At 25.0% G+C, this 133439-nt stretch overlaps 6 protein-coding genes across 9 annotated transcripts; 3 read left to right on the top strand and 3 right to left on the bottom strand.

Annotated features, from left to right (window-relative positions):
- Positions 1-12419: 12419 nt before the first annotated feature.
- LOC145844275 (transducin-like enhancer protein 4) lies at positions 12420-71220 on the bottom strand. 3 transcript variants are annotated; one of them, XM_082951694.1, is made up of 20 exons: positions 71147-71220; positions 67254-67357; positions 66668-66731; positions 66094-66138; positions 64172-64234; positions 63521-63595; positions 62914-63250; positions 58998-59065; positions 44958-45059; positions 41629-41723; positions 33346-33457; positions 32892-32982; positions 32131-32287; positions 31356-31485; positions 27965-28222; positions 25607-25734; positions 19927-20124; positions 14839-14954; positions 13618-13694; positions 12420-12868 (listed from the first exon to the last, which is right to left on the bottom strand). In XM_082951694.1, the coding sequence occupies exons 1-20, from the start codon at positions 71168-71170 to the stop codon at positions 12764-12766; spliced, it is 2349 nt and encodes a 782-aa protein (XP_082807820.1). In that variant the 5' UTR covers positions 71171-71220; the 3' UTR covers positions 12420-12763. The 3 variants fall into 3 exon arrangements, with proteins under 3 accessions (XP_082807820.1, XP_082807962.1, XP_082807889.1); XM_082951836.1 differs by having other exon boundaries at positions 33346-33436; XM_082951763.1 differs by having other exon boundaries at positions 58998-59062.
- Positions 71221-76659: 5439 nt separating this feature from the next.
- Positions 76660-85524, bottom strand: LOC145844306 (ATP-sensitive inward rectifier potassium channel 15-like). The gene is made up of 8 exons (XM_082951702.1): positions 85217-85524; positions 82535-82805; positions 80323-80515; positions 79647-79732; positions 79149-79283; positions 78534-78675; positions 77759-77894; positions 76660-77525 (listed from the first exon to the last, which is right to left on the bottom strand). The coding sequence occupies exons 1-8, from the start codon at positions 85475-85477 to the stop codon at positions 77391-77393; spliced, it is 1359 nt and encodes a 452-aa protein (XP_082807828.1). The 5' UTR covers positions 85478-85524; the 3' UTR covers positions 76660-77390.
- A 6779-nt stretch (positions 85525-92303) lies between these two features.
- Positions 92304-114602, top strand: LOC145833085 (alpha-aminoadipic semialdehyde synthase, mitochondrial-like). 2 transcript variants are annotated; one of them, XM_082940287.1, is made up of 26 exons: positions 92304-92456; positions 92876-92983; positions 96715-96891; positions 98017-98101; positions 98770-98837; positions 99976-100122; positions 100289-100367; positions 101189-101316; positions 102568-102743; positions 104207-104335; positions 104724-104744; positions 105548-105668; positions 105879-105944; positions 106203-106270; positions 108759-108889; positions 109577-109709; positions 110218-110328; positions 110615-110723; positions 111009-111085; positions 111331-111413; positions 111769-111917; positions 112142-112237; positions 112448-112557; positions 112877-112965; positions 113202-113381; positions 114192-114602. In XM_082940287.1, the coding sequence occupies exons 1-26, from the start codon at positions 92331-92333 to the stop codon at positions 114305-114307; spliced, it is 2883 nt and encodes a 960-aa protein (XP_082796413.1). In that variant the 5' UTR covers positions 92304-92330; the 3' UTR covers positions 114308-114602. The 2 variants fall into 2 exon arrangements, with proteins under 2 accessions (XP_082796413.1, XP_082796420.1); XM_082940294.1 differs by lacking the exon at positions 104724-104744.
- Positions 114603-119791: 5189 nt separating this feature from the next.
- On the top strand, positions 119792-124389 carry LOC145834024 (uncharacterized). Its single transcript, XM_082941337.1, has 8 exons — positions 119792-119912; positions 120813-120928; positions 121309-121418; positions 121856-121980; positions 122331-122573; positions 123080-123226; positions 123591-123746; positions 123946-124389. The coding sequence occupies exons 1-8, from the start codon at positions 119834-119836 to the stop codon at positions 124071-124073; spliced, it is 1104 nt and encodes a 367-aa protein (XP_082797463.1). The 5' UTR covers positions 119792-119833; the 3' UTR covers positions 124074-124389.
- Positions 124390-126205: 1816 nt separating this feature from the next.
- On the bottom strand, positions 126206-130448 carry LOC145843914 (beta-1,4-mannosylglycolipid beta-1,3-N-acetylglucosaminyltransferase brn-like). Its single transcript, XM_082951226.1, has 6 exons — positions 130433-130448; positions 130026-130167; positions 128818-128949; positions 128387-128573; positions 127876-128029; positions 126206-126438 (listed from the first exon to the last, which is right to left on the bottom strand). The coding sequence occupies exons 1-6, from the start codon at positions 130446-130448 to the stop codon at positions 126206-126208; spliced, it is 864 nt and encodes a 287-aa protein (XP_082807352.1).
- A 114-nt stretch (positions 130449-130562) lies between these two features.
- LOC145843828 (uncharacterized) lies at positions 130563-132702 on the top strand. Its single transcript, XM_082951106.1, has 3 exons — positions 130563-131337; positions 131425-132437; positions 132601-132702. The coding sequence occupies exons 1-3, from the start codon at positions 130563-130565 to the stop codon at positions 132700-132702; spliced, it is 1890 nt and encodes a 629-aa protein (XP_082807232.1).
- The last annotated feature ends 737 nt before the right edge of the window (positions 132703-133439 follow it).

The following is a 133439-nucleotide window of genomic DNA, read 5'->3' as shown; positions in this document are numbered from 1 at the left end:
AATATATATATATATATATATTTTTTGTTTTAGTGGTTTCTCCAACTCAGCAGGTCTTTGTAGTTTTAATATATTTGAAAATCATTTAAACAAGTTTTGGCTGAAGTATTGTAACACAATATTGTACAACTTTAATTGTTTTGCGTTAACTTTTTACCTACATTTAGTTTGTGCCAAATTTTGAATTAAAACGCGTCTACATTACACAATCAGTATTTAAATTTGTTTTTGTCCATTTGCCAAAATAAAAACTTTTAATTAATTAGCTTATTAACTTTGTTCTTCTAGTAATAACACACTTGGATAACTGTTGATTATTATTTTAAATTATTTAAAACAATCATGTTGTCGATAAAATGTAAGAATTGGTAAAAACTATTTAATAAAAAAAATCATTTTCGTTTATGAAACCATTTTTTATTATTTTTAAACCTAAATAGCGCTTTAAAATGGTTACTTTAATGCAAAATACAATTAAAAGTTGCATAAAAAAAAATTACAAATAATTTGTTGGCACAAAATTTTACAAACAAAACTTTTATTCACTTTTTTAGCTGCAACTTAAACAGACTTTCTTAAGAGTTAAAATTTGTTCAAGTAACAAAACGCTGGATAGAAGTTTAAACTTGAATTTAAAGGAAACACAATTTGGCACAAGTTCTTTACTTTCTACTTTCCAGAAAAAAGTGATTTACGAGGTAACAGTGTTTTCTAATCCGCTTAGAAAGTAGCAAAAGTTCACAGTAAATTTACAGATTAGTCTGCACAATTATTTTTAATCTGTTTGATAGTGACTTTTTGTAATCAAAACATCACTTTCTGTTCAAATTGGAAACTTCTTGATTTTCTTAATTTTTCGTTTTGAATTTGTTTATATAATTGTGTAACTGAGAAAATTAAGATTTATTTTTGAAAAAAACTTACAAAAACTCTCTTCATTTTAAAAATTAAAACAAATGCTACTTTATCAAAGCCGTAAAAAGTCAAAATTTCAATTCTCAGAAGTATTGTAACTTGATACAAGTGAAATATAATCGCATTATATTACACAAGCTAGACTTCCGAATTATAAGTTACTTATGGTTTAAGTATGGTAAAATTATCCTCTAAATTATAAAATATTCATTATTAAGTCTCATAAGTACGTTTCAGACTTAACTTTAATTCATTAACTATGTTGAGAGATTGTGCTTTTCTAAATCCTTTTTTAAATTAAATCAAAAATACTAAATTAAGTGACATGCAAACTAATTTATTTAGACTTCAAACAACCACCTAATTAGTACTAACAATAACAAACACAACAATATAGTTAAAATATTATCAATGAAATCTGAGTAACAGACTAATCTAAGAACTTATTAGTAAATTTCAATATTTTTTACCCATTGTTGAAATACAAAAATGTTAGTTTACGTTATGACAAAAAGTTAATTCGAATTTTTTGCGCCAAATCTTATAAGCCGTCTTTTGTAGTCTGCGGTGTTAGCAGTTATTTAATCTGATTATTATTTCTCAAAACTCTTTCTTGTTAAATCTCATTACAATGTTGATCTTTGAAATGTTTCTAAGCTTTCTGACTAAAAGTCTTTGAATGAAGTACTGGGTTTAAGTAATTATTCTAATTTGTGTAATAATACTAATATAAAATGCATTCGGTTTTTTTTGAGAAGTTTTTAATTAACTTGTTTGGTGTGTTTTCAACAATTTTTACAACAAATTGTTGACTTTATAATTACAAAACAGATAGTATTTATTACCTTTGAATTACTAAACTAATATTATTCCATAAATAAACTAAACAGAAAATACTAAAAGTCCAATATAAAACCACAAACAAACAAAAATGGGAATAAATTTTTCAAATTAATCCCATTATAAACACGAGATGCCTCTCATTTTGAAAAGTGGTTTTAAAAATGATTTATTGATTGAATAAATAATTCACCTGTCTCACTATAGCACACTGAACAAATTTCAATTATTTATTTTTAAAACAAAGTAAAAGTATAACACTTAATTTGACACCCAGTTTTTGCATGTTTATAACAGTTTTATAAACACAATAATAAAATGTTAGTTAGGAATACGATATGTAAAAGCAATAAAAAAGATCAATAACCCAATTAAGTAAAATCTTTTGAGTTATGTCTAGCAAACTTATAACATTTGTACAAACTTTACTAGTTCAAATACAACTTGTAATATTCAGCACTTATGCATCTTAACATCCTAAGGAATATGTTCAAGACTCATGAATATAACATACAAAATGTATTAATATTTGGAAATAAATATATAACTTTTTAATAACAACTACTATGGCTACAATAAAGTAGCTATTTTACAGATGTTAATTTAATTTTTAGCTATACAGTATAACTTTGTAAACATGATTCAAATACAGGATACAATAAACTTACTGAAGTTACTAACAAAAATTCAAATTTAACTTTTTACGCAATCAAATACTAACCTGTCTATTAAACGACTGTCTTCTTATGTTTCTGTTGTCTTTCAAAGAGTTGTGCTTATCTCCAGCTGCTAAATACAAGATTGTTTTGGTAAATACGTCAAAATATGTCAATACAAGCACTTGTATGAACTAAATATGTCATCTCATTTATACCAGTTAAATATGTCACCGCATTTGTAAGAATTAAATATGTCACCAAAAAGTTTACATCAACTTTTGTACCGCAAAAGTCACTTCATGCTTGTAATTTTAACACGTTTCTTTTAAATAAAAATATTTAATACATTTCATTTATATTGATTTGTAAAATTATTTTGTATCTGAAATGTGTTTTCAATATTGAGAGTTTAACGTCAAAACGTTTTTTTTATTTAAACTGCATTCTATATATTAATTTAGAATTATAACTGATTAATTCTTTGAGTGAAGCCTGGAAATACAGTACATTACAAAATAACAATATACATATTGTCAATTATATTTGTCTCCTTAAAATTAAAGTTTCGGACTAAAGTTGTACAATTTAAACCAAAAAGTACAAAAAACTTAATTTTCAATAAAGAATTCTAGATGTCAACAAGTTCTGCTTTCGACAAGTCTTGTTAAGTACGTAAAATATATTTTGCTTTGTATGAAAACGTGATTTTTTATCAATTTGTTCTATTTCGTGCACTACATAAATACTGAAAAAAAAAATTGAACAAAGCAGTTTTAAACAAGCCATAAATTCTGATTTAATTTAGCTTAAATTCGCATTAACAACTAGTAAAAATTTAAAACAAAATTTCACATTAAAACATTTCCCATCAAATTTTAAAGCTTCGTCAACATGAGAGTTTATAAAAACAATTTGGTCGATTATATAAACATTAAATTTTGTTGAAATAACAACATTTAATCTCAGTTGACATTAATAACCGCAACATATCGGTTGAAATGTTGTAATTTGTTTTAAATTTGTTGTAATTTGTTAATTAAGTGACAACCACTTATGTGTGAAAACTTTCTACCTTTTTTATTTAACTTAGAGTTTTACTTATGTTAAACTTAAACATTTTCTAGTTTATTTAAACATTAATAAAAACAATTAAAAAACTAAAATACTTATTTTATGTTGTAATTTATTAATTAAGTGACAACCACTTATGTGTGAAAATTTTTTAAGTATTTAAATATTAAAATTTACAGTTATTATCTTTATTAAACTTTTTTTTGCAATTTACAAGAAACTTAGTCATAAAAATTGAGTTAAATTTTCAACTAACTAAAAATTTTTCAAGTTTCTTTGTTTAACTTATGAAAAGTTTTAAATTTTCAAAGTTTATTTGAAAAATCAATAGTAGGCTTACAGTAACTTAAAACTTTTTATATACTTCCTTGGTTGATCTTTTTGTTTTGTTTTTAAATTAAGTTTAAGCTACTTTAGGAAACTCATAAATTGTACTTTTTCACTGCTAAGTTTTGTAAACATTTTAAATTAATTAGGTAATAAGATTGTTTAAACGTAAAAACTTAGACTTAAAATAAACCTCAAATATTGTGTTGTAAAAATTAAAACAGTTAAAATTATAAGGTGTTGATGTTTTTACAACAACATTAGAACATAGCCGTGCAAAAAAAATAATTGAAATTTTTATTGAAAAGCAATGTCAGTTTAAAACATAAAACTCTATTCACTATTTATTGTGGTTTAATTTGTTTTAAACTTTCGAAAGTATGTAAATCTTTCATGCGTTAATATTTAGTTCAGTTTAAAAATTGGAAGTTATTAGTTTTAAATACCTTTATAACAGTTTTAGAATACAACTATGTAAACGTTTTAAAGGTACAACTTTATATTATTTGTGAAGTTTGAAGTTGTGTGGTTACTTGTCAATTAAGCAATTGCTACTTGTAAAACTTCTCAAGTTTATTTGAAGTGTTCATTATAAGGGTTGAGTTGTAATTGTTTGCTTGGAACTTTATTTAGATACTTTTGTGGTTATTGCAAGTCTACTGTGGTGAATGATTTATCACAGTATTTGAAATAAACTACAAAAGAATTGTGGTATTTCACAATTTAGTGATGTGATTGTTAAGTATTTTGAGTCTGATTTAGATATACTTGTGGTTAATACAAATCTATTTGATAATTGCTTTATTAAACAAGTTGAAACAAATTACAAATGTTATAGTTAGTTTATAAAAAAAATATGAAATTAACTACAAAAGAATTGTGGTATATTCAAAATTTAGTGATGTGATTGTTTAGTACTTTGAAGCCTATTCACATATCTTTGTGGTTTTACAATCGCACAGATTTATTGTTAAAACTTTGTGGCAACTTTGTAATGAAACGACAATCATTTGATCTTAAATATTAGTATTTACATGTAGCCTTACTTAACTATAATAGATTTGTAAAAACTTGTATATATTAAGAAGTTAACAGTCAAGTTGTAAGGCTTTCAACATTTCAAGTGAACATTTGTGGTTAAAAATGTGGTTTCTGTTAATTAAGAGGCAATTCTTGTTGAGTTTCAAGTTTATTTGAACAAATCATTAGCGGCTTTCAAGGAATTGTTTTTTCTTTTTTATTTTTAAAATAGAAAAAACACAGACTGTTTTACTTGAAAACCTGAAACTTAAACAGATTTTAATCCCTTTTAAGTCATTCAGAACAAAGTTTTAATTTGAAGGTAAAGTTGTGCTTTTTATGTTTCTTCTAAGTTAAGTTTGAAGTTAAAACAGTTTCCAAAAACACCATAGAAAGTTTATAAAGAACCATATGCTTCTACAACTAATAAAATTAACCATAAAAAGTTGTGGTGAAATGAAAATTAAATGATCGCTACTTGTGAAATTTCAACTTGAAACTTTTAAAACTGGATCAATACTAAAATGTTTTAAAGTTGAAGACTTAACTTAGACAGATCTAGTTTGCTAGAACTTTAAACTTTTCAAAAACCACAGAAAGCTTGTGGTATTTTGTTAATCAAGTGTTAGTTAGTTGTAAAATTTCAGGTTTATTGAGATGTATAGTCAGTTAACCAGAACTTTGAACTTTTCTTAGTGATAAAAAGCTACTGCAACTTGTTAATTGAACGATTGCTTTTTGTAAAGTGTTCAAGCATTCATTAGAATAAATACTTTTTTACGTTTTATTTTTATAAATTATGTTACAGCTCATTTGGAGTTGAACCTACTTACTATCTTTATGTGGTAAACTATTACTTAATTGACACGTTAAGTTTATTGGAAGAATATTTCAAACATTTATATTATAATATATATTTTGACAATGATCATTATAAATATGATTTTTTTAAGGTTTCGAAAAGATCTATGAATATAATTGTAAACTTCAATATATTTGAACATATTTTATGTTTATTCTTTTAAAAAATTTTGAAAAGCTTTCATGAAGAAAATGGAAACTTTGAAAATAAAAACTTTGAATTTATAAAAGTTTAAAGATTAATGATTTTAAGATGCGGTTCAGTTAAAACTTTCATCTCATGAAGAGTTGACAGCTAATTAAATAATTTGTTAATTATGTGACAGTAATTGTCATACTTGAAAGATAGTTGTGCAATTTATATGAATAACTCTGGGCTAAAAGTATTTATATTTAATTTGTCATTTTTCCTAAAACCATCATCAATAGAAAAGTTGTGTCCACATTTATTTTTATAGCTCACAGCTGTAAGCATTCTTAATTAATGAATCATTTGAAACCATTACAAGATGATTTAAATGTCTGGATAAAATTGTCTAAATCGGATAAATGAGTAATGAGAAAATATTACCCAGATGAATTAGATATCTAATGTGTTCTATGAAAACCTAAGTAAGTTATTATATTAAAGACAATGTTTTACAAACTATTTAAACCTTATAAAAAATAGAAAGTTATCTAAATATTTTAAAATATATTTATAATGCGTTAAAGTAATAAGAAATATAAAATAAAATAAGTTTTAAAAGTGTTAATAAATAACTTATATACAAACTTTAAAAAAATATTCTAATTATTTAATATAATTCTCTTTGATTAATTAAACAAATAAACAAACAAACCAGCTTGTTGTGCAGTAGTGTGATCAGCAGTGTTTGGTCTCACTGGTTGCTTGGCAACATTGTTGTTACCATGGTTACCGACCTGAACCTGCGGTGGGGGCAGCGATGGGGGGTGAGGGGGCGGAAACAAGGGGTGGTTGCCATGGTGATGAAGCGACAGAGGCACGTTGGGTATTCCCCCATTGTGAAGAGCTGCAGCATGCATGACTGCGTTTATTGCATGCTGCATGTTGATTGGTTGATTTTGTAGAAGGGGATTTCCCTGATGCGAGGGGGTTGCTGGGGAGGTTGGGTTGGAGGTTGCTGTGACATCATATTGTGCATGTGCAGTTGTTGCTATGGAGAGTTATTACTTAGTATATATAGTGTTATATATTTCTACTTTTTACTAGTATAACTTTATTTAAGTGGTTTAGTTTCAATCAAAACGAAATAAATAACAAGACAAGCATTGGGTAGATGAATATATTAACCAAAACTTGGCCATAACTTCATTACCTTCTAAAACATTCAGATTTTTTTCCAAGCCTTAAAAGTTAGTTTTTGACCTCTTAATGCTTTTACAAACATACTATTTTTTTTTACACCCATAGCAACTCTTTGGAGTAAAAAATAAAGCTTTAGCAACCAAAATCTAGCTGGAGTTAAATCCAACTAGTCTGAACTTTAAACCTTTTCAAATTAGACTGTGCTTTGCAAAAAAAGTCAGTCTGAGTTCTTTAAAAACCTATAAAAAAAACTACCCTAAGAACTGACAACCCTTTTACAGTAACAATTGTTTAAGGAGTATATAAACAATAATTATTTTGAAGGTGATCATTTATGTACTTCTACAATTTTTGGGTTATGTTATCATAAGTGGTTGCTTGTTTAAATAAACAAAAAATGAAAAATATTATTAATGTAGAAAATAAATACCCCAATAATATGACTCAATTCATTTGTAGTAACTTGTTTTAATAAATAATAAATAAATACCCCAATAATATGACTCAATTCATTTGTAGTAACTTGTTTCGCTCTTTCTAATGCTGGACCGGCCTGTTGTTGTTGCTGTGAAAAAAATATATATGAAATATTTTGTTTCTAAGTATGTAAATCAGTTTGTACTTATATGTACCTTTTAAAACTTATCTTGAAAAAGTTAAAATTAAACAACAATTTTCAGCAAAGTTGTGTACGAATGTCTTTATACACAGAACAAAATATCAGCAAAAGTCTATAAAGCCAAAGCTTGGACTTTTGTATGCTATGAGCAAGCTTAAGTTAAATTGGGTTTGATCATGTCAATTCGATCATCAGACCACAAGCTTTTGGTAGACTAGGACCATTATTTCAAACCTTTTTGGTAAAATATGACAAACTATTTGTAGATTGACGGTTTTTCGGTTTTGACTGACTGATGATAAAAACAAAACTTGGGTCTACCAAAAGGCTTGTGGTCTGATGATCAAATTGATATCATCTAACCTTTTATTTATAAATAAAAATTTAAAATTTTATTTTTAGTCATGTTGATAAAAAATTCCATGAGATATATGGACATGATTTTAAAAACTCTTTAGTTAACAAAGTAATGTATTAAGTAAACTAATATAAGTAATAAAAAATAAAAATACTTGTAGTAAACTAACTTCAGGTGGTAGAAGTGGAATTATTTGTGAACAGAGTTGACTCAATCTTTTTACTACTTCAGACTGTGAAATAAAATAATTATTAAAACAAGTTTATTATAAGAGTGTGTTTGTTTTTGTTTATTTTTATTATTTGTAAACAGAGTTCATTTGATCTCTCCACTACTTCAGACTGTAGTATCAAAAGCTATTATTTAAAATACATTTTGTAATGAGATCAGTTTTTATTAGTTGTAAAAAAACTCGAACATTTTACTATTTACGACTTAAATATGTTTTTTTTTACAAAACAAGTTAAAAGAATATTTTACTGTCTACTTATTTTTGTATTTTGTGAAATAATTAATAGAAGATTATTAAGATAAGTATTATTGTTGTATACAGGATGTTATAAATATTTCTTAATTAACAAAAAATGTAATAATACGAACTAAATGTTCTTGAGATAAAAGGATCTTTTTCTTTTTAGAAAAAGAAACAACTAGGATATCCTGCATATTGTATTTACAAGAATTTCCAGTGTGTCATAAACGCTATGTAAATATTTTTTTATAATCATGTTTAACAATTATTTCCTGTATATTTATTCTGTACCCAGGGTGATACGAATACATTAAAAATAAGTATTTCTTTTTTTTCTTTGTTATATTCATAATCAAAAAGTACATCCTGCGTTTTATATATTTTATATAAGAGTTCCTGGCATTTAATGAACACAATATTTACTTACATATACATTTACACTTCAAATGATTAATTTTATGTACATAAAATATTGAATTTGCTGTATTAACTGTAACTAAGGCACTTTGTAACTTTGAATGTTTGTATATAAGTTTTAATAAATAAATTAAATATCTGAAATGAAATATTCTAAATGTTTTTCACACATAATAACATCTTTCGAATGTAATACATTTTGGTTATAGTTTATTAAGTTACACTTAAAGTATAAACTTCAATAAACAAAAAACACATCAATAGTTTCATGTATAATACAAAATATTTAATTTCAAATCATTGACCTCTAGATTCAATACAGATTAAATATTTGATGTACATTAAATTTCAGTAATTTAATTGTAAATATAAGCATCTAAAAAACTCTAATTTGATTTAGCTATCATATTTATTTTTTAATTTTCAAATATCCTGGAAATTATTTGAAAGCATATGGCAAAGACATTTTTATATTTTTAAACATTACATGAAGGAATTTTACTTTCCACCTAATTTATCACAAACGTCGCTGATTTTTAAAAAAAATTATAATTTAATTTCGACTTAAACAAATTCTAAAGCAAAGTGTAATGTTAAAGCATATTGCAAATTTAATTATAATTTGGAAACACTTCAACTCAAAAGCTGACTCCCCACCAAACATATTACTTCTAAATTGCTGATTTATAGAAAAAATGTTAGTCTGAACATTGTTATTTAACCTTAAGAGACATGAAGATGCTATTTCGGTTATAGTTCTAATTAAAGAATTCCAAAAACTGTGAAATAAGAATAAACTCGAAAGCTTATTACAGTAGACTACCGCTTAAGTACGCACTTTTTTTGGTACGCATCACGCCTTAAGTACGCAATTATCAAGAAAGGTAGAATGTCCAACCTACTGAGTTAGCCTAAGACTTTCACAAATTTTAAACTAGGGTGAGTAATCCTTAGTAGTCTAAGTGGCATGAAATTGTGACAGTCCTATTATTAAATGTTAATAAACTAAATACTTATGTAGTGGTTGCAGAAAAGTGAAAAGAATAATGATATTTGAGCTGTAATGCTAACAAATAAATAAATCTACATGACAAAACTAAAAACCTACAAATACAACATAGTTAAGTCATAACTTAATTTAGATGTACACACATTGATGTTTTCAAAATGTTTGGTAAACATAATGTAGTTTGGTACTTTACCTATAACAAAACAAAATATGGCTTAATGTTCTTTTCTATACCATTGACTGATATTGACTTTCTATTTTAATGGTATGTATTAATTATGTAGAAACGTTTTATAGACAAAATAAATCATTTTAAAATCTAATGAAAAGTTTTGCAGATTAGAATTATGTATTAAATGTTATTTAAAATAAAAAGACTTGTTTATTTGGTTTAATTATTTAATGGCTAGTTGTAAGAAAGAAAACAAACAACTTGAGTTCATATTATACTATGTCTTCAAAAAGTACGCACTACCCATGCTAAGTACGCACTTTTTGGTCGGGTTCAATTTGCGTACTTAAGCGGTAGTGTACTGTATTTACTTGTTTTGAATGATTGATTTTTTTAATACTTTCAAGATTAAAATAAAAATCGAAATCAAATTTATACATTAAAAACTAACAATTTTTAAGTTTTTCTAAAATATTCAAATAATTATCTTAATTTTTGATAAAAAGATAGTTGTTTAAATCTTTACTTGGGATAGTTTAATAAAGTTTTTATTGTCATTCTAGTCTTTTCTTAAAAACTTTTTTTTAATAATATTATTAGCGCATTTATACATTATATACTTTTTTTCACTTATGTTTAAATGTTTAAACTATTATTTTCTTTATTAATCGTCTAATAACCTACCCATGTCTTATAAAACAGTGAATAAGATAATTGTAGCTGAACAAAACTTGATTGTTTTCTTAATTATGTTGTTACCAAAATTAGTTTACAAAAAATATTTTTACTATAACATTAAATAACTTTAATTATAAGTAAGACAAAATTTATGAACAAATTTCTTTCAAACAAATAATGAAGCCAACATATATAATAAGTACATCAACGAATAATAAACATTCATTTGTTCTCAATAGAGAAGAAAAAAACATAAAAAAATATCAATTTTAATTTAAACAGTTGATTATTTAACATAATACTTACAGAAAGTTTTAATTCAACTGTTTTAAGAAATTAAAACTTTTCAGTTCAAAAATTATAAATCATACTTATAAACCAAAGAAACTTAAAATTTTTTGAAAACTTAAACGTTAAACGGTGCTTTATAAAACAAAACTTTCCATTACAGAATACAACATGATAAAATACAAAAAAATGTTTGTCAGTCTTGAAATTTAAACATTAAAATGAATGAAACACAATTAGAAGCTCTACTAAAAAATTTAAGGGACTAAAAAAAGTACCAAAATGTTTTTTTTTGGGCAGCAGATTGTAACTAATATTGTTTATTTAATTAGAATTAATGTGTTTTTAAATCGACTTGCTTTATACTTTTATAAATTTTATTTTTATCGACAAAGTTATCAACAATTTAAATGACAATATCTACAAAGTTCAATTTTTATTAGGAATATTAGAAGTTTAAAAGTCGTAATCTACAAAAAAAAGCATAATAAAAAAGGTGTACACATTTAAAAATAAATAATTAACTTAATACTAAAGGAGTTGTTATTTTATTAAGTTCGAAAATATTAATATTATTTACACACAGTGAAATAAAGTGAAGACTGCAATTAAAAAAAACATCTTATTTATTAAATTATAAAAAAAATAGTTCAAAACATAGCTTGCATTTTACAGGTTTTGTTCAAATAAAAAAGTTAGAAAAAAATAAACAGATAATTACGTCTACACATGCATTACAATATAAAATAATTAAAATTCAATATACAAGATTGGTAAATTAAACTTTATGTAAATAAGATGAAGTGATTATTTTAATGTGCAATGTATAATAAATATACAAATTTTAAACAGATGCTTCAATTAAATGACACAATATTAAAATGACACAAAATAATTTAAAGTAAATGACACAATTGAAAAAAACAAGTAAGTTAGAACCATAATTCAAACAATTTAAAAAGAAATATAAAACAGCAAACACTTTATTATCTACAAAAAGTTTTGATTATTTAAAAAATTTCATACTTTTTAATGATAAAAACACAACACTAAATATAAAAAATGTTTTAAAAGTTCAATAATTAAAGACAGTTTTTTCACTAAAAAAACAAGTCAATAAGACATACTCAAACATTAACATCAATAAAAAAAGTTTTTAAACATTTTTCAGAAAAAAAAAAAGGAAAAAAATCAACTTTGCTTTTGTCGGATCAAAGTTTTTTATAAACATTTATATGTGAAAATGTTAAAATAATACTTTGGAAGTTTTTATAAGCAAAAGAAATTTGATAAATGTGAATAATAACCATAAACACATATAATTTGAATCATTTGAAATCTTTCTATTAAATATTTTAATTAAAAGTAAATTTTTCTGACAGAATTAAAGAGATTTGTACAAAGTATTGTCATTTAATTTCTAAATGAAAAAAAAATCACATAAATTTGCACCATTAATGTTTTGTAATTTACAAAACAACTTTCATGTATACATAAATTACATAGGAAAAAGCAATTTTATTGAGATTCTACAAAAACGAAGTATTTTTCCAAACAGTTATGAAACTAAGTAAGTGTATAATTGAACAGTTTTTCTTATAAAGTAGCTTTTTTCTCATAAATTCTCATAAAAAGCACCTTTTTCTTCACAGAAGTTCGTATAAAGTTGTTTCTTTACATAATTTCATACAAAGTTTTTAATTTTTTTTAAATTCATATAATTTTTTTCACATAATTTCATACAAAGTAGCTTTCTTATCGCCTGAACCAGTAACTACATATTTGTCATCTGGAGAAATGTCACAACTAAGTACTGATGATGTTTCTTTTGTCTATAAAAAATATTAAAATTATTATTAAATATTAGGAGAAATGTCACAACTCAGTACTGATGATGTTTCTTTTGTCTGTTTAAAATATTAAAACTATTTCTAAATATTAGGAGAAATGTCACAACTAAGTACTGATGATGTTTCTTTTGTCTAAAAAAATATAGAAGTAAATATAGTTATCTAAATACTCAATATTTAATATACAGTTTTGCTACAATTAAACGTAAAAATTATAAGAATAAAAGTGTGATTATTAAGTAATATAGGATATCAATATTTTAGAACTGTTTCAAGGAAGTAACAATAAAGTTAAAGAAATCACTCCTTGCTAAGGTTGACTGTTTGTTATAAACTATAATATTTGATTCAACTATGCAGGAGCTCTCATAAACATTTTTTATTCGTTTTATTAATCTCCTTGAAACCCTTTAATATTTGAATTTGTTTTCGACATTAAACTAATATTTTTTATAATTTTTCTTACTGTCAAAGTTAATAGCTTCAAATCTTAAATTCTTATCTATTTATAAACCTAAACTTTATAAGAACAATATATAACATGTTGATATCGATAATAACAATCAGAGAAAATTGAAACAATGAAGCACCATATATTTTTCCAACATTTAATATAGTAAAATTAATTTAATATAAATAACAACAAAACAAACTTGAAAAAGACTTGTACCATATACTTCTTCCAACATTTAATATAATAAAACTAATTTAATATAATTAACAAAACAAACTTGAAAAAGACTTGCACCATACGGAGTTTTCCAACTTTGAAGCATATTGTCTTTTCCTGTACTACAGAACCATTTACCTGAAATTAATAATAATATTGTTATTTAGATAGTATTCGTCCTTGCTATTTAATCAAAACAATTTACCTTTATATATAATACATTGTAATGATATTAACATCTCTTTTTCGTATTTTAAAGCGGATGTTGTAAACTGTCTACGCAGATTTCGTGACGTGCTTCCAGTATTAAAAACAAACATTTTTATTATTTCAAGGAGTTAATTTCATTCCGACGAGTATATATCGGCGTTTGTCTTTCAAATACGCGTTAAAGTTAGTTGCAAAGTTATTCCGCGGTATGATCTAGTTATGATTAAGTTTAACGTTTTACTTCAATTATCGAGAATCAAGAAAACGTCTACATCGCGGAGTTGATGTTAGTATTTATGTAACTTTACGATTGTTGATACTTTTTATAGATTTTATTTGTGTCGTGATTTAATAGTTTCTTTCTTCAGAACTAAGAATTATTATTGAAAATAAAGTAAATTGCATTTATTCAAAGTGTGTTTTATTCATAACTTAGGAAATAGTTTTGTAACTTATACTGTTAGTATATTATTTACTTCTCGTAAGTATAGCAGTTAGTAAGTTACTGGAGACCACGTAGTTAAGACATAAAACATAAAAATCAATAAAATAACCCCATTGGTTAAAACATTTTATTTATTATAATATTTAGAGCTCACCACTATTAGCCAACTTGAGTGATAAAACGTAATATTAGAGTAAACTCATTAAACTAAGTATGTAATACAGAGTTGCCTAACTTTTTTGGCAAATTTTCTCCAGGTTTTCATTGTTTTTAGAAAAATACACGCTTCAGGGTCTATTTATAGTTTACAATTAAGTTTGAGGTAAAATAACTTTGTTAAATAGTATAATGACATTGAAAAGATATTTTAAAGCTTCTAAAAAATGTGTTTTTTAATAGAACAATTTTTTGTTGATGACATAAAAAAAATTATCTATAAATTAGACTTTTAGTTTTAAAATCGAAATTTTACTACTTAACATGTAAATGTTTTTATAATACCAAGTTTTTCTAGGTTAGTAGAATTATTTGTTCAAAATTCCAGGTTTTTTTCAAAATTTCTCAAAATTCCAGGTTTTTGGCAACCCTGGTGATAGAATTTAATTCATTTTAGGTAATAAAACTCACCACTATTGGCGAATTTCAAAGATAACACGCAAGATTGGTGCAAATTCATTCGGTAATTCTCCACAAGGTGGGGTTGTTGTGTGTCATTCAATACTTCTATGGTGCTGTTCTCCATACTGTTATGACGTAATAATGATTTAAAAACTGTTATGACGTAATAATTATCTTTTAACACACATTAGATTTTGACACCTCAGTATTTTTTTGCATTAGTTGAACTAACACGCTTTAAGAGATGGTTTTAAATTTCTAGGAGGTTTAAATTTATTTGGTTTTGTCTGATAAAAATATCAACACAGTGGACTTATTAACAAGGTATAAATTTAGTAGTTTATAGCAAAAAACAACTTTTTAATATAAATCATCAAAACAACAACAAACTCAAAAGCACATATATACATAAACAAGCAGATTTATTTTTGTATTTAAAATTTTGTTCAAATCAACTACAAACCCAATAGCGAGCCAGTCTTGTGTGGGGCAGCAACCCAAACTGAATATCTGACTTGTGAAATCGTTTAATATAAATAAAATACAAACCCAATAGCGAGCCAGTCCTGTGTGGGGCAGCAACCCAAACTGAATATCTGACTTGTGAAATCGTTTAATATAAATAAAATACAAACCCAATAGCGAGCCAGTCTTGTGTGGCAACCCAAACTGAATATCTGACTTGTGAAATCGTTTAATATAAATCAACTACAAACCCAATAGCGAGCCAGTCTTGTGTGGGGCAGCAACCCAAACTGAATATCTGACTTGTGAAATCGTTTAATATAAATAAAATACAAACCCAATAGCGAGCCAGTCTTGTGTGGGGCAGCAACCCAAACTGAATATCTGACTTGTGAAATCGTTTAATATAAATAAAATACAAACCCAATAGCGAGCCAGTCTTGTGTGGGGCAGCAACCCAAACTGAATATCTGACTTGTGAAATCGTTTAATATAAATAAAATACAAACCCAATAGCGAGCCAGTCTTGTGTGGGGCAGCAACCCAAACTGAATATCTGACTTGTGAAATCGTTTAATATAAATAAAATACAAACCCAATAGCGAGCCAGTCTTGTGTGGGGAAGCAACCCAAACTGAATATCTGACTTGTGAAATCGTTTAATATAAATAAAATACAAACCCAATAGCGAGCCAGTCTTGTGTGGGGCAGCAACCCAAACTGAATATCTGACTTGTGAATTCGTTTAATATAAATAAAATACAAACCCAATAGCGAGCCAGTCTTGTGTAGGGCAGCAACCCAAACTGAATATCTGACTTGTGAAATCGTTTAATACAAATAAAATACAAACCCAATAGCGAGCCAGTCTTGTGTGGGGCAGCAACCCAAACTGAATATCTGACTTGTGAAATCGTTTAATATAAATAAAATACAAACCCAATAGCGAGCCAGTCTTGTGTGGGGCAGCAACCCAAACTGAATATCTGACTTGTGAAATCGTTTAATATAAATAAAATACAAACCCAATAGCGAGCCAGTCTTGTGTGGGGCAGCAACCCAAACTGAATATCTGACTTGTGAAATCGTTTAATATAAATAAAATACAAACCCAATAGCGAGCCAGTCTTGTGTGGGGCAGCAACCCAAACTGAATATCTGACTTGTGAAATCGTTTAATGTAAATAAAATACAAACCCAATAGCGAGCCAGTCTTGTGTGGGGCAGCAACCCAAACTGAATATCTGACTTGTGAAATCGTTTAATACAAATAAAATACAAACCCAATAGCGAGCCAGTCTTGTGTGGGGCAGCAACCCAAACTGAATATCTAACTTGTGAAATCGTTTAATATAAATAAAATACAAACCCAATAGCGAGCCAGTCTTGTGTGGGGCAGCAACCCAAACTGAATATCTGACTTGTGAAATCGTTTAATATAAATAAAATACAAACCCAATAGCGAGCCAGTCCTGTGTGAGGCAGCAACCCAAACTGAATATCTGACTTGTGAAATCGTTTAATATAAATAAAATACAAACCCAATAGCGAGCCAGTCTTGTGTGGGGCAGCAACCCAAACTGAATATCTGACTTGTGAAATCGTTTAATATAAATAAAATACAAACCCAATAGCGAGCCAGTCTTGTGTGGGGCAGCAAGCCAAACTGAATATCTGACTTGTGAAATCGTTTAATATAAATAAAATACAAACCCAATAGCGAGCCAGTCTTGTGTGGGGCAGCAACCCAAACTGAATATCTGACTTGTGAAATCGTTTAATATAAATAAAATACAAACCCAATAGCGAGCCAGTCTTGTGTGGGGCAGCAACCCAAACTGAATATCTGACTTGTGAAATCGTTTCATATAAATAAAATACAAACCCAATAGCGAGCCAGTCTTGTGTGGGGCAGCAACCCAAACTGAATATCTGACTTGTGAAATCGTTTAATACAAATAAAATACAAACCCAATAGCGAGCCAGTCTTGTGTGGGGCAGCAACCCAAACTGAATATCTGACTTGTGAAATCGTTTAATATAAATAAAATACAAACCCAATAGCGAGCCAGTCTTGTGTGGGGCAGCAACACAAACTGAATATCTGACTTGTGAAATCGTTTCATATAAATAAAATACAAACCCAATAGCGAGCCAGTCTTGTGTGGGGCAGCAACCCAAACTGAATATTTGACTTGTGAAATCGTTTAATATAAATAAAATACAAACCCAATAGCGAGCCAGTCCAGTGTGGGGCAGCAACCCAAACTGAATATCTGACTTGTGAAATCGTTTAATATAAATAAAATACAAACCCAATAGCGAGCCAGTCTTGTGTGGGGCAGCAACCCAAACTGAATATCTGACTTGTGAAATCGTTTAATATAAATAAAATACAAACCCAATAGCGAGCCAGTCTTGTGTGGGGCAGCAACCCAAACTGAATATCTGACTTGTGAAATCGTTTAATATAAATAAACTACAAACCCAATAGCGAGCCAGTACTGTGTGGGGCAGCAACCCAAACTGAATATCTGACTTGTGAAATCGTTTAATATAAATAAAATACAAACCCAATAGCGAGCCAGTCTTGTGTGGGGCAGCAAGCCAAACTGAATATCTGACTTGTGAAATCGTTTAATATAAATAAAATACAAACCCAATAGCGAGCCAGTCTTGTGTTGGGCAGCAACCCAAACTGAATATCTGACTTGTGAAATCGTTTAATATAAATAAAATACAAACCCAATAGCGAGCCAGTCTTGTGTGGGGCAGCAACCCAAACTGAATATCTGACTTGTGAAATCGTTTAATATAAATAAAATACAAACCCAATAGCGAGCCAGTCTTGTGTGGGGCAGCAACCCAAACTGAATATCTGACTTGTGAAATCGTTTAATATAAATAAAATACAAACCCAATAGCGAGCCAGTCTTGTGTGGGGCAGCAACCCAAACTGAATATCTGACTTGTGAAATCGTTTAATATAAATAAAATACAAACCCAATAGCGAGCCAGTCTTGTGTGGGGCAGCAACCCAAACTGAATATCTGACTTGTGAAATCGTTTAATATAAATAAAATACAAACCCAATAGCGAGCCAGTCTTGTGTGGGGCAGCAACCCAAACTGAATATCTGACTTGTGAAATCGTTTAATATAAATAAAATACAAACCCAATAGCGAGCCAGTCTTGTGTGGGGCAGCAACCCAAACTGAATATCTGACTTGTGAAATCGTTTAATACAAATAAAATACAAACCCAATAGCGAGCCAGTCTTGTGTGGGGCAGCAACCCAAACTAAATATCTGGCTTGTGAAATCGTTTAATATAAATAAAATACAAACCCAATAGCGAGCCAGTCTTGTGTGGGGCAGCAACCCAAACTGAATATCTGACTTGTGAAATCGTTTAATATAAATAAAATACAAACCCAATAGCGAGCCAGTCTTGTGTGGGGCAGCAACCCAAACTGAATATCTGACTTGTGAAATCGTTTAATATAAATAAAATACAAACCCAATAGCGAGCCAGTCTTGTGTGGGGCAGCAACCCAAACTGAATATCTGACTTGTGAAATCGTTTAATATAAATAAAATACAAACCCAATAGCGAGCCAGTCCTGTGTGGGGCAGCAACCCAAACTGAATATCTGACTTGTGAAATCGTTTAATATAAATAAAATACAAACCCAATAGCGAGCCAGTCTTGTGTGGGGCAGCAAACTGAATATCTGACTTGTGTAATCGTTTAATATAAATAAAATACAAACCCAATAGCGAGCCAGTCTTGTGTGAGGCAGCAACCCAAACTGAATATCTGACTTGTGAAATCGTTTAATATAAATAAAATACAAACCCAATAGCGAGCCAGTCTTGTGTGGGGCAGCAACCCAAACTGAATATCTGACTTGTGAAATCGTTTAATATAAATAAAATACAAACCCAATAGCGAGCCAGTCTTGTGTGGGGCAGCAACCCAAACTGAATATCTGACTTGTGAAATCGTTTAATATAAATAAAATACAAACCCAATAGCGAGCCAGTCCTGTGTGGGGCAGCAACCCAAACTGAATATCTGACTTGTGAAATCGTTTAATATAAATAAAATACAAACCCAATAGCGAGCCAGTCTTGTGTGGGGCAGCAACCCAAACTGAATATCTGACTTGTGAAATCGTTTAATATAAATAAAATACAAACCCAATAGCGAGCCAGTCTTGTGTGGGGCAGCAACCCAAACTGAATATCTGACTTGTGAAATCGTTTAATATAAATAAAATACAAACCCAATAGCGAGCCAGTCTTGTGTGGGGCAGCAACCCAAACTGAATATCTGACTTGTGAAATCGTTTAATATAAATAAAATACAAACCCAATAGCGAGCCAGTCCTGTGTGGGGCAGCAACCCAAATTGAATATCTGACTTGTGAAATCGTTTAATATAAATAAAATACAAACCCAATAGCGAGCCAGTCTTGTGTGGGGCAGCAACCCAAACTGAATATCTGACTTGTGAAATCGTTTAGTATAAATAAAATACAAACCCAATAGCGAGCCAGTCTTGTGTGGGGCAGCAACCCAAACTGAATATCTGACTTGTGAAATCGTTTAATATAAATAAAATACAAACCCAATAGCGAGCCAGTCTTGTGTGGGGCAGCAACCCAAACTGAATATCTGACTTGTGAAATCGTGCTGACATATTTGTTTGTCGTCTCCTTGAACGTTCCAACACCTGACCGTGTTGTCCAGACCTCCGGTCCACAATTTGCTTCCATCGTTTGATATGTCAATGCATGAAGCCCCGTCTGTATGACCTCTGAATTGTCTGTTGAATAAATAGTGGTTTTATTTATACTGTTTTATGCTTAGTCATTTGATTTCACATTTGATAATTGTAATAATTAATGTTTTTATTTATAGCATTTTATACTTAATCGTTGGATTTGATAATTGTTTTTATTTATACTATTTTATACTTAACTTTTTAATATAGTTAACGCTTTTCTAAAAAATATGTTTGGTCGATTGATATGTCTTTGTATGATTTTGTGTGACCTATAAATTGTCTGTTTAAAGAATAAATCTTAAGTTATTAGAATAGAGCTAGTACGAGAAATTAGCTGTTAAAAATATCAAGTTTACACAAACATTTGAACACAATTCGATCATCAGACCAAAGCTTCAAAAAAACTGAAACTTATGCTTCGTTCTTTATGTAGAATGTTCTTTATAAAGAAAAACATAAAGAACCCGAGTCTCATTTTATTGGAAGCTTGTGGTCTGATGATTGATTTTTGATCAATCCTTTATGTGAACTTAAGCTTGTCACAAAGGATACCAAAGTCTCGTTACCGATGTTTTTTTATGAAATTTTAAAATACAAATAAACTATGATGTCTTACTACACACACTTGTGATATATAATTAATACATTTATATATAATAGTTTGTGGTCTGATGATTGAATTATGATCAAACCTTTATGTGAACTTTAGCTTGCCATACGGCATACCAAAGTCTTGTCGCCAATTTTTTTTTTTTAAATTATGAAATACAAATAATCTATGATGTCTTACTACACACACTTGTGATAAGTACATTAATTTAATTTTTAGTTTTTCATCAGACTAATAAAGTAATCAGCAAGCTCTCTAAAATGCGTACAATTATAAAATTATTTTACCAGCAGCATATTGCACATGTTTATCATTAAAATAATACCTTAAAAATCTAAAAAAAATAATGAGTAACAGAGGTATATTTTTTATTAAATTATTACAATGTTAGGAACATAAGTTTTATATAATTTTGTTTGTAGAAAAACAAATAACAGGACTATATGAATATAAAAACGGGTATTAGCATTATTAATTTTTGAGTTTCGTTAAATTGTTGAAGTTAAATCTTCTTTACAAATGATACTATACACTAATAATTAAGTCTATTATAGCACTTAAAATATAAAACTTTTAACAGTTTTTGTTAAGCTAATTATATATTATATTGAACTAAGGAGAGTGCTTATTTTTTCCTCATCAAATTGCAAAACACATAATAAACCATTAATAAAAATGAAAAACAAGCAGTTTAAACTACAAACGTTTTATATCCCACAGGAAAATTTAAATAATAACAATTAAATTTGAAATTTGTTGCACCAGACAAATATTAATGTTTAATATCTACATATGTTTGCGGTATTTAATTTAATTCGTCTGTTAGTCATTAGTGTGTCTAATAAAATAAAAAACTTTCAAATTATGTATAAATCGATATCAGTATCTTTTTACATTAAAACTAAGTTTTACTTTAAATACTTATTAAATTTATTAGTCAATAGTATAACAATTTTTAAGTTTTTTATATGGAAAATATTGTTTTTTAATGTTTTGCATAAAATTAACTTGAAAAAGCATTATCATTATATGAAACTTGTCTTTAGTAGAAGTTTATTGTTTATAAAAAATTATTTTATTATTCTTTCTGCTTTTTTATTCTTTATTAAATTTTTAACAAACATTAAGAAAACTATAAATAAAAAATATTTCCTACATAAGCAACTTAATAGTTTTTAACTCAATAACAACATAACGACAATAAAGAAAAAAACAATGAAATCAATTTAGAAACAAAAGTGTAAATTCGTAATGAATTATTTCGAAAGAAGTTTTGTCGCAAGAATATTGATCTATCGACTTAAAATTGACGAGAAATTAGAAAAAACCGCAACCCTCCAAAGAGAGCTTTAGAATGAGATCAATAAACTTCGACGATAAAATAATCGATGTGTTTAACAAGTTTATAAAATTAAAACTAGTAATGAATTGTGTCAGAAACTGAAATTATTTGGTTAATTTTTTCCTGTTGAAATATTCAAAGTGTGGCAAGGTTTATGATTAGTGTTAGATGTTAGTAGATTAATATTTAATGATTGTTCTGAAACGCGAATAAATTATTCAAATTCTAGTTTGGTGAATATATTTTGAAAAAAAAAAATATTTAAATATAAGCAAGTTCTTGTTATGTATGAATTTCAAACTATTTTTTACTGGTTACAAATAAATATAAAAATTGTTTAACAGAGTGTTATAATTATTAAACCTTGATATGCTGTAACAACTAGTGTAAGTATACTTTTACATTTTTTTTTAATTTCAAAAAAAAAATCGTTAAAATGATATTAAATATTTTGTAAAATGTTAAATTTTAATTAACTTCTAATTTTATGATAAAATGGATAATATTTATAAAAAAGGTATGGAAAAGATAATTTGTATTGTGAAAACAGTAAAAGAGAAAATTAACTTATGGTAGATAACAATTAATTTTACTTTGTTTGAAACTAATCAATATATCATTATCACCCATATTAAAATATTCAATATATAAGTTCAAAACCAATGGTTTTACTTTCATTTTAATCATATTTTTTTCATTACTGATTATCATGACTAAAAACATTACTTAACACAATAAAACATATGATACTCGATAAATGAAAACATTATCAGTTTTAATTATTTTACCTTTTACATTTCCTGCTAAGATAGTAGTATAAATGTTATTAATACAAATATATTTATCAGATATTATTAATACAAATATATTTATCACATATTATTAATACAAATATATTTATCAGATCTTATTAGTACAAATATATTTATCAGATATTATTAATACAAATATATTTATCAGGTATTATTAATACAAATACATTTATCAGATATTATTAATACAAATATGTTTATATGCATACATTATTTGACATAAATACAAGAAAAACCAATATGAAATTTTCCTACTGATTTTAGTGGTAAACAAAAACAAGGTAATATATTTTCATTTGTTTATTTACATAAAAAAAAGTTCAACGGATACTTATTTTAAGAAACGCATAAAAATATTTTGAGTACAAATAGTTACTTTTTTTGCTCTAATTACTATTTTAGTAAATTTTTAATATATCTTTAAAATTCCCAAACAACAGGACAAAGAAGTTTATTCTGTAAATAAACCAAATAATAATGTGTTTTTATTTTAAATGTTTATTTATACATAAACTTTGCCTAAGATAGTTAGTTTCTTTAAACTTTTGTGTAAAAACAAACACATTCGGTTGAAATTTATTGTGTAAATTTACCTTTTTTTTCTTATGTTACCTCTTTCTAAACTTTACACTATCATATATATTAATTTTAGTAGCTTTTAAATTTTCTTTATTAATTTAAAGTTTTATATTCTTATTTTTTTAATTTTGGTCTGTGAACTTTTTTCTAATTTTGCTATTGTAATTAAAATGGGATGAAGGTAGTCTTTAAAGACCGGACAGGATTGAATTTTAGATAAACATAAATAAAAATGGTAAAAATTTACTTACCATTTTTATTTATGTTTTGCTATTGTATGTATTTTTGTATCGAAACTTTAAAATAACTTAATTTAACTTTCTATTCTATTTAGTTATTATAAAACTAAAAGATTAAAACTTTATTTTGTTTGATACTATTAAAAATCTAGTTATGCTAAGTTTATTTTAAGTTAATTTAATATTTTGAAAAACTAAATCACAATTTCTATGCAGAACTTAATATATTTAAAATATTTAAAAACAACAAAAATGTTGTAATGTAAAACTTTAAAAAATTTAGCTTGTCATATGTTTATTTTTTAACCGAAAACAAAAGTTAACAAATATTTAGGTGAATTCTTAGTAATAAATTTTAAGCATAAATATTTGTTCAGCTAACAAAACACCTTTTAACATCAAATTACGCTTTAAATTGTGTTTTTAGTTAAAATTTTTTAATAACTTTTTATAGCTTGTACATTTTAATTAATAAGTTAAATTGAAATAAATTTTTACAAAGCTTAAACTACATTTAAAAAACAATCCTTTTAACTTTTATTTTTATTTTAGATAACTATATATACCGTAAAATTTATTCAAGTTAACAAAATATCTGACGTAACTAAAAATAAATAATCAAGTTTACAAACTTTTAAAGTTAAAAAGTTTAAAGAGTATTTTTAGTAATACTGTAAGTTTACTATGTGTAAATATAAAAAATTCTTTAAAAGCTAGAAACTTAAAACAATTTTTTATATAAAAAATCTGCTGATATAATTACACAACAATTAAAAGTAAATATAAACAAGTTACTTACAGAAAAGATTTTAAAAGCTTACAAAATAAACAAAATTTAAAAAGAACTTTAGTGTTAGACTTGATGATTTTCTACAAATTTTTTAATATAAACTCTCAATCTTACATAAACTTAAAAAAATCCTACATTTTAATAAATAATTACCTTTTACGGTCAAGGTTTAGAAAATTATTTGAGATTATAGCTAATCCTGTTTGGTAGTAATTAAAAAGGGTTGTTAATAATAATTAGTGGTTTACCAATAAGTAGTTATATATATATACATATACATTTGTGGCAATATTTCGGTTTAAATTATGGGTACCTCAAAGAACATTATTGCCACAAAAATAACTAGCAATTAACTGATACATATATGTGGTTATAATTAAATTAATTTATCACCTTTGATAAAACAGCTAATTTTTATAATCTTTTTTTTTTTTTGTGTTTTTAAATGACAAATTACATGTGACAATTATAAGAATTTTCCATACTACAAAACTAATCGCTCTCTACACTGGTAACAAAAAAGCACCACAAAACCAGTTTAAGAAAAGTGTACATTTATACAATAATTCAAGTTATAAGCAATTTAATCTATGTTTAATGAATTACAACGACTGCTGGATTAAAGTATTCAACCAAGTTGGTTAACACCGGTCGATATACAGGGTTTCAAAACTTTATTAGATAAAACAACAAATATAATTACACAACCCTTAGAATATAAAGCTGTTTAATTTATTACTAATAAACTATAATGTAATGTAATTTAAATTCAAATTTTTCTGAATATAAAATATTAAACCCAGTTGCTTGACACCGATGGAAACTAACCACATAATTACACTTTTTAAGTAAAAACAAATTTTTAGTGTTAGTTTAGCTAAAAAAATACAAACTTTCAATTTTTATATCTAATTTTTTGTTTCCATCAGTAAAGACAATTTATACATAGTTTTATAATATGGTAACAAGTTCAAACTCTTACACATAAATAATTTCTAAAATGTGGACAGTAATACGGTTAAATCTTATGATTGTTTATACCACTAAGAAAAATAGTTATACATCAAATGATATACCTCTCAATTTTGTAGCGCTATTTTTACAGATTATACTCATTCAAAATAATTTATATTTTTTTTTGTTACTCACCTAACAATTTTGTGATTATGCAAATCCCAAACGGCAATGTTGCCATCTGAACAGCAACTGAAACACAATTTTGAATCTTTTGAAATCGCTAGAGCGTAGCAGGCCTGTGCTGTACATGTAAGTTCAGCCTGAAATAATAAATAATAATTAATAAATGTAAGTTCAGCCTGGAAAAAATAAATAATAATTAATAAATGTGAGTTCAGTCTGGAAATAATAAATAATAATTAATAAATGTGAGTTCAGCCTGGAAATAATAAATAATAATTAATAAATGTGAGTTCAGCCTGGAAATAATAAATAATAATTAATAAATGTAAGTTCAGCCTGGAAATAATAAATAATAATTAATAAATGTAAGTTCAGCCTGGAAATAATAAATATAATTAATAAATGTGAGTTCAACCTGGAAATAATGAATAATAATTAATAAATGTAAGTTCAGCCTGAAAATAATAAATAATAATTAACAAATTTAAGCTCAGCCTGAAAATAATAAATAATAACTAATAAATGTAAGTTCAGCCTGCAAATAATAAATAATAATTAATAAATGTAAGTTCAGCCTGGAAATAATAAATAATAATTAATAAATGTGAGTTCAGCCTGGAAATAATTAATAAAAATTAATAAATGTAAGTTCAGCCTGGAAATAATAAATAATAATTAATAAATGTGAGTTCAGCCTGGAAATATTAAATAATAATTAATAAATGTGAGTTCAGCCTGGAAATATTAAATAATAATTAATAAATGTAAGTTCAGCCTGTAAATAATAAATAATAATTAATAAATGTTAGTTCAGCCTGGAAATAATAAATAATAATTAATAAACGTAAGTTCAGCCTGAAAATAATAAATAATAATTAATAAATGTAAGTTCAGCCTGGAAATAATAAATAATAATTAATAAACGTAAGTTCAGCCTGAAAATAATAAATAATAATTAATAATGTCAGTTCAGCCTGGAAATAATAAATAATAATTAATAAATGTGAGTTCGGCCTGGAAATAATAAATAATAATTAATAAATGTAAGTTCAGCCTGGAAATAATAAATAATAATTAATAAATGTAAGTTTAGCTTGGAATTAATAAATAATAATTAATAAATGTAAGTTCAGCCTGGAAATAATAAATAATAATTAATAAATGTGAGTTCAGCCTGGAAATAATAAATAATAATTAATAAATGTAAGTTCAACCTGGAAATAATAAATAATAATTAATAAATGTAAGTTCAGCCTGGAAATAATAAATAATGAATATAATAACTAATAAATGTAAGTTCGGCCTGGAAATAATAAATAATAATTAATAAATGTGAGTTCAGCCTGGAAATAATAAATAATAATTAATAAATGTAAGTTCAGCCTGGAAATAATTAATAATAATTAATAAATGTAAGTTCAGCCTGGAAATAATAAATAATAATTAAAAAATTCAAGTTCAGTCTGGAATTAATAAATAATAATAAAGTTTTTTCTGTTAACGTAAAAAATAAAATTTAAGTTTTTCCTATTAATATAAATAATAATAAATAGATGTTATTTCCTCATTAATTTGATTGTGATATCATAAAAGAAACAAACGAAAACAACTAAAAATTAAAGTTAGCACAACACTAAAATTAAATATACATACGACTGTAATTTAATAAATCTAAATATAAATCATAAATACACATTATAGACGTTTTTTAAATATTGAGGCATATTTTTATAGTTAAAAAGTTAAAGACTGTTTTATTACCTTTTTTTAATTTAATTAAAATAACAATAATGTCTACATTCAGATATATTAAGAACTATAATGCAAAGCTTAGTTATAGGAAAACATAATGAAAATTTTACTATTAAAACATTGTTTATTAATTATAATTTCATAAATTTAATTCCTAGGTCTGTTAGCGAGAATTGTAAAATCAAAAATTAATTACATTATATTATATTAAATATAAACTTCGACCTCTTCAAGGTATTACTGGTAGCCTTTGAAAGTTTAAAAAGTTTTCTATATGACGTAATAAAAGCTGATTAACCTACAAATGCGCTAGTAGCCGTTAATCTGGAAATTTATACATCACTCATCAGTAATTTGAACTTTACTTTTTACCTCAGCGAACCTTATCATTTTAAATTGAGCAAAACAGTTACTCAACTTTAAATATTACAAATTGCAGCTATTGATCAAGATATATAATGAACCAAAGAATTATGAAAATTGTTGTAGTTATTCAACATAGAATGTGATTTAATTTAGGACATTATTTCAAAATTCTATATAAGGTTTAATTCAAAAAAGTTATATAAAAATGAATAAAATTAAAACTGTTTAGTAATTAATCAAACAAATAACCTTCAATCTAGGACCGGCTTGATTAAGATCCCACACACTCAACTTGGAAGCTTCACCGCCGACCAAAAGCGTCTGATTGTCGTGAAGTAGTTTGCAGCTTCTTATGTACGAGTCGTGGTGCAAGCAATCGAGCGTTGTGATTGGCTTGCTGACGACAGATGCCGGCTGCTGATTGGTTGTTGGAATGTTCCACATTTTAACACTTCCTTTACCTCCGGTGTAGATGTGCTTGTCTGTTACTGTTACCGCGCATACAACCTATAAGAAAATAAAAAATATTAAAATAAATAAAATATGTATAATAATAAACTGTTTACTGTAACTGCGCATACTATCTTTTATGAAGTTGATTTAAATAAAAAAAAAATTAAATATTTATAGCATAAAGTAACAACTAGATTAGGTCATTAGGAGCCAAGCTGTTTGATAAAGTGGTAAAAATTGTGTTAACTGATTCTAAGCCATTAAAATTGTATATCTATTGTGAATTTCAACTTTAATTCGGGCTATTTTTATTCTTGTAACTGTGCTTTTCAGTGTTAGAAAAAAAAAAATCAGTAAATTGAATGTTGATTTTTTTAACCACTAGCTGGATTAATACCTGTTTGAAGAGGGAAAAATAAACATCCTGAGTTGTGTATTCACAATTGAATTATAAACTAATTTATGTGTATTCACAATTATTTGTTTGTAATTTTTTTTTATGTAAATGAAACTAACTAGCTATACCAACCTTTAGAAGATTTTTATCAAAACATATTATGATGTAGTTTATAGTAACCATATAGGATTTGTATAAGCAATCAAACTTGGTTTGAATTGAGTTCAAATACTGGTTAACCCTTTATTTTTCCATTTAATAAGCTACTACTTTTACAATTCGGAAACAATAAATTTAATAATGAGGTTAATTGTTAGTTTATTGATTATTACACTAAATAGTAGCTAGTACAATTATTTATTAGGAAGTTTATTTTTTTATTCATGGGTTCAAATACTAATAAAAACCACAATTTTCTTTGAACTTAACAATTTAATTCAAAGTTTACCTAAGCAAACTAGTTTTTTAACTTTTGTATCGGATATTTGACCCAATTGGGGAACAATTTAAAAAAAGAAAACTATTTCAATTGTTATTTGTATGAAAAACTAACTAGAAATGTACAGACTAAAGTTTAAATACTAATATATTTTTTATTTCTTTCATATATGCAATAATTTATTGACTTTATTTTTCCCAGACTACTTTTGTTGATTCACACGTCACAACGAAATAAAGTAGGAATAAAAAATATTAAATTTAAAAAAGGAATAAAAATAATAGAGCTTTGAGGAAACATAATAAATAAAAGCTATAAATTAATTTGATGACAGTTCAAAATAACTTTATAATAAATACTTTTACAACTTTTTTATTTTAAAAGTTGTTTACTAGTAAAAACCATTAAAAAACAAAATTTTCACTTTCTTCAATTTAAAATAAGATGATTTATATTTTACATTAAAAAACTAATAATATACGCTAAAATCAATTTAGCATGGCGAATTATGCATAACATATTATTTTCTAATAATGTTTTTAAATAAACATTTACATAATATTTCTTATTAAAGAGGTTTGCAAATTACAAAACGAACTGTTTAAATATACATATTTATCAAGTAGTTTGTCTAAAAAATGAGTTGTAGAACATTTTTTGTTACCTAGGTTTATTTTATTAATACTTAGAGAAAAATAATAATAAAAAAGGCAAGTGAAATTATAATAAAACTTATATTAAAAGTTTTAATTTACAATTTATATATTTACAACAATTCGAATGTAAATTGCCAAAAAAGCTTTGAACTTTTTATTTTTATTTAAAAACTGCTAATTCCTATACATTGAACAGTTTTTTTTTTCATTTTCAAATTCAAAATTTACAAAGTAATAAAACTTGAATATGCTAAAGGTAATAGTTGTTTATAACTGCTCTTGATATAACTTGAAAAAGTTTAATTAATTGAATTGTTTCAACAAGTACCTACTAAGTACCCACCTCAATAACCAACTATTTATTGAAATTGTTGTTGAAACTGGAACAATACAATTTTTGTTATACAAAATCTAGTTTGCAACTGTTTTTGTTGTTTTAATAAGAACCCGCAATTAAAAATATTAAAAGTTTAAATATTACAAGTTTTTTGATAACAAATTGTTAGATTTAATTAAACCGTCTTGAAATTATCCTATAAATTTGTATTTATATTTTTACAAAACTGAAAATCAACAAAATACAGAATAAATATATGATTATAGAGTTTGTTGGAAATCATAGTATATAAAATATTTAGCTATTATACCTAGACTTTCGAAGACAAAACTAAATTGCTTAAAGGAATTCAGAAACTTATGAATTTTTAAAAACAATAATTTATTCATTAAATATTTAATATAAGCAACTTAGTGGTAATATAACTAAACTGGTGGAAAAGTTTGAATAAAAACAAAGTTTTATACATAATCCTAATCCTATTTTTTTGCTTTTGAAAAAGTGGTGCTATAGTTTTATAATGCTATTAAATGCACATTAATTATTCAAACAGTTCTCTAAAGGGCAATTTAATTATAACGTTATAAGTGGAAGCCAATAAGTTATAAGTTTATTACAATACAGTTATTTAAAAAATGTTTTTTGTGATTACCTTATTGCTTAAACTTAATGTGCTTTTTATGTTTTCTTTTGTGAGCTTACTTCGTAATAGAAATTTAAAGAAATCAGATAGTTACATGATTTTTTTTAATGAAATTCGAAACGCATTTTAGTTTTGAGTAACCAAGAAGTTTAGGATATATGTCTTACAGAATCTTAAATAATGTAGACATTAATTGTATTATACTTTATTTAATCAACACTAGCTTTAAACTGCATGTAACTAAAATAACTGTTTCTAATCGTTTGTAAGATCTACTTTTTAGCTATAAAATAAATACAATCCAAATTTAATGAAACTAAAGAACTTTAGCTTAGAATGATATTTTCAACTTTAATAATGTCAAGTGAGTAAATTTTTTATCAGTTCAATCATGGCATAGTATTCAAAATTTTCTTTTCACTTTTTTTTAAAAAAGTGGCTGTAAAACAGAAATTAGCAACAACGTTGTATACTACCGTTAGTTGTAGCAAAGTATTCGATTTAATCGTTATTATATGATAAAATTACACTTGTACAAACAATAATGTCATTACTGGTTTACTTAAATAGAATATCAATACTAATAAATACTTAAAAAATAAAATGTTATATGGCAGTTTATATGTAGCAAGCTGTTAATTCTTCTTTACCAAATACATTTATGACTAAAAATTCTATATAAACTAAATATTTGAATAATAAAACATGAACATACCTCGCCATGCAAAAGTGTCATTATTGGTTTGCAGCCAGTAGGAATGTCACCACCAGCCATGTAATCTGGGGGAAATTGAAAAGGTTTGAATTCACCGTTGAAACCGCTCTTGTGAAATGAGTACGGTGTTCTGTTGTCAAAAAAAAATTGTTAACATGTAGTTTGTTAAAATAAAGTAATTGTTTGTTAATCATAGTATCGTACATTCTGTTGGTAGACAAGTGTGAATTATCATGCTAATTAAGTTTTTGTTAAATCAATTTGCACGGGTATTAAAAGGAAATATTAAGGGTACTGTAACGCATAAGCAAAACACAAGAAGTTGCTTCTTATACAAACATGATCCAATGAACTGTATCAATAAACAAACATTATCAAGGGTCTCCCAAAATGGGTCATATGGTCCCCTAGATGCAATTACAGAAATTTAAGGGGCGGTTAAGTAGTTAAAGTGTTACAGGGGGTTATGAAGTTATAGTTTGAAACTTACACTAGATATGCTGGAGTTGATGACGAACAGCAAAAAAGATTTTCGGTTTATTTAAGGGTATAATTGACACTGAATTTAAGACAACACTTAAGTGATAAACAAACATACATATATCTTTACTACTTGAATATTATGCAAAACAAAGTATTATCAAACTATCTCATTTTAAGGACTTCTTTTATGTGGATCAACAATATAATACTTCATAATATATAAACATATATATTTGAAACATTCATTTTTAAGGATTAAACATAAATAATTAACTCAAATATTAGTACTAACTCATTCTGAGGGCTCCTCATATGTAGGTGGTGTTGTAAGTCAACATTGTTATATTTCATTCCACTATTTTGTTGGTGTGGGTAATTGTAATGGTTTGTCATGTATGGAGAAATTCGATGCCTCAATTTACTATTAAGCGCGGTTGGTTGCATTATACCTGAAAATATTTATTTTTTAATAATACCAAAAAATATAAGGTCAATCCTGTTAATATTTAATTAATAATAATATAAAAAATATAAGGTGAAATTCGATGCCTCAATTTACTATTAAGCGCGGTTGGCTGCATTATACCTGAAAATATTTAATTAATAATAATGATAAATGTATGTATTAATTTACTGTTAGCTGAAATTTTCATAATTAATTTTTTTTATAAATAAAGAAAAATATAAAGTGAAATTATTCCTTTTTTAAAATTTATTTCCGAATAATGTAAACAACTATAAAATGATATTCGATGTAAATAATCATTTATTAACAATACATAAAAATAAATGGTGAAATTCGAATTTACTGTTAAGAGCTATTCGCTGAACTATTTCAGTTTGAAAAGTTTTTAAGACTTACCTGTGTAATTATTAGCGACTATTAGAAATTAATATAATCAAAACATTGTTTATATTCTAAAAAACAATAATTTCTCTATTTAAAAAAACATATTATTATTTAAAGATGTTATTTAAATATAAATATTAAACTTCTAAAATAAAGAATATACAATACAATTTACAAAAATAATTATAACAAACTAATCTTACCAGAATTATGATCTGGGTTGATTGTTGGATTGTGCACAGAACTGGGTCTTGATGCAATCGAGTTATTTGTTCGCGGTTTAGGTGAAATTCCCTAAAAAAAAATAATATTTTGTGGATTGAATGCTTTTTATGATTTAAAATGTTCAGTTTAGTTTTTAACCAGAGTACTAATAACAGTTTTTTAAAGAAAGTACTTTTAACTTAAGAATCATATCACTTTTTTATATATACAGATACTGTATTGCTTTTGCTATAAATTTAATATCCATAACCCAAAATTAACTTTAAGATATACTGTATTACATTTTTTAACAGACTAGATAAAACAAAATTATTCTCAAAAACTTTTATAATTGAAAAATAAACTAAAAACAAATAATATTTAGAACTTAATAATAACTGGTTACCTATTTTACAAAAACAACTATTTTTAGTTACAATTGATTTTACAAACCTCATTAATTTTATTGTTCAATACTTCCTTCTTGGGGCTTACAGGTGAGTTTCTGGTTGTGGTTGGAACATTTTGGGTGCTTGAAGTAACTCTGTTGTCACGAGGTGATTGCCTATATAAATTGAACAAAATTTCCAAAATAATAATAATTTATTATATAAATTGAACAAAATTTCGAAAACAATAATAATTTCTTATATAAATTGAACAAAATTTCCAACATAATAATAATTTCTTACATAAATTGAACAAAATTTCCAACATAATAATAATTTCTTATATAAACTGAACAAAATTTCCAAAATAATAATAATTTCTTATATAAATTGAACAAAATTTCCAAAATAATAATAATTTCTTATATAATTTGAACAAAATTTCCAAAATAATAAAAATTTCTTATATAAATTGAACAAAATTTCCAACATAATAATAATTTCTTATATAAATTGAACAAAATTTCCAAAATAATAATAATTTCTTTTATAAATTTAACAAAATTTCCAAAATAATAATAATTTCTTTTATAATTTGAACAAAATTTCCAACATAATAATAATTTCTTATATAAATTGAACAAAATTTCCAAAATAATAATAATTTCTTATATAAATTGAACAAAATTTCCAAAATAATAATAATTTCTTATATAAATTGAACAAAATTTCCAACATAATAATAATTTGTTATATAAATTGAACAGAATTTCTAAAATAATAAAAATTTCCTATATAAATTGAACAAAATTTCCAAAATAATAATAATTTATTATATAAATTGAACAAAATTTCCAACATAATAATAATTTCTTATATAAATTGAACAAAATTTCCAAAATAGTAATAATTTCTTAAGGGCATAGGAGGGGGTTTAGACCCTTTTTTGGATTTCGATCTTATTTTATATAGTTTTTACTAAGCTACAAAATGCTTTTTACAGATTTAAAAAATTCAAAATAATTTTTGAGATATAGCCGGTCAAAGTCAGAGGCAATAATAGGTTCCTTATGGAAGGCAAAAAACAGTTTTTTTGTTTATTTATTATATAAAATTTTATTATTTAATTTTTAAAAAACCTCTTCGGACAGAATTTCCTAAATATATCAAGGAACATTTCCTGAAAACTTGAGGTAGTTATTTCAAAAAACGTAGGAGGAGATAGATTTTTAGTGATTACTAGTTATTTGCTGTTTTAGTTTGCGCCTCCCTTAAGAAACCTGTTGTTGCCTATGACTTTGACCGACTATATCTCAGAAATTATTTTGATTTTTTCAATCTGTAAAAAGCATTTTGTAGCTTAGCATAAACTATATAAAATAAGATAAAAAAAACCAAAAAAAGGTGTAACCCCCGTATGCCCTTAATATAAATTAAACATAATAATAATTATTTATATAAATTGAACAAAATTTCCAAAATAATAATAATTTCTTGTATAGTTTCAACAAAATTTCCAATATAATAATAATTTCTTATACAAATTGAACAAAATTTCCAAAATAATAATAATTTCTTATATAGTTTCAAAAATATTTCCAACATAATAATAAATTCTATATAAATTGAACATCATTACCAACATAATAATAATTTATTATATAAATTGAACAAAATTTCCAATCTAATAATAATTTCTTATATAAATTGAACAAAGTTTCCAAAATAATAATAATTTCTTATATAAATTGAACAAAATTTCCAATGTAATAATTATTTTTTAATATAAATTGAACAAAATTTACAATATAAAAGCAACTTCTTATATAAAATTAACAAAATTTTCATTATAAATAGATGTTGATATAAATTGAATATATTTTCATACATTTTATCAAATTAAACCAAATCTTGGTCAAAAAAGAAAAATTCATAGAAAACTTTCAATTGTGTTTGTTTTATTTGGGTAAGTTGTAACTTAGTTATTATTTAAAATTATTCAAAGCTAACACAATAAAGTATTTCTTATTCTTAAAATTATTCACAGAAGTAACAGTTATAATACTATGTAAATAATAATGGAAATATTTTATTAGAAAAATATTCACAATACAACAGTTATATTCAGTCTAAACTATAACAGCAATATTTTACTGTAAAAATTTCACAGAAATACAATAGATTTTTAATGGCAATATTCAAACAGGAAACATTTTACTACCTACTCAATAAATATAACAAAACCTTTTCAATATATGAAACTATGTTCCACGTTTTATTAAACCATAAAATTAGTTTTATAATTTAAATTATTATTTTATTTGTATGTTTAAAAAACTAGTTGTTTGATTAACTTTGTTAATTTTTGTTTTAATTTTGTATACATCCTTACATTATTTATTCTCTTAAACTTCAATATAATCTAACTTGAAATACTCAATAAAGTTATTATGTTTTCTTTAAAAAAACTTTTTTTAACAACTTACTAGCTTAAGACAATAACATGTAATATGAAAACACAACTCAAAATTTCCATAAGCAACTTAAGCGAAAACCAAAACATAAATTATTAATTTTTAACATTTATTAATTGAACTAAATAAAATTAGTTACAAAAGAGTTAACAAGCAGTGTTGCAACAACTAATTTGTTGGCATTGCATACAATCGTACACTTAATAAGCAGTAACAACACATAACCACAAAATTACCACAAAAGATTAAATAGATTTGTTACAAAAGATAAGCGTTACATCTACGTGAGTGTATGTTTCAACTTAGCAACTTGTTGTAAGTAGATTTGTGTGCTTATACACGAAATAGAAAATAGACATTTTGACTGCCTCATTTATTTCTACCACAGAAGATCAGGTAGATTTGTCAGAAGTTTGTATGAAGATTTATTGATTGTACGTGATTTGGTGAAAGCTCAAGATAAATTGTTACAAGTTTAAAGTTTGCATCAAACAATAATCTTCTTTTAATTGCTTTACTGATTATAAATTTACATGTACAATCATAAGTGATTTAGCTTTTTAATATAACAGATTAGTGATGTACCAAAGATTAATTGCTAGATCCATGTTCTTGTGTTTTGATTTAAGCTCGATAATTTTTTGGCACCAAAACTTGTGTATGCTTAAATAGGAACAACAAATAACCACAATCACCACAAAAGATTAAATAAATTTGTGATGTAGAAAAGTTTGTATGAAGATTTATTATGTGTACGTGCTTAAATATTTGTTTAACTTGTTACAAGTTAAAAGGTTTTGTATCCTTTATAATGTTATTTAATTGCTTGTTTGAAGTAACTTAATATGCTAATTGTGTTACCTTTTAAGATACATACAGCTTGTATAAATTTCTTACATTATAGACTTGTAATGTACAAATATAATATTTTATGTATTTGGTAATTACTTGCAAGTTAGTATTTGTTTGAAGTCTGTATTTAGACAAATTTTAGTTAGTTTACTACCTCAAAGACTGAAGAGATTTTTTTAAAACATGATGATATATTAAATGTATGTGCCGAAATATATCTTGTATATTTCATGTGCTAAGATGTCTTAACTGGTAACAAGATAAACGGCTAAAATCACTAATTGCTAAGTTTTTTGAAAAGTAAAGTGTTGAAATTGAATTTAAAAATATAAAACATACCAAATTGTAGTATTATTTAATAAATAGTTTATAAACCTATTACATGGACTACTTTGTTTAGAAAAATTTATAAATTGTTATTAGTAAAAAGGTTGGATTTTATACTAATCTTCTTTTACTTGCTTAATTGATTAAAACTTGTTAGATTTAATCTTTTGTGATAGATAAAGTTTGTGTAAGATTAATTGTTTGTTATCAGTTTTCCTGTTCAGTGTGTTGTGCCAATTTAAAATTATCTTTATTCGCCTTCCAACTCAAGAAGCAATTATAATTCAATTAAATGTGTTACCAAATTTTTACCACACTAGTAATTAGTGGTGGATTAATGGTTTTTAAGTGCGTAGTTTAAAAACCAAATAATTACCAAGCTATATTTGTTAATTATGGAGTTTTATTAACATAAAATTTTGTGTTTTCATGGGCTTAAAATTAATGAGTTTGAATTTCTTTTTATGAATTTTTTCAAACCTCTAACCTAAATAAAATCTTTATTCCAGTATTAAAGTTGTTATTTTTTTGCTTTATCTACTATTAATGTGATAATTTATAGCTAATGATTCTAAAATGTACAACTCAAAAATATTTTATAAAACGGTTTTAAACAGACATATATTTTATATAAAATGTAGTGATTAAAAAAATTATTCATTTTTAAAACGTTAAAAAATTCTTTAAGAAAATAAACTACGAAAATCCGACTTAATAGTTGAAATAAATTGGATTACATCAAAAAGATTATAATTATCGTGAGTAATTGGTGATAACGACCGAGATAAAAGTTTTTAATTGATTATACACTTATTAGAGGTGCGACCTAATTATTTGCAAAGATTTCAATATTTTGTTTGGTATACAAACTTAATTAGGTGTGCGATTGCATAAATATGCTCTGTAGTGAATTATTCTCACTAAAATTTGTTGGATTTTTTTTTTTAATAATAATTTAGTTTTAATTGATGGAGGATTTAAACGTGTAAATTCTGTTGATATCAAAATAATTATATAAAAATATTATTTTGTATGTACATATTTATGGCATTAGTAATTAATTAAGAGTGATTTTTATTATAAATGATCATGAATTTCGCGCTTTTAATTTAGATTTCTCGGTAATCTGTAATTTATTTTAATTAATAAAGGTTTTAACGTGTAAAATTTGTTTGTATCAAAATAAAACAGTTTATTAATTAATCTTCTGTCTTTGCAAAAATGTGTGAAATCAGTAATTTTTAATCGAATGTTTTTTATTTGATGTTGAAGATAAAATACTTTTTAATGTCACAATTAAAGCCATTAAAAGTTAGTAATTACCTGTTTAAAACTTCATAAAGATTTGACCGCAGATATATATCTGTATATATTTTTCATGTTGATGAAAATTATTTTGTTACAATTTATTTTTAATTTGAAAGTTGAACATGTGTTTATGATAAACTGTAAAGTAAAGTAAGAAAGTTATTTATTTTCTATGCAATTAATTCTTAAACAAATAATTAGTAATACTTGATTAATCTTTATAAAGATTTTTGCCACAGATACAAATATATTTCTTTTTTATTGTTGGTGAAGTATATTTTTATAATTTATTTCTTATTTAAAAGTTTTGCTTGTATTTATGCCAATTTAATTAATATTTTTTGTGATTGTTTTCGTTATAAACAATCAATTATTAAATTCAGTGAGTTCAATTTTATTTTATAATTAAATACATTTCACCTTTCAGACTGTGTAATTTTGAACTGATAGCTAAAGAGTTTAATAATTTTATATGCAATGTTTTACTTGTATTTTAGTAGTATTTTAAGAATAATTAACTTATAAATTTAAGTTAATTAATAATTTATTTGTTTTGATATTTTATCATGATTTTGTTTAAAAGTAATGTACCAAAAGTTTGTTTAAGTGACAATTAACAAAACAGTCAAACTAATTTGTTTGATTATTAAAAGTTAGTAAACAATTTTATTAACTTTACATGTGATTTTTCAACATTTTTAGTTGCTATTTACTGATATTATAAGACAAACCACAAAAGTTATTTACTTACGTTAGTACTTCTACTGTCGCTATTTACAGTAATCTTCATGTTTGCTTAATATATTGGCAAACATCACATATCAAGAGCTTTACAAAAATCATGTTTCAAATTACTATAATTCTAAATACACATTTAACTTTACATACAAGTTTGTTTTGCAAAAGATAAAAATGAAAACAAAAACATTATATATTTTAAATTTTAGGTAAAACAACAAATTTATTGCTAAAATCAAGTCAATAGTATGAAGATTTTTTTATTTCTTGTAAATTTCATTGAAATGTTTATTATTTATAAACAATCTCTAAATTCTTATTTTTTACAAACAATATAAATAAAACTAAATGTATTTACAAATGATTTAAATAAAAGTTATTTATTTATTAAACAATCCACCAGAAAAATAAAATGAAATCACCAAATGTTAATTCATATCACTCATTTGAATAGTCAACAAACCACATAAAAGTTAAAGTATTACCAATATTTTTATTAAAGTTTGTTTGTAACAGTTTGAAAACGAAAGTTATAATTCATTCTAAATTGTATGAAGTAGTTAAATAATTGACAATGATAAATAAAAGCTGTTAGATATCAATCTGTACAAGTCTTTTATTTATTTTTATAAAGCTTTAAACCTTTTAAGCTTTCCCCGACTAAATAAAAAAAAGTTAACATTAAACAATAAACAAATTAATCAAAAAAAAAACTTTTAAGTATAAAATGTTATAAATTAGATTTAAAAGCATAAATAATTGTTTCAATTATGAAACAAATTAATTTGTACCGCTTTTAAAGCCCAAAAATTAATCAAAATTCAATCTTAATACTATTAAATAACGTTTAGCTAACAAAGTGGTTTCAATAAAAATCAAACATGAGACCACAAAAAATAAAATTTCAAATTTACTTAATAAAGTCAACTAAAATGTTTGTACAAAATTGTATGAGGTGATTTAATACGCCTCTTTAAGCAAATACATGTTTGCAAATATAAAATTTGGTATTTGTTTGCTGTTCACCACAATATTTGAACATTTACACTCAATTTTATATTGAATGTATATGTAGGTTTATATACCTCTTTACATGTTGGAAAACATTTTTATTTTAAATGAAGGTTTTTAAATTTACTGTCACAACAATTTTGTGTTAATACAACTGGTATTAGCTTTTTTTTTAATACTTGTACTACATTTAAGTTTATATATATCTTAACAATTCACGTTTTTAAAAATGATTAAAAGTTTTCTAATAAACCTGAATTTGAATCATTTAGATTTAGACCATTAGAACGTGTTATTTACTATAACTTAAAAAGAATGTTTTACAGGTGTTATTTGGTCAATACTACACAATTCAAATTCGATTGAAAATATTATAATAAACCTAAATATTAAAAAACACTTTTTTTTCTATTTCAAAGTTTTATACAATAATTTTACAGTTGGTAACTGATAATTTATTTTTTATTTTTATTCACTTGCATGTATTACAATAGTGGTAAAACACCTAACATGTTAACACAACACGTTTTTCATTTATATCATTAAAAATTAATACATTTTATAGCGTTTTATATATTTGACAATAAAAAATTTTGTTTTATTCGTATGAACGTGTTATTTATATAAAATAAAGAGAATATTCTCATAATATTTTATTACCACTACACGTTTTTAATTTGATTGAAACTATATTTTATAAACCTTGATATCAACGTAACCACTTTTATAATATTTACTACTTAAATAGTTTATGTTTTTTTAAAGAACTAAATGATTATTTACACTTGAAAATTTAAATAGCACACTCGTTTTAGTTTTTGTTGAATACTTATTATCTTTTAGAGTTCTACTATAAAATTCAAACTTCTTATTACTAAAATGAACTTTAACATTATTTTAATCAGATCAAAATATTTGAACAACACTTGTATATCATTGACATTTTTTTACAAAAAATTTTTAGATAAAACAAGCATGTGGTTTTAACAATACTCTAACCGACATTGTTATCATTTAATGTTTATAACATAATTAAAATCAGATAAAAATATCTGATACAAGCTGACTGGTTAGTGATAAAAATAAATATATTTTATATTATTACAAAACAAGCGCACATGTGAAAACAGCACGTTTTAACATGTGCAGATATTATCTACAACAATATTGTTTTGAATACTGAACTTTTGTGTTCAAACGTTTTCATGATAAGCTGATTACAATAAAGTTGATATATTTTTCAATAATTTCAAAGTGGCACGTATTCATCAGTTATGTGTGAAAATTATGTTTGATTTGTCATCAGTACATTGTTGCCAACAACACTTCATAAGTATCGAAACAAATCTCGTAAAAGTAATACTTTTATGTATTTCTGAATACAATTTTAGATTTTTAAAATGTTTTTAGTACTGACTGATGAAGCTTTACAAAAAATTAACAACTTATTTGTAATTAAAACAACTCTAGAGCTAATTTATAAAAACACATAATAAACTACAATTTTAACTAGCACATCAAATAAAATAACTATACATTATTAATATACATCAATATATCTATAAGTCCTTTATATTCTTATTAGTGATTTTTTTATAACTAACATACTAGTACATTAATATTTGACATCAATTTACCTTTCTTGCTCGTTTATTTTCTTGTTAGGGGCTTTTTGCTGGTCGTCTTCAACGTCAACTATTACGTCATTCGCGTCACTGTGGTCGCTCACCGACTGTTAAAACTTTTTAATAATTTCAAAGTTTTAATAATAAATAATATATATAAATTAATAAAAATAATCAACTATTACGTCATTCGCGTCACTGTGGTCACTCACCGACTGTTAAAAATAAAAAATAAATAATTTTTAATGTATAGGAAAGTAAGACTGTTCAAATCATATTTCGACGTAAACTAAACACCGAGGTCCATTACCGATTGTAAGAAAATATGTAGTTAATTTGTAATTAAAATGAAAGAAAAAAAACAACATTTGTGAAGTTTAATAAAACTAAATACAAAGCGTATAATTATTAATTACGGAAATAATTAGTTTGATGACCAGAGGTAAGATAATTAAAACTTATTAAGACTTAATTCAACGTAATAATTTAAGTTATGTGAATAAAGTTTACTTGTAAACAGTATTTAATTATGTCTTTTGTTTTTATTAGTCTGCAAAGGAAGTTATATCAAATTATTTAGTAATATTATTTATAATTTTTGAACTTAAACATGAGTAAAATTAATGAAATAGTTTTTTTTTATCAGAGCCAATAGGTACCTTAAACTATTCTATTGGAGTTTTAACAATAAATTTTTTAAAGAGCTTCACAGTTAAGGAGCCTTTATATAATTATGACAAAAGTTAAATTGTTAAAAAGTTTATTACTTAAGAATTGTTTCATGCTAGAGCGATGATCACAAATAAACAAGTAAACAAACTATCAAGTTGCAACGGACAAACATTTTATATAGTTTCAGATTAGTAATTAGTTGTTAACATTTAAACTATTCCCCTACTTTGACAGTTTCTTATTAAAGTACTTGCTATAAAGTTAGCTAGTAATTAATTGTATTACTTTTTTCATTTATATTTGATGTATTGATGTTTGTATTAGTCTGGAAAGGAAGTTGAAATTTCAGTTTTTGAACTTAAAACATGAGTAAGACTAATAAACATTTTCATTTTATCAAAGAGAATAGTATTATTTAAACTGTTCACCTATTAAATATTTTAAATAGTATTAGAAACACTCAGTATAAAGTTGCAAATAGTTGTACTGACTACTTATTTTAATTATATTTGATTTATTGATGTTTGTATTAGTCTGCAGAGGAAGTTCAATTTACTGAATTTGGCCACAGAGGTTACATATTGTAAAGATTAAACAAGTTTAAATTTTGAAAGTCAGTTGTTTACTCATCATCTTTTATTAATAAAAACATTAACATTATTTTAGGTCAGAACATTCAAAACATCAAACAAATCAATTACAAATAAGAAATCACTTTTATATAAAACTTTAAACATTTTAAAAAAATCGTAAGCACCTTTAACAATTTTTTAAATATAAAGTCAGTTATTAAAACAAAATTGCATTTATACTGTTTATAACCATACTAACACTATACAACTTAAACCAATAATAAGTTGTCAATTAAAACTCAAGTACGGTGAGATTATTAAATTAATCTCGTTTTAATGGATTGTTTGTAGTCTAGAGTGACCAACTATTAGTACCGCAACATATTATAATATTTATTATTGGAATTCCCATCAGGATTTTTTTGATTGTTGGCAGTTGGAATTAACAGTTAGTAAACTTTATTGCACTTTATTATAGTTTTATACTATTTCTTTTATTTTAAGTAAACTGCAAATCCTTTTTTTTTTTTTGTAGTTCGAACCTTTACAAAAAATTTACAACTTTTTTTATTTAGTTTTCATTGAAAACTATTTTTGACAACCCGAAGGCAAATGAATCACTTTTAATTAAATTTATTCAATTTAAGGCTATTTTTAAACTTACTTAAGTAAACTGCAGTTCTTTTTTATTTTGAAATTTAAAGTTTAAAAATTAGGCCCAACTTTTTAGATTTTTTTTCACTGAAAATTGTTTTTTGACAACCTCAAAACAGATGAATCACTTTTAATTGTGATAATTTAATCTAATTCTATTTTTAAACTTATTCGACCAATTTGATGATTAATACTACTGAAATTTCTCAAGCTTTAAAATAGTTCTTACTGCCAAACCGGTTTTACATCCTTTAAATAAATACTTCTATAATGAATAAAAAAATTAATGTTTTAAATTTGTTATAGCTTTATCTTTGATCGAATTTTTATATTTTGATATGACCTTTATTTTCCATACTTAAAAATTACCAATTTAAACTGTTAAAAGTTATGAAAACTATAGTTGAAACAAGTTTATTAATTTTGAAATAATATCCAAGGACAATTATTGAAATTTTTAATACTATTATCATATTAATACAGAAAATATTATTGTGTCTACCTTGTAAAAAAACAAAACTGTTACTTTTACATTCTGTTTACATTCTTAATCTCTAATAATTGATGTATGTTTTAATTAAGCTCTTTTTAAGTTCATTTAGTATTCAGAACATTTTCAGTGGCGGTTTTTTAAACAATAATTAATTTTTGAAAAAAAAAACATTAATTTCTTTAATTTTTACAACAATTTTACTTTCAATAAGCTTTTTACTTTGTTTTATTATTTTCTTTCTATTATTTTTTTTAATTATCAGCAGCGATTTCTTATCTGTAAACTTTCCAACATAAACTTGTCATTTTAAACTGATTGATTTTATATACTTGGAACAACTTTTTATCTTATCTGTTTAATTGACACAATGTAATTCGCTGAAACCTTTCCAAAACAGCTTTTAATAAGTCTCACACAAAAATATTTATTTTTATCAACTTTATTGATGTTTTGGTTTTTTTATCATGAGAAAAAATCTTTTTAGACAAATATAATTGTTAAAATTTTGCCAGCTGATGTAGACTGTGAACATGATCAAAATAATATTTTGTTAAATCTACAAAATACTTTTTAGATACACAAACTTTCCAAGTCTTTGAAGTTATTTGAAGTGAAAAAAAGATTATCATCAATAATTTAGCATTTGCTATACCATCTTTGCTTTAACAGCTGTATACGTTTACAAAAAAAATTGTTTTGATAGTTTTTGTTTCAAAAAGTTTAAGTTTTTAAAAACTTTTTAAAAAAACTAAGTGAGATATAATTAAACAATTTTATTTGAGTGTTCCAATTTTTTTATCAATAAATAGCTGGTTATAAAAAAAAGTAATTAATTATACATAACTATCAGATGTTAAATTTACAAATATATTTTCACAAAATACTTGTGTAAATGTAGTTGTACAGTCATATAATATAAGTATGAAATAATTTATCATTTAATAACTCACTTTAGCATCATCAGTCTTCAAACGTTTATTATTTGGTGGATTCAGTGAAGTTTTCTTTTTATCATTTAAACTTGTTGTTGATATGTGTGGAGATGCCGAACTCTAAAAAATACTTATTAATAAATCAAAACTATATTAAGCTGGACTCCGTTATAAAATATTAAGTTTTGTATTGTTTTTAATGGTGATAAAAATAAAGTTTGTTTAATAAAACTAGATATAGAACTTTTTAAACTAAAAATAAGTTTGTTGGAAGGTTTGGTCGACCAACATCAAATTATACATGTGTAATATAAAATTAGTGGCTGAAATAATAAAAAAGTTCAGTCATTAAGGTTAAGTAAAATACATTTGTGTAAGTTACAAAAGTTTTTAATTTTTTCAGACATTCAACTTTGATATTTTTGAAACTTGAAATTTACTTCTTTACTTAATATTAAAAGTAGGACAAATTATATTAAAAAATATATTATAAAACTTTAATAAACTTTTGGATACTTTTTATAAAAAAACCATGTTATAAAGTTATAAAATAATTCTTAGAAATAAAAGATAAAAGTAAGCAAATGTTAAAGCAACTAGGTTTCTAAGTTGTTTTAAGTCTAAAATTTTAAAGTTTAAATTCGGAAAACATTAAACCAAAATAATATTTTTCTATATTTAGGTTTTTTATTTACTCAATATACAGTTTTAAAACTACTAATTTTTCAATCAGAAAAAATAAACGACAATAAAATAGTTTGAAGAGTAAATTAATAAACAGATACAAGCCTTTGATACAATAAGAAACTTTCAATTAAAATACTCAAATAAAAACTGACAAAGGAAATTTTTCAAGTACATACTTAATGTATAATACAGCCAAGCTTTTAAATAACTACATTACACAAATTAATAAATCTTTTTTAAATAGTTTATATTTTGTACATTACTTCAATTAAGCTTGCATATTTTTTAATTTATGTATTTTAATTAAATGAATGTTTGATCAAACAAAATTCGTCAAGAAATTTCAAGTGTACTTATATTAAGCACTACTAGAATGACTCAACTGTATAAGTGATTCAATTCACAAGAATATTACCTTTAATAAATATATATTATTACTGGTACTTTAATTGATATTTTTTAGTTATTTTTACTTTTATATAATGTGAATTAATTAATCATTTAACTACATTTACTTAATTAAAACAATGACTTTTTATGGAAAAAGTTCACAAACACAAAACAATTATAATGTTAAACATACGATATTTACCCAAACTTTTCAACGTTTTAATGGAATTAAAATTTAAATTGAAAAAACAAAAATATTTAAGATAGATAAAAACACCAGTTTATTTGAAATAAGAGCATTTCTAATATAAAATTAAAAACAAACTGACATTTATATACACTTTTGTGTAAAAAGAACATCAAAGTAAATAGAATTTGAAACCAATTGCAGTAATTTAAAAAACGCTTTATACCAAAAAACATTGTGAAAAACATATTTCAAAAAACAACATTTACAGCAAAATATCCGCCTCAGAAAGTGTCGAAAAACCACACTACAGAGAAAAATTGCAACATACAGCTTCAAAATACAAGAGACCGCAACACTCACAGCGAAATACGCGACTCAGAAACCACCGTGTCAAAATGTTCACCGCAGAGAAAATTGAATCGTTTCAGGCGCACATTTGAAAAACAAATTCATATAAGGCACATATGAGACTCTCAGTGGTAATTAGATTAGAGCTCGCATGTGAAGCTTTCTAATATGTGAGCGTTTGTGTGATTCTTATTTTTATTGATCCAATTACATATAGCGTGCTGACGTGCTTATTTATTATGAATGATTTTTGAAAATTTTTTCAGTTTTTTCAACAATATGTTTAACCTTTCTTGCTACATGGTAAATGCTTATCGATCGGTTTTCCTTTTATTTTGAAAATTTTACGGTATTTCGCAAGTTTAAAAAAGAAAAAACTTAAAATTTCATTTTGCAAGTTGCAATTATTTGATTAAATAAATCCTTGCCTACATAAATTAAAGTTTAGAAACCTAACATTTAGAGATTTTTTAATTTTAATATTGTTTTTATTGATTTAAACATGTCATGTTAAAGTTTGCGACGATTTAAATTTATTTGAACAACTTGTTTTGAATTCGTCGAAACAGTTCGACTTGTTTTAAAAAGTTGTTTAAAACAACTTCGATGTAAAACAAATATTTGCCAAATGAATGTAATATTTGACTTTTACTAACAATATTTATTCAATTTTCTTTACTCATTTAAAACTGAATCTTTTTGATTTAATTTTAATAAATGAGTGGTAATGTATTAAAAGTGTTTTTTCATGTATCTATCTAAAAGTTTTATTTTGTAAGATTTTAATTGAAAGCAATTTAGATTTAAAATATAGAAAAAGTTTTTATAATTTTACAAGTATATATACACTTGATGAATAAGGTTTCGGAGTTTAGACTTTTCTGAAAGAAATATCAAAAAAACTTAAACTAAACAATAAATTACTATATTTTAGTGACACATTTTTTAAATTTAATACAATTTAGTAAACATGTATAAACTCACATGTTATGCCAAATGTTTTTTATTCATTTATTTACATACTAACAAATAAGCTGTACTAACAAAAAACACCCCTTTAATAAACAACATTCTATTAAGTAATTTCCTCTATTAATAACCTTATTTACAATTTGTATTGAGAACTTTAACTTTCATATTACTCATATATTGACCCAATTACTAATTTGTTCTAACATTTGTTTACTTAAATTTTTTAAATGTTGTACTTTTTATAACCTACAGGTAAAAATAAATTAAATTTAAAAAAACAACTTTAAATCATTACAACTAACATTGGTTTAATTGAATTTTTTTAATTTTCATTAAAAAAATATTCGAAATATTGCAATAAGTAAGTACAATTTATCTATCTATTACAGTTCGAAATTGTATATAAAGCTTGAAATAAAAACATTTCATAAAATGTTTTACTTATACCAGTGAATTCACTTTAAAAATTAGATAATCTCATATACGTATTGATTTATATTGATCCAATTTTTCACTCATAATTACTTTACAGATATGACGTTAGTTTAAATTATGAATGATTTTCGTCAAATATGTGCGTGTTTTTATTAAATACATTATATGTGCTTGGTTATATATATACAAGTTTTGTGTTTTTTAAACAACAACCTACATCACTGTTTTTAAACTCTTGTTTGTGAACAAAAGGTTCTAAAATCGAATAGATAAAAATTATTTAACAAATTAATATAAAACAATATTTAATATGATAAAGTTAATAAATCAAGTTTTAGTTATTTTCAACTTAAGAGTTGCAAAAAAAACAATAGAGCAAAAAATAATGATAGACCGTATTTAAAGCCAATAGCAGTATTTTTTATACGAACCAAACGATTAGTCAATTGACCGAAATCAAGTTTTTTTAAATGATCATCTTTATAATCATCTTCTGTTAGTGGTTAGCATTAAAAATTACCAAACATTATTTATACACCACACATAATATACTGGCTAGTATTCAAATATAATTTATGTTAATTTACATATTAAAATGTAGAAATCCTCTGATTAATACTCGTGTTTGTGTAAAGGTAAGGAAATACATATCATGTTTAAAAAATTAATCATAACTAAATTTTGTTTTATCAAGAGTATACACATTTTAGTAGAATAATGTAACAATTTTAACAGTTTTTTATCAAATTAAAAAGTATAGATACTGTATTGAAAAGTATTACTGTTTTATTACATCTATTAAAATACAATGACTTACTATTATCATGAAAATACATATACAAATAAATGATTTAATTTTAAAAGAAAGTGTCTGTTAAAGTTAGTGTTTAAAAAATATGTTTAAAGTCAGTATTAACACTTGAAAAAAATAAATTAAACAACTTTTGTTATTATAAAGCATAATAGGTTTACTGATAAGGTATACTGTTGTTTATTTGCATATTATAACTAGGATATCATTTGTTGAATCAACCCTCGTGGGTAGAGTATTTAAATACAGTAGTGTAATAATAAAGATAACATAAGTTTTTATTTTTGCCATGAAGTATCAAAATTTTGATTTTTACAGGTTTAAGTTACCAGGTTTATAAAGTATAAGAAACATGAATTAACTTTTTATTTGAAACATTATAATGAAGTTCGTACTTGTTTATGATAACCACAAGTCTTTCAATCCAAAAAATTCTTTAGCTTAATATTAAGCACAAAAGTAAAGTTTTGATTGTCAGTCTATTTTCAAACATATAATACTATTAACATTGATATATTTATGAAATAAACCTTCAGCATAATTAAAAAACAATGGTTTTGTTAACATACCTAAAGTAATTATTCATTCAATTTCATTCATTGAAAACATTAATTTAAATTAAAAAGTATTTCGAACAAATAAACGATGATTTATTCTATAAATAATAATATTTTCACTAAAATCTGTGTTCAATAATAAATCGTGTAAAATTTTGAGTGAAAACAAATTTGGTCGATTTCGCAACAATATTGACGTTAAAAACAACCATCGACACATAACAAACCATAAATACCACACAAACATATGTCACACACAGCTTTTACTAATAACCTTTTAAATTATCCAGTTTACATCTAACACACAGGTTTCAGTTCAACCTTGAAAATTCTGTTCGAGATAGCCATCTTTTTTATGAAGGGTATAAACAAACTGTTGAGTTTATAATACAAACAGATAGGAACCACACATATAACAGAGTAGTTTGAATAACACACTTTGTGAAGAGATGGTAGTAATTTAAAATGCACGCCAATATACAATACAAACATTGAAATGTGGCTTTCACTACAGTGGCTCTAAATACTAAAGTTTTACACAAAAAGTTTTGAAAAAAAAGTTTTGTTTTATTTTCAATTGATGACTTTTTAGATAAAAAATTTAAGTGACAGTTAAATTGAGTTTTAAAATAAGTAGTTTTAATTCAACACATGATTGATTTGTATAAGCATGTGTAAAGCGATTTAAAAAACATTCGGTTTTAAAACAATATCAACTAACGTTCCAGTCATTTACAAGAAGTTCATTTAATAACGAATTTAAATATTAAAATTTACTTAATAAATCATTTTTAATTAACTTCAAAATTAAGTGATTAACATCAGAAAATTCAGGCAAAACTATAATTTAAACATTTCATTTCAAGAAAGCAACTTTTAGATGTGTATCTTAAGAACAAAAAACTATTTAAACAGTAATTTCACTTTTGCTGTATAAAGCAACACAGGTGGTATAAATGAAATAAGTTGATCAAAAACGTTAGATTGCTTTTAAAACAATACCAACAAATAACTTCAAGACATTATCAAAGCTGCCAGGTATTTTTAGATATTTATCTCTGGTTGATGTTCACAGTAGAGCCCATGCATTATAAATAAATTTACTTTTTAAAGCTGCTTCAGATGTTTATCTTGACAGCAGAGGGAAGATAACAACATGAAACAGTTTCTATTTTACAAGAAATGCGGTTACACTGCAAGGCGGTAGACCAGGTACAAAAGTTAATTTAATGAAAATGTGTTCTGCTCATTAGAGGGTATTATGAGATCAATTATCCAGTTTCAATTATCCATTTTCAATTATCTTACTTGTTAAAATAGATTATCAGCAATGTCGGTAAATTAATTTTTTTATAGTTGCTTTTAAGTTAAAATTTTGAACAGATAAAATTAAAACAAACCTTGATTACTTCAAGGACATCACACAATTTAATGTAGATTGTTGCATCATTGTTTATACAAAATGAGTACAAAGTAATTTTAAATCATTTACATGTAATATATATATTAATATATATATATATAGAATTAAGTTATTTGACTTGATAAATCAAAGCTTTCTTTTGTGTGTTTCATTTTAAACTTGTTTTACATCTTGAAATAAACCTTTTAACTAAATATATATATGGTAAGTATTGTATAGTATGATCAACATCTTTAATAAAAATGTTGTGTTTTTCGTTGAAAATAAATATAACATCAAACGTTGAAATCTTACACACAAGTGTAGAAGCTCTATTTTACAATAAGTGTCCAAAAATCATAAATCAACCCATAATTAAGATTATATCACTATTATTATTAACAACTAAGTCAGGAATAATAGTATAACAAAGTAGCTCACATTAACATTCAGTCAGTTTTACAGGTAAACTCAGAGAAATAAACAATTTTTAAAACACCTATATGAAAAATATAAATTGAAACACTACAGTTCTAGTTTCGAATAGAGCGGCAGAACATGAATAATAAATGAACCAACAATCACTAGCGTACAACCGACAATCAATAATGAAACCAAACTGTAGAAGTTGAAGAATGTTGCATTACACTAGAAAACTGGATAATTTCACAAGTGGCAAAGTTTGATAGTCTCAATCAACACTGAAAGTTTTAATATTTTACAGTTTACTACCAACCAACATTGTAAGTTTGTAACTTTTTGATCTAAGTTGATAATCAACATTTAAACCAACTCTGTTACAACCATAAATCATTAAAAACTGTTGAAACTTCAGTATTTTGCGTTTTAAATAGGAAAATTGTGCACTAAAAACTTATAAGTGAACCTTTTAATATTTTATTTTTAATCAATATTGTAAATTTTTATTGTTTTGGTATAAGTAGACGTTCAGTCAACTCTATTATAACCGTAAAAGTTGACAATAAATAAAAAACCAAACTGCAACACAACATTTTGTTACGTTTATAAAATTGAGTACTGAAAAAATTATAAGTGTTTTTATTATTTCGAAAACTTATTATCAATAAGTACTATCAGTTTATTTAGTTTGGGTATAAGTTGAAGCTCAATCAACACTTAAATCAACGTGGTTTCAAACGAGAATCAATAAAAAAATACCAAAAAATCAATAGGGTGTAGAAATTCAGTATGCTGTATTATAAAGTTGCATGTAAGTCTGTTTCTGTTCTGCTTGTTTGCGAGTGACTTTTATTAACTGCTCGTGACAAATTTGCCAAATGTTCTGTATACTTAATGGAATGTAGATTCACTAAAAACTATCAGTCTATCATAACCAGAAATCGATAATCATTACATTCTACGAAACTGATAAGATTTTTAATATTTGATAATTTTAATCAATACCAAATATATACTGATTTAATACATATTATTACTACCTACTTCAAACAGCACTTGAGCTAACTCAGTTTAAACAGATAATTAATAAAACCAACATTGATGTTCTGTTATGGAGTGGTTAAAAGTAAAGTTTTTAGTGACTATTATTAACCAGTTCTAACAAATATGTACAAGATTACTACTTAGTTTTTGTGTGAGATAGAAATGTAGTTTCGATTTAAAATAATCAATATACGGAAACAAGTATTGCAAATTCTTCGTATATTATCAAGCAAAGGGAGTCTGTTGTTAAATTGTGTTTTTGCTAATTTACTTTTTACTAAAAAATTGCAAAGCATTTAATATACAATCGAAACGTAATAAACAATTAAAGAAACTGCGAATAACATGTTGTTGGTAAGTAAATAGTTGAGAATGTAGTTTCAGACAAACTAAGTTTATAATCAGCTTTGATCTGTAACTGTGACAGTTACAAAAAAGTTAAAATAATGTTGTGTAATTAGGTAATAAATTTTTAAAACTTGAATCAATACAACAACCATAAGTAAGTCTTAATCTTGTAATATTTGAAAAAAGACTGAATTTTTGAAGGTGTTAATCAATTGGTGAATATATAAGATTTTTAATATAACATAGAAGTTGTGAAATTGGTTGATAATTTCAAATTAAATAGTTATTATTTTGTGCTATAAACAAAACTTCTACCTGTAGGTAAAATAATGTTTTGTTTTTGTAAACTTTAAAAAAGTAATGTTTATTAATGATTTATTTTCCTTAGTTTTTTTTTAGTTACAAGATAAGAAAGTTGAAAAAGATTTTACACATGCAATTATTTCAAATTTTTAATGAGTTTATAACATAAATGTTAGTACAGGGTTAACAGTGTTTTACAAATCAACATTAAGTAATAATGTTGTTTTTACAAGTCAAAAATGTGAAGAGGATTTTCAGTACTTGAAAGATTTTGATTAATTGCTGTTTTTATAAATTATTTTTAGAAACCAATATACTGTTGTTTGCGAACTTAACTTTTGATAAACTAAAATCATTTATTGGGATGTTAATTTGGTTGATAATTTTATATTTATTTTTTAATTACTTTTAAATATCAATGTTTAAATAGTTTGAGGCAATAAAAAAAATCAATGTTTTAACATGTTGGCCTGTAATCAATAAAATATAAATTATGTAGATAGATAGTTCAATTTTTTGTGTATTGGATAATTACTAACTTATTTTTTTACACCACATGGATCTTAAATCGCACATCTACAAAATTCAGTTTTTAATACTTCCTAGAAGAGCTATATTAAATTACTTGGCAGATATACCCAAACATTTTTAAATACTTTTATTTTGATTTATTACTGTTTACCGGTTGCAAATTAACCAAAGCACGTTCATAATTTACTTCACAGACATATTTGCATATACATGTGTATTTATGAAGTGATATGTTATGTTGATTAATTGCTACTGGTTTCAGTATATACTTTATAATTCCTACAGGTAATTGTTAAAAACAACAATCTTAAAATAGCTTAAATGTGAACTGAAATTAAACTTTAAAATGTATTTTTGATTTATGTTAATCATTTATCACTTTTTTATTGTTCTGGGTTTCATTTGTATATACAGCTTGCTTCTTATTAATTGGTATAATTGATAAACTTACTAAACAAATGTGGCTACTAGAGATATATCAAGACGTTTATAGTTACAAATGTTGATAATAAAGTCTTAAAACATTTACTTTGAGAAAAATATATAAATAAACATAGAGATTCATTAGTAAACGAAAATAAGTTTTTAATAACAGTTATGAAATTGTTTGTGTACAAATAACTTTGAACAGCTTTTTAAAACACTTTTAGAAACGCATTAAAGTAACCTTTCTTAACTTATATATATATATATATATATAACTTAATTTATTTTATTGCGTCGTAGTAAATAATTTCAAAACATTTATCAATTTGGAAAATAAAACACAAATGTGATTGAGATATGTTAAAATTTAAAGATGTTTATATTTCCTTGTAATTTAATAATAAATTCAAGCTGCATGTAATAAACATTAATTGGACAATTGGATATTCCAAAATCAATACAAATAATACCAAAACAAACAGCATAATATCTAGTTGTATTATTTTTCACAATTTCTATTTAATATTTTGTTACAAGAGTATACTTTTCTTATAATTTAATACCAGTTCACAATAGTTTAAGACTTTATAGATCAAAAACAATAACTTTACAAAAGTGTTAAGTTTTGAATTTAACTTTATAATTATAATTTGTGTTTATTTCCAAAATTAAAACAAATACATACTAAAAATTTTAGAAAGTGTTTTTTTTATCAAAAAACCTTTGATTCAGTTCTTTTTTAACAGTTTAAACTGTAAATTATATAAAACAAACCCTACATAGCCGCTTAAAAGATTAACATATTTTGATTGATAATATTTGAAAGGTAAGTATTAATTGATGCTAATTAGTAATGAAGATAAGAAGTCTATGAGGCAATTTAATTAAGTCAACTAAGTTTAATTCGCTTTTCATATTTAAATTATTATACTAGAAAGCTAAATTCGAAAAAAATAGAGATAAAATAAGCCAACTGTAAAATACAACTTTGAAACAAAATAACTTAGACGTTTTTTTTATAATCATTTTAAATATTTTGTAAAGGTTTATACTATATAAAACACTGTGGGCCAGAGGTAAAATTGAAAACAAGTTTTAAATATATTAATTTATATAACTCTTAAAGTAGATATTTTCAATAAAAAATCAGCAAAATTTCAAGTAAAAACTTGAAGCATTTTTAAGACACATTTAAACCTAATTAAAAACTAGTTTCAAGTAACAAAACACAGTGGTGAAAATTGACAAGTATTATTAATCATTGGTGAAACTTTTCAGAAAAGAAACCCGCACACACACATGTGTTATTGAAAAGTGATTAATAATCAATAATATCGATTCCACCAACAACTGTTGTTCTCTGTGAAGAAACTTTTACAACTCTATCTCTACAGTGAGTTTATTTGACAACTTTGAAAGTTTTAACTGAATCTTATCTGAGAAGTTATTTTACAGATAATTGTTTAGTTTTTAAATAGTATGGTTTTACAACTTTTACAACAATTTTATCTCTACAGTGAGTTTATTTGACAGTCAACTTTGAAATTCTTAAGCTGAATCTTATCTGAGAAGTTACTTAAACAGATAAATTTTAATTGTTAAATAGTACGGTTTTAGAACTTTTACAACAATTCTATCTCAATATGGTGAGTTTATTTGATAGTCAATTTCGAAAAATTATAGTGCCAACTTATTCAAGTCTTATGACTTATTTAACAATTAATAACTTGGTACTATGGTCTTACTGGGTAAAAATCAATGATTAAATTTTTTCTAAATTATTTAAAGATTTCGGTTTTATTAAGTAATTAAGCTGTTATGCTTGTGATAAATTTAATTTAAAATGGTAGTCTTAGAAACAAACACATGCATTGTTATCGACAAGTTTTGCTTTTTATACATTTTGTGCCAGAAATTCAGCTAGGTAGAATCTAGAGTATAAGTTATTTAACCATGTAATTAATAAAGTAATTTATATAACTTAATCCGCCATCTCAGACTTAATTACTCATCTAAAATCTAAATTTTCTTAAACAATAAGTCTGGAAGCTAGTAGATATAGTTTTATAGTTAATAAATTAAATTTTAGATTTTATTTTATTTAAAGTATAGGGTAATATTTTTCGTTTTTAAACTTAGTATATGTTAATGAATAAAGCTGCTTAATTGCTAACTAATTAAATCTATAACAACAACACTTTTACTATTGACTATTTTACAGTTTCACATATCATATTACATTTTATATAACACTTTTATAAAAAAATATATGTGTTTACCAGTTACACTTTTATATAAAGATTTACTTAGTCAACTGAAACTGGTAAAGACATAATTATTTGACAAATTATAAGATTTTTCTGCGTTTAGATTGCTCTGTATAATCGATATTAAAAATGTTAAACATAAATTGTTATATAGTTTAATACTTTGATTTAATTGTGTTTAATAGTTTGTGCCAACCTTACAATTTGTGGAGACTTAGTGCAAGTATTTTTTTAATCAACCTAAAACTTTTAAACTGTTTTGCCAACTTTTTAATTCAGTAAATTATAAAAGCTAGTTTCGAATAGATGATAAAGTTTGCTTTTTTAATGACAGTAGAATCTTATCAAGATACTAAATATTTTCAAAGAGTAATCTATATATATATATACCTAAATATTTAACACATGGACACCAGAATATATGAATGTTGTTGCAAACTCTTTGAAGCTGGACCTTTTACACATTGTGCCAAATTTTAAATGTTCAAAGGTATAAATATATATATATATATATATTATGTTTAAGTGGTTTCGCCAATTCAGCAGGCCTTTGTAGTTTTATACATTTAAAATTCATTTAAACGAGTTTTGGCTGAAGTATTGTAACACAATATTGTACAACTTTAATTGTTTTACGTTAACTTTTTACCTACATTTAGTTTGTGCCAAATTTTGAATTAAAACGCGTCTACAATACACAATCAGTATTTAAATTTGTTTTTGTCCATTTGCCAAAATGAAAACTTTTAATTAATTAGCTTATTAACTTTGCTCTTTAAATAATAACACACTTTTATAAGTGTTCACTATTATTTTAAATTATTAAAAACAATCATGTTGTCAATAAAATAAAAAACCTGAAAAAAAATATTGATAAGAAAATAATTTTCGTTTATGAAACCTTTTCTTTAAATTTTTTCACCCAAATAGCGCTTTAAAATTGTTATTTTAATGCAAAATACAATTAAAAGTTGCATAAAATAAATTACAAATAATTTGCTGGCACTGACTTTTAGCCAGTTTTTAGTTGCAACTTAAACAGACTTTCTTAAAAATTAAAACTTGTTCAAGTGACAAAACTCTGGATAGAAGCTTTAACTTGAATTTAAAGGAAACACAATTTGGCACAAACTCTTTACTTTCGACTTTCCAGAAAAAAGTGATTTACGAGGTATAAGTGTTTTCTAATCCGCTTAGAAAGTAGCAAAAGTTCACAGTAAATTTACAGATTAGTCTGCACAACTATTTTTAATCTGTTACATTTGTTTGATGATTACTTGTTGTAACCAAAACAAATTTTTATTCTATTTGGAAACTACTTAATTTTCTTGAACTTTTGTTTTGAATTTGTTCTTATAATTGTGTAACCGAGCAAATTAAGATTTAATTTTTAAAAAAACTAACAAAAACTCTCTTCATTTTTAAAATTAAAACAAATGCTACTTTATCAAAGTCGTAAAATGTCAAAGTTTCAATTCTCAGAAGCATTGTAATTCGATACAAGTGAAATATAATCGCATTATATTACACAAGCTAGACTTCCGAATTATAAGTTACTTATGGTTTAAGTATGGTAAAATTATCCTCTAAATTATAAAATATTCATTATTTAGTCTTATAAGTACGTTTCAGACTTAACTTTAATTCATTAACTGTGTTGAGAGATTATGCTTTTCTAAAGCCTTTTTAAATTAAATCAAAAATACTTAATTAAATGAATTGCAAACAAATTTAGTTAGAATTCAAACAACCCCTAATTAGTACTAACAATAACAAACATAACATTATAGTTAAAACATTATCAATAAAATCTGAAGAAAACCTAAGATTTTTTTAACAAAATTAAATACATTATACCCATTGTTGAAAACAAAAATGTTAGTTTACGTTATGACAAAAAGTTAATTCGAATTTTTTGCGCCAAATCTTATAAGCCGTCTTTTGTAGTCTGTGGTGTTAGCAGTTATTTAATCTGATTATTATTTCTCAAAACTCTTTCTTGTTAAGTCTCATTACAATGTTGATCTTTGAAATGTTTCTAGGTTTTTTGGCTGAAAGTTTTTTTTATGAAGTACTGGGTTTATAAAATTTATTTTTGTTTGTGTAATAGTACTAATATAAAATGCATTCAGAATTTTTTTAAAGATTTTTAATTAATTTGTTTGTTATGTTTTAGTTATTAAGTTCTTGTTATTGTACAGTTTATACAACAAACTGTTGACTTTATAATTACAAAACAGATAGTATTTATTACCTTCAAATTGCTAAACTAATATTATTCCATAAATAAACTAAATAGAAAATACTGAAAGTCTAATATAAAACCACAAACAAACGAAAATGGGAATAAATTTTTCAAATAAATCCATTATAAACACGAGATGCCTCTCATTTTGAAAAGTGGTTTCAAAAATGATTTATTGATTGAATAAATAATTCACCTGTCCCACCATCGCACAATGAACAAATTCCAATAACTTATTTATTTAAAACAAAGTAAAAGTATTACCTATAAAGACACCCAGTTTTTCCATGTCTATCATAATAAACAATATTAAAAAGTTAGCATATGTAAAAACAATTAAAAAGATCAATAACCTGATTAAGTAAAGATTTTTGAGTTTTGTATAGCAAGTTTATAACACTTGCATAAACTTTAATAGTTCTAACACAACTTATACTTGTACTACTAACTATATCATAACATCCTAAAGAATATGTTCAAGACACATGAGTTTAACATACAAAAGATTTTAATATTTGGAAATAATTATTATATAATTAATAATCACTATTTTGACTACAATAAAGTAGGTATTTTTAACAACATCAATTAAATTTTTACCTAAACAGTAAAAAACAACCCAAATTTAATAAACTTACTGATGTTACAAAATAAGTTTATTTTTTTACAATCAAATACTAACCTGTCTATTAAACGACTGTCTTCTTATATTTCTGTTGTCTTTTAAAGAATTGTGCTTATCTCCAGCTGCTAAATACAAGATTGTTTTGATAAAAACGTCATAATATGTCAATACAAGCACTTGTATGAACTAAATATGTCATCTCATTTACATGAATTAAATATGTCACCGCATTTATATGACTTAAATATGTCACTAAAAAGTTTACGTCAAGTTGTGTACCGCAAAAGTCACTACATGCTTGTAATTTTAACACGTTTCTCTGAAATAAACATATCTTTAATACATGTCATTTAAATTGATTTAAAGTTTTTATTTTGTATCTGAAATGTGTTTTGGTGTTTTCAATATTGTGAGTTTAACGTCAAAACGTTTTTTATTTAAACTGTATTTTATTTTTATTTAGAACTATATCCAACACATGGAATGAAGTCTGGAATTACAACACATTATGAAATAATGATATACATATTGTCTATTATATTTGTCTCCCTAAACTTTAAAATTTAAAATATTATTGTACAGTTTAAAGCAAAAAGTACAAACAAAATAAGTTTAAATAAAGAAGTTTAGATGTCAATAAGTTCTGCTTTCGAAAAGTCTTGTTGAGTATGTAAAAAATATTTTGCTTTGTATGAAAACGTGATTTTTTATCAATTTGTTCTATTTCGTGCACTACATAAATACTGAAAAAATATTGAACAAAGCAGTTTTAAACAAGCCATAAATTCTGATTTAATTTAGCTTAAATTCCTATTAACAACTAGTAAAAAATTTAAAACAAAATTTCACATTAAAACATTTCCCATCAAATTTAAAAGCTTCAACGCGTCAACATGAGAGTTTATAAAAACAACTTGGTCGATTATATAAACATTAAATTTTGTTGAAATAACAACATTTAGTCTGAGTTGACATTAATAACCGCAACACATCGGTTGAAATGTTGTAATTTGTTTTAAACTTGTTGTAATTTGTTAATTAAGTGACAACCACTTATGTGTGAAAATTTTAAAAGTATTTAATTTTTAAAGTTTACAGTTATTATCTTTATTAAATCTTTTTTTGCAATTTACAAGAAACTTAGTAATAAAAATTGGGTTAAATTTTCAACTAATTAGAATTTTTTCAACTTTTTTTTTCTTAATTTTTAAAAAGTTTTAAAATTTCAAAGTTTATTTGAAAAATCAATAGTAGGCTTACAAAACTTTTTATATACTTCCTTGGTTGATTTTTTTTTTGTTTTTTAATTAAGTTTAAGCTACTTTAGGAAACTCATAAATTGTATTTTCACTGCTCAGTTTTGTAAACATCTTAAATTTTTTCATGAAATAAGATTGTTTAAATGTAAAAACTTAAATTTAAAATAAACCTCAAATATTGTGTTGTAAAAATTAAAACAGTTAAAATTATAAGGTGTTGATGTTTTTACAACAACAAAAGAACATAACCATATAAGAGAAAATTAATTGACATTTTCATTATCAAGCAATGTCAGTTTAAAACATGAAACTCTATTCACTATCTATTGTGGTTTAATTTATTTTAAATTTTGGAAAATCTGTAAGTCTTTCATGCGTTAATATTTAGTTTATTAAAGAAAAATTAAAAATTATTAGTTTTATGTACCTTTATAACAGTTTTAGAACACGACTACGTAAAAGTTTTAAAGGTACAACTTTATATTATTTGTAAGGTTTGAAGTTGTGTGGTTACTTGTCAATTAAGCAATTGCTACTTGTAAAACTTCTCAAGTTTATTTGAAGTGATCATTAAAAGGGTGGAGATGTAATTGTGCGCTTGGAACTTTATTTAGATGTTTTTGTGGTTATTGCAAGTCTAATGTGGTAATTGATTTATCACAGTGTTTGAAATAAACTACAAAAGAATTGTGGTGTTTCACAATTTAGTAATGTGATTGTTAAATACTTTGAGTCTAATTTAGATATTTTCGTGGTTAATACAAGTTTATTTGATAATTGCTTTTTTTTTAAGTTAAAATAAACTACAAGTGTGATAGTTAGTGGTATTTCAAAATTTAGTGATTTGATTATTAAGCATTTTGAGGCTCATTTAGATATTTTGTGATTTTTACAATTGCACAGATTTATTGTTAAAACTTTGTGGCAACTTTTTGATGAAACGACAAATACTTAACTTTAAATATAAGCATTCATACGCAGCCAATACTTAGTTCTAATAAATTTGTAAAAGCTTGTATATATATTGAGAAGTTAGCAGTCAAGTTGTAAGGCTTTCAACATTTCAAGTAAACATTTGTGGTTAAAAATGTGGTTTCTGTTAATTAAGAGGCAATTCTTGTTAAGTTTCAAGTTTATTTGAACAAATAATTAGCGGCTTTTAAAGAATTGTTTAGTCTTTTTTTAATTTTAAAATACAAAATGTAAACACAGACTGTTTCACTTGAAAACCTGAAACTTAAACAGTTTTTAATCCCTTTTAAAATTTTTCAGAACAAAGTTTGAACTTGAGGATAAAGTTGTGCTTTTTCTAAGTTAATTTTTTAGTTAGTTCAATTTTTTTTCAACACCATAAAAAGTTTTTGAAGAACCATATGCTTCTACAACTAATAAAATTAACCATAAAAAGTTGAGATGATAATTAAATGATCGCTACTTGTGAAATTTCAAGTTGAAACTGTTGTAACTAGTTAGTTACTAAAATTGTTTTAAGTTGAAGACTTAGACAGATCTAGTTTGCTGCAACTTGAACTTTTCATAAACCACAGAAAACTTGTGGTATTTTGTCAATTAAGTGTTAGTTAGTTGTAACATTTCAGGGTTATTGAGATCTACAATTTACAAAAACATCGAACTTTTTTTAGCGGTAAGAAGCTACTGCAACTTGTTAATTAAATGATTGCTTTTTGTAAAGTGTTCAAGCATTCATTAGAACAATTAATAATCTGACGTTTTATTTTTATAAGTTATGTTACAGCTCATTCGGAGTTGAACCTATTAACCATCTTTATGTGGTAATATTACTTAATTGACATCTTAAGCTTATTGGAAGAATATTTTAAATATGTTTTGTTTGATTACACTTAACTTTTAATTTGTAGTTGACTATCAGTTCTAAACTAATTTGTAGTTTTTATTGATAGATAGTTTTAAAATTATCTTGAAAAGAACACTTATATCTGTAAATATTTTTTTACGTTTTATTTTTTTAATGTTCCCAAAAGTTTTTATTAACAAAATGGAAACTTTAAAACAGGTAAATTAACGTGTCTATAAAAACAAGATGCATTTATGAAACTTGAAAGATTAATGATTTTAAGATGCGGTTCAGTTAAAACTTTTATCTCATGAAGAGCTGACAGCTAATTAAATAATTTGTTAATTATGTGACAGTAATTGTCATACTTGAAAGATAGTTATGCAATTTATATGAATAACTCTGGGCTAAAAGTATTTATACTTAATTTGTCATTTTTCCTAAAACCTTCATCAATAGAAAAGTTGTGTTCACTTTTTTTTATAGCTCACAGCTGTAAGCATTCTTAATTAATGAATCATTTGAAACCTTTAAAAGATGATAAAAATGTCTGGATAAAATTGTCTAAATCAGATAATGAGTAATGAAAAAATATTACCTCAGATGAATTAGGTATTTAATGTGTTCTATGAAAACCTAAGTAAGTTATTTTATTAACGACAATGTTTTAAAAATAATATAAATCTTATAAAACATAGAAAGTTATCTAAGTATTTTAAAATATATCTAATATCTGAAATAATTTATAATGTGTTAAAGTTATAAAAAATATAAAATATGTTAAGTTTAAAAAGTGATAATAAATTACTTAAATACAAACTTAAATAAAACCTAATATACTCTGAACATTTAACATAAAATTATTTAGTAATTAATAAAACAAATAAATTAAACAAACCAGCTTGTTGTGCAGTAGTGTGATCAGCAGTGTTTGGTCTCACTGGTTGCTTGGCAACGTTGTTGTTACCATGGTTACCGACCTGAACCTGCGGTGGGGGCAGCGACGGGGGATGAGGGGGCGGGAACAAGGGGTGGTTGCCGTGGTGATGAAGTGACAGAGGTACGTTGGGTATTCCCCCATTGTGAAGAGCTGCAGCGTGCATGACTGCGTTTATCGCGTGCTGCATGTTGATTGGTTGATTTTGTAGAAGGGGATTTCCCTGATGTGAGGGGGGTTGCTGGGGAGGTTGGGTTGGAGGTTGCTGTGACATCATATTGTGCATGTGCAGTTGTTGCTATGGAGAGTTAATAGTTAGTGTTTATAGTGTAATATATTTTATACTAGTAATCCTTCTATAATTTTTGGTTGATGTTATCATGAGCAGTAGCATGTGTTAATAATTAAAAAATGAAAAATACTAGTAATGTAAAAAATAAATACCCGAATAATATGAGATAATTCATTTGAAGTAACTTGTTTTAATATATAGAAAATAAATAAATATCCCAATAATATGTGATAATTAATTTGTAGTAACTTGTTTTAATAAATAATAAATAAATACCCCAATAATATGACTCAATTCGTTTGTAGTAACTTGTTTTGCTCTTTCTAACGCTGGCCCGGCCTGTTGTTGTTGCTGTAAAAATATATATATAAACTATAATCTTATTCAGTTTGCACTTTTATAAACATATATTTACCTTAAAAAACTTTCCTTGAAAGAGTTAAAATTAAATGACACTTTTCAACGAAGCTGTGTAGAGCTGTATTCATACACAGAACAAAATATCAGCGAAAGTCTATAAAGCAAAAGCTTGGACTTTCATATGCCGTAAAGCAAGCTCAAGTTAAATTGGGTTTGATCATACCAATTTTATCATAAGACCACAAGCCTTCGATAGACTGAGACCAAACCCTCTTGGTAAAATATGATAAACTGTTTGTAGATTGACGGTTTTTCGGTTTTGACTGACGGATGATAAAAACAAAACTCAAGTCTCAGTCTACCGAAAGGCTTGTGGTCTGATGATCGAACTGATATGATCAAACATATTATTTATAAATAAAAGTCACACACTTTATTATTAGTTATGTTGATAAAAAAAAATATCAGATCTATGGGCATGATTTCAAAAATTCTATAGTTAACAAAGTAATGTAGTTAAGTAAATTTTTATTATTAAAAAATTAAAAATATTTGTAGTAAACTAACTTCAGGTGGTAGAAGTGGAATTATTTGTGAACAGAGTTGACTCAATCTTTTTACTACTTCAGACTGTGAAATAAATTCAATTATTAAAACAAGTTTATCATATTTATAAACGTGTATTAATATTTGCTTATTTTTATTATTTGTGAACAGAGTTGACTCAATCTTTTTACTACTTCAGACTGTGAAATAAAAACTATTATCAAAAATACATTTTGTAATTAGATCAGTTTTACTAGTTGTAAAAAAACTCGTCCATTTTACTATTTACAACTTAAATATGTTTTCTTTATAAAACAAGTTTAAAGAATATTTTTATATCTACTTAGTTTTTATAATTTGTGGATAGATTTAGAAGATTATTAAAATAAGTATTATTGGTAAATTGAGGATGCAATAAATGCCATACAAATAAAATACTTCTTAGTTAACAAACATGTTATAATACGAACTAAATATTATTGAGATAAAAGGATCTTTTCCATTTTTGAAAAAGAAACAACTAGGATATCCTGCATATTGTATTCACATTAATTCCAAGCGTGTTATAAACACTATGTAATATTTTTTCATCTAATATTTAAAAATTATTTCCTGTATATTTATTACTGTACCATATATTTGAAACATCATCTTTATTTTTAATATATTCATAATCAAAAAGTACATCCTGTGCTTTATATAATTTATATAAGAGTTCCTGGCATTTGGTAAACACAATATTTACTTACATATACATTTACACTTCAAAGGATTAATTTTATGTACATAAAATATTGAATTTGCTGTATTAACTGTAACTAACAAACTTTTGTTTTTAATACTGTGTGTATATAAGCTTAAATAAATAAGTCAAATATCTGAAACTAAATATTTTAATTGTTTTTCACACATAATAACAACTTTGGAAGGTAATACAGGTTTGGCTATAGTTTATTAAGTTTCACTTAGGTATAAATTTCAATAAACAAAAACACATCAATAGTTTCTTGTATAATACTAAATATCTAATTTCAAATAATTGACTTCTAGATTCAATACAGATTAATTATGTAATGTATATCAAATTTAAGTAATTTAATTGTAAAAATAAACATCTAAAAACTTTTATTTGATTTAGCTAGCAAGTTTTTTTTTTCTTTTTAAATATCCTGGAAATTATTTGAAAGCATATGGCAAAGGCATTTTTATATTTTCAAACATTACATGAAGGAATATTACGTTCCACCTGATTTATCACAAACGTCGCTGATTTTTCAAAAAAATTATAATTCAATTTCAACTTAAATAAATTCTGAAGCAAAGTGTAATGTTCAAGCATATTGTAAATTTAATTATAATTTGGAAACACTTCAACTCAAAAGCTGACTCCCCACCAAACGTATTACTTTTAAATTGCTGATATAAAGAAAAATGTTACTTTGAATGTTGTTATTTTACCTTAAGAGACATGAACATGCTATTAATTTTAATGAAAGAATTCCAAAAACTGTGAAATAGAATAAACTTGAAAGTTCATTCTCTACTTGTTTTGGCTGATTGGTCTTTTTATACTTTGAAGATTAAAATTAAAACCAATATTAAATTTAAGTTTATAATTAATAACCTGAAAACCAACAATGTTTAAGGTTTTCAAAAATATGCAAATAAATTATCTTAATTTTTGATAAAAAGGCAGTTGTTTAAATCTTTACTTGGGATAGTTTAATTGATGTTTTTATTATAGTTCTAATCACTTTTCATAGTTATACTTTTTATTTTACAATATTATTTGCGCACTTATACATCTAAACATTTTTTACTCTGTCAAAATGTTTCTATGTTTAAGCATTTGCTTATTTTTTTACAGAAACTAACTAAACTTTGAAGTATATTTTTATTATCTAAACTCTGATTAAATATTTAAACTTTTTATTTTCACTAACTTGTTTGTGCATTTCAATGTTGAGTCCATAAGACATTTCATAATACTGCAAAAAATGTATACGTTGTTAATATAAAAGATCATTTTAGTTCTGCACTTAACTTATGTATAACTTAAAGCAAAACAAAATTTTATTCGACTTAAAACTTAACAAAAAACATCTGTTATTTTTGTAGAAATTTTAACAGTTTACATGTAGGATAAAACAATAAAACTTGTATTTTTGTATAGAAACGGTTTAATAATAAGCAGCTTATACAACATTCACTTGTTAAACAAAGATTAAATTAAATGAGCATTAACGGTTCTTGGCAAGTAATAATTAGTGGTTGAAAATCAATTTAAATATAATCTTGATTAAATCACACAATACATAAGCCACCATTTCATATTTAGTTGTTTTTTATTAGGGCCAGAACAGCAAAAGCTATAAAGGTTTATTGAATTACCAAACAAGCCAAGTTTTTGTTAAGTATAAATACAAGTTGGATGTACAACTAACAAAACATTCATTATGTGGTTTAGACAATCTAATATCAATTTATTAAATTAAGTAATTAAATTACAAATCCAACCATTGCATACTGCCGTTGCATCTCTGATTTTTCATTATTCAGTTTCTTGCATTCAAGCTCCAAACTACATATATGTTTTAATGGTAAAATAACTGGGCATTAAAGGTTTCAATTTACAACTAAATTCTGAATTAAGTTTTAGTAAAATAAAATTTTGCATACAATTTCCGAATGAAACAAGTTTAATTTTTGATGGACAATGACAATAAAAAAATTCTTGTCAAAACATATTTTGCAATAAATTATTGTTGTTTCTTTATTTTTACTTTTGTTAACTATGTTTTATAAAATGTAAAACTTTTGCAAGATGCCCTCTTTTTTAAAGTACATAAGATATTCCATACCAAATGAAAACATAAGAAAAACTATTATAACATAGTAGCTTAAAGTTAAAGTTAATGGGTTTAATTAATGAATGCATAACTTTGTTTATACACAATTTTATTGCACCTCTAACTTGAGCTACTTGGTTTAACAACATATACATTATGAACAGATTAAATAAATACTTTATCCCTAATTCTTTTATGCTAATCTTATTGCAGACAAGTTTTTTAGAATAATATAATTTATTTAAATATTTTACCTCTGATTGTGTGCTTGTAGAACATTAAAGTCTTCTTTTATTCTGTCACAAAAATCAATTACGTTTCCCACAACTGACTTGAAGCCTGCATTTGAACTGGGACCCTGTGAAAATTAAAACATAATAAAATAAACAAAATTTTAACTCCATGTGATCAATATTAACATTAAAAAAATTAAAACACTTTATGATCTTTATACATGCAACATTGAAAAAAAAAGTTAAGCTTTATATTGATTGGATATATATTAATTGCTTGGGTTTACAAAACGGAGTTTTTCCCTTTTTGGCTTTTTAGTTATTTGGGGGGTTGACTGGAAACTTTAAATTTACACCAGATATATTGGGGTTATAAATGAAGTAATTTACTTCATATTTTTTAAAAAGGAGTCACTTATTAAATTGAGTTTTGGTAATTCATGGTTTATATTAAATATTAACAAAATATTTGATAAAATTTGACCTAAAAAGCATATCAAATAATGTTTAAATTTGTACTTTGATTTCAAATTTCAAGTCTTAAAATTATTCTATACTAAGTAATACACTTTTTTAAATTATGGCATTTAAAATTACAAACTAGAACTACTTTAAAAATGTTTACAAAACTCATATTTTGTTTTAAAATAGTTTGTTCACAGTTTTTAAAAACTAATCTAATATTCTCATATATAACTTTAAATGTCAAAACAGGCTTTATTTTGTATTAAATTTATAAAATATTTGTTTAAAAACAAAAAGCATAATACAGCTTTAAGTTATGTGGCCTTCTTATATTAACACCTACACAAAACAGTGTAGGCGTTGATATAAAAATTGTTACCTCTAAAGATGTGCAAAATTTACTGTTTGTTTAATTCAAATATTTTTTTATCAATTAAAAATAATAAAGTACTATATACTTGTTTCAAAATATAACTACATTCTTGACTTTTTAATCCACTTTTTAGATTAAGCAAACAAAAATTTATTTTTAACCTTTTTTAAAAAAACTTTTATTGTACAGAAAAGTAAATTTTGTAATACTATTTAGTGAAATGCACTTAGGGGCCACTTTTAACTGTAAAACTTTTACAACAATCTAAAGTTACATTGCATTTGTTAAAACAACTCTTCATATTGGAATACGTGCATTTTCAAAGAACACTCAGAGGCATATATAAATTCAAATAAAAAAAACTGATAAAACTTGTTAAAACTCAAATGTTTACACAACAACTCAAACACTGCTGGTTTTTTTTTTTAATTTGTTTTGCAAGAGCAAACAAAAAGTTCAACTCATTTTGGGTGTTTGAACAAGAGCTTTGGGCAAACAAGAATGAGTAAACAAATTCAGCTTGTTTGTTCTTCTTACAAACATTAAATAAAACATGTTTCAACGCATATGTGCGTGTGTTTGTGTTTAATGGCTAATCCAATAAATATATGGTCAAGTTGTTATGTAACTGAGTTTGTTTCTTTTTGAAAATAAACTTTACCATGCCAACTACATAGTTTAATTATTTGTACATTGAAAGTAGTATTAACTATCCAAATAGTTTTTATTGCAATGTATGAATTTACTGTAAGAGTATGAACAAAAATCTTTATTTAATCAAAAAATTTAATAACAAAAATAATTCATATAAATACCTAAAAACTCTAATAAGACTTTATTTTATGATTAAACAGATCAAACACATTTTTATAATAGCTCATTAATCAAAACCTTTATTGTTTAAAATTATAAAATTTAAACCCTACAATATTCATAGTTAATGAAAGTCTAAAAAACTTTAATAGTAAAAGATAGTCAAGTTTAAATTATACTTTTTTTCAACTTAAAAGCAGTTTCAATTTTATCATAGATAACTTAAGTGAAGAAAATGTATCTTATAGTCATACGGGGCCACTTTTTTACATCATTATATTTGATTGATAGCTTTACTATAAAATACTATTTTTTAGAACAAATAAAATTTAAGTTATATTTGAGATATAGCCCAGTTTTGTAAAAAGTTTCTGATACAAACATATAAAAAAATCTCTTTTACTATCAGTTTTCTTGAATTTAAATTCAATCCGTGTACTCCTACCTTTTTTTATAACTTACTTCAATATTTTAAGAATTGTTGATTACAAAAAAAAATTAATTTGATTAATAATTTTAACTGAAAAACAAAAATCTATGACATCAAAATATAAAATTATTTGATAAAATTCAGTTGAACATTTTTTAATTACTTACCTATAAACAATTTATTACATTGTAAAGATTAGACTGAAAAAATAACAAAAAAATTTAACCTGTAAGATATAAGATATTTACAATTAACCATTTTTAAGGGCATAGGGGGGTTCACCTTAATTTTTACAAGTTGATCTCATTTAATAGAATTTTATCTGAGTTGTCAGACATTTTTAACCCCTTTAAAATAATTAAAACTAATTTTTGATATATGAGCGATCAAAGTTGGTGACTTCAATAGGTTCCTAATTGAAGGCACAAAAAATACTTTTTCACTTAAAATCTATCTCATCCTTAACTTTTTAGGCAACCTTCACCAAATTTTTACAGGAAGTCTATTATTAAGTTTTTAAAAGATTGAATGCAAGATTTTTTTTAATTAAGAAAAAAAATCTATTAAAAAATATACCACCTTACCTTTTTTATTTAAAATCACAACATTCAAAGTCTTTTAAACTTTAAAAGGAACGTTTCCTGAAAGTATGTGGTCTCTAGTTCAAAAATGATTGAGAAGATAGATTTTTGTGATTTCTAAATTTCCAAGAAAATTGACCCCAAAAAATGTGTGGTACATACGTTTGTACCGAAAACTTTTTATAAATATTACAATATCTCATAAATCAAATAATATTTATTTTTATAAAAACTCGTTTATAGTTTGTACTTCATAAAAGATCCAATGTCATTTTTAGTAAAAAAAATGTCAAACTCCCCCAATGCCCTAATTTTGGGTCTTTTATGAAAACTTATTGGACTCTTTAACTTTTATTAATGATCTCTAAATATACTTTATACTTCATTATTTTATGAAATGGCAAAAAGCATATATTAATATAGTTATAATTTTTACAATTAAGAAACTTTATTTCTAATTTATTAAATGTACACAGCTACCATGAAAAAGATTATTCAGGCATTAAGTATCCACCAATATATATACTATTTTGTATTCATATTTCATTGATATAAAATGTAAAAACTTTAAAAAAAAAATTTATTAAAAAGTAAACCACCTACTTTTTTTTGTTTTTTTGTCTAAAATTTTTATTTTTTAATATTTATAAAGTCACAACATTCAAAGTCTTTTAAACTCTTAAAGAAATGTTTTATGAAAGTTTGAGGTCTAAAATGTCAAAAATGAGTGAGAAGATAGATTTTTAGTGATTTCTAAATTTCCAAGAAAATTGACCCCAAAAAATTGTAGTTCATACGTTTGTATCAGAAACGTTTTATAAAAATTACAATATCTCAAAAGTTAAATAAAGAAAAATTCTATAAAAACTGGCTTATAGTTTGTACTTCAAACTTTAATATAAGATCCAATGTTATTTTGAATAAAAAAAAATGTCTGACCTCCCACTCTATGCCCTTAATTTTTGTCTTTTGTGAAAACTCATTGGACTCAACTTTTATTAATGATCTCTTAAGTTACTTTATATTTCATTATCTTATGAAATGGCAAACTGCATATATTAAAATAGTTATTATTTTAAGATGAAGAAACTTATTTTTAATTTGTAAATGTACACACTAATCAATGAAAAAAGGTTAATCAGGCATAAAGTATCCACCAATACTTATATTTTTTTGTATTTATATTTATTGAGATAAAATGTAAAAACTTAAAACATTACAATATATGATAAAATAAACCGTATAAACTCACTGGTGGCCTAGGATTTGGAAACATTGTTGAAGATTTTTAAGATGATGAAATTATTTTCATTTACTTAATAATATCTGTGTTAAAAAAATTAAGTTATTCATTCTTAAAATATACTTGTTTACTTGTTTTGTATTCATTTTGCTAATGGTAGATAAAGGGTTATAAATTTTATGCATATTTAATTCTTAAAAATTTAAATTTTTCACCTAAAAAACTCAAACTGAATACTAATTCTAAAAAACAAATGTTTAAAATTGAATTCCATGTAAAAAATGTTTTAAACACATTTTTCTTTTTAGTATTTTAGTAAAAAATTCACTAATATTTTATTTTTGTTTGGTGACTAAACAAAAACTTTAATAAAAAATATCTATTTTTGTAGAAATTTAATAAACAAATAAAATAAATCTAACTTTATAAATCTGAACCAAGCTTTATTAATAAATTTCAAAAAACATTACAAACAAAAACATGTTAAAGTTTTTAAAACTCTTTTGCTAATTTTAAACTAACAAACATACTTTAATTATAATAGTTACTAATAAAAGAAGGTAAAGTGATATTATTATTTACAGTGTTTTCAATTTTACTATATTGTAAAAATCCTAATTTTTAAACTCATAACTGTGAACTAAATTTCAAATAAACTACAAAGAAATTGTTAACAAAACAAATCATGACATTTTTAATGTTTATTTTAAAGATAATGCAAACATTTTAATGGAAACATATAAAGCTATCATTTCACCAAACAAAACAATAAACAATATGGTACATTGTGTAATGTTTACAGAAAACACATAAACAAACATTAACCTTTAAAACACTGATCAAAACAAAACAGCTTTAAACAACTTTTCAAATAAAACAGCTCCAAGCAGTAAAATAATGTGAAAAAATATCTGCTAGCTTGAACTAAATCAATATTTTCTTTTACTGTATTTTTAACATTTGTTTAATGATAAATGAAAGCTTTAAACAAACATTGTGAAATAAATATTGGCACCAATTTACATTTTGCTCATGCAATTGTCATAGTTCAATATTTGCTTATGTTTGAAACTAATTACTACATTTAGCATTTCATAGCTCATTAAGTTTGAAAAGTAGAAGACGTTTCGCACTTTGTGCAGCGGTTAAAAAACAACAAGTCTTTTCAGCGCCAATTTAAAATTTTAACGAGATTGCTCGCCAATTCGTTTAGTCTTAAGATATTGTTTAAGTTAATAAAAAGAAAAAAAAATATTACTCTAAAGTATTTCGTAATTTTCCTTTGATTAATTTTGTTAAGGCTTTACTATTTAACTTTTTGGAAGTAGCTAAAATATTTTTATTCAAAAAACTTATATTACTGTAGAAAATTTTGAACAAAAATATAGTTCTAATTGTTAAAAGATGTAAGATTTTCAAATATTTTTTTGAAATGAAGTTTAATAGACTATAACAAAAAACACATAAATTTATTTGTTTTTACAATATTTAAAAAAGTAAAAAAAAAATTGGACTATAAAAGAAACGATGAAAACTTAAAACAGTTTTTATAAATGTTTTACTTTTGTCTCAAAATAATTTTTTAGGTGTATATTTACAATGTTATTAAATCGAAATTCAGGTAATTGAAAATGTTTTAAACAATTTACAATTTATATTTGTTGCTGTATATTGTTTTTGTGTTATTGTAATTATTATAGTTTTTTAACGACAAAAAACGACGCTTTAAGCACTAAGTCCTACGACCTGGTGCACGAAAAACCATTCAGTTATTGAATCGCACAGCACAGATATATTTAAACGTCTTATCCAGTAACTTTTGTATAAACATTAAAACTAAGCTTACATTTTTAATATGAATTACTTTTGACTGTTATTTCTTAATTGTATGCAAACAAAAGTTTTTAAGTTTGAAAAACTTATAATGTACCGTTAGTACGGCAATTTTTATAGAACGGCTTAATATATATCGTAAAGGTTGAGAATTTTTAATTTTTGAATACAAGTAAACGACTTTTATTAAATATCTAAAGCAGGAGCGTTATCAAAACTTTGTCTAATGTTTTAGAATTGCGCTTTCTTGCTAAAATTTTAAAATTTGAATCAAAAAGTAAAAGTAAACAGCCAAAAGCCGCAACAACATTTTAAAGCATTTTTAATTTTTATAAAGAATTTTAATTTATGTGCAATGCGCTACTTAGAAATAACTATTACGAGATTTAAAACTAATTTCTTGACAGTTTCATAATAAATTTTTAAATTTTGAGAGCTTGAGGAGTAAAATTTTATATAAGTTGTACGAAATCTTCAGTTGAATTTGCTAGTATACATAAACAAAATAAGATTATGCACTTTTTTTGAAACACATATTTGCAGTTTTTCTTAACATAATGGAGTTATCATTTATTGAAAACTAAATTTATGTACATTAAACTTTTGTTCGTTTTGAATTTATATCAATTAAAAGTTGGATTATATAAAATCAGGTTTATGTAAATGTTTTAGTGTTATTTTTTCATTCTAATATTTTATCAATTTAGTTTTTAAAGTTTTGATTTTTATAGTTTGCAAAAAAAGGCAATGTCATTTAAATTTTTCGACCACTAGAGATATTTCTTACAGTATCTTATTTGTATTGGCGATTTCTTCAAAACACTATGTTAATTAACGACATTTCTAAACTTTTTTTAAATTTGCATTTGATTTCTATTACTTTATTATATTTATTTTTTAAAATTGATTTGATAATATTAGTACTAAAGCCAATAAGTTTCTTTTAGTGACAATTAGTTGAGTTTAACTACTTTATTACAAAGACTTTAATTTTAAAATTTTATCTAAAAGTTTTTTTCTATCTATTTATAGTTGTCTACAGTTTTTTAGTCCTGGTTTAAACTTTTAACTTGTTGGTGTTTTGGTATTTTTACCATTACTTGATATCTAGTATCCACAAATTTAACAAATATTAAAAGTTTAGTTTTTTAGCATTCAATTCTTGTCTCTAACGGACAGCTTATTTTTTAAAACAACAACCATCAAATAATAGTAGTATAGTTTATTGACGACAAAAATTTTTGGTGCGCGAAGAATCTTTCAGCTATTGAGCCGCACACTACTTTGATACCTTTTTACGTTTTGTCCAGGACTAGCTAATCAGATAATATCTACTAAAAGTATTTGAATATTTAACGAGTATTTATTATTTAAAAAAAATTTAATACTTGTTACAAACTTTAAGTTTGTTTTTATTTTTAGATTAAGCCAAAAATTTATCTTTACTGATACTATCTCTGAACTAAATGACGACTAAATTTCTAGATGTGTTATTTTATGCTAATGAGATCATTAAGTAAGACATTAATTATGAAGAAAAAAGAAAAAATGAATTAAAATATGGATGAATAACTAAAAAACTTATTAACTTATTTTCAATTAATTTCATAAACACTTAGTTATATTAGAACAAATTAATGCTTTTACAATCTAGAAGATAATTAAACCATTTTGAAAATTGTTTTATCAAAATCTTTTATAGAAAAAACTTTGTTGTCTTGTAAATTGTCTATCACATTTAATAATATTCAAATAGAAAAATTTAAAATTAATTATAATAAATTTACTGCTGTTGTGTTTTACTATTTAAATATATTTCACAAGTAGGTTTTTTTCAAAGAGACGCGTTCTTCAAAACTTTCTGTTCAATAAAAATACTTATAAAGTTACTGAGAGTTTTGCTATTTTATTATTTTAATCTGTTTTTACTAAGTTTTCTAGACAGTTAATTATTTTTCAAGAGTATCATTTAGTTCAAACTATAACTTTTTGTTTTGTAAAAGTTTTAAAAATTAAAATTACTAGATTTCCTAAACACTTATTGATGAATTCTAAAAAAAAAGTTATGATTTAAAAATATGCAAAATCTTAAGCAGGATGGTTAAGTCTTAGTTTTACTTAAAAAAAAATACAATACTTACTTAACTAGAACAAACTGCGATTTTAATTTGTAAAAACAAATAAGACCTTTTACTTATTACATAGACAATGTACTAGAAATAGCTATAACGGATTATAAGGAAGCTATAAACATCAGAGAAGGACAACTTTTGGACTTAAAAAGCTGTTTTTAGCACAAAATCTTGCTACTATTAGTTTGTTTATTTAATTTAGCCTAAAAAGTTTTCGTACGGATAAGTAATAACATATTAAAGCAAAATAATTTTTAAACTATTACTATTGTTTTTACTATTTCAAAACTTTAAGTACTAATAAAACGTATAAAAAGGACAACCTATTGGTTTTCATCAGTTTATATGTTTATTTTTTTCTAACGCAGCACTATTTATAATTGTTAACTACTCTTATTAAATTTTTATAGTGTTTTTTATTAGTTTTATATTAATGATATGGACCATCAAATATTTGACACTTATTGTGATATTTTTGTTCAATAAATTTTACCTAACTATACACTGATAAGTTGATTTTTGAATCTGTAACATTTTAGTTTTTTGTTTAGATATCATTTTAAAACAACATTATAGATAAGCAATCGTTATGAGCAATCTACTTGAATTTTTTGCAGTTTACTTTAACAGTTTATTATACTTGAAAAGGTCACAACTTTTTTCCATCGAAACGTGGTAGTAAATAAAATATTTAATTTGCTCATCTTTATTTATTTGTGTTTTCATTGTTAGAAAATGGATACTAGTTAGTTTGTGATTCGTAATATTTGCTAGTTTCACGAATTTTTAAAGTTGGAATCTCATTGAAAAATACAAACTATATATGTTTAATAGGTTCTGCACTAAATATTCTAAATTAAATATATGCTTTAATTTAAGCTTAAAACTATATTGGCTAAATATAAAAAAAATTAGTTTTCTTGTTTCACGCCTTTATGTCAACTTTAACGAAACTAACTTAAAAGATATTATTTTTCACTACCATGGTTTAACGACCTTTTTCACCCTATAAAAGTTTTATTTTAACTTTTGTTATCAACAAAAGTTTACTTTTGATGAAGTTAGTTCTATATAAATGAAGAAAGAGAGTCTTTTAACAACAATATAATAGACAATAAAAAAATATAATAAATATTCATATTGACTTTACAAAAACTCTACTCTTGTTTTAATTTTCCCGTAAGAGCTGTTTTATCAATGTTTTACTTTGTAATAGTTTATTAAAACTATACTTAATGCTTTTAAAAGCTTTACTTTGCAACTGTTTGTAAGCTTTATGTTTACAAAACAAAAACAAAGTTTTACTTTTCAAAATTAGTTTAAAAGTAATCTATAACTTTAACTAGTTTCTTTTAAGCTATATATGTTATAACTATATAAAAACTATCTTTGTTTCCTTTAAATAAAACAGTACACAATAAATTACTATACAAGTTTATAGACGATTAGGAATGCTTTTTTTGAAATTAAAACAATTTAAAACAAAATAAACTTCAAAGATATAAAAAAAAATTAATCCTAACAAACTAAACGTTGAAATAATTGAATTAAGCTAACAATTGTATATAAAAAGAGGTAAATTATGTTCAAAAGTGTCTAAAGTCCGTAAACTGTAATGATTTATTTGTAACAAAATTAGTTTTTATTTAGTTAATTTTTCCGTTGATTAAGGTAAAACTAATAGAAAAACAATATAAAAAGGAATATATCCCTAAAAGTATTGCAAAAATTTTTTTTATGTTAAATTTGTATAAAAGCTCTTAATTTTTGTCGGAACTTCAAATATATACACTTAAAAGCATTTAAAGAAAGCAGTATGATTTAATAAGTTGCTACCAAACTAAAACTAAAACTTTGGCGTATTTTATTTTTAAACGAGGCACTTTTTTATCAAGAAATATGTACGATAAAGTGCTCTAATGTAGATTTGAAATAATTTTGAACGCCAAAAAATATCCTTAAACTTATACAAAGCCCAAAAATTAAAAATATTAAGCTAAGGCACCGTTTCAACCATTGCCAATTCTTAAGCCACAGTAATTACCAACTTTGATCTTTATTGTACTTTTAAGTACAATACAAGGCACATTAGTTACAGGTTTCTTATTATACATTAAAATCACATTTAAAAACAAAAAAAGTACCACACTAAGGCATCAATTAAGCCATAGTCATTTCGCGTTATAAGCCACATTAGTTACCAACATTAATGAGCTTCATATAATGCAAACATCTCAACGGAACTCGAATTTTTTTTGTTATAAGTATCTCTCTAGAGTAGAAACAGTTTACACATTAGAATTGGATTTTTCAGTGGTACCCTTCTTAAAATGAACTGTCACCGACTCGGAAAGTTTCCTGGATCTTGTCTTTTTCCTTACAGGTTCCAAAATATCAGCGTCCATATCAATAACCGTGGTTACCTGTTGGAATGTTAGTGTAAAGGATAAAACTTTTATTAGTTTTAATGATATAGGGTTGTTATTTACTTTCTGTAAATTAACATAGTATGAATCAACTTTTTTGTATACTAAATAGTTATGCTTTTATTTATAAAATGAATATTTGATAAATATGGTAATTTGGTTTTACTAAACAATTAAAGATTAAAAAGGTTATATTGTAAAGAAAAAACTTAATGTTATAATTTACTAACCGTATTGATATTTTCTTCTATATGCAGATTGTTTTGCTTTTGGTCCTCAGGATTTTCAAACATTGTTGCGTCATAATCTTCGTAATCAACTATGTATCTTCCTTTCTTCTCATCTTTGAAAATCACTTGCTTGAATCTGAAAGAATAATAAAAAATTGAAAAAATCAATAATGCTTCTTACCCTTTTCTTGTCTTTAAACATTACTTGTTTTAAGTTGAATTTATATCAAGTAAAATACTGAGATTAACGTCATTAAACCATTGTTGCCTTGCTACTTTGTTAATTTTACAGTTTTTATGTTTAAAACTCAACCAAAAGTTTTATCTCCATAAATCAGCTAGTAGTAATTTTACTTCTAATTATTAAACTAATTGCATGTTAGCAATTAAAAGTTTTACAGGAAATTATGACGATATTATGCATTTTCTCTCAAAATTTTTTCTACGAATTCAACGGCTAGTAATACTTGCATTAATATAACGCACTAATCTACTTATATTATAAATATTTAAACTTATAAGTTAAGTTGTTATTGTTTACAAAAGGTTTATTAAATCCTTGAGAAAAAATAATGTTTCGAAAAATAAAGATTATGCATTTTATAATACTTCTCTTGACTATGAGACGTAAACTAACAAGAATTCAATTAAAATAATAGTGAAATAAATTTATAAAGAATAACTGTATTTATCATAGTGACTTTATAACAACAACCTTTTTATATATGATATATCTATTTTTGTATAAATAATCAATTAGTATGATTTATCTTACCTTTTTCCGTACAGTATTTCAGTATTTAGATAAGAAGTTTCAACTTGGAGTAATCCCCCAGTAGACTCCATAGTTCCACAAAATGAAATTATCACTTCAAAGTAATCGTCCGATCTCTTACTGAAGTAGTAAGGTTCTACATCTGTTAGAATAAGATGTTTGAATGAACTTAGTTTTTGTGATTATGAAACTGAATTGTTGGATTTATTTAAAAAGAACTTATCTCACTAAAACTCGTTTTATTACTTTATTACATCTTTTGAAACATTGTATGTTTGTTAAAATAATTTTATTCAAGTTTTTACATTTAATCAAGCTTAGACATAATAGTAATAAATTTTAGACTGAAGTGTTTAAATTAAGTTATTCTTAGTTAAATTAGTTTGTATTTAATTCGTCAAAAAATATCTGTTAGTTTGTTTTGCTACGCTTTAAGTGACAGTCAAAAACTACATAAAAACTACAAAAAAAAAAAGTATTTGTAAATTCACTAGTATTTATAAACTTAATTTCAATATAACTTTAGAATAGTGTTTAATTATTTTTTTATTTTCTTGTTTTTAAGCAACAGTACAAATTTTATAAATAGTATATACAAAATAATAAAAAACTAACGGTATAATGGGCTTCTTTCATCAATGATATGATAATAATCCACTGGTTGAGTGAATAATAAATCTTTTTTATTTTCAATTTCAAACTTTGTTTCTTGCAATTCCAAACGAACAGTTTTTGTGTAATCACATTTTACTGTGGTTAATACAAAGATAAAGTTAGTACTTGTTAATAAAACGAAAAGTTTTTGTATAATGAAAGTTTACTGTTGTTAAAAGTTAGAATAAACTTTATTAGTTATTCGCACTAACTGCTGTATACACAACAATGAACTAAAGAAAACTTTTAACTATGATTCTGAACTATTTCTTTTTCAAACTTCATATATATTTTTAAAACAGTTTTTCTATAGTCAGACTTCACTGTTGTTAATACAGATAAAAAGTTAATATTTGTTAATATAAATGAGAGTAATAAAAGTAAAAACTATAGTTCTATATTTAGCCCAATATGAATGGTCATCTTTATAGCTCTTTATAGTTATTTATAAAAAAATACCTTTTTTCATGGAAACAATTTTTGCGTTTATTGATGTTGAAATTAGCAGACTTCTTCTTAAGTTTGCTACCCTGAATATCAGACATCTGAAAACAAAATGTTTTAATAAATCTGGTTTTATTTAGTCCGTAAATTTATAAGTGTTAGATAGAGCTTAGACTACTATAAATCAAGCTTAATTTTAAAATGATTAAGATAACAAAAAAAAAAGATAGAAACTTACATTTCTATAACAAAAATAACATTTGTAATAGATATTAACTTGTTTAATGAAATAAAACAGTTTGATTAAAAAAATTAAAGTAAGCAAAATTATGTCATATATTTTGATTTTTAAAAAATAAAGAGATCTCAACTACTAGAGGAGAAATTATGCATTTATCCTTTCAAGACTTTATTATGCAAACTAAGTTTCGGTCAACGACACAAAGGTGTAAATAACAAGCCTTAGTCAAATAGAATTAAATTTGAAAAAGTTTTATCTAAGCACTGACGAGGTCTTTGACCGAAACTTAGTTTGCTTTATAAAGTCTTGAAAGGATAAATATAACATTTCTCCTCTAGTAGTACAGTAGAACAAATGTAAACAAACTTATACCTTACTCTATAAAAATTATTAGAATTCTTAGTGAGTTTCAACTTGTTAAATAGAAAATTATACTAAATAAAAACAAACTTGTATCCGTTTCTGTCACAGATGACTGCGTTCTTGGTGAACCTCAGAGTGTTCTTTCTCCGGTCAGGCCTGGCAATTCTCTGACTGACAACAGCGACCACTAGTGTCCCGAACAATATCGATATGACGCACTGAAGCGTTAAATAAACAACTGCGTGTTTGCATGACGTAGTTATACCACGTGACCCATATCCTGTATAAATGTTAATAATAATAATAATTATGTTTATTTATAGTATATTAAATATACAACAGCATGTTAACATGAATCTAATCCCGTACACTGTTGAAAATTAGCAAAATAAATATGTTTATAGACTATTTAGACCAGCGTTTCCAAAAAATGGCTGTTTTGACTATCAATAGAGGTAATGAATAATAATTGGGCCATAGAGTATGTTGAAAAATTACAACTTTAGGGGGGGGAGGGGGCAATTATTTATAATTATTTTGCCGAGTGGACAATTAATAAACAAAGTTTCGGAAACTCCGATTTCTAATAACTGTTAAAAGTCTGAAATACTTCTGAAATAATCATACTTGTTTTAATAGTTTATTTTTGTGTGACCATTGCAAAAACATGAAACAATTGTAAAGTAATAAGCACTACAAAAACTTTGATTTAAATGTATAACAGACTTGTCGTTAAAAATTTTAGTTTGTTGTAAAAAATGTGTCTTCTATTTGCTAGATTATTGATTATATGTTTATTAGAAAAGTTATACGACAAGGAAATTTGAAATTGAATAATTTTACAAAAAGGCTTTAGATTTATGAAAACCATTATGAATGTTTGCAGTTTTTAATTCATGCTGTTAACTTATTATAAAAAGTACACAAACTTTTTTGTTGTAGTATAAAAGAAGATTAAAAACTGTAAAACCATCCAACAATACAGTAATCTTATTATAAAAAGGTTAAGTCTAAAGTTTAGCTGTTTGTATTTACTTATTGACATTTTTGTTAATTAGTAACGCTTAGAACATTGTTAAATCATTTCGTTTTATCAAGAAAATATTTTTTAAATGCGTCATAATAAACTCAAATTATTTTCTCTCTTAACACATATTATGTTTTATCAAACTTTAGTACAAAGTTTAATTAAAAAATACGTCAAATAATCGTGCCTGTTTACAAGCATAACCACTTTATTTGTTTTTCGCAATTGTTTAAACAGATGGTTATTAATTAAATGTTTTTTATGTTTGAACAATTTTTTGGAAAGTATCCGGGTTTAAATAGTATACACATTAAAATATTTTCAAAAACTGTTTTTTTTTTTCAAGAAAATTATTACTTAATGATTGAGTTTAATAAATGTATACGAAATTCTGCTTGTAAAAATAAAGTTTTTATTTTGACATATACATTTTGTGTAACTTTTTTTGTTATATAATTTAAAAGAACATGTTAGATAAATTTTGAAAAATCAATACCTACAAAAACTTAAACAAATGAAAAACTGTTTATTAGAGCATTTATTGTGTTTTTGGCGTTTTCGAATCTAAAAAAACTTTAAGTTAAATAATACAAACAAAAAAAAAAGTTTTTTATAAATTTGAAGAGAAACACTAGAATAGTTATTATTCTTTGTTATTTCAAAACTATGAATAATTTTTATGTATCGTTTAAGTATGTTAATGTTAAAAAAAGATATAACTTTAACAGTGTGAAACAATAATGAAAAATAATACAACAAATCATAAAAATAGCTTAGCTTTAAAATAAAGAAGTCTAATTTTAGTTGAGTAAAATTGTTTTTTAATTATTCAAAGATAAATTTTAAAGAAGAAAAACCTCATAGAACAATATAGAAGATATGATTTATAACTTATATACATAATTGGTATCAACAAATTTATATAAACACATTGACAAATCAAAAACAACAATTAAATTCTCGTTTGCCCCTGAGATTAGTGATACTTTCTCACAAATACTTTAAACTTCTCAACAAAGCAAGTAGATTAATTAACTTTTATTATATTAATATTTTACAAATTAATGGTGCTTTACTCTGATTAAAATACGAATAAAATGTATTTAACTTTAAAAACTATAAAGCAAGAATTACTTTAACAATTTAAAAATTAAATATATACTATGAGCTTAGAAAGCATTAGGGACAATTCTATAATAATAATGTATTTATAAAGTTAATACTTTTTAAAATCTATACATATTTTAAAAATAATCTAACTTTTCAACTCACCAATAGTAGTTTCTGATTCCATGGCAAAGAGGAACGCAGTGACGTAATCGTACACGTTGTCCACGCACATCTCGTGTTCTGACGTCACATTCGCGTGTGCCACGTCATCACCATTATGAATGGCGAACCAGTAGTAAGGCAGTGCGAAGAGCAACCACAGAACCACGTAGGATATGGAGCTCAATGCCAGCACGAATCCCCCGTCCGTGTTGACGCAGTACGAGTAGAAGTTGGCTAATTGCAATCTGAAGTATTTGAATCCTTCAGTTCCCTGTGTAGTGAATTTATAGGTAATAAAATACTTAATATGTACTTTGTGAATTATATTGATATACGTTATTAAATTATATTGATATGAGTAGAAGTTGGCTAGTTGCAGTCTGAAGTATTTGAATCCTTCCGTGCCCTGTGCAGAAAATTTATAAGAAGATACCTAATATGTACTTTGTGAATTGTTTTAATAGTTATTTATTATTAAACTCTATTGATATGAGTAGAAGTTTGCTAAATGTAATCTAAAGAATATTAACCCTTAAGTGCCCTACCAAATTAGTTTAACTTCATGGTATAAAAATGTAAATGAGAAATAATTTAATTGATATTCTGCGGTGAAACTTTGTAACTGTTTTTCTTAAAAACAATAAATTAATAATGAGAAATAATACAAGAAAATTGTGCTCTGTAGACTAATCTCCTTAGATAAATTTATTTTGATTGAATGTTAATACTTAATATATGATAACTTATGCTATTGTATCACCATTTAACATAGTACTTAAACACCTTGTAGATTATAATAATTTAAAAAAATAAATATTCTTCGATACCCTGTAGAGTTTAATGACTTAAGTTTGTAAACATTAAATAAAAACGATACGTTTTAAAGGTGTACGAAAAGCAACTAGTTTATCGAGTCGTCCACCACGGATACAGTTTCATGTCTTGTCCAGGACAGTTATAGCGTTGTGATTAACTGTTACAATCCTGAACAAAAAAAGTTTTTTTAAAGTAGTTTTCTATATTCAAAATCTTAAAAAAAATTTTAAACACTTGAGTGGAATTAAAAAGTTTGTTATTAATTTGAATTATTTAAATTACTTTTCTCCGTACCCTATAGAGTGACTGTGTTTTACTAAAGTGCTTTATCGAAGAAAAAAAACATTATAAAACTATAAGAAAATAACAAACTTGATGATTTTAGTTATGGTCAAACAACCAGATGTGGAAAAAGAGCATTTCAGTCATAGAGCTATGTTTTACTCTCTTGCTGTTACTATTTTGAACAGCTAAAATAAACTTAATGATACAAAAACACCTAGCAATTTACAAATTATACTATTAAATTACAAATTTACTAAAGTTTTTGAATCCATTCGTGTGCTCATACTCTATTTGTTTTTTAGCCTAAGGTGTTGAGTTAAAAAATAAAAGGATCAATAAATTTTCATTAAACTATTTCAACCTTGAATTAAAGTTTTATTAAACTTTAGTTAAAATTGTCGAAATGATAAACTAACAAACCAAATAACAAGTGCTAAAGTTCAAGTAGTTTATTACTAAAGCAATTGAACAATTTTTTTGTATTGAAAATCATCAGTAATTCTCATTGGTACTTAAACTAAAGTGCAACAATTAAAAACTTTATGACGTAATAGTTGTTGTTATTGTGGTATTCTAAATTACAAGCTTTTCTAGATACATTCGTCAGAAAATTAATATAAAGTTTTAATTAATAATACTAAAATAAAAATTAAATTATTATTATTTATAATTAAGCTGTTAGTAATGATAAGAAGTTTTTTATGAAATATTAAGACTTGTAGCTAAATAAAAAAACTTTTGTAGTTAATTTTTTTGTAAAATTCAGAAGAAACAGTTATAGTTGTTTACTTACAGCAAAAAAACTGATGCAGAGTTCTAGTAGATGAGATCACTTTGAAAATGTGAATACGTAATCAATAGAACGATTACTGGCAGTTATATGTTTACTTTTTTTTAAGGTACCAATATCACTTAGACGATTAATGTTGTTTAAGGTACATGAAGCAGAACTTGTTACTTTTAAAAAGTCATTATGTGCTCCATCAACCAGTTTCTATACATAGTAGATGACAAAGTTGGTTTTATACAGTAGTAATGCTTTTTAATGTAAAATTTTATCAATTAATGAAACATCGAAGATATAAACTAAAAAATTAATATTTTTTTTATGATTTATGGTGGGTACAAAATAATGAAATAAAGTTTTGTGCTTTTGCTAAAACACTAGAAAAAAACGCACAACAAGTAAAAAGGGCGCGAAACTTATTAGTCACTTGAAGTAGATACTTGAAACAACTATTGTTAGTATAATTTTAAACTTTGCCATTCACAAAAAGTATAAATTGGTGTATAACAGTTGGTTTAACTAAGAAAAAACATATTTTAAAATAAAATATAAGTTGTTTGTCATTAAATATTACTTTGCAAACAATTTGATTAACATGAAATAAATTGCTTAGTACATAAAAGCATGTTTAATCTAACAAAAATGTTTGTGTTGAAAAATCTTTGCTTAGAAACAAAAAACCAGTTCGTTTGATAACATTTAGTCAGCAAAACTTTAGTACTAAATACAGCTTACAAGAGTTGATGTTGCTAAACTTTAACAATAGTTCTGAAATAAATAAAAAATAATCTAACCTTAATTCTGAAGTTGCAATTGCCAGTACTTTTTTCAATCAGTCTGCCATGGTTGTATTCCACATCCATATCCAGATATTTCACACCATTTTCATCAATATCATCTTGATGTTTAGAAACATTTTCATTGTAAGCTTCACTTTTTTCAATAGTGAACTCCTTGCTTCCAAATTTCACACTTTTGCTAGTGTTCACACTTTTATCAAAGTTCACACTTTTGTCAGAGTTCACATTTTTCACACTATTCTCATTATTTTCCATTTTATCCAAATCTGTTGTGCAAAATAAAACAACATAGGAGTTAAAATTAAAACCTGTAAAATTAATAATAGTTTTTATATTACTTTGAAATTTAAAAAACACAAAACTTACATAAAACTACCTCTATCTGTTATGCCTATGAAAAGTTAGTTTATAACTGTTGTACTCAAATAAATTAAACTAATAAAAAAGCTTTAGTAGTTCAACTTGTACAAAAAATTTATCAACTGTTTTCAAACTTATAGTTTTAATGATGATTAGAAACTTATGATTAAATACTTTTTGTTCTTAAAAGTTGTAAGAGAAAAGTTATTTCCTTGTGTTTGAGAAAACAATAGTTTAGGTTCAAAACGTTTAAAAATACAACTTTTAATATGTAAAACAATGAAACCTTCATACAAAAATATAGTAATTCATTTGTTCATATTTCTAAAATCAGCTGATCTTTACTATAAGAAAAAATCTGAACACATGAGATAAAAAAAAAATGATTAAAATAACTAAAACTAGTACTATTTAGATTAATTAAGCTTTAAAGGAAGTTAATTTTAACAAAAAATTTAAGCACAAGACTATTAAGTATGATTGTTTAAGTATTTAAAAAGTTTTAGTATACAATTAAACATGGTCTTTGAATTTAAATTAAGCTGGTTCTTAAACCAACTAAATTTAGATAATAAATAGCTTAGTTAGTTTAATTATTTTTATTGTCTAATAGTACTTATGTGACAATACGTTCATTATAAAAGAATTACTATAAAGAGAATGTGTAAGTTAGTTATTAATAATTGCTATAAACTAACCAAAATTAATTTTAGCATATAAGTATTAACTAAAAGTTCTAGTAGTCAGTGCTAAATTATGTAATCTGATTTTTTTTTGCACAAAAATGACTAAAAAGTCTTGAAAAATCTATTTTAAACCTATTAACTAATTGTTGATTTTAGTTTATGAAACAAAACAAAGTTTACATAAAACTTGTAAACTTACCAAAGAAAATGTTTAATAAACTTTCTAAAATATAACAAAAGTAAAAAATTAATTTGAGTATTTTAAGATTGTAATAAAAATGTTAGTAAAATTTAAAAAAAGTTGATAATTACTGTATAAAACCTGTCGAACTACTTATTTATGCAAGACAAACTTTTAAAACAAACAAAAAGTTAATGCAAGCAAAGTTTTAAGCAAACTATTACAAATAGTTAATACATGATTCATACTTTTACTTTACTCTCATAATTTAACAAGCTCCTAATAAAAAAACATTTTAACGCTATTTTCAGTTTCAAATTCTTACTACTCTGCATACTTTAAATGAACTAATTGCAAAATGTTATAGGCCGATGCAACTTCTCGTTATGCATGAGTAACTTTGCACGAAAAACAACAACTCGTACTAGAGTATATAGTAAAATATTTCAAGTATTTAGTTGCTTTGAAATTAAGCTGCTTTTTAGCCTTAGGGAATCTTTTAATTTTTCATTAAGTTAAAGAAGCATATAATTGGCATAAATCTAGCACACAAAGTGTTATAAACTCAAGTCTAACTATATAGCATATCTTATTCGCTACAAAATACTGTTTTAAACTTAAATTAAGTTACTAACTAAATGAAAATAAATAAATTAAACCAGTTAACTTCTAAGTGAATAAAAACATGCAAATAATAATACTAAACTGTCACTAAGTTGCACAAAAAATGTTTAAAAAATCAAACACACAGCTGAACTTTATAGTTTATAGTTTAAACAGCTTTACATGTGAAATCTCAAGTGGTAACGTAAATTTTTATGAGTTAAGTGTCACTTGAGATATATGAAACATGAAAAAAAATGTTATAAAAGCTTGAGTGTTATGAATTCAGCAATAAAAGCAAAAAGTAAAAAAATTCTACTAGAAGAAAAACAAAAAACTGCTGAATTAACTATTTGAAGAATTTAAGTTAAGTGTTGGGTTTTACTTGGCTTAACAAATATAAGCGGTTCAGACTAATAAACTCTCTTTTATTACTTTTATTACTCACTAATAACAAGCTTTTGTTTTTCTACTAAAGTAGAACTTTGACCCCAATAAAAAACATCTGATTACATAAAAAGTTTTCAACATATTGTAAATGACTAAACATAAAAAATAAATGACAAGCAATATTGAAATTGGATGTTAAAAATTTACAAGTTGGCAAACACACATAAACAAACAAAATTCTTTTTTTCACAAAAAAAAACTTGTTTACCTCTGTCTACAAGACGTTGTAAAATTGTGCATTACAAAACTTTTCTTATAAATTTTGTCACGTATCAACTAATTTTACTATTTATATATATATATTATATACTTTTATATATATACACTTCAATTAAATTTTATATGTTCTTTTTACTATTTGTCTTTGACAGCTCAAAGCTGGTGTAAAAAAGACTTATATTTTTATTACAAAAACTTCAGTATTATGTAATGTAACAACAAAAAAGTTAGTGAAACACATAAATAATAATTACCAGACGGTTTAAAAGTCAAACAAATTATTTTCAACATTTTATGTCAAACTAAGTCTGCGCAGGCAGAACAAAAACAAAAAACTAAGTAAGAATATTTCTACCAAAAGTCATTCACGAAAACAAAACTGCTAAAAAATATACGGTTTAACAAATAATTTTAGAGAATTATTTTCAAACTAACTGCCCAGGCAACATAAAAACTCAGAAAAAACTTCTACAAAGAAATTACTCACGGAAGTATTAATACGTGCTCCTGAAAGTTATAAATAGACATAGGAGAAAATACATACAGACATTAGAAATACTTCTAAAAATATTGTAAGTAGTTTTCATCCTTTTGTTTAAAACTTGTAATACCATATAAGCTTAAAAAATAAAGATCACTCTTTGTAAATTAGTTTTAAACTTCAATTTGTTATCTCGTTCGTAAATTAGTTTTTTTAGTTGTCCAACCTAAATTTAAAAAAATATCAACAAAGTAAGACCAATTAAAAAAATTATCATTTTATTATTTCATATCTAACTACCACAAAAATGTGATGATGTTTTCTTATTTAAACCCATCTGCTTTTGTTTACTTTTATAATAAATATTTGTTTTAGTTTATCCTAGTTACCTATTTATTGATATAGCAATTAATTTCAAACAAACATTTTTATTGCATAACGAAAAGATAAAGTAAAAAACTTGATTAATAAAACCATATGCTCTTAAATTAACTATGAACTTCAATAACTTGAATTATTAAAAACATTTAAAAAAATATTCAATATATATTAAGTAAAATAATGTTATTTTATCGAAAGATTGAAAACTTAAACTTACAGGAATTTGACCTTGAAAATTTCAACAAACAAAATTCAATTCATGTTTATAAGCTAGTACAATGTTTACCTTGAAATAGTCTAAAATAAGTTTGTTTGTATGTTGGAATGATCTCAAATAAGTTTTACTTGTACATATAAAGTTCTTTAAAATTAATTCGAAATTTTAATGATCAATACATATAAATCAAAATCATAAAAAATGTCTGACATTAAAACAGATTTACTAAAACAAAAAAATATAATTTTAATCTTCAAGTGAGCAAAACCTAAAGTATTACTAGTGTGTATAAAAGTAATCTACTTATTTACATTTAAACATATCAAAGATTATCTTGTCAAGATTATCATGCTATCAATATTAAAAACGTTAAACGAGATACAAGTTTATAAGAACACAAGTTTTATGATAAAAATATCACTATGCTATCAACACAGGTAGAACTTTACTTGATGAAGTAGATAAGAGGTTTACTAAAATATTAGAGTATGTTTTATCTATCAAGTGAGTATTTAGGTTACATTATAAAATTTTAATTGGAAGGATAAGTTGTTATTCAAATAAACTGTTTATTTTACTCTAAAATATTTGCAAAAAAAAGTATTTACAAAATAAATTTTTAAGTTTTTGAATAAACCTTAACAAAAAAACGAATTTTTTGATAAAAACTATAAGTATATTTTCACAAATATTAGTTTGAAACACAATAGAAGTTAACTTGTACAATAAGTTTCAAACTATTACCTTAATATTAACACGTATTTGTTAGTGTTTTAAACGTAAAGTTATAATGTTAACACGTAAAATTACAATAAAAAGTTTTTGTTTCGAAATAAGCTAATTGATAAAAAAGTAATTTATATGATACATAACACTAAATATAGCATAAAAGTAGAAATATATTAAAATTTAAACCAAGAAACTAAAATACGTGTTACATTATTTAGTTAATAAATAAACTAAATTTTATGTTGTATTAGCTAAAATTATGGTATTTTAGAACATAGCTTGCTTAATAAAGTAAAAATAAAAATGTACAGCTGTCTTAAAATGCTTAGTTTGTTTTCGAAAAAATAATCAAATATAAGAGTTTTTAAACACATTTTTGATAAGAAAACATGTTAAAACTAAAAAAACAATTCATTTGTTTTTTGATTGTAAAGCAGTTAGTGTACCACTTTTGAAAAGACAATTATTTCAAAAAATGTTATTTGATAACCGTTGAGCATTAGCTTTTAAATTTTTAAACGTTATTTATATCAAAAGCGCGGCCTATTTAATTTAAAAGCACCAGCCGAATAAACTTGTAATAAAGTTTTACTTTTTATTTCTGTTACGTCACTATAAAATTTATATTGTGCTTCAACATTTTAACACGAAGATGAAAATTAGCAACTAATGAAAATGCTTGGTTTAACAATAACAAAAACGTTACTTTCTTAAAATAAAAAGTAAATAGTTGCATAAACTCGCTTTTTACTCAAAAACGTGGAAAGCCACTTTTATACCAACCAGAGAAATTTTCGCCTACACTAATATCACGTCACAGCATTTCTCTCATTTTCACTCAGCTCACCTCTCTCGCATAATACACGCCTCACCGCTCATGAAGTTTCAGCCAATGAGAATCGCGTATTTAGTAGCTGAAGGTTACAAGCGCCAACTCACTTCTGCATTTCATTATTCGCTGCACATAATAATTTTGATGAATTTAAATTTGCACTATTAGTATTTAGTTTTTCTTTTTTTTTTGTATTTTGTTTCAGATATTGTAAAGAGTTTATTAGAAAGTTGATATAATATTGAGTTCATTTGTATTTTTGCTTGTTAGTATTTTAATGTTGCATAACAAAATCTTGTTTTGTAATTGCTTCATATATGCTGCATTGATTATATTATAATTTCTAACTTCATTGGTATACTTTTTAATGTTTTTTTATATTGATATTCTTAGATCTTTATTTGCTGTGTAATCTTCAGTTTGAAAAAAAAATGTTTATTGTAAATTTCTTGCTTTTTATTCAGATTTTAGCTTTTTTTTGAACAGGTTAATTGTTTGTATGCTGCAGTATGTTAGAAATTTTTATTTAATGTTGTTTTATATTGTATTACGTTTTTTTACTTAATCATTTATACTGACTATTTGTAATATATCAAATACTTATCAATTTTCGATTAAATAAGCATAAATTTAATATGTTTTATACTTTTTATACATTGTATTGAATATTAAAAAAAAATTTTTTTGGTTTTTTCAACTAACTATTTTAAATGTTTGAAAAGCTTTAGTTTTTTAACTGTACTTATAATCAGTTTAGTTTTGATTTAGTCATGTAGAAACCTAAGTATTTAGAAGTAAATTAGAAGCGGTTTAAAAGTTTTAGGAATATTAGACAAAAAAATAAAAAAAGTTTTAATAACAAAGTTTGTGTACTAAACTTTTTTCAAAACGTTTAGTTGTTTATGTTTATAGAGGAATTTAAGTGGTGTTTAAATACGTGGAAGTTTATAATTATAGTTATAGTTTGATATAAACTAAGTACAATGCTGTGATAACAATATACAGTTTTTACTTTAAAGAAAAAATGTTAATAAAGTAAAATTAGTAAAGTTAATACTGAATACTATTTATTGGACAGAAAAAACCGAAAAAGTGTAGTTGTAATCCTAAATAATAAAAAATAAAAAAGTTTAAGAGACTTGTTTTACTGGAGTAAAAAGTATACTTTAGAGGTTATGATTTGAATAATTTAAAAACTCATAAAACAAGTTTGAAAAGAAAATAAATTTGTAAAAAACAAAGTCTTAAAATACAATTATTTAGCTTGCAGTGTTTATTTTCATGACACTGTTTCCTATGACGTAATAATAACATGTAGGCGACACACACTTAATGTTTGGTTTAAAATTAAAACTGTTATTCCTAAACATAACATAATGCTTATTAATTATTAAAAAAATTGTTATAAACTACTGTAGGGAAAAAAAAAACTACAATTTTTGATAGAACTAACATTTAAATTTGTTTCGAATTTCACATTAGTTTAAAATTTATTTGTTACCGTTTAGGATTGATATTAACTTAACTTTGTGTTAAAATGCTAGCAAAGCTATGTAATTTCTATAGGAAGTCCTAATGTTGGTTTAAATTTGATTGTGTGAGCTTTGGTTAAATTGAAAATGCAAGTATTTAAAATGATGAACAAAGTAAGCCTATGATCATGTCTTTTTGAGAAGTTAATCACTTTTCGTACAAAAAAAAATGTTTTTAAAAAAATTATTTTTTATTATTTAAAACTTTAACTGTATTTATCCTAAAAATACTAAGTTTCATCATACTACTCATACATTACAAAACAAACTTTTCTTAATGATACAAATGAAAAAATTAAAATTAATAAAAAAATAACTTAAGCAGCTTTATCAAAATTTTCACTTATTAAAGAAAAATATTTTTCTAACAAAAAATATAACTTTACTTTTAAAAATATTTTCTAGGTATAAACCTTGTTTTGAAAATTAAATATAGAATGTTGAACAAGAGTAAACTAGCGCGGCAGTTATGCAAATTCAAACTAAACCACCAGCAAAGGATGCTGTCATTGGGTGTTCAACATTCACAACAAATAATTGCAATAAGGAGGGAAGATGCAAATGTTTGTTATACTTTTATTAGTTTATATCACTATAATATATTGCAGCATTTAACACTAATGTTGTTTGTAAATTACTTAATTTACTTAATAACCATGTACAGTTATTACTGTTTAAAGTGAAAATATAAAGTTTACGTTAAAGATTTGAAGAATTATTAGTAAAAATATAAATCATAGAGAACTTCAAAAATAAAACCTTATTTATAAACAATGCATTTTGTTTAGTTTTGCTGGAAATAAAACTGTTACAATTTTCAACCTTAATTTTAGAGGAAAAATTATATGAGATTTATCAAACCACAACTTATTATAAAATCAAACTTCACTTACAATTATTACGAGTTATTGTTTATTCTTATCATAGTATTAATTTTTTATATACTAAATTCTACTTACATTTATCAGTTTAAAATAAACAGGTATGGGAGGGTAGAGCCGCTCTAGCGCCATCACACGTTCAAAAATTAGTGAACAGCGGAGTTAAGGTCATAGTGCAACCCGCAAACCAAAGAAGCTTCCCTGTACAAGTAAGTATTGTATATATACATTGTAAGTATACTTTAAGGTTATTGTACAACCTTTAAACTAAATAAGCTTCCCTGTACAAGTTGGTACTATGCACATATATATATATATATATATGTACATAATAAAAAGGTTTATTTAAAGATGTAAAACTCAAAGGACTCGAGTTTTTATTAATAAAGGCCTCAAGGTGATTTAATTTAATTTATTAAGTTAAATAACTTAATTCTATATATATACATATATATAGTAAGTATACGTTAAGCTGATAGTACAACCTGGAAACTAAATAAGCTTCCTTTTATAAAATAATATTATATATACATTTAAAAGTATATATTGCATAAGTTAATTAAGGTTACACTTAAGCCTGCAAACCAAACTCAAAATGAAACGAAACTTTTCAAGATTGTTCTTGTTTTCCACTTAAAAAGAAAAGAATTAAGTAGAAAATCTATTGGTGATTAATGTGGTAATCTTTATTCGATGGAATGTAACAATCTTATAACTTATACTTTCACTCAAAAGTGATTAAAAATAAGTATCTGATTCAATATAATGCGTGTTTAGTAAACAGCTTTGTATTTTTAATACAAAAAAAAGACTAGATAAACATTTGTATAAATATTAGCTATAGCATGTAAATGTCATGTTTATAAAGAAAAATTCATTCAAAAGAAAAAAAACTAAAAAAACTTGTTTAGTAATAAAGCTTTTAATAAAGAAAGCAAGTTTACTAACTATTAAATGTTGGTTAATAACTCGACTTGAAAATTAATTTAAGACTGTACTCTCTAAAAAAGGTCTGAAGAAACATGCTTTTTGCTAAATCTATCTGTTTTAAACAAAATATTTGGTAACAAAAAACTAAATAAACTTTACATTAAGTAAACTACAAACATTTTAGAGAATTTTAGAAAAAACAAACAATTATCAAAGCTTTTTTTAGTTCTTAAAAGTGATAATATTTATTAAAAAGCAACTGCTTAAAACAAGCTTTAACTCTGAATAGATATCAACTTATTCATGTGAAAAAGTAGTTCAAAAAATTTTTACATGTGAGGTTGTTTTGTTTAAATTGCTTATTAAACTATTTCACAAGTGTTATATAACCATATGTTATAAAACAAACAACTGTGAACTTAAATAAACTTAATAACGTTAGTATAACTTATCAAAGTTATCAACTTAATATTATACTGTATTTTATTAATGCAGATAATTAATAATTACAATAATATATTTTAAAATATAAAAAGTTGTTCTTAAACCAAAAAAAATCTTTTAGTAAAAGTTAGCTTACTTTCGAAATAATAATACTTGAGCTACGTTGCAAAAGTTATAAAACAAAAATATATTTTTACCATGTGATGCTGTAAAAGTTTTATAACTTTATTTTATAACTTTAGAAGCTCTTTTTTTTTGTATCACGTGCAAAAAAGTAATAAAAATTGAGCTATACCAATTGAAATCAAACATGAAAAAAAATTGAAAGCAAACCAATTAAACTTTATAATATATTCTGCTTCTTTAAGTTGATTGCTTATTAAACTTGCTTGAGCAATACTTTATATTATCAACTTTTCACGAATGAGCTATTTTAAACTTGAATAAACTTTTTGTTTTTGCTACGTGTGAGTAAAAACCTCACAATGATACACCATTGTATCTGCTTTATGCTTACTTTTGGTTTTTTAAACTCAACAGTTTTCATTAAAACAAAATTATTTCTAACACAAATTTTTAGTAATCACATTTATTAATCAGCTGGTCTTAAATTTATTTTCTGGTTTTGAGTTTATAACAGTTTTAATCCAGGGGTCGGCATTATGCGGCCCGCAAGCATGAAAACTTGATACGCTAGATAGGTATTTTAAATGTACACTAATATTCTTAGTTTTGAATGAAGAAAAAAAAAAGAAACACCAGTTATAATTGACGGGATATTTAAAACTTACGTTAGATATTCTAGTGAAGAGTAAAAAAGGTTATGTTGATGTAAATATAGTTACATCTGCGGTCCGCGAAAATGTTTGTTTTTCAAACTTGTCCTCCCGACCATTTATATAATTAATAATATAAGGGTTTGAATATCAAGTATTTTTTAATAATCATTTAGCTTATTTAGTTAGCTATAGGGTCTGAGAACACAGTTGATTTCGACCGGTTTTCTTGTAAAAAAAAACTTACTTTGTATTATTTTAGTGTTATTTTCTAAATTAGTTTTGAAAACATTAAATAAGCAAAAACTTAGGTGTTTTAGCAAATAATAAACTGTAGAGCGCTTATTTAGCCAGAAATCTAGTAATAATTGGTGTATTTTGTGGTTAATTTTAGTGAACTTGTATAAACTTTAACTAAGTTGTCTCGACAGTTGCTAAAGTTTGTAGCCTACACTCAAAATTCACAAGTAGTTTATTTTAGTATGTTTTCAATTTGCCACAGCTCATCAAAACTTTTTTTTTGTTTTTGTTGTTAAAAACCTGTAGCAATTAAAAGAAAAGTAAACACATTTTTGTATCAAATGCTACTGTATCATTCTTTTTTTCCCAAACACAAATTTACATCTGCAAATGAATTTTGAGCGAAATTTTGAAAATATAACATTCTTCTGCTTTAAAAAAGTTTAAATAAGTATTGTTCAAATAATACTTTTTATCGGTTTTTATTTTACTATTTTAACCATATTAGATAAAAAGCTTACTATTTTTTTTTAAAGTTCATTTGACTTATGAAAATAAAATGTTATTAATACTTTTATGGTATTATATATACTTTTATTGACTACTTATGTATTTTTTACAGTTCTTATGATTATTTTTTTTTCAAATATTTTCAGAATTTTTCTTTTTCTCAAACTATAAAATACAAAGTCTTTGTTGTAAAAACATACAATTAGGCTCTTAATTAATATTCTTCTTTATAATAGTGCTGTTTTATTGCTTATTATTTTTATAATTCTGGTTTAAAAAGCACTGAAATTATTTCAAGTAACTGCGGCCTGTGAAAAACTTTATCTATTCAGTGCGGCCCGTGAGCTTTTACAGAGAAATTGTCCCACGACTTATAAAAAGCTGCCGAACTCTGTTTTCATCAAAGCAGTTTTATAAACTGACAACCACTTTATTGTAAATCGGCCTAAAACTGTTATCATATATCTAAAATTCTATCTCTGAACTATTTTACTATCTATACAAACGAATAGATTATTATATTATTAACATACTATCTTATATTATCTTACTTCGTTTTTAAAGTACATAACTAGTATATGTAGAATAAAACAATTTGCTTACAAATGCATATATGAACAAGAATACTCAACAACAATTGTAGCACTAGTTGTCGATGGTTAACCTAATATTTTTACAACAAAGCTTACTCTTAAAATCCTTTTAACTTGAGTTCGAATTTTTTAAAAATAACTTAGTATATTTTTATAATCTAAGCTTCAAAAAGACTCAAACTAAATTGTTCAAATAAATCAACTAAAAGTTGGACTTAAGAATACGTAACTTTTTGTTTTAAACTTTTTTATCAGGAATTTATAGCTGTATTGCAAAGTTTAAAAAAGCATTTGACACATATAAACTTAAAAAAAATCACTGATCTAAAACTTTTGTTTTATATATTTAGAAATTCGTTGCTGGTGCAATTGTGTCTGAAAGTTTATGATTACTATTTATTTTTTTCAAATAATCTTAATTTATTTGTTATAATTATACCTATACAGGAGTACGTTGCAGCTGGAGCGGTTGTATCTGAAGATTTGTCTTCCGCTGACGTCATATTCGGGGTGAAGCAAGTTCCGATAAAGAGCCTCCTAGCGGATAAAACTTACGTGTTCTTCAGTCACACCATAAAAGCTCAATCTGAAAATATGGAAATGCTGGATGCCATACTCGAGAAGGTTTGATTGTTTTATTAATTATCATTTTTAAATTGTAAACTTTCTCACTAATAATTCGGTCATTGATTTATTATACCTGAGAAGTTTTGATTATTTTTTCAATTTTTAGTTTAAATTGTAAATTTTCTCACTAATAATTCGGTCAATGATTTGTTATACTTGAGAGGATTTTTGTATTTGTTTGTTTATAATTTTTCATTTAAATTAAGGTAGTTGAGTGGAGCACTATTTTCTTGCTTCTTACTCTTTTACATGTTAATATTACATTTTTTTTAAAACTACGTATAATTTAATTATTATTTTTTAATTCTCAAAGCTATACTTGAGATAGTTTGCTACTAGCTAGTTAGCTAGATAAATGTATAAGATTTTCTGAAACTGTAGTTTCAATAACAAAACTCAGTAAAAGTTTATTAATTGAAACAGTTGATTAGTAGATTGATGCTTTACTTGAAAAGGTTTGATTTTTTGCTTAATCATATTTTTCACTTTTGCCAAAATATTTAACCTTTTTACTAGTAATTTATACAAGCTCAATAAAGCGTTTCATTACTAAACTAATTTTGTTACTGATTGAGATACTCATAAAAGTTTTTTTTTTTTAATATTTATATAAGCAGAGCACTGTTGCCATAATTTTTACAGAATTTGTTTTTACTTTTGTACTTTTTATATGCTGAGAGTACAGATATATTACATTTTAGGCTTCTTTTGAAACTACGTGTCTTTAGTTATTAATGCTCTAAATTTTAGTTCTATACTTGAGATAAATTTTATAAGTTGTTTTGATTTATTTAACTTCTGTATTAAAGTATTAAACATTTTTAAACCACTTAATTCGATTAGCTGTAGCTTCCTAAAAATTTTATGTGTGAGAAATGTATTAAAACACTTTTTATATCAAATTCGGATACTGTTAACTATTGTTTAATCTTAAAAAAGGATAATTTATGTTTTTATAGTCACTCATAAAAACGATCAGGTTGTTGAAACTTTATTACAATCAAATTTTGTTATGGTTTATTTAAACAAAACTGTTAATAACTTTTTATGGAGTTGAAAGCATCTTGTATAGTAAATTTTTAACAACAATTAAATATTTTTAAAATATCATTATTTAAACAGAATATCAGACTGATAGATTATGAGAAGATGGAACAAAGTAATGGTAAAAGAGTTGTTGCATTTGGAAAGTATGCTGGATACGCAGGTAGTATTTACTTTATTGTTATATATATATATATATATATATATCATTTAAAAGTGTTGTTGCATTCGGAAAATATGCTGGGTATGCAGGTAGGTATATATATATAAATATACTTTATTATTATTTAAATATGTATATATCTAATGTATAAAAGAGTTGTTGCATTCGGAAAATACGCAGGATACGCAGGTTAAAAGTTAATTTATTGTCATTTATATATATATATATATATATATATATATATATATATAATTTAAAAGAGCTATTGCATTTAGAAAATACGCTGGATATGCAGGTATAAAATAATTTGGTACTAAATAAATATTTTAAATAAAAAAAGTTGGATACTGGAAAACATACTGGATACGAGGGTAATGTATACATTCTTAAAAGTGTTTTTGTTTAGAAATTTTATATACAAATCAATATTAAGCACAAAAGTATTTTTTCAAAAGAAAGTATATTCTTTACACTGTTTAATATACGAACGTGTTAGTCTTACAAATTTTATTATTTAGGTATAAAATACATGCCATAATACTTTCACAGTTGTGATATAGAAATAAATAAGTATATATATATATATATATCACAATTATAATTCTTGTTAAAAAAGTACTAAAATTACTTTAAAGATATCACAATTATGATATATATTATATCTACAGGTATGATTGATATTTTGCACGGAATTGGGTTGAGATTACTTGCTCTTGGGCATCACACTCCCTTCATGGTTTGTTTATACTTTCGTTATTGAAACTAACTTAAATATAGTTGCTATATTCAGTAAAAAAAACTAAGTTTAAGAAAAAATCATTCGTATAATTTTCATTTTTTATACTGGTATACAATTAAATTAAGTTAATTAAAAAAGAATTATCTTGTTAATACTGTTTCTATTACCTTAACCTTTGTTTTTAGTAACAATGAATTTGGTAAAAAAATTATAATATTGTTTCTATGCTATTGACATAACAGGTTACATAAATACATTTTTGAAATTATAAATTTATCCATCATCAGTACAAACAAACCACTAACTATATCAAAAATTATCTCAATAAAACACAAACAAATATAGACAACAGTTTATACACTAAATTAATTTTTAGTTAGTTTTTAATTTCTTTTTACCATTCAACTAACGGCGCACTCTAACGGATATTGTTCTTAGGCAATATTTATGCTTGTAGAGCGACAGCAACTCATTACATTTTTTATACAAATTTGTACTATTAAGTTTTTTAAAATAAAAAAATCGACACAAAATAGTATTAGTTTAAAGTCTTATGCTTATTAAAATACTAGTTGATTGTTTTAAAAAATACAAATTATGTAGTTATTTACAGCTCAGAATGTTAGTTCAATTAAGTTTATCTTTAAAGTAGTTCTTTAGTTTTTACTCGTTTCCCTTAATAAACATCACTAATGCATTGAAATAAAGTAACATTCAATATTAATAATTTCAACATATACACAGCAGGCATAACATATTTAATAAATTTTAAGTAATTGTTGTTTTTTAATATAACAAACAAATTTAAAAAAAAAGTAAACTACTTAAAAAAATTAAAAACCACGTTGCCATACTAACACTTTATTCTTTACAGCATTTTGGCAATGCACACAATTAAATTTGATATTCTTAAAGCTAATATATTTTACAGTATATAGACTACATTGGCTGTATATGTAGAGCACAACTACAAAACTTCTGACCACGTTTTAATATAAAAATAACAAACTTTTAATTTTTCAATTTTTAAGCACATTAACGTAGCTTACAAACAAAAACAATTGTTTTACAGCACAATTAATTAATTTTCACAACAAATTGCCATAACATACAACTAACACTTTAATTTTTACAGCATATTGGCATAGCGCACAATTACAGGACATCAGGACAGGCCATACAAGCGGTCAGGGACGCCGGATACGAGATATCCATGGACCGGATGCCATCTTCAATTGGACCCCTGGTCTTTGTATTCACCGGTACTGGGAATGTTTCACAGGTAAAAATATTTTGTAATCTTTTAGAAGCACTATGTATAACAAATATGTGTTAATATATGTTAGTAGTGATGTTTTCTCCTTAAGTTTGGAACCAGTTTTAAATAGTTGAACTAACTTTATTAATTATATTAAAAATTACTAAGTTTTACTTTATATTCTTCCCAGGGCGCCCAAGAAGTATTCAAAGAACTTCCCTGCCAGTTTATTGAACCAAAAGACATAAGATTTGTAGCTGAACATGGAGGTATGATAATACAGAGTTTTTATCGATATTTAATGTAGCATATTTGTTTATTACTTGTATATGTACGTTTATTAAACAAAGAGACATTTGTAGCTGAGCAATTGTATAATAATACAATTTTCTAATATGTTTGAACTATGAAGGATATTTGTTTATCACTTATATATGTTGTTGAATCAAAAGGTATAAGATTTGTAGCTGAACAAGGTATTGTTATATACTATGTTTTTATACATTTTTGTAGTTTGGTTCAACTATGTTTAACCTGTGACGTAAAGTCTACTTTTATTAGTTACATTAAAACTTAATAAATTTTGACCTTCAGAAAAAATAAACTTCCAACTGAAAGTTTTAGTTTTATTCATATATCCAATTACTCACCTACAATAATTGTAGATTAGTTTTATGGTCTAGTTTTCGTTTCAATGAGTAATGATATAGTTATTTCTTTTCAATCGACAAGCTTTCAACTGTTTATATTAACTCTATTCATCTGTTAAATGAATTGATTCCGCTACTTTAAAAAACATGTTTACATTAAAACAAAATCATGTTTGTTGTTTATGTAGCGAATCTTAACAACTAATGCTTTTATGTCTATTTACAATATGTTATGTTGTTAAAAGAAAAGGGTTAAAATAAGCTTTGAAATATTTTTAGTATAAAGAGTTTTTAAAGAGCTAAAAGAAGTTTAGATAATAAAAACGATAAGTAGTTACAACATACCAAATAACTAAATGAATGTGTTTAAATTGCTAATTATTTATAGATATGTATACTGTTATTAAGAAGTACTATACTGATACTGTTTGCTTTTACAGATACCAGAGTAGTATACGGGTGTGTTGTTGATATGCATCACCATCTTAGAAGAAAGAGTGATAGTGGTTTTGATCTTCAAGAGTATATTGATAAGCCTTATCTATATGAATCTGTCTTTGCTAAAGAGGTACGGTTTTGATTTTCTCAAGGCTTTATTTCTTTAATTTTTTCCATATACCTAACCTATACAAATATTTCTTTACTAAAGACGTTTTGTATTAATTCGAGTGTTTTTTATTGTGTCTAGTGATTATTTCTTTGCTTTTAAAAAATTAAGTACTGCTGTGTTTTAACTGTTGTTTAGTTTCGAAATTATTAGAATAACTTTTTTAAATGAAATTAAAATTCAAAAAACATCAGCGAAACGTAAACTCTTTGAGAATGATTATTTTGCATCTCAAAAGTAAAAACTTAAAAAAAGTTTTCTACAAATAATCTTATTTATAGAGTGGTATACGACTCTATAACCTATTCTTTTTGTACACCTGGTCCTTAGATCAAAATATTTGAGCACGTTTCTTTTATTGTTCAATAACCAATAATAATTTATAGATCTGACAATTAATAAATTTTACTTATCAGCAAAATATATTTAATTATAACTTTAAGATATTGTGATTATGATAAGTTTGTTATTGAAAATGTATAAAACTACTTACTAAACTTTGAATTTGAAAGTTTGAAATTTTTGTTAAAAATAGTTTTAATTTGCACTCCAATTATTCTAAAATTCATAATGTGTTTTCAATGCAATAAACAGGCAACGTACGACCCATCAATATTTTCAAATATCAAGTGGAATCAGGTCTGCGAGCACGTAAATCTGGCCCGCTAAGTCAAAATTAAAACTTACACTAGATTTTCTGGAATTTGAAATAAAGAGTAAAAACAAAAATGTATTAGGTATAACTTTAGGAAGATTTAAACTTACAATAGAAAAAAATATATATAAAACTATTGTTTTTCGAAATGAATTTGATAACTAAGTAATCTTGGTGGATTTAATGAAGTTGAAACGCTACGGCCGGCCAATAGCTAAGTTTTCACATCTGGCCTGCTAAGTAAAAACATTGCCAACTCCTAGTTTAGATTATAAAGCTCACATATTAGCTATAAATCTTGCTAAGCATTGTATAAAACTGTATTACATTATGTTTATACATTAAAGTTTTGTGATAATCTTTTTTACATAGATCCAGGTAAGTTTATTCTCATAATAAGAATCCTTTTGAATCATAAAAAGTCTCTCAAAATTTGAAACAACGTTTGGTATTTAGAGAAGCATATTTTGACTTTCTTCCCGCTATATAGTTAGGAGACTAAACTGGTGATGATAAAGAAGTATACAAAAATAAACAAACATTTTTTTTACTTCTAGATAGCCCCATACGCCTCCTGCATAGTCAACGGAATCTTCTGGCGACCGAACGATCCCAGATTGTTAGAAACGGAAGATGCTGCAATGCTGCAATCTGCAGGAGTTCCAAAAGTTTCCCCACTAGTGCGACACCACGTGGCTGATTCAGTTGTTGGATGCCCCAAACTTCCCCACAGGTTTGTCAGTAGTTCTAACAAATTACATATCGTGAGGTCGAGTTGTTATATATTAAACGCAGCTTCTTATGTGCAAACTATTTATAAACTCGTTTACAAAGTAGACAAGTTTGCGTAACGAAACTTTTGTCATTTAAATGATTTTTCATTGGAGTTACATATAAAGTTTAGAAAGCAAACTACTTCATTTGAAATAAAACTGTTTAATTAGATTAAAATAAAACTATTTATATTATACTTATGAAATTATATGACAGATAGTATAGCCCGAAGTTGCCTCATAGTTTATATTCTATACTAACTTGTTAACAAAATAAAATTTTACATTTAGTAAGACTACATGTAGCCTAAACAATTTTAAACTTGCGTTACTTGAATTTAGGCAATTTTATTTGAATAACGTTTTAAATAATTACCTAAGCTGTTTATAAGAGATTAAAAACCGACTTACTACTTTGCACAACATAGAAAAGGTATCATTTTGGTTATCTTAATAAAAAAATTGTATACAGCTATAACCTGTAACCTTTCAAATAAAACCTATTGAAATTTTTGGTTATAAGGTAACTGAACTAATTAAATGTTGTTTAAAAAATGCAGTTTTTGATTGAAAGGTTGTTTAAACTCTTTAGGTAAGATTAAAAATAGTGTATGTTTAAATGCATAAATAATTTACTATTTAAATTAAGTCATTTTACTTACTATTTAAGCAAAGAAAAATGTATTATAATCACAATTTGAAAGTTGTGTTAAAAAAATTATTTGACTTTTTATAAATTTACATCATATATTTATTATTATTAGTGAAAGTCCAGAATGTTGTCCTCACAGATCAACTGTTTTGCCTCAGAGGTATAATAATATATATATATATATATATACATATACATATTTATTATACATTTATATATATATATATGTATGGTATGTATATATAATTTATAACAGCTCGTTTTAACTAACTTATTGTTTTGTTAGGCGTGCAAATGAATCACTTTTTTTTTGCTAAACAAAACTATATGTTTTTGTGTAAAAAAAAAGGTTTGCAACAAAAGTATTAGTCTAATTGATTTTTATTAGGAATGTTATGCGAAATCTTTTATTTTTATTTTAAATTGTATGTACAATAACTCTTATAATTTGTAGTTTCAGTTTTTCAAAAGCTATGGTTAAAAATAACCATTTGTATATAGTTACTTTACATGTTTCCAATTTTGATTTTTATAAATAAAAACACGATTTAGTACATACATTTATAAACAAACAGAAACTACGTGGTTTAATGTACTTAAACAAAGTTAATGTATAGTTTCAGATTAATAACAGTATGCAATATTTCTACTGATCCTGGCTATAAATTTATCAATAATAATAACTATATAAAAAGAATTACACAACAATAATTAGTAAACATTAAACACAGTTATATGTGACGTTAAACAATAAATATTTATTTTTTAAAGATTAATATCAGTATGCGACATTTCTGCTGATCCAGGCGGTTCTATTGAATTCATGAACGACTGCACAACCATTGATGCCCCATTTGAAATGTACCGACCCAACAATGAGGATAACACATCAGGATCAACGTATGTTTCTATATATATATTGAACTTGTTTGTATACACATTTGCTTTTGTTGTGTTACTAAGCAACCGTTGAGTAATTTGTTGACCTTAATTTTAACTGCTTTTCATTCGAAGAGTTAACAGTTGTAATATTTTGTTGGGTTTGTAAAACATTTTTAGCTGATAACTGTTTAGTTTAAAAGTGAAAGGTTTATTTTGATGATAGTTAAAGTTAAAAAAAAAAGTTACTCAATTATTTTATTTTTAAACTTTTTGTTTTCTAAAAATGCATGTTTAACTAAAAAACAAAACTTTTTTGTACAGTGAACACTAGTTGCTGTTTTTATTTTTAAACTAACATTTTTGTATTTTTCATGAATGATGTGTTCAATGTTGTGATGTTCACCAGTCATAAAAAGCACAACACTTAGTAAGTTTTATTTTGTTTCTACTTAATACATTACTAGCTTAAAAACTTTTATTATTTTCGTTTTGGTGTTAACATTTATAAGATAACATTTGTTTCTTGTTAGAATTAACTTGGTGGTATTTCAAAAGGTTGTTGTTGTATCAGCGTAAATCTTAAACATAAAGTAAGTAGAGTTCAACGTATTAGGATATGATTAGTATGAGCAATACTTGTGTAAGCTCCTAGACCAGGGCTTGCCAAAGTGAGCCATGACAGATACTTAAGGGGCTACGAGCAGCTAAGGGGTAAGAAAGGGGGCGATGATCAGTAAAGAAGCCACAGGGGAGCCATGTAGTCATAATTTGAAACTTACACTAGATATTCTCTAGTTGCAGATGAAGAGCAAAAAAAAAAGGTATTAGGTGCTTTTTATGGTAGTCTTTGAGTAAACTTGTTGAAGGGGGCAATTTGTAAATAAAAAGTTTGGGAAACTTTATCTTAGACTCATATAACTTGAATAGCAGTTCTAAGTTGCTAAATAAACTCACATAATTTCATTTCGTTTATACTATTATAGTAGTACAACCATTTCAAAGTCTTTATAAGCCCGTTTAAGTTTTTTATTAACAAAACACAATCGATTCTTCTTAAAATTATGAAACTTTGTATTGAAAACAATACTATCAAGTTCTATATAATTTCAAAACTATTATAACGAAAATAGTACTTTTAACTTGCAAAAAACCCATTAACTTGATATTAATTGTATTATCACTTAATTATTCTCTTACCTATTAGATCACCAAATATTAACGAAATCACAGTGAGAATAGTATCAAAGGAGACGGTATATTGATGTGTTCAATTGACAATTTACCAGCTCAACTGCCCAGAGAAGCTTCTCAATATTTTGGTGATAATCTCATGCCTTTTATGAAGGAAATTGTTAGTTTGTTTCATATGAAATCGTCAAAAGTAAAAAAATACTAAGGAGAATTAAAAATTTCAAATGGTAAATTTTTCAAAAACTTTTATTTTTATATTTTCTTAATTTTGATAAAGTTAATGCTACTAAAAGCGCAAGACATACAGTTTTAAACCTACTTTAGTAACTTATGATTATGATTTTTTTGTTTCAGTTTAGTATATTTTCAGCTTCGTAATAATGCAAAAACGCCATTTGAATCGACTGAAGGTGAAATAAGTCCTGTTGTCAGAGATGTGAGTAAAAATAATTGAAATAAAATAGTTACGGTTGTTGTATACACTATATGTTTGATTCAAAAATAACCTTTTGATATGATTAAGTTATGATACAACAATGATTTAACTAATTTTATTCAACTAAGGTTCTTAGCAGCAATAAGATTTAATTTTATATTTTTTAATAATTAAGTTTTGTCAACATTTTCTCACTTATTTAATTCTCATGTTTTATTAGTAGTAATTGATTTGTTTAATTATACACTTATACAATAGGCGACTATCGCATCTAATGGAAAATTGACACCAAAATACGAGTATATAAGCAAAATGAGAAAAAGAAGGTTTGTTTGAAAATTGTTCAATTATAAAAATAATTTTGAAATATTTAAATATTATATATAATGGCAGTGTCTTCTAAATCTTATAAATAACTTGAACAGCTGATATGTAAAATATTACTTTTTTAATAAATTAGAAAACCCAATATTTGAAGATATATTCTGTAACTTTTATTTTATATTTAATAGCTACCATAAATCAGTACTTATAATATAAGTATACTTAAAATTAAAAACTAAGAAACTTATTTTTTGTAATACTTTAATAACTGTTAGTTTTTGTTTGTGTCAAAAATTAATTAAGCCTTTTTATTTAAAAATGTAACTGAGAAAAATAGAAAATTTAATAGTTAAACGTGATACATCTTAGATACAAGATCTTCTTAAAAAATAATTAAAAAAATGAATTGAAATACTCTTTTAACAACAATATATGAGAATAAATAATCGAATAGAAGAGATATAAAATTTTAGAGAAGTTCAGTTTTTAAACTAGTGAGACTATTATAATATTTTCTAGTTGATATTTATAAAGAAACATTATTAATACTGTTAATTAGATTTATGCTTTTACAATAGAAAACGACATCAAAAAAGTTAATATGTTGTTGTTATAAAATAACTTTTACTATTGAGTAGTAATAACATTTGGTGATTAGGTTTCTTTAAATTTAAAAAAATTGTGATATGCATTAAATACCATATTTCAACATATGACGTTGTTTTATTTTTGGATTTAAATGAATGATAATAGAGCTTTTAAATACAAAACTAATATATATAATAGTTTTCTAAACATTATTATTTTGATAGTTTTAGTGGTTTCGAAATTTTTATCTAAATTTAAAATACTTTAAGTTTTTAATTAAAAGTAACATGTTTAAAAAAACCATTATTATTTTTTTTTTGTAAATTGTACTAATATATTAAAAGTTTTAAATCTATAAGTTAAAAAATATTAAATTTAACATGCTTGACTCTAAATAAAATCAAAATCAAAATTGTAGCTTAGTTTGATTTTCAGTAGTTTGTTTGAAACAACTAAACTTAGATTTTCTTAGCAGCTTAAAATAAAAATATCATAAATATAAGTAAATATATATCGATAAGCCTGAAGTAAAGAAAATACATTGACAGAAGTAACAGAACTATACGACTAAAAGTAAGTTACACAAAATGCAACCAAACTAGTTATCCATAATTGAAAAGTTTGTAGTTTTAATAAGAGTTATTTAATTGAAGCATTTGTGAATTTACTTGCTAAACTAGTTATTGGTTGCAGATTAATTTGAAACTTGAAATTATAATTCATAATTTAGTAAATGTAAAACTTATTTAGGGTATATCCTAATTGAGTTTTATTCCACCTAAGATATTTTTTATGCAGCTAAATTCCTACACTGTTCTGATTTCAGATTTTGTCGAACCATGTAAACAGATCTAAAATCTTTTTCTTATGATAAAATACAATAAACTAGAATTTTCTATAAGTATTTACTAAAAATGTTATCTAAAATTTAAAAATAATCTCATATTTTTTTTATAAGTAAGTACATATAAGATTTTTTTTGCTGTAATATTTAAATTAATTTTTGTACTTTAAACTTGTTTTTATGTATTTGAAAAAAAAAAGTTTTTTTTTGGTTTTTAGTTTGACTGAACTCCCTTTATTCAAACTTTATTTATATATTTTTTGATAACTTATAATCCTGCTTTTAGGTTTCAGTTATAATAAAACAATCTAACGATTCTTTGAAAAAATCTACAAATTTTGTTGCACATATTGTTCAAAACGAATTCAAAAATTTTACTCTCTTTTTCAATTAATTTTTAATTTACTCATTTTTTCAAAAAAATCATTATTCTATCTACTGTGAAAAAATCACAACAGAACATTAAGTGTGTTCTGGGTAGAACTGAAAACTATATATCATATATAAATTTTAACTTCTTAATTATTAAATTAATTTTTGTTTGCTGTGATAGTTTATTTTCTTAAACATTTGTTAAATATTTACTGCAACTACACAGTATTAAAGTTAATTAGAACTAGTTAGCTTAGTTACGTTTTTCGTAATACATAAAAGTTATGCTTTGTTGTGAATGAGTTTGTTTATACACCATTTAAACAAAATAAAAAGTTGAAAATGAGCACAAACTTATTAAGTTAAATCTTTTCTGATTTTAAATTTTTGATTTATACTTCACTACAGTTAGACCTCTGCGTTTTTTATCTAACCTTGTCACACAGTTATCTTTTTGGTAAAATACTTTTATTTAATACCTTTATTAAATACTATAAATATTTTTTTCACTTTTACTAAAATATTTTTAAAGACTTTTAGTAAATATTTCAGATTGTGTTTATTATGCTTAAACTATTTTTTTTCTTAAAATATGAAACATTTCAAATAATGCGTAAATGAGTCTCAAAATTTTATTTTAAGTGTTATTTGATTCCACCATTGACAACAAAATTTTTAATTAATAGAGAGAAAGAGGGAGCAATGTCATCTACAAACACATCAGACAAACACAAAGTTCTCGTATTAGGAGCAGGATTTGTGTCACATCCCATGGTCGATTACATTACTAGGTACAACGATACAGCTGTTACTGTTGGTAAGTTGCTTGTTCTAAGACAACATTTCAAAATAGTCTATTTTAACATATATAACTAGACAAAATGACACTGCAGTAACTGTTGTCTAGCTGCTAATTAAAACAATAGTTTTTTAGTTAATTTTTTATATCATCCCATGATTGACTAAACTAATAGATATAATGAAACTGCTTTTACTGTTGGTTAGGTGCTAACTAAAAAAACAAACAACTATTTATTATAACACCCCATGGTAGATTACATTACAAGATACAGTGATACTGTAATAACTTTTGGTTAGTTTATAATTATTACTAGTACAAAGAATTTTAACAAGTATAGACCTTTGTTAGCAGTAGACCGAATAACTTAGACTAGTAATCAAAACTTTACCTTTTTTAAGTACTATAAATACATACTTTATGTAAAAAACTGCAGTTTCCTAAATAAACTAACAACTAATCTATCATCCATCAAATATGTAATTACAGTATAACTTTGAAGAGAAAAATCTTTGTAAATTTTATTAAAGTTAATTGAAATATTGAGCTGAAGTATACAAGCATATGCTTGTTGTCAAGTTACATATATTGTATGACTTATATTACTATTGTATTTAGTTTTCTTTTTGGTGTATAATTCAGTTGATTATGAAAACATTTGAAAGTTATTTGTTCTACAACTAAGACATTTAATTTTCATTACAGCATCTGCATTGGATTCAGAGATCAAGTTGATGCAAAGTAAGAAGTTCAAAAACACCTCTCCCGTACAATTGGACGTGCTTAACGAACCGGAACGTCTTGAAGATCTCGTGAAAGGTCATGACGTCGTTGTCAGGTTTGTTGTTGTTAATAATATATTATTTATCCGTTTCATTTGTTCTTGTATTTTATTAAGGAATTATATATGTAATAAAAAAACAAGTTGTTGTCAGGTTTGAATGCTTTTTTAACGCTGTTGCTTTTTTTAGTATAACAAAAATTTTAAGTTTGAATATAAAAAAATGAAATATAAACTTGCAATATATAGTGAAGTATGTTGTTGCTTGTACGTATTGATAAAGTTTTAAGAAGCCACTAAGAAATTTCAATAGTTTTTAGTCGCATGTTTTTAAGCTTGTTGTAATATGAAAACTTTATCCCAAAAATCAAGAATTTTTTAAAACATGTTAACATTTTTTCAATGTTCATCCACTAAGAATAACTTCTAATCACATATTATGTTTGGATAAGATTTATTTGTAACTTTTCTTATGCAATAGTATAAAAATGAAATACTGTTCTGTTGGTAACAAACTGTAACATAAAATATGTAACAAATTGAATATTGATATTTATTTTTCCAGTCTTCTCCCATACACCCTTCATCCACCTGTAGCAAACCTTTGTGTGAATCACAAGAAGCATTTCGTCACCGCATCATACGTCAGCCCTCCCATACAAGATCTTCATGATAAGTAAGTTGAAAAAATTATATGAAACATAATTTTAGCAACAATTAATTATTTATACAAACTTCCGCCATAAATGACAGTTATAAACTACAAGTTTCCATCATACCTAAACAAATCTACTAATGATATTTTTATATTAAGAAAAAAAACCTTCTTTTTTTATTCTTTATAAAGTTGAAGTGTAGCACTAAACTTTTTTATTTCAATAGAAGTCTAAGACTACTTTTAAACACCATAAATTAAATACTGTAAAACAAACAAAAGTATAATCTTTACTATTTTTTATCAGAGCAAATGAAGCTGGAGTGAAGCTAGTTATGGAGATGGGAGTAGATCCGGGTGTGGATCACATGCTAGCAATGGAATGTTTTGATGATATTAAAGCCCAAGGGGGAAAGGTAAGTAATAGTATTTAATTAGTTACAACTAATTGTTGTTTTAAATGTTATTAGAACCACTCATTACAAGTATAACCTTTAGATTTTCTTATTTAAGTTTTCAATAAAAAGTTTTTTATTAAATTAAAAAGGCTATCTTAACAGTTTATAAGCCATAAAATTTTTAATTATTAACCTTAATGTTAAGGTGAGCTAAAATTTGAGTTTAATATCAAAATTATGTTTTTGTTTATTTATAGAAACAGCTCGTTTTTTGATTGATTATTTTAAATATTTTTTTTTCAGATAACAAGTTTTGTCAGTTGGTGCGGAGGTTTACCAGCTCCAGAAGATTCAGACAATCCTCTAAGATACAAATTCAGGTACAAAGTAACATAAAATACAAGTACCAATACGTAGTACGAGTTAATATAATAAGTAATTTACTTTTTTACCAGTTGGTATTTATTATTTTTAAACAGATATCATTAATTAATGTATTATTTGTAAATTTTTTGTATATGAAGCCTAAAATATTTTGTTGTAAAGCATGAAGAGACAGCAAATATAACTATATTAAACAATATTAACACTATTAATTATAGAAATAAATAAACAATATTAACAGTTGGAGTCCACAAGGTGTACTAATGGTTGTGTTGGCTCCTACAAAGTACCTCCTAAACAACAAAATAGTGGAAAGACCAGCAGGTAAATAAATATAGCAAAGTAGTTTTTTAAAACATTAAGCAAACAAAATCATGCTTTTTTATGTATACCTCATGGTTTACATATTAGAAGCATTAATTATTAACGTATTTATTACTTTAAAATTAAATAGGTTGATTTTCGTTGTAGTTTTTAAAAGATACTAATGCTTATTTATTTTTTCAACAAGTAATTATTAATTAATTATTATTTTTTTATTTAAGCACTGACGAGGTCTTTGACCGAAATTTAGTTTGCAAAATTAAATATTGCATAAAAAGTATATTATTTTTTTTAGTAGTTGAGATCTCAATATTTATTTTCTAAAAATCAAAACATATGATATTATTTACAATAGGTCAATCCTACCAAATGGGAGCTATCCCTATTGAATTCATGCCTGCATTCAACTTGGAAGGTCTTCCCAACAGAGATTCAGTCGTATACAAACAACAATATGGTTTGGAAGATGCCCACACTATATTGAGAGGAACATTGAGATACAAGGTGAGATGAGATACTCGTGTTATACTACAATTATGTATAGAGATATCCTCAAATACAACTGACTTTAATTAGATTAATTTTAATTACAGTCAGAAATAAAATAAAAGTGATTTTCATACAGATTGATTACTTAATTAAAGTGTTTGACAAGCTATGACAACTAAACAAAAGAAACACATTTTAGTAAATTTTATTAACTACAATACTTACTTTAATATTTCAAGGGCTTCACGGAACTGATATGCGCAGTCCAAAACCTTGGATTGATTGATTCAAATAAAAATGATTTTATGACAAAAGTTAATGGTGATCTCACCTGGGTAAATTTAGTTTTTTATTCAAATATTAAAGAAAAGTAATTGAAATAATGGTTATTTTTTAGATCTTTTATGTCCTTTTTCTAATTTTGAAAACTCATAATTGTGCTAAATTTCTACTTCACTTACTGAAAGTTTTACTTAATTTTTTTTTCGACTTGAAGCAACAAACAAATAAGTGAAAAAAATAACATGTTTAATTGTTATTTTCAGGAAAAACTGTTGATGAACATGACAAAGACTAAAACTTCATCAGAGCTTAACAATAAAGTTTTAACTGAGGCTTGTAAAGGAAACGAAACCACATTTAAAGGAATTAAAGAGTTAGTTTCACATTTACATCTAGTAGAAAATATTATGTTAATTTTAAAACAGTAGTTTGTCCTTCAAGACTTTTTTTTGTATTGTTTTAACTGATATTAACGTTTTTTTTTGTTTTCTAAACGTTGATATGAAAACACGATCATAAAGACCGATACAACTTAGATTTGCTTCTCACTGCAACAAAATACTTATAATTTTCTAAACACTGTTTCTGACTCATAAAACTGTGAGCTATAACTTGTGATTTGAAAAAAAAGTTTTTTGAATTTAATATTTGTTTTCAATAGCTAAAATATTACTACTTTATACTTCACACAGCCTAGGACTACTGAGCAGCAAGAAAATATCTGATACAAAATCACCAATGAATGCGTTGGCTAGTTTACTGGCTAAAGAGCTAGCTTATGGTTTGTTGTTTAAATACTTCAAAAATAAACTAGTTTAGTAATAAAATGTACTGTACAACTAAAATACGTTAAAATTTTAACAGACATATAAAACTGAAGTCATTTTTAGTTGATTGAATTTTAACTAGTTTTAATAGTTTCAAAAGAATCAAATTATTTTACTGCTAAACTAAAAAGGCCTTTTACCATAAAAAAAGCCTGTCACATATGTTATATATTCAAATTAATTTTTTCAGCCGACGGAGAACGCGATTTGGTCATAATGCGTCACGAGATAGAAGGGGAATTCCCAGACGGGCGACAAATCAAGCATGACGTTGACATGACGTTGTACGGGGAAACAAACGGGGGTTACACCGCGATGGCGAAGGGGGTGGGGTACCCGTGTGCCGTTGCTACCCGAATGGTTCTGCAAGGTTGGTTGCAATGAGGGCATATTTTATTACCATATAATATTTTGTATAATAAATTAACAAAATTGGTTGTGATTCTTTTTATATTATTTTAATAAGTACAAAGTTAATAAACAACTTGAACTAATATCCTAATTCGAGTCGAGATACATCTACTTGAAGTATTTGTTTTACTTTCATTGCAAAAATAAAATAAATTATGGTTAATGATCTCAGATTAAAGCATATTTTAAAAAGGTATTTTTTTAACGTCTTTGTTTATAAGGTAGATAAGATTATGATTGCAGTTTTGATTAATATTAGTAAAAAAGTATGCTCCTCTTTAAGTTTTTTATACTACATCAGTGGTCGGCAAACTGCGGCCCGCGGGCCAAATGCGGCCCTCAAAGTTAAAATCTACGGCCCACGAGCTCCTTTTCAGCAAAAAATATACAAATTAAAAACAATATGAATTATACTTTTTGTTTTAAAAATTTACATTTAGGCTTTTAATTCAATAAATACTTTTTTTTAATGGTCTAATATTGCTAAATTTGATATGTTTTCGATCTAAAACAATATTTTCCTACTGATTAGTAGAATTATTTTTAAATAAATGCGGCCCTCAAAAGTTTTTTTCTAAATGGTGCGGCCCACGAGCAATTTTTTTTAAGAAAACTGGCCCGCGATTCACGTAAGACTGCCGACCCCTATACTACATCTACAGATCTATACCAGCAGGTAAAAAAATATATTCTTATTTTATGAACGAATTAGAAACAGCATTATAAATTAATTTTGTATGAAAACTTGTAACTATGTTTAATTTTACAGGTAAAATAGAAGACAATGGTGTTGTCACTCCAATGAAGAAATCGATATATGCTCCAATCATCAAAGAGCTTAAAAAATTAGGAATTACTTCCAAAACAAAAGTTGAAATTAATTAATTTACCTCAGTACTCATATTGAGTTCATATATGTTTGAAGTAGTTGTCAAAACTTTTAGATCATTTTTTTTTAAATTTCTGTTTTGTATATAAACAAATTTTATGTCATTTAAACTTGTACTATAAACACATAGCTTATTGTACTTATAAAATATTATATGTTTGAACACAACAATCCATATTTAAAAATTCAATTTTGTTTTATATTATACTCAGTTTAAGATAAAATTATAATCAAGTTTTTTCAACATATTAATACACCATATACTTTACATACGTTTAAATTCATTTATGTGCACATATACATCATGATGTTTTATGATCTTTTAAATCTATTTTTAATATTCTTTTTTTTTTGTTATAAAATCGCTATTTTCTTTTATGATTTATTTTATTCTCTAAATTGTTTAAAAGAAAGTACGAAATAAAAATTCTTTTTTAGGAGTAGTTTAAATTATCTATTTAATCATGTAGTTATCAAAATATTTCTTTTTTTCTTAATAAATATAAACTTCTCAGTTGTTTTTTCTTTGTTAAATTACTTTTAGTTAATGATAGTTGATTTGATTTTTAATTAATTGAATTTTAAGTAAACAAAGTCAATTTAAATTGTTCAAGTAAATACACTACCACGGTTAAAGGCTGCTTTGTCTAAACTGTTTTGTTTGTGTTTGAACTTATTATATACCATCAAAAACTTTTCAACCTATTTTGATGTAACTATAAAATTTAATTATATTTTATGCAACGATTGTTACTAAACAGATATTGTTAGGCTTTTTTATTTTACTAGAAACATGTTTAAAATTGTACTTTAATCAAGACGTGTAATTTAATTAATTTGAAGGTACCTGTATTTATAGGTTACAACATGTTTAAGACTGTACTTATCACCGAAAAAATTAAATAACTAAATGTTGTCTGAAAACAATTAAAATACTTGGTTTTATATTAAGATTTCGTGTTTAAGTTAAAAACACTAGATGTATGCCTTTAGCTAGAGGTGTGAATCATTTTTAGGCAGCGGGCCAGATGTAGAAACGTTTAGTCCTTGGCTGGCAGAAGTTAAATTTCATCTAGTTTATTAAAATTACTTAACTATCCAATGCAATTTGACAAAACACTTATTTTATGTGACCTTGTTAACTATTTGTAGTGTTAGCTAATCTACCGTAAATTTATCTTTTTAGTTCTCTTCATATCAAATTCAAGAATATCTAGTGCAAGTTTGGTTTAGCGGGTCAGTTTTGCATTAAGGTTCAAACTAAACTTAATAAACACAATTTGTTGGAACAGTCATTTTCACTCCGCGGGCCGTTTCTCAATTCTACCCTTGACGGGTAGGTATCAGAAATGCATAAAGGCTTACTTTTGCACAAACTAAAACTTTTTTATTTAGTTGTTATTTTTTCAATATATTTTTATATATTTATTTTTTTACTATCACTCTTACCCCTAATCCTTACCCTTTATCGGTAATTTTTTTTCTTATTTATTTATTGTTACCTCTAACCCTCACCCTTAGTTAGTTTTTTGTTTTCTTTATTTTTTAATTCTTTTTTTTCTCTCGTGCAAAACTGTAACTTGTGCCAAATTTGCAAAATTGTGCCAAAACCCCTTGTACAAAAGAGAACTTCCGTGTAAATATGTCTTCGTGCAAAAGTGTCTCCGTACAAACTTTACCCTTCGTTCAAATTTTTAATTAATAGTTAGATAACATACTAGACATAAAATAGTATATGTAAAAATGTAATAAAAAACTGGCTATATTTTTGTTGTATCATATAAAGCTGAGCATATACTTTTAATGATGTAGGATTTAAAAACTTTTTACTAAGTCTTAAAACAAACATTGAAAGATGTATTATTAATTAAAAGTTATAAATTCTATCGAAAGTAAATAATTGTTTAAATAATGTTTGTGAAACTTGATTATAAATTGTTACACAAAGACATAAAACTAATAAAGCAGTACAGACAAAACATAAAATTTATTTTTTTCTGAGTTTAAAAGTAACTTTTAGTTTTTATTATAAACGTTATAACTGTATTAGTTCAAAAAGTTGTGATATCAATAATAACTTAAATTTAAAAAACAGGACGTAAAACGGCTTAAATATAACAATTAAAGGGTTACGATTTAAATTTATATAGTAAATAATATACACAATTGATAAGAAACAAATAATTTTAGTTTTATTCAAGAAATTAAGAATACATGCAAAGTAAACAAGTTCAACTAATAAAAGAAAAGTAAAAAACTAGCTAGTTAGCATGCATTAATTATAAATTAAATTATTTACTTGTTTAATAGTTTATACTTTTAATGACTCAAAAAACATTTTTGTTAACATTGAATATGTAACATACATTATTTTACTTAAGTTTTAAAGTGAATAAATTAGAACTGTATAAAAATGTTAATATAAAAGCAAGTACTTTATTGATTGAATGAAAACACAGTTTATCTATAAAGTTTAAATTACAGACGTACAATTAAACAAATAATAAGTAAAGAAGTTCTCATCTTTTGAAAGCAAATATCTTTTAACTGCTGTCCAAATACTTTCAGGTACATATTTATATTACGAACATGCTGTACTAAAAAAATATATTTCTTTTAGTATTCACACGTATATTCTATTTTAGTTTAAATTTAATTTTTCAGATATGTCTTCTTTAAGACATGTCGTTGAAAAATTACGGGGGAACACCTTGCTAAATTTTAAAATGTATGAACTTTACAATTTTAAAGAAGATATGTTTTTAACACAGTTATAAGTCTCTTTTATATAAAGCTATTATTGTTGTTTCTATTGTTACCTTTAAACTTTAAATAACCTTTAAATTATTAAATTTCAAATTGTATACTTTACTTATGATATACATGTTTGTACTTTGTTAAAAGTAAGCTTTTACTACAAGTAGCTAAGTTTATTAATTTTTGCTAGTTTTAATAGTTAATGCACAGCCTTAATGTATATTAAGTTTATATAGAAATTGAACAGAACCTTGATTTTCATTGAATTTTAATAAGATTTATCAAAGAAACTTTATTTCAACTAAAAACTAAAAATGAGCTATAGCTTACAGAAAAGATTAGAAAAAAAATTCACCATTTTTCTTTAAGTTTAAAGAATTAAAAAACATATTCCTACTTAAATAATTTTTTAAAATATCTGAAAAATACACTGATAAAAAATTAGATGAATTTAAGAAATATGTCTTTTTAAACTTTGCATAAATTTAAATATTTTTAAAATTATTGCAAAGTAAGTTTTCTAAGACAGTAGGTTTAATAATTTAAACAGTTCTCTTTAAACATATACATTTTTTATTCATATTAACTACCATAATCTATTATATCAACTACAATCGCTTTTTATTTATTTATTTATTATGTATACTACTATTAGAGTTGTAGTCCTTAAAACAATTTTTTAAGAACTTAAATTATCAAAAATTAAGTTGTCTGAAACTAAATTGTCATGTAAACTTTTTGTTTCAATTTAGATCATTAAACTTCTTTGTATACTATACGAAAAAAACAATTAAAATAAAAGTTTATGCTAACTTATACCACATACCTTATATAAACTAGTTCTATAAATTAGCAAAATTTTTATACACAGCAAATTTGTTTTTATTCAAACTTTGCTAGACTAAGAACGTTGCTTGAACTATTTTACAATGCTTCAATTTCTTAAAATAGTACTTTTGATCTATATTTTAGACTCAAATTAGTTTTAGTAATGATAAACCTAAAGTTACGTTCTATGTAAATATAAACTTGAATACAATGTTGTTTAAAGATAATCAAAGGTTTCTTGATTTTTAGACTATTTAAGATCGCATTTGATTATAACAGCCTATTAATAAAAAAAGCATTAGTTTTTAAATTTGCTATATATATTTATATAAAGCTTTATGTTTTTCAGAAGTTTGTTTTTTATAAATTATAATAAAAGTGTCTAGTTTTGTTAATATTTAATTTAAGATTGTACATTACAGTCTAAGCTGAATCATCTCAAGTTATAAATTTAATTTGGCTTGCGTACATACGTTTTGTTTAAAACACCATAAAGTTTTGTGTCTTCTTTAAAATTAAGAACCTTTCAAACTATCATTGTTCTGCAAACTATTGAAAACATAAACGCTATAAAACTAAACCTTTTTTGTATGTTTATATTAGTATGTTTTAAAATCGATCTAGTTTGGTCAGTTTAAACAAAATCAATCTAACTGAGTCGCTTTAATAAACACGCTTGCTCGTATCATGGCGTAACATGACGTCATATCTAGTATGATGACGTCACAAAACATAACTGGCAAATACTCACTTAAGCATTTCCATTATATTACAATTAGTTCTACAAATTAGCAGCCAAAAAAATAAACTTTGTCCATAAAACCGATTTGCAAACCACTTTGTATGTGGTTTATATGACTTCATTAAAGTTTTTCAACATTTATGCTTCGTTTTGACTGTTAATTATAAGTTTGAACTTTACCTTATTGTCGCATATTTACATAGCAGATTACTGCAAATGTGTGAGCTCGGATGAGAAAATAAAATAAATTGAGCTAATGTGTTGGTTTAGCACAAATTATTAAGTTTTATTTTATATATAAAGATCAAGATTTAATGATAAGATTTAGAAAACATTTTTGTAAATCGCAATATTTTAATTTTTAGTTGTATCTAAATATTTTTAAAGGTATATGTTTTAAGTTAATTTTGTTTATTAACTAAGCTTGATTATTAAACTTTCTTCTTAAACTTTATAAATAAAGTATGTCCAACTAACAATTATCAAAAAGTAAATTAAGTAAATTGTTACATATCAGTATGATTTAACTGAATCTTTCAATGTATATATGTGGTGTCCTTTAACAATTTTTTAATGTTTTTCGTATAATATACCTAATGTGTTATGTAGTTGTTTATAACGTTTAAAAAAAAGAAAATTATTTCAATAAAGTGATATCCAACTTTTCTAGTTTTATGTAATATCAACTTTTTTTTTCATAAATAAATACGATGAAGGCCAATGATTTTTGTCAAAAACTTGTTGCATTGTTGTATTTAATTCTATATATACATTATTATATACTTTGCTAATATTTTTTGTTTGTATTTATACAATATAATATAAACGTAACAGTTATTTAAATACTTGATAAAGTACTTTAAAACGACCGAAAAAAACTATCTCTAAGTTTGGAGTAAAACAAAACTTTAAATTTTAATAAAACAATAGTTTAACTTCAAAAAAAACTTTTTTAGAAATGTTTCTTAAAATACTTGTGTAAGCACAAAACATCTTTGTTGGTTTATTGATTAAGTAATCCTACGAAGCACTTCTAGAACAGGACAACACTAATTTAAATAACAATAGATCAATAGGACTTAATATTTGAAGTGCCCTTCAGTAAAGAAAAGTAGAAATTTTTGCTTGTATTTAGCATACAGCTCTATTTGCAATCATTATTTTCCATAGAGCTAGCTTGTAGTTGTATACTAAAATGAAAGTGCTTGTTTTAATTTGCTTGTTTTTATTTTGTGACTTGATAAAAGGAAATCTGCAAAATGTAAACTTACAAAGTTAGTTTATTAATGTGTTTCTTTTAATACTTATATTTCCTTTAAGAAGCTCTTAAAAAAGAGTTTACTAACATATTATTATTTGTTTTAGAAAAATTACTTAATTGTAAGCAACGTTTTTTTGTGATTCTGTTTTGAATTTTTATTTATAAAACTAGTCATTTGGTTAGTTGCCAGCTAATTGTTTTTGTATTTTTACAAATTTTTGTCAAGAACTAGATTATATATGTCGTTTTTGAAAAGTATACTTAATGGTCAGTTTGAGCTGAAAAAAACTGAGTCAGCAAATATATTTTTTTCTTGACTAAAACTTATCGCTAACTCATATTATCCAAACATGTTAAAAACTAATCAAAAACTTAACTTTTAATATTCAAATTTAAAAACAACATGTAAAAAAGTTTATTTTTTAATGACTCAGCTTTTTTTCAGGTTTTTTTCAGCTCAGACTGAACTTTTAGTATATTAGTTTTTATTTTTAATTAATAATAACTTTTTGAAATCTTTTGTTAGTATTTGTATTGTAGCAACTAACTGAAATATAGTTTTTTAGTTTATAAATAATGTATTTTAACTTTAAGGTCTAACAATCTGTTGAATATTTTCTTGTTTGTAAGTACAACTAAAAATCGACAAAATTAAGATACAAATGTAATGTTTTTAAAAATTAAATTTACAATAAATTAATCTATAAAAGTTGTTAACGTGAGTCTATTTATTCAAATTAAAATATTTTAAACTGTAGGTTACGATGGTGTTTGAAAGTCTCTTTACGAAGAAACATTAGATATGATTTATAAAATAAATTATATTTGTAAATTATAGTTGCATAAGCAGAGTAAATAGTAACTTTTTAGTTTTAAAACATAAACATTTAATTCTATAAATATATACAAACAGATAAAGAAGAGTTGGTCTGTAGCAGACAAAGAGTCCACAACTCATCAACAACAATTAGAAGTCCTGGGCATCCGAATAATTATCCCAACGATCTTGTTTGCACTTGGATTTTTAATGTTAGATAGTTTGTATTAAGTAATTTAATTATATTTTTCCTTTTCCGATAAAATATGTAAAAAGCAACATTAATTTTATACACTAGTTTTAATAAGCAATAACAAACTATACGAATGATAGACATTTTAAAGTACTTTTTAGTATCACTAAATTGGTTTTAAACATTTGGTAAGTCCTAAGATTCGTTAATCTTAAACTTTTTTCAATGCACAAATTTGTTAAGTAGAATCAATGCAGAAACACTTTATTTAATGAAGTCGTAAAGTATTGTTATTTTTAGTTTACCTTTAAAATCTGAATTTACATCAATTTGTATAGTTCTAAAACATTTTGTTACATAAAACCTAGTTAGTTCAAAGTTACGAATTCTGCACTGCAGGCTAATGAGAATGACGTAGTATCATTTTATTTTCAACAATTTAACGTCGAACCAGGCAAAGATTGCAAACATGATTATGTGAAAATATACAACAAATATGTGTCTGAAAAGTTAGTAAAATAAATATTATTGTAAATTATGTGAAAATATAAAACAAATATGTTTCTTAAATGTTAATATAATAAATATTATTGTAAACTTTTTCAAAGTATACAACAAGTATGTATTTGAAAAGTTAGTTGAAAATAGTTGTATTGTAAACATGATTATGTAAAAATATACAACATATATTATACTGAAAGTTAGTTGAATTTTATATATCATTAATATTAATCAATTAAACTTTAAAAAAAATATGATTCGATTCTTAGACTACATTTTACATTTTGATAAATTTTTTAATAAGAAATATAACTGTATAATAAGTTTTTAACTCCTTAAATTGCAGCAATATAAAAAATAAAAACAATTTGAGGTAATTTAAACAATCGAGCAAATCTAATTTATTAAATCTTTTATTTAAACAATTTAGTTTTTATTTCTTAAGATTTTGTGGGGTGAAAAACGGAGTGGCTAAATTGAGAAATAAGTTCACAACAAAAGGTAGAACATCGCTAGTATTCATTTCCGATGACACAGTTTCAATGAGTGGATTTGTAATTGATGTTAAAAGTTTGTTTTCAGTTATTTAATAAAAGTGATTATTGTATCATCAGATACTGGTTTGCATTTGTGTGAATTTTATTAGAAACATTTTTTATTTCCATAAATACTTAAATTAAAGTTTGAAACTGTATAATAACTTTATTAGTAAAAACAAAAGCACTATTCGCGTTTTTTTTTCTAGACATGACGAGGTGTATGAATCGACTACCTAAACGTTTTTTTGTACACCAGGTCCTTGAACCAAACATTTTGAGCACCTTTTGTTCGTTCAATAAACGATATGTTTAAGTTTATAAAGTTAATATTTTATACTAAAAAGCACTTATTTCACAAAAAAAGTCTTTTTACGTGTACAGTCCAGCCAAATGAAAAGGAAAAACTGCTGTCAAGAAGTGTGTTCAATGACACAGAAAGTACAGAAGATGAAGCTACAAGTCAAAAAACAACAATTGAACTAACAACACAAGAAAAACTACTTGAAATTACAACATTTGCACGAGAAACACTCAATAATACTTCTGAAGTACCTCTTAAACAAACAACTTCACGAGAAAATATGGATAGTACTACTGTATTTAAAACAAAAGAGATTAAAAAAGGTAAACAAACATTTTGAAAACGAAACTAAAATGTATCGCATACTTTTTTCTGAGATTTACATAATAATTACTTTAACTTATTTAAGAAAAACTTGATTTTAGTAGCTTTTAAGTAGTGTTTAATATAAAGTTATGTACTTTGAATTTTTCTTTTCCACTTGTATTTAACGACAAAGTGATTTTGTTTTGTTTTATGTAATCCGAATATCTCATTATTATATAGAAATAAAACATTATCATATTACAACTTGATATAACAAAAATTTTAAGCACTAGTTAAAGTACAATTGAATGAAAGATAAGAAAATCTAGATTTTCTAAACAGCATACTAATAAAAAGCAAACAGGTTATATAAAATAAGAAAAAATACAGAACCACTACATAAAACAACTTTACGATAATAACTTCTTACTTATACATTAAAACAGGTACAAAACAAGATTGAGATACATCAGATGTATTATTTTTATAAAAGCTTAAAAAAAAAACTTAGACATTAAAACAGAAACTAAACAAGACTTGGATATATCAGACAGCATGAGAAGTAGGTACGGTTGTTCAGATATGTTGTGTAACAACAATGGTAGATGCTACAAGTTTTATGGGGGTTTCGTTTGTTTCTGTCAAGATGGCTACACTGGAAAGTATTGTGGTAATAAAACTCTGCCTTTTTAATCTAAATTTTAAAATTCTTAGTTTAAATGAGAATTTAAACATACAATATAAGCATTAAACTAAATGCTTTTATAAGTTTACTTTGAAATAACATTTGTCTGGTCATAAAAGTTAACATTTAATTTTGTAACAAATTAAAAAAGCTGAATACTGGTTTAAACTTGTTTTATGTTAAATTAAACATGGTAACTAAATTTTTAAGTAACTAATTTGTAACAAAATTTAATAAAATAAATATTAAGTAAAAATTTATTTACAAAGTAAAGATTGTAGCTATTTGTTTATGGCTTAAGACGCTTTTTTGTAAGTTAAATATTATATTTGTTTATTATGTTGCTTAGAAATGTCTTTTACAACTTCAACATTGAAAACAACAACTGTGGAAGAAACTACAACAGAAATTTCTGAAACTAGTGAAGCGTCTACAACTGCTAGAGCTACTACGAAAGAAAAAGTTAAAAAAAACAAAGTGCTTAAATACATGTTCGCGCCAAGAAGTAAGCCAAAAAAGTTTTGTTAATAGGATGAACAATTGTTAAGTTTTATATCTGCTAATTAATGATGAGTTCGATGTTTGAAGTTTGAAAAACTTAAAAATTTGAAGCTTTTATCTGTTAATCTTACGTTTTAAGTAACTTTTAAATAAGTTTAAAAACACGTGGTTTACAAAAATTTTTTAACTTTTTTTTTCAACAGAGGAAAGCAAAAGTGACGACAGCAAATCAAATATGACGTCACAAAAAGCAAATATGGTTGCAGCGGGAATTATTGCGAGTGTAATTATGAGTGCACTTGCTTACCTGGTATACCAGTTTGCTAAATAATTGATAAAAATAAAATAAAACTCAATTTGAAGCAATAAAGTTAATTTTTAAATTTCCACTTAAAAATTAGTGTTCAGTTTTTATCAGTATCTGTCAGCGTTTTAAATTTTTTGATAATTTTTTATGGCTTTTCATTTAATTCATATTGTGAAGATTTAAATGTTTTATAGATTACTTACAATATGTATCATATTTTATCTTCTTTAATTTTGTTTTGTCAACATTTTAATTTGTATAAAAACAGCTGACTCAAGTCACGCCACTCGTTTTAAACTGTGAAATGTTTTTGATATTTTAATAAAACGTACAAAAAGTGTTTAGTATTTATTTCTAAAAATCTAAAAACACTTGCTAAGTTTTGCAATATTACTAGCTAAAAAACTATTGTACTAATTAGTTTGTTAGCTCGATAACAATTAATAAAATTTAATCAATTATTTTTTTAACAATACCTGGCAAAAGCTTTAGTTTGTTTCAATGTTTTGAATTTACTGAAATGGAAAGCTCAAATACAAGTAGATAGTTGTAAATGATTTAAATCAAAAGAGTTGATCATGCCAATTCGATCATCAGACCACAAGTTTCGGTAGACTGAGATCGGTTTCGTTCTTATTAGGACTCGTCAGTCAGTCACAACCGAAAAACTTCTACAAACCGTTTGTAGATTGACGACTACAAGTTTTTCGGTTGTGAATGACTGATGAGTCCTAATAAGGACGAAACCGGTCTCAGTCTACCGAAACTTGTGGTCTGATGATCAAATTGGCATGATCAACCCTTTTGTTATATTTGAGCTTGTCTCACGGCAAACGAAAGTTCGGACTTCTGTTCTGCAGACTTTCGCCGATGTTTTTTGTTGATTGATTTAAATCAAAAAAAAATATTTTAACTTCAAAATTTCTTAAAAACGTAATTTTTGTTTTTACTAAAAGCTAGTTTTGAGAAAAAAATTATCTAGTTAAGTGTATTTGTGTTGTTCTAAGTTTATTTTACATTATTTTAATACAAATAAACAGTGGATAAAAAATCTAAATAATTTTAAGCTTTTGACAAAAAGTTGACAACTCCTGAAACATACTAAAATATTTTAAACAAATTTTTTTTTTCATGATTGAAAATTGATACAAAAATCTCTACTGTTTACTACTAAGTGTGACATACTAGCTTAAATATAGTTTTTACTTTAAAACATACTTTTTTAACACAGTTATAAAAGTTTTATAAAATCAAAAGATTTAAAGTACCTAGTAGTTGTATGGAACATTATATATAAAAAACTTTACTATTACTATAAGATAAAAGTATATAGTTAAAAATAAAAATTCAGATTTACAAAATATAGTATCTACATAAAATATAAAAGTTAAAACAATTCGAAATTTAATTGAAAGCTTATGACTCAAATACAAAAATTTTAAGTTTTTCTCTATTTTATTCACCAATTTAAAACATTTTAACTTTTTTGTTAGTAATGTATAGTTATATATTTTAAAATATTAGCTAATATAACTTAAATTACTAAAAAAATTTTAGTATTGAATATCTAATTGATAGTCTTAGTTCTAAAGAAATATTAGCTGTATGTAAAAGCGGAAATGATAAACTACGTTTAAAGTTTCACTTTAAGGTTCCGTATTATATTATTCTTCAAAATAATAACTAAGCTTTGTATTGTTAAAAAATACTTGACAATTTAAAGACATGCACAAGCAATATTCAACTTTTGAATTTATTTTTTTTAAGCTAAAAATAATTCATATTTGTGTAATGAAGTTGTTCAACTATCTAATAGTTTTTTTTACTTTCCAACTGTTTGAAATACCTTTAAAAATAAATTGGACTCAAATAAAAAGTAGTGTATACTTCTACAATTTTATACACAAATATGACTTATAAAAATAGACAACTGTTCATAAGTTTTATACATAAATTTACTTAGTTGTTAGATATAAGCGATGTTAACTAATAATTCAGTACATTAAAGTAGTGTTAAAAACACACCGTTTTGACTGCATTTTATAATTTTAATCTATTAAATAATCAAACAATGGTTGTCAACAAAGATGCAAATTTATTTAAACTCAAGTAGCTGGCTGACGAAAAATAAAACTTGTCACTAAGCATAAAACAAACTAAACAGAAGAGTAATCGCATTTGCAGTCAGGCCTTTTGTTGATTTCGCGCGCAAATTTTTCCCGCTCTTTTTGCATGAAAGTGGGCGATGCGGGGTCACCCTTGCCCTCATACCCCCAAGTGTGCAGGTCGGCTTTGTACCACGAATCGAGAACGCATGAGCTCGGAATTCCGCTTTTCTCCCTCAAAACTCCGGTGACCCAAATATCTTCCGTGCGAATTATATTCTCTCCTGTTTGATGCAATTTAAATCTCCAATCTTATTTTTTTTATGCAGTTTTTGACTGTACTTTACTTTCATAAACTAGTTATTCACTGTTCAACTCAAAAACTATTCAACCTAATTTATTAACAATATTATTTATTAAATACTTTATTTTTCAGAACGACTTACTTTGCAACAACAATTACGTATACGTTTTGTAACTTACTATGAAACAATGTTAAATTATTCAAATAAATTTGAGGGAGTCCTTATTGTTAGTAGTGTTATATACTAAAACTTAAACATGAAAACACTCAAAAGATATTATATTTAAGTTCTAAAATCTGTAGTAATGTTTGTAATTTTCGCTCAACTGTGTATTTAGCCATTAAAAAAGGAGATTAGCGCTAACAATTTGCAGCCGTTTCTATATTTTTGAGAACAGTTGTGTACAAAGGAGTAAAAATTGAGCTCAGTGAAATACTACACAGAACTGGTACTAGTAATCGGAATCAAGTAGAAAAAACCTCATTTTCGTTATTTATAAATCAGAACAAAAAAAAATACCAAAAAAGTTTGAGCAAGTTAAAATATTGACCCAGGTATATTTAAGTAAATAATGAAATTATGAGCCTCACTTTAAGAAAGGTTAGGTGTTAAATATGCACGAAGACACTTTTGCACGGGTTGAAAATATTTCACTTTTTTTTGTATTCATCAATGAATTTTTGAACTATAACTTTTGCCCTAAATCGTTGTTCAGTAACTCATCATTCCTTTTCTTGTTTTTTTAATCAACTATTTACTGTTTCATTTTTTAATTATCACTATTACACCTAATTCTTACCCTTGGTCGGTAAAATTTTTCCATATTGATTTTGATTGTTTATTTATTTTAATATTTATTTTTACTATGACTGTTACCCCTAACCCTTACCCCTGGTCAGTTTTCTTTTATTTTTAATGTTTTACTTATTTTATTTATTATATTTTAAAGCAGACGTTTAATAGAAAAGTATTTACTTTTTATCATAAAAAAATATAATGTCCCCTAAAAATCTAGCTAGTAAAAAATATGAAACCTACTAAAAACAAGTAAAAATAAATACCCAAGGATAATAGTTACTTAATTCAGTGTAACTTTAAAAAAGGGGTCAGCAGCCTTTTTTAAATCATGGGTCAATTTTATTTAAAAGAGTTGTTTGCGGGCCGCAGTTATTTTAAAATATGTTTAGTCACAAACTTAATACTATAAACGAAAATGCAATAATACAAGCAAAAGTACAGCATTAATTATGAGTAATAACCGAATTCAAAGCCCAATTGTAAGCCTTCAACATATATTTTTACAATTTTTTTTAAAAGTTTTTACAAAAGTACCTCTCGGGGCGCCGATTAGAGCATTTTGCCTTCGGGTCGCACTTTACCCCTGCTCTGAAGCCATACTAAGAACTTATTGCTAACCTGTGGCTGCCTGTTCCCATATTTTCCTGATGGTGTACACTTTTGTTGTATAGAAGCCTCCGTTGCAACCTTGCGGCCAGGTGCTGTTAGGCCACTCTCTGTACGGAACGTAATACTTGTCTGCTCGGTCTCTTGCGATTCTGTCTGTGATTGTCTGCGAAACAATGTAGCTGTTTGATTTAAGTATTATAAACAAAATAGTGATAAAAATAATATTTATAAAAGTTATAAGCAAATCATATAAATAAATCACTTTAAAATTGTGTAAGCAGTTACAGCTTTCGAACGATTCGGTTGTCAAAATACCAATTAAATCTACACTAGTTTTTTAAATTTTTATTATTTTAAAATGGTTCTAAGTGGAACATTATAAGGTATACGGTACTAGAAAAAAAAACTTTTTGATAATGAAGAAATGTCGAAATTTCATGTTATTTATTTCTGTTGTTCTTTAAGTTTTTCAATTATGAAACTTTGAAAGGTACTTTTTTAAACGAAAAAAAAAAAAAACTTTTTGATAAATGCAAATGAAGGGGAAGTAGGGAAGGTGTGACGTAGTGTTCATCGCTTTCATTATGTTGTCATCAAGAGCGGCTACGTCAATCAAAAAATCGTCGTCACCAGCTGAGTATAAATATGAGGATGGAAGGTTCTCAGAAGCCCATTGCATTCCGGCTAACGTCTTTCGCGCCAAATTTCTGCAATAATTCAAATATTTGAAATCAATTGTCTAGCAAAATTATTTCTGTGATCGGACACTTTAAAACTTTAATTTAAGTAATAACTTTAGTTTTAAGTGTTTAATACATCCATTTATTTAGATTGTACGTCTATGTGGGAATAATGTAAAAATAAAATCCACATCAGTATTACTTGAAGTTGTTAAACACATATATAATTTTATTTTCAGTTTAAAATAAAATAATTGAAAACCAAACAAACATATAATCATCAGATCCATTGAACATCAAAATATCCCCGTGAATCTTCGCTTCTTCTTCAACCAAGTTATTATCGTATGAGGAATTTGAGCCAATGACAAACACATAAAGAAGCCTGCCGTTTTCAGTGTACCTTAAAAAATTTTCACAAATGTTTGTTTAGTTGTTAGAGATATAAACATGTTGATTTTTCTGAAGCAACAAATAACTTAAAAGCTTTTTAAGTGGGCTCTGTGGAAAGGGATTTAGTTTATCTAATCATATCAATTATATGTATATGATTAGATAAACTAAATATATAGTTACTCATATATATATGGTTATATTTGTTGATAAAACAATAAGTTTTAGCAATACAAATGTTTCATTTGTTTGTTAGACAGAACAGCTTTTAAGCTAGTTTATTACAATAGTATCTTAAAAAATAAGTCAACATATACATAAAATTAAGCACAAACTAGAATGTTTTTATGTCAGTAAATAATTAAAAAATATACAAGACACACTAAATCTGCATAAACTTTCAATATTATTTAAAACAGGCAAAAAAGTGTTTACAATAACTAAAAAGTTTGTTTCGTTTATTTAAAGCTGGAATATTAAAGGTAAGTTATTTATATATATATATATGTATGTATATATATATAGAATTAAGTTATTTAACTTAATAAATTAAATTTTTCACACTGAGCCCACCTTGAGGGCTTTATTAATAAAAAGGTTTATTTAAAGATGCAAAACTCAAAGAACTCGAGTTTTGTGACTATTCACTCATCACTTTTTTCATTTAAACGGTTTATTGAGCAATGCTTTCAAAATTTAACTAATTTCCTTGTCAAAACAAAATAAATACTCACAAAAAACTAATTAATCAAACGCAATACGAGTAAACTAAAGAAGCAATCAATATAAAACTAATCAAATTAATCATAAAAACTAAAATAGATAATTAGAACAAAAATGGACTATTTAAAAATGTTAATTGTAATTCTAGATCCTTTATCAGGACCTAGATGTTGATTAAGTTTAGGTTTAAGTTTTTTAATCATAATAGCCTCTACTGCAAGTAAAATATTTCTATTTTTACAAAATTTAATTACCTCAAAACAATTAAAAATATCATTATGATTCTGACAGATTCTACATTGTTCTATATGTGAAAAAACTGCGCTATTTGTAGGTTTTGTATGTTCTTTAATTCTGACGAACAGTTGTCGCTCCGTTTCTCCAATATATTGGGTATCCAGGTCACCTGGACATTGAAACTTATAAACGATGCAACTTCTGTAGAGTTTGTTGATCTTTTCTTTCAGTGAAAAATAGTTTCCAACTTTAGATGTTCTGAAAGCTACTTTGATGTTGATTCCAATTGTTTCCAAATTTTTTGTTATATTTTTGCTGAATTTTTCTGAAACCTTTTTTATATAAGGAACTGTTAGATACTGTTGTTTAGGAATTTGTTGCTTATCTTCTAATTTTTGAAGTTTTTCTATTTCATTGTTTATGAAGTTAATCGGATAGCCGTTTCTCAAAAGAAGATTCTTTATTCTGTTTGTTTCTATGTTCTGTAGTTCTTCTGACACTAATCTTTTGTTTCTGATGAACAACTGTCTAACCAAATTTTTCTTCCATGTCTTCGGGGTACAAGAGTGAAAATTTAATAGTACATCTGTGTTTGATGCTCGAAAGACAGGTATTTCTTTGTCTCAGTTAAGGAACCTTGAAAATAGTATGATTAGAACAGTAATGAGATTTATGGATATTAAATATTTAACTAAATGTGAAGAACTTGGAATAATTCCAGAGTTTTTAAAATTCAAACCTCCAAAATTGTTAGTGTACGATAATGTTGATAGATTCTATAGAAAAGTTCTTTTAGAACAATTAAAAATTGCAAGAACTCAGTACAATATAGCTAAAAACAACAGAAATGAAATACTAAAAGTTGTCCGCAACAACACTAGCATTAGTCAGTATCACCTTCTCTTGAGTTCTATTAAGGAAAAAAGTATTAAAGAAAAAATATTGGACAAAAGGCAGAGACATAAGAAGAAATTAGCTTCATTATGGAACAACCAACGTAAAAGTAAAACTCCAAACTGTATCATAAACAACAGTAGTCATGAATTAACAATTAGTGAATCAAATGCATTAATGTTTGGCCTCAAGCATTCCATTTTACCAAAAACTATAGATGAGATTAATATTAAAGCTTCAATCGAATTCCAAATTAAACAAATTACTAAAAAGGAAAATAAAACATTAACTTATGACGTTACTGAGCAAATTAGAACTAACACCATTAAATTCATCTCTGAAAGCAAGAAAGTTTGCTCAACCAGGAAAAATAAAGCGCTGCACAGAACACTGAAAAATTTATCACAAAATGAAAGGATCAAATGTCTTAAAATGGACAAAGGAAATGGAATAGTTTTATTAAATACTACTGAATACATTAAGAAGATGAGTGTTATTCTAGATGATACAAAAAAGTTTAAAAAACTTGATTTTAACTTAAATGGTAATAATCACAGTTATGAAAAAGCACCTTGGTATAAAAAAGAAAAAAGTATATATAGTTACATCAATAAATATATTAAACCAATAGTGGATGAAAAAGTTTACTTCAGTCTAATTCCTAAAGGTAGTCAGCCAGGAAAAATGTATGGAATGGCCAAACATCATAAAACTGGCTGTCCACTTCGACCAGTCCTATCTGCTATAGACACACCTGAATATAGATTGTGCAAATGGTTAGAAATACAAATTAAACCTTTACTGAATAGTAAATGGATAATAAACTCAAATATTGAGTTTATGGATTCTTTAAAAACCATAAAGCCAAAAGAAGGTGATGTTTGTAGAACTTTTGACATAAAAAGTTTATATACAAGTGTTCCATTAGAGGAAACGATAAACATGGTAGCAGACGATGTATACTCAAAAGAAAATCTTTCAGTATTCACAAAATCAAAAATAACGAAAAAAGTATTCAAGAACATGCTGAAAACTTGCTCACAGAGCATCTTCTGTTTTAATAATCAAGTATTTAAACAAATAGATGGACTATCTATGGGATCGCCTTTGGCCCCCCTTTTGGCCAATTGGTTCGTTAGCAAATTAGAAACAAGTCTTCTAAATGAAATTCAACCTAAAATGTACACGAGATATGTGGACGACATTTTTACTATCTTTTCAAATGAAGAAATGGCAAACGAATTCAATCAAAAATTAAATACTCTACATCAAGATCTTGTTTTCACAATGGAAACATGTACATCAGGTAAACTTCCTTTTCTTGACATAAGTGTTAAGCTGGAAGAGAACAAATTTACTACGTCAATTTACAAGAAACCATCAAACACAGATGTACTATTAAATTTTCACTCTTGTACCCCGAAGAAATGGAAGAAAAATTTGGTTAGACAGTTGTTCATCAGAAACAAAAGATTAGTGTCAGAAGAACTACAGAACATAGAAACAAACAGAATAAAGAATCTTCTTTTGAGAAACGGCTATCCGATTAACTTCATAAACAATGAAATAGAAAAACTTCAAAAATTAGAAGATAAGCAACAAATTCCTAAACAACAGTATCTAACAGTTCCTTATATAAAAAAGGTTTCAGAAAAATTCAGCAAAAATATAACAAAAAATTTGGAAACAATTGGAATCAACATCAAAGTAGCTTTCAGAACATCTAAAGTTGGAAACTATTTTTCACTGAAAGAAAAGATCAACAAACTCTACAGAAGTTGCATCGTTTATAAGTTTCAATGTCCAGGTGACCTGGATACCCAATATATTGGAGAAACGGAGCGACAACTGTTCGTCAGAATTAAAGAACATACAAAACCTACAAATAGCGCAGTTTTTTCACATATAGAACAATGTAGAATCTGTCAGAATCATAATGATATTTTTAATTGTTTTGAGGTAATTAAATTTTGTAAAAATAGAAATATTTTACTTGCAGTAGAGGCTATTATGATTAAAAAACTTAAACCTAAACTTAATCAACATCTAGGTCCTGATAAAGGATCTAGAATTACAATTAACATTTTTAAATAGTCCATTTTTGTTCTAATTATCTATTTTAGTTTTTATGATTAATTTGATTAGTTTTATATTGATTGCTTCTTTAGTTTACTCGTATTGCGTTTGATTAATTAGTTTTTTGTGAGTATTTATTTTGTTTTGACAAGGAAATTAGTTAAATTTTGAAAGCATTGCTCAATAAACCGTTTAAATGAAAAAAGTTTTGTTATTAGCAATTAATTGGTACATAAAGTCATGTAAACACCTTTCGCTATACTCTATTCACTCATCAGCTTCAAAACAAGTTTTCTTTGAAAATTAATTCTCTTTGAAAACTTGTTTTGAAGCTGATGAGTGAATAGTCACGAAACTCGAGTTCTTTGAGTTTTGCATCTTTAAATAAACCTTTATATATATATATATATATATATACATCTGTTTTTACCTTATTCCCGCCCAGTTTCTCCTGAGAAAGTTCCTGATTTCACGGTTCGATGATTTCGACTTGATGAAAGCAACCATTGTATATTTGTTGTGACCTAGAAGAACTAGTTTTGTTTACTTATTTTGTTTTTCATTTGGTAA

This window comes from Thalia democratica, chromosome 1, assembly GCF_965202585.1.
Source record: "Thalia democratica chromosome 1, ktThaDemo2.hap1.1, whole genome shotgun sequence".
Lineage (NCBI taxonomy): Eukaryota > Metazoa > Chordata > Thaliacea > Salpida > Salpidae > Thalia > Thalia democratica.
The sequence above is the reverse complement of the archived record's forward strand: the minus strand, read 5'-3'. Positions and strand labels throughout refer to the sequence as shown.

What these genes read in the sequence shown, in the direction of transcription:
- LOC145843828 (XM_082951106.1), top strand. Translation starts at nt 130,563, where the DNA reads ATGAGATTTATGGATATTAAATATTTAACTAAATGTGAAGAACTTGGA. An exon ending in ACTTGATTTTAACTTAAATG is followed by an intron (nt 131,338 to 131,424) that starts GTAATAATCACA and finishes TTAAACCAATAG; the next exon opens with TGGATGAAAAAGTTTACTTC. An exon ending in CAGTTCCTTATATAAAAAAG is followed by an intron (nt 132,438 to 132,600) that starts GTTTCAGAAAAA and finishes TTCAATGTCCAG; the next exon opens with GTGACCTGGATACCCAATAT.
- LOC145843914 (XM_082951226.1), bottom strand. An exon ending in AATGGATCTGATGATTATAT is followed by an intron (nt 128,574 to 128,817) that starts GTTTGTTTGGTT and finishes GAATTATTGCAG; the next exon opens with AAATTTGGCGCGAAAGACGT. An exon ending in TCATTTGCATTTATCAAAAA is followed by an intron (nt 128,030 to 128,386) that starts GTTTTTTTTTTT and finishes ATTGTTTCGCAG; the next exon opens with ACAATCACAGACAGAATCGC.
- LOC145833085 (XM_082940287.1), top strand. Translation starts at nt 92,331, where the DNA reads ATGTTGAACAAGAGTAAACTAGCGCGGCAGTTATGCAAATTCAAACTA. An exon ending in GTACTGGGAATGTTTCACAG is followed by an intron (nt 100,123 to 100,288) that starts GTAAAAATATTT and finishes TATTCTTCCCAG; the next exon opens with GGCGCCCAAGAAGTATTCAA. An exon ending in TGCCTTTTATGAAGGAAATT is followed by an intron (nt 105,669 to 105,878) that starts GTTAGTTTGTTT and finishes GTATATTTTCAG; the next exon opens with CTTCGTAATAATGCAAAAAC.
- LOC145844275 (XM_082951694.1), bottom strand. Translation starts at nt 71,170, where the DNA reads ATGTTTCCAAATCCTAGGCCACCA. An exon ending in CTACAAGCACACAATCAGAG is followed by an intron (nt 66,732 to 67,253) that starts GTAAAATATTTA and finishes ACATATATGTAG; the next exon opens with TTTGGAGCTTGAATGCAAGA. An exon ending in AATTGAGTCATATTATTGGG is followed by an intron (nt 63,251 to 63,520) that starts GTATTTATTTAT and finishes AACTCTCCATAG; the next exon opens with CAACAACTGCACATGCACAA.
- LOC145844306 (XM_082951702.1), bottom strand. Translation starts at nt 85,477, where the DNA reads ATGGAAAATAATGAGAATAGTGTGAAAAATGTGAACTCTGACAAAAGT. An exon ending in AATTGTTTCCATGAAAAAAG is followed by an intron (nt 79,284 to 79,646) that starts GTATTTTTTTAT and finishes TATTAACCACAG; the next exon opens with TAAAATGTGATTACACAAAA. An exon ending in TAGAAGAAAATATCAATACG is followed by an intron (nt 77,526 to 77,758) that starts GTTAGTAAATTA and finishes ACATTCCAACAG; the next exon opens with GTAACCACGGTTATTGATAT.
- LOC145834024 (XM_082941337.1), top strand. Translation starts at nt 119,834, where the DNA reads ATGAAAGTGCTTGTTTTAATTTGCTTGTTTTTATTTTGTGACTTGATA. An exon ending in AACAAATATGTGTCTGAAAA is followed by an intron (nt 121,419 to 121,855) that starts GTTAGTAAAATA and finishes TTATTTCTTAAG; the next exon opens with ATTTTGTGGGGTGAAAAACG. An exon ending in AACAAAAGAGATTAAAAAAG is followed by an intron (nt 122,574 to 123,079) that starts GTAAACAAACAT and finishes ACATTAAAACAG; the next exon opens with AAACTAAACAAGACTTGGAT.